Source organism: Vicugna pacos, chromosome 1 (assembly GCF_048564905.1).
Source record: "Vicugna pacos chromosome 1, VicPac4, whole genome shotgun sequence".
Lineage (NCBI taxonomy): Eukaryota > Metazoa > Chordata > Mammalia > Artiodactyla > Camelidae > Vicugna > Vicugna pacos.
In genome coordinates, this window is record NC_132987.1 from 55287091 (window position 1) to 55431269 (window position 144179).

Here is a 144179-nt window from a genome sequence, read left to right on the forward strand (position 1 = left end):
ACCAAGGAAGAAAACAATGGTTTCATTAGATTGGAAGTTGAGACCACTACCTGGGCTCTTTATATCAGATTATGGAGGGGCTTATGATTCGGATTCAGCAAAGGTAGGGCATTCTGGGAAGGGAAATGCTTTGTTGTGGTACTGTCAGGTACATTTAGATCCTTGGTCCCCAAGCACTGAGTGCTGGCAGAAACTTCCAGTCATTGACGCAACCCTCAAACGTACCTCTCCTCCTTCTCAAATGCCTTTTAGGGATATGGAATTGTCCCTAGGTGAGAATCACTTGCCGTTAGTGCATCATTTCAAAAGTGACAATGTTTGTTTTTATAACTTTTTAATAAGCAATTAATAGAATAATAAGCTTCATAAAATATTTCTTATTGAGACAAATAACAAATTAGTGACATGGTTTTTCTTTCTTTTCTCTCTTTTTCTCCCCACTACTCTGTTTTCTACTTGGGGATTGTTTTAAACCATTTTATGGATTTAAATTATGATCACAGACTTTAAGAAATTGGCCGACATGAGGCCACTGGCTTTAAAGACATCTAAATTGTGGATTTCATGGTATCAGGGTTCAGTTGATAGAAAGCAAGTTGCAATACCATAGGATTATCTGTCTTGATGGAAGTATTATTTTATTAGAGAAGACATTCTGCTATACAGAAGGATGTATTACATTGCTCTCTGCATAGTAAGCTCAGATTCTAAATTAAACTTAATTTGTGCCAATGGGAATTGCATCAGCTGGTTACACACACACACATGCAAACACACACACAACTCTGGTAAGTCTTACCTTTTATGTTCTTGTTTTTCATCATAATGTTTATTGTAGCAACAACTGCAAAATACTTCTAGAGAATTTGTTCCTGGTGTTGGGTAATACACCTTGATTCCAAGGCAAGTTCTATAAGCTTCTCTCAGCTTCACATGCTTTCTGGAAATGTCCTTAGCTTCCATTCTCTCCTTGACCTGTGGCCACAATGAGAGACAGCTCCCATCACACCTCTGAAGCTAGTTAAGTCAGTTTACTTCTCTGGGTATCGACTACTTTAATTCAGAGGCAAGAATACTGACTTGAAGGATAAAAAGTTTAACGCATTTAAAAAATCTTTTCCGGTGTTAATGTTCAGTGGGCTTCATTTGATTTCTGTCTTTCTTACTGTGTCCGGTTCAAAGCTAGCGGAGTGACACCTCCTCAGAGATCTTCAACAATGTAGCAGCCCCCAAGGAGGCAGACCCTGACTCCAGGCACTACCTGCAGCGCTTCATTAGAAGCTTCCCTCTTCCATCCTACCTCCTGCCCTCCAAAGATTCAGGTGTCTAAGTAGACAGCTCTTTGAATTCCTATGTGGCTATAGCCAGAGGGGACTTCAGCCTTGCCACATACCCTAATTCTCCATTCAACAGACGAACAGAGGCCAAGAACAGTGATAGCCCTGAGTCACAAAGCCAGCCAGTAGCAAAGCTGGGATATATATTTATATCTCCTGCCTTGTGGTTCATTGCTTTCTCCACTGAACCAGGGTGCCTGTCATCAAAAAGATTATGGCTTCACAGGAATGGTGGACCTAGAGATGGCTTTAGGCACTGTATTTCCTTTGGTAATATTTCAAGCTGAATTCCTGTTTCAGCTCCGAAATCTTTACACTGGGCACCAGCGGTCTGTGGATACTTGCTCCATTAAGCTCGGCAGCAGAGGTGGCATCCGCAGTGCTAACAGGGAGACTGGCAGGCTAAATACACGTCCCTCCTCCTCCCGGGGCTGTGGCCTCAGGGTGGCCTAGTGAACCCCTGCTGAAAGGATACAAATTTCAGTTCTCTGAGTCTGGAAGGGCCATATGCAGTGATGAGAAGGAAGAAAGACACCTTTACTTGGCAAGTGTTTTAAGGTTCCATGTTGGGCAGTACAGTGATTAAGCTGGGGCTTTGGAGACAATCATATAGTTCAAATCCCACTTCCACTAATTATCAGCTGTTGAATCTTGGGCAAATTAACTAACTTTTCTGCTTTGGCTTATATATTTGCAAAATGGAGCTGCTGCTGCTGTTACCCCCATATAGAGATTATTATTAGGATGAAATAAATTAATTTGTATAAAGCACTTAGGACAATGCCTGATCCCTAGTAACTGCTATATAGTGATTGCTGTCACTATATAATTTAAAAATATATTCACATAAAATACCAACACATGTTTTGCCAGAAAGAAATGGTACATATTAAATATATTAGAATAGCTACCTATGAGGATATAAGGGTTTTCAAAGAAAAAAAAAAAAAAAGAAAAAGAACCCAGGCAAGTAATTCCAGAGCTCCTGCTGTGAATCACTAGAGACACTACTTCCTTATTATCCCATTGCTAAGATGAATAAACTGAGGCTAAAATAAAGGATGCCAAGGCATCAAGCATTCATGCAGAGGCAGGAGGAGTACTTGGAAGATGGTCTCCAGTATCAGATGGGAGATTTAAGCCCTTCTTTTTCATCCCTAAAGTTCAAGATCTGCAGGCTGTTTACAAGTTATACTGTTTGAAGAGCCTGCTCAGATTTTTCCAGCCACAGTAAGCTTCTGCAGGGAGTAGATTTATTTTCCAGCTGTGGGAAGCATCATCTCTGATGCCTGCAATGCAGGTCCATGAGCTTCATCAATAAGTTTTATACAAATAAGTAGCAAGAGTGTAATTGTGAGAAATGAAAAAAATTTAAGGCCGGCAAACAGAGGGTTATCTAAATAAATTATGCCCAAACATATAACAGCATATAGGCAGCTTCCAAGATGGGATAATATTAATAAAAATGATCTGGAAAAACATTTGTGATATATTATTTAAAAACATATCACAGTATAGTATGTAGCGTGTGTATGTATATATACACATACATGCACACACACATATACATGTACAGAAAAATAGCATGGGTATTAGTCTTACTCTTAACTCATTTTATCTATACTTTTCAGTTTTTCTATAATAAACCTGTATGACTTTTATAAAGGAAAAATAATTTATTAAAAAGTAGCCTAAACAAGGATGGCCCTAGAGATCATCATTCTAAGTGAAGTAAGCCAGAAAGAGAAAGAAAAATATGATATATGATATCACTTATATGTGAAATCTAAAAAAACGAAAGAAAAAAAGAGGACACTAATGAACTCAACTACGAAACAGAAACAGCCTCGCAGACATAGTAAATAGTCTTATGGTTCCTGGGGGAAAAGGACTTGGAAGGGATAAATTTGGGAGTTTGAGATTTGCAAATGTTAGCCACTATATACAAAAATAGATTTAAAAAAACAAATTTCTTCTGTATAGGACAAGGAACTATATTCAATATCTTGTAATAACCTTTAACGAAAAGGAATATGAAAATGAATGTGTATGTATATGCATGACTGGGACAGTGGGCTCTACACCAGAAACTGACACATTGCAACTGACTGTACTTCAATTTAAAAAAAGGAAAAAGAAAACACAGTAGCCTAAGAGGCAGTAATAGTAAAAGCTGTTTTTTCCATGTACATTTGTGTTCCTCTTCGATAATTAAGTTGAAAATCAGTGGGGGAGGGTATAGCTCAGTGGTAGAGTGCATGCTTAGCATGTGTGAGGTCCTGGTTTCAATACCTAGTACCTCCAAAATAATTTAATAAATAAAATTTTTTTTAAAGTTGAAAATCATCTTTTCTGCTCCTGCCAGGCAGATGCAATTGCTCCCACTGTGTGCACAGGTGGCTGCTCTTATGCATGGCTGTCACGGCATGGATCTCTTTGCATTCTGGGCATTGGGTACATATCCAGTTACAACCACCTGGCATAGAGCCTGGCATAGGGGTATGCCTGACACACATGAATTGAAGAATTGGTACGGGCTCAATGGCTTGGATTTGGCTATCAGCTCTGCCATTTATAAGCTCAGTGAGTCCCAAGCTCCTGATCTGTACAGTGGCCATAACAAACGTGGGTCAAGAGACCTCCAGTTGTTTTTGTACATGACAAAGTGCTGGTCTCAAGATAAGCAAGGGTGCAGAGAAACGGTTTATCATTATTGCTGCATCTATTAACAGGTCTACATCTTCCCATCCCTTATTTATCTTTGGCTCCCTAAGGCATCATGGTTACCATAGCAGCCAGATGCTGATGATACCTCCAGGGGCCCCAAGGTAAAGCTGAGCCAGCTCCCAGATCCTCTCCTCTCCATGCCCTTCACAGGCCAGAGTGAGATGTTCTGAAGCTCAGCCTCCTTTCAGGCCCCCCCCACCCTGTCTTGGGTCACTTAGACCTACAAACCCTGCCTCCACAGCCTCATTTTGGGGCCCTGAAACACCCCTTCGGAGACTCCTTCCCAACCTCTGTCTCTTGGCTCCCTGCCTGGTTGCTGTGGAAACAGGTTCCACTGCGGACAAAGGAGGGAGCTGGGTCCTCCTTCCTCCTGGTTCTGTCGATGAGGATTTTTAGACCTTGGAGACTGCGCTGCCCTGCCCTGCACTTGCCCTCGCTTCCTGTGTTCTCACTCAGGTGGAGCTTGCCCTCGCTCGCCACTGAAGAGACCATGTGTAAAAGTGTGACTACAGGTGAATGGAAGAAAATCTTCTATGAGAAGATGGAGGAAGCAAAGCCGGCTGACAGCTGGGACCTCATCATAGATCCCAACCTCAAGCACAATGTGCTGGCCCCTGGCTGGAAGCAGTACTTGGAATTGCATGCCTCGGGCAGGTGAGTAGCCTGTAAGTAGGGGACCTAAAGGCAGCCACTGGGACACCTTCCAAGAAGAGCCAGAAACATGGAGAACCCAGGTGCTGAGGGTCAGTCTCCCTGTTGGGCCACTATAGACTGGGAGGCAGAGAAAAAGCAGCTAATGGGGAGTTGGGACACGTGAGTTTGATTCCAGCTCTTCCACTGAGAATCTGGTAACTTTTCCTAAGTCATAGTTTCCCCTCTAGAAAAGAGGCGGAATATATTTATTAGTTCTTAACTCTGACATTTTACATATTTTTATATTTCAATATCCTTTTAAAAATGGTTGAAAACCAAGAGAAGGGGGGGCCTTGAGGTCCACTGGGGGTCAAGAGGCCTGTGTTTTGGTCCAAGGACAGTTCAGTTTCAATCTATTTAATTCAATCTATATAATTGACTTAATATAAAATATTGAACATACGAGGTGTGCTGGAAGCTAGCTCCAGTATTCTCTCTATGGCCTTTGAACAGTTCAGTTTCCTTCTTGGACCTCACTTTCTCCATTTGTGGAAGGAGAGGTTAGCCTAGATCCTTGCCTCCTGTTCATGGACCAGCAGTATCAGCATTAGCATCAGCTGGAACCTGCTAAAGATGCAGATTCTCAGGCCACATCCTAGACCTTCTGAATCAGAAGCCACATTTCACCAAGGTTCCCAGATGGCTCGCATGTACAACTTTGTCTGAGATGACTTTCTAGCACTCTTGTCCATGAGTACATTATATAAATATTTACCTCTGGGACATAAGATGGGGAGTCTGAGTCTATGCCCAGAGTGAGCTAACTGAGGCCGGCTAGGGCTCTCAGATCATCAGCCAGGTCTGGAGGAGACACAAGTACTCCTCACTCAACCCCACAAGACTTCCAGGTCTTTGAGAAGCTTCTGGGCCCTGTCAGAAAGTGTCCAGCCCTTTGCACCCCTTTGCAAATCAGCCGGTTTAGGGAGTTTCACATTTTCATTCTCATTTCTTCTCTTTTACTCACATCCTTTAGGAACTACTCTCCCAAACTGAAATATGAAATTTGGAATGGAAAATGTCAGAACTGGAGGCACCTGAGAAACCACCTAATTAACCCTTTGTTTTACTCTGAGGCGCAGAGTAAGAAAGTTGTACACACAGCTAGTCAGAGGCATAGGCAGCGACTGTAAGAGGTGTTCACTAGATGTTTCCTGAATTGAATTGAATAAATTGAAAGGCAGAAAGGAAGGCCTTGCTTCTGACCCTTAGGCTGCACCACAGAGGCTGCCTTTGGGCCTCTGGCTTTGGGCAGCTTTCCTCATCTATAAAATGTGCACAGTGCACTAAATGAGTCCTTCCTGCTCAAATGTCCTTTTGAGTCTGCCTGCATTTACAGGCCTTCAGACACATTAATCCTGGCATAGGCCTGGAGGCTAAGAAGTGATGATGGTGTCATTTTCTCCTGATTTGGGTCTAGCCTGTTCACAGTCAGTGTTGACAGGTAAGATTATGTGTTTTCTATGTGATGGGGGCCATCCTCGATATCAGACTCAAAAGGACATTTGAGCAGGAAGGACTCATTTAGTGCACTGTGCACATTTTATAGACGAGGAAAGCTGCCCAGAGCCAGAGGCCAAAGGCAAGGCCTCAGGGCATTGAGATGGAGGGCGCTGAGGCTTCTGCAGAGCACAGAGGAGGGCCTAGAGGTGGCAGAGCATTGCTGGATGCTAGGTGCATCCTGGGTCGCCTGCTCTGGTCCTAGCAGAGCACACAAGGGCGCGGGCTGGGCAGTCACCTGGGGAAAGCCAATGAACCCAGGGGGCTGTAAACACACCGCCTCCACCCTCTAGGCTCTGCCGATTGCTGCTTACCTTCTTCCTGGTCTGTCTCCCTCCACTTCGTCCTGTCCGCCTCACCACAGGTTCCACTGTTCCTGGTGCTGGCACACCTGGCAGTCGCCCCACGTGGTCATCCTCTTCCACATGCACCTGGACCGCGCCCAGCGGGCGGGCTCGGTGCGCATGCGCGTCTTCAAGCAGCTGTGCTACGAGTGCGGCACGGCGCGGCTGGACGAGTCGAGCATGCTGGAGGAGAACATCGAGAGCCTGGTGGACAACCTCATCACCAGCCTGCGCGAGCAGTGCTACGGAGAGCGCGGAGGCCAGTACCGCATCCTCGTGGCCAGCCGCCAAGACAACCGGCGGCACCGCGGCGAGTTCTGCGAGGCCTGCCAGGAGGGCATCGTGCACTGGAAGCCCAGCGAGAAGCTGCTGGAGGAGGAGGCGACCACCTACACCTTCTCCCGGGCACCCAGCCCCACCAAGCCGCCAGCCGAGACGGGTTCAGGCTGCAACTTCTTCTCCATCCCCTGGTGCTTGTTTTGGGCCACAGTCCTGTTGCTAATCATCTACCTGCAGTTCTCGTTTAGCAGCTCCGTCTAAGATTTCCTTGGGCTCAGTGAGGCGCTAGGGATCCAGGGCCTGTGGGGCCAGCCAGCTGGTGGGAGGGGTGAAGAGAGACCTGTGTTGGGAATGGGATTAAGTTCTAGCGCTGATGCCGCCACTGACTCAGTGGGAACCCTGGACAAATCACCCAGCTTTTCCATCTATAAAATTAAGGGTTTGGATTAGATCATTGGTTTTTTTCAGCGAAACCCAGGGCCCCAACGTTCTATATGGGTGCCTCAGGGACTTTTGGATTTGGAAGGTAGACTAAGTGAATGGGTTTCCCATCCTGGTCAAACCGTCCATCCCCAGCTCCTACCTCCTCTTGCTTTAGTTGGAATAGCTCCATCTTAAAAGGAGTCTTATTTAAAAGTTTTTTATGAAAAAAGTTTCCATTGCTTTTAAAAAGTTTTAAAATTACAGGACTAGGCGATCTTAAAAGGCCTTTCCACAGGTGACCTCATCCTTGCTTTCTTATTAACTCCCCATCCCTTGCTCATTACCGCCATATCCAAAGCTGCTGCCTTAGATTAGCCTTAAATTAGCCTCTGCCTAGCCTAGTGTGTAAGTCTCATTCATAGCTCTGTCCCCATGCACACAGCAGAGGTGCCTCTTGAAGAGAGAGAGGTAGGAGCACAAGGCTGTCCATTTTCTTCCACAGGGTCCCTTGCCTCTATTTTCCAGACTCCTAGTTTCCAGCTGCCCTCCACTCAGGGTGGATTTTAGCGTCTGCCTGTCTTGGAGATGGTGGTTGGGGAGGAGTCCCATAGAGCTAGGCTTCCCATCCGGTACATATGAACCATCAGAGAATTTAGGAGGTAGAATGTTAGAAGCAAAGCTCAAAATTCCTAGAAAACAAATATAATGAATGAATCTCCATTATAATGAAGAGTCTTCAGAGCCAGGAGACCAGGGTACAGGGACCAAGTCTGGCTGACGCTCAGTGGTTCTGATGGCCAGAACACAGGAGCAGGGGCCTGGCTTCCTGGACTGTTTGCTGAAAACTTAGCTGGGAGGCTTTCCCATATTAGCCAGGTATGGGCCCTCTCACTAAAGATTAGTTGTTCACCTAGAACCACAGAGATGGGGGTCATTAGTAAGAAAGGAAGCACTAACGACGTGAAGGGTTTTTCCTATAAAGAAATGCATAGGTATGTGGGAGGATCTTAATTGCTTTCAAATAGGATGTAATCTGGTTTGGAGACAGAGAGACTTTCTGATAGTAGGGGTACAAAGTGGGGTAGGGAGGGAGGCAGAAAGCAGGAAGTGGGACATCACCCTGCACTTTGGGGGGTCCTCATTCACCTCACCTCTGTTAATAACTTGACTCCTCCTCCTTCCCCCACTGCTCCCCTTTTTAATGGAAAGTCGCCACCATCTGTAGTGGTGGAGGGAGAAGGGCCACTCATAGAGACAGGATACTTTAATAAAGATGGGATTTCTTCAATCAGTCTTAGTAGTCATTAATGTGTGCTTGGGGTTCACCAGTGTCCCTGATCTGCAGTGGGCTGCTGGATACCCCCATCTCCCCTCTCCCCTGTCTGGAGTCCCCTCATAAAGCTTCATCTTGCTCCAGCTTCAAGGTCTGAGCCAATTGTGTACACAGGAGGGATGCAGGCAGCCCTCAGTCGGTCATCTAAGGGACTTGGTATAAGACCAATCTTACTGTTGCCCTTGCTCTGATTATAGTAACTGGCTGGTGACTTCCTTTGCTTCATGTACCCAGTATTCAGTCCTTTATCCAGGAGGCATATCCTGAGTGCCTTCTGTCTGGCAAGTCCTGATGTGGGTGCTGGGATCCAGTGGGCACTAAGGGGCAGGCCCCGTCTCTCAGAGATCTCTCCTTACTTCAGACGTTCTTAGACTTGGCTGTACTTTAGAAAGCTGGAGGAGCTTTTAAAGAAATGTCAGTGCCCAGCCACTGCCTTAGACCAACAGAATCAGAATTTCTGGGTGTGGGGCCTGAGCATATGATTTAGAATAAGACTCCCAGGTGATCCACATGTGTTGCCTGGTATAATGCCTTCTGATTGAGGAATAGGTTCCTTCTGCACCCAGTCTTGTAATAATGAGCCCTAAGATATTGATGAACTGCCTTGGATTCTCTAGGTCCAGGGCACAGCTTTCCCTGCTCATGCCTCACTCCCTTTCCTGGGGACTCGACCTTCCCTCAGACCTCCCTGCTCCTGCCTGTCCACCTGCTACAATGGTTTTATCCTGCTCTGAGAGTCTTCATTTTTTGAGCCCTGCCACCCTTGCCAGATGCTTATCAAACTTTGTTGTAATGACCTGTCTATGGCTATCCTTCCTGCTAGAATGTGATCACAGTATGGAAGTGACTCATCCCAGGCCCCACTGCCAGGTAGTGGCAGAGCAAAGAGTCCAACCCTCACCTAATTTTAGACCAGAACTCTTCCTAAAGCATTAAGCCTCTTCCTGCTCTGCAGGAAGATGTCTACAATCTACAAACACCTGTCTCCCTTATTGTCCCTTATACTTGCTACAGATGAGGGGTCTGAGGCTTGCTCACCAGCTTAGCCCATGCATGGGGCAGTTCTTTCTTTGCACACATGGCCACGTGCCACATGATGAACTTGTTAGAGGTACTCCAGGTGTCATAAATAAACTCCTAAGGGACATGCCAGGACCCCAGGCCTCTCCCACTGCAGCTTTTGTGCATTGGTCTTGATGGTTAAGCCAGGAGGAGACCTATGGGCACTAATTTGGGGTTCCAGAGGTGGTAATCCTCAGTGTAGGGTCAGGGAGAAGTGCTGCCTTGATCACTTCCCTCAAACTCATCAGAAAAGGGCACCAGCCCAATGGGAGAACTCTTTCTGGGGATCAGGAGTCCCGAGAACCCAGATCGCCAACTAAGGACAGTTACCAGCATAATAAGTTCATAGGCCATCAGAGCTGTAAGGAAGTTTAGAGATGTCTTGATTGAGGATCTTTATGGATAAGAAACTGAAGTCTAGAGAAAGTAGGAAAGTTGACCAGCTCTGTACAGCATGGAGTAAGACAAGATCATGAAATCTGGGATTAAGAAACACTTGAGTCTTGGTTTGCTACTTGCTAGCTGTATGGCCTTAGTTAAGTAACTCAGTAAGTTAAGCTCCTTGAGCCCCAATTTTCCTTCTCATCAAAATGTGAATAATACTACCTGCCATGGAGGGCTGTTGTAAGGAATAAATATTACACCGTCAGTGACATTCCTGATACAGAGCCCATGTTCATTGTCTTCTTTCTGATGAGACTAAACGCTCATCCTCTTCTTTCTTCTCCTTTCCCTTTCAATCTGAAGCCTCCCCTTTGAGTCCTGAAGGGCTCTTTCTCTTTGTGATTTCAGTTCTGTTGGCAAAGACTTAAAAAAAAAAAAAAAAGGAAGGCAAGGGTTAACTTCCCAGCCCAAGAGTTAGAAAAGGCTTATTTTAATATCTGTATCATCACTTCTTTTCTTCCCTTATATTTATTGTAAAGCAATAACTTCATTTTTCCAGCAGCATGGTTGCCACTCTTTATTCTTCAAAGATAGCTATTTAAAAAATCTCCCCAAACAGAAAACATCAGTGATTTCTGGGCTCCATTCCCATTGGCTAAAATACCCCAGGAGGCATTTAGTTCTTTTCCAAGTCCCACCCTAATTCTCTGTAGGACTCCCTGCTACCAAATGCAAGTTAATGTGCCCAATGTACAGTGAGGCCAAACAAAATGAAATGTCAGAGTTTGGAGCAGGGAAAGGTTTATTGAAGGGCTGAGCAAGGAGGAATGAGTGGCTCACACCCTAAAAACCCTGAACTCCCCACAGGGTTCCAGCAAAGCATTTTTAAAGGCCGGGTGAGGGAGGGGGGTCACAGGGTATGTGATCAGCTTGTGCACAATTCTCTGGTTGGTTGATGGTGAGTAGCAGGGCAGTTAATATTATCAACCTTAGGTGCCTGTAGTTCTGGGGGCTCATGATCATTAAGCAGTTAATTTCTTCCATTTGGTCGTGGTTTTAGTATGTGTAGAACAACTCAGGAAGTGTACATCGGACACTATTATCTGGGTACCTCAGAGAGGAGCTACAGCAGAGGGTATGGGGGAGGAGTCTGTCTCCACAGGTCCTGCTCTATTACATCCCAGCTAAGAAATTTCCTTTGGAATCCTCTTTGGCTTTGCATGGGTACTGCCACATGCATCAGGGAAATGAAATCCACCTGTTGGATGCCTATTTTGTGACAGAGCCTTGTGAAGGTGGGTGGCAGGGTGGTTGCGATATAGAAAGCTCATTGGCCTGGGAGCCAGGAAACCTGGGTTTCAGCCCTGGTTTAGCCAGTATCTAGGCATCGAGGCTGCTGACCTTGAGTGACCCAGTCTTTCCCCTCCCCTGCATCTCAGTTTCCTCATTTGTAAAGCAAAGAGGTAAGGTGATCTGAAGGGTCCCTGCTGATTCTGATGTTACTCAAAAACTGCTGCTTAGCCTTATTTTGTCCTCAGGCATTTGGTATAGTGCCCTGACCCTGACCCCTCTAACAGGTCATCTAGTTGTTACACCAAGATTTCAGTCTGCCTAGGTCAGCTTGGATTCTGACCCTCTTATCTGAATGTCCGTAACATCTTCCTTTCCTTTCCTTTCCTTTCCTTCTGGAAACAAATTATTATACATCTTGCTCTGACTAAAACTCTCTCTAACATGGATTTGGGCGTTGGATGTGCAAACTCAGACCAAGGGAGTAGTTTAAAGGAAGGATTCTGCTGTCTGGGATCCTACTGGCAGGCTGGGCCACAAGTAAGCATTTAGTCAGCATGGATTAAATAAGCAGGATAGTCTCAGGAGATGGGTACAATGGATTAATGTCGCAGGATAGACAGCTCAAGGGGAGGTGAGAGTCCTCACTTTTAAAATGGGTCAGCATCTTCCAAGAACTTGGGCCTGGACTGCATCTACCCCGGGCCCTTTGGGTCCCCGGGGCTGGCTTTCGTTGGTATTGGCCTGTTGGCATGTTACTTTGCAGAGGTCTCCACTGGGACTGAGGATGTTGGAGGGGGAGATATGTTCCCACCCACACTGATCCGTTGTCATTCTGCATGCTTGCCCTGGGAAGTGTCCAGGCTCAACACATCTTCCCCTTGTCATAACACCGTCTTGTCCCCATCCCTCAGAGGGGCCTCCCTTGTCATCTGCCTGAATATTGAGAGTCCTGCCTCTTTTGCCTGTGATCAGAAGTTCATTGCTGGGAACTGAGCCTGTGTTTTTGCATACAAAAAACATTTCCTTATCTTCTTGAAAAAAAGCCAACACATACCAGACACAGGAGGCGATCACAAAGGCCCTGTTAGTCTCCTTCCCTCAAGTTCAGAAAATGTCATGGCTTCCTTTCTGGAGACAGCACTGATGCCAGCAGGTCATAAAAGGCCCAGGAACCTGAAAACCATTACTGTCTTTGGATTTTGGTCCCTGCCCTGTTTCCTCTCTACTCTCTACTAATTCATCCTCAAGTGTTGACAGAAGTTTGAGTCTCCTTAAATTAGTCTCCCTATCTTTAGGCTCTTCTTCCTCAGTTTACTCTCTGCACTAAAGCCTGATTTGAAAGGGAAAGCTGATCATGTCTCTTTCTGGTCCAAAACCCTCAAACGTTTCCCCATTCCCAAAACCACGCTGAGCATCCCAGGCCAACACTTCCTGATGGTATTCTTTTTTCCCCAATTTATCTGGCAATCTAGGGCACCAAGTCACTGTTTCCCCCAAATACTCACTGCCCTTTCATATCCCTGCTTTCGCATTTGCTGTTGCCTGTACCTGCGTGGCTTTTCCCTTCCATTGACCACTGCGAAATAAAAGAGCACCATTCTCTCCAGGAAGACATCGATGCTGAAATGTGTTGGTGGTGGTGTAGCTGCTGGAGTCACAGAAAAGTTCTGGACTAGGGCTGGAGCAGCAGGGCGTCTGCCTCTCTTCTGCCTCTCACCGGACGCAGGACCTAAGTCAAAAGACTCAAGCTTGGGAAGTAAAGGCTCCCAACATTCTTACAGGATCACACACTGGCAGGATAGCCTGGAAACATGGATCTCAAACTGGGTGCACATTAGAATCACCTGGAGAACTTTTGACTAACCCCCACCTCACCTCAATCCTGAGATGCTCAGCCTTACTCCAGACTGATTATATTTGAATCTCTGCAGGGTGTAACTCTGGCATCAGTATTTCTTTACGGTATTAAAAAAAACTTTAAACCAGCCTACTTTGTGTGCAGCCTAGTTTGAGAACCACTGGTATAGGAGCACTGGAGTAAGAGCTTGGGTTCCAGAGTCCATCAGAACTGGTTTCAAATCCCAGTTCCCCTATTTCCTAGCTCTAAGATTCTAGGTCACATTTTTTTTTAAATATAAACTTTTAATTTTAGAATAGCATTGGATTTGCAGAATAGTTGTAAGGATGATAGGCAAAGTTCCCATATACCAGTCACCAGTTTCCCCTGTTATTAACATCTCACATTAGTACAGTACCTTTGTCACAATTAATAAACCAATACTGGTATGTTATTTTTGACTAAAGTCCATACTGTATTCAGATTTCCTTAGCTTTTACCTAATGTCTTTCTTCTGTCCCAGGATATCATATAAGGATGTCTCCTTGGGCTCTGTACTTGTGTCCCAGGACTGCCATAACTCAGCGCTTCAAACTGGGTGGCTTAAAACAACAGACATGTATTGCCTCACATTTTTGGAGGCTAGAGGTCTGAAATCAAAGTGTTGGCAGGGCTATGCTCCCTCTGAAACCTTCCTGAGAGAATCCTTCCTGGCCTTTCCTCGCTTCTGGGAGTTTGCTGGAAATCCTTGGCATTCCTTGGCCCCAGCTGTGGGATTTCAAGCTCAGCCTCCATTGTCACATGGTGTACTCCCCTCATGTGTTTGTGTCTCTGTGTTTCATCTTCTCTCTCTCTTTTTTAGTGAAGTATAGTTGATTTACAATGTTGTGTTAGTTTCAGGTGTATAGCAAAGTGACTCAGTTATATATAGTCTATATGTTTTCAGATTATTTTCTGTTATAGTTTATTACAAGATGTTGAATATATTCCCCTGTGTTATACAGTAAATCCTTGTTGCTTATCTATTTTATGTACAGTAATGTGTGTCTGTTATTCCTGTACTCCTAATTTATCTGTCCTCCCTGCTCTCCTTTGGTAACCATAGGTTTGTTTTCTATGTCTATGGGCCTGTTTCCGTTTTGTATATAGATTCTTTTACACTATTTTTTAGATAATTTGTATAAGTGATAACATATAATATATCTGTCTTTCTCTGTCTCACTTACTTCACTTAGCATATTCTCTAGGTCCATCCATGTTGTTGCAAATGGCATTATTTCATTCCTTTTTATGGCTGAGTAATATTCCTCATCTCCTCATCTTATAAGGACACCAGTCATATTGGATTAAGGGCCCACCCTACTCCAGTATAACCTTGTCTTAATTAATTACATCTGCAAGTGCCCTATTTCCAAATAAGGTCTCATTTGGAGGTCCTGAGGGTTAGGGTTTCTACACATCTTTTTGGGGGATACAATTCAACCCGTTACAGGCTCCTCTTAGCTGAGACAGTTTCTCAGACTTTCCTTGTTATTGATGATCTCAACAGCTCTGAGGAGTATTGGTTAAGTATTTTGTAGAATATTCCTCATGATTAGAGTGGGATTATGAGATCTGGGGAGGAAGAACACAGAGTTACTGTGACATTTTCATCATAGCATATCAAAGTCACAAACTATCAGTGTGACTTTTCACAGTTGATATTAACTGTGATCACCTGGCTGAGGCAGTGTTTTGTCAGGTTCTTCCTCCCCACCGGGTCCCATTTTATTGTACTCTTTGGGAAGAGGTCACTATTATGCAGCCCACACTTAAGGGATGGGGAGTTATGTTCCGTCTCCTTTATAGCAAAGTATTTACATAAATTACTTTCTATTCTCCCCCCATTTATTTATTCAATTATTTATTCATGTAAGTATATATTTATGGGTATTTATTTTATACAATGGGTTATACTCCAATACTATTTTATTTGTCTTACTGCTCAAATTGTACCATTTGAGCACCTCCAGTTGGTTCCTGTGTCCCTCTGAGATATCCCTATCATTGTGTGACTTCCTTCATTTCTGGTATAAGATGCTTGTATATTTCCTGCCCTCACCCTAGAATCAGCCATGTCTGAAAGAAGTCCTTGTTTCTTTTATTGGAGAAGTGTTAGAAACCAAAATCTGGACAGTAGATGTGCTCATTGCTACTGGGTTGTGGCTGTGCCTAGGTGGGGCCACAGTTTTAACCTCATTGTATTTCAGTTTGCTTACCTTTAAAATGGGGATAATAATAGTACTTTTGTTACAGATTATTGTGAGGACTAAATTAGAGAATTAGTGTGGTCTCAATCATAGCAAATACTCAAAAATGTTAGTGACTATTTCCCATAGAACTTTTAATATTTGTGCTAATTTTGTTTCTAAAGTTCTTTCTTATATGCTAATTCACCTGATTCAACAGTCCTCAAACAGGGATAGGACAAAGATTTTTCTGCCAGTTTATAGATGGAGAAATTAAAAGAGTCAACCTATGCTTGCATTAGAACCTAAGTCTCTTGATTTCAAGACCCATTCTAGATCCAGATTGGCCATTCTGTGTGCTGCATGATGGGTATAGATTTTCCTTCCATGATTCTTGCCTTCCCTTATTTGAAGGACTTCTTGGTGGTGCTGATTCTTTAATTCCTGCCACCAGGGAAGAAGATTAACTCATGGCAGAAGGAAAGTACATACTCCAATTTAGAACAGGCCACTCATAGACATGGTGCCCTATTTTCTGAACCAAACAATTGAACACATGATCAAAAAAATACTTTTTCCATTTGGAGCATGGGTGATGATCAAGAAAAGTAATTTGAATATTGAAAGATTGGCACCCCGGGACATTCTCATAATTTACTGAAACAATAGGATAAAGTATTTAATCAGAACTGACCTGAGAAGCCTAAGAAGTGCTTTTGTATCAGGCATTTGATCTTCCCATCATAATCTCTTTCTTTCTTCATGGTATAGTGATCCTATTTGGATACAGAGAAATGTGGATAAATGAAAACACAACTCACCAGAACCACCAGTGCACGAAAAACCTACAAGCCAAACAGGGTGCTTTGACTCAATGCAGATGTTTATTGGAACAAATGTGTAGTTACAGCTACACATGTTGTAGAACAATAGCTTCTATTTCTGATGAAATTGGGCATGATCATTATTGCTAGTAACAACATTCATGGTGTGGAATCATAGCTTTAGATATACAAACTAAATATATTCTAGGGATTTGGGTTGCATAGAGATCTTTCCAAAAGACAGCACATCTTGAAGTTGAAATTGGCTATATTTGGAGGTAGTGAGTTTCTTGTCTCTAGAAATGTTCAAGAACAAGGTCACAATATGGTCCTAACACATACTTCAACCCTCTGCTTCCATGACTCTAAGAAATTTGGGTTTCTTGGACCTCAGCAGCAGTGCAGGGGCAGTATATCTAACATGCTTGTAGATGAAGGGTGAGGTGAAGTTCCACAGCATGTCTATATATCCCTCAGAAGGATGAAGTTGCAGTTGGGGGAATAAACAGGATAAACTGGGTCCAGCCAGAAGTCAGTATTTGTACACAAATTCTGAGGTTGCTTCAAGTCCCATAGTTGTCTGACTTTAAGGAGGAAAGTTCTTCTAGATATTGGCTCTAATCCCAGAATCTGACCACTGGCCTGCTGGGCATGTTATTTTTGGGAGAGAAGCTAGTGTGAAAGCCTGAGTGGACATGTACTCTTGTCCTGGAAGGCCTCCCTCTGTCTTACCTGTGGAAATTCCCACCCTCCTCAAGGCTCAGCTCCAACACCATCTCCTCTGGGACACCCTCCTGGTGCCCTCTCCTCCAATGGCTCCATGCTGTAATGGCCTATCTTCTACCTCCGTGCTGCTTCAACACATCGCACTTGACAGAGTTCATTCTTTTCATGGTATTCACCTGTGTGTGTGTCAGTTCTTCCTGTAGGAGCTCCTGGAAGGTGTGCATCATCTTCGTGGTCCCTATAGCAGTCAGCACAGCCTGGTAGATGGGGCAGTGAAATGGGAAGGCATGGTGCTTGGAATGCATTAGGGCAATTCCAAAACTTTGCATTGCAGTTCCTCTTTGGTGTCTGAAATAGAGCTCCAGTTTGCCTGACAAATGCCTGGTGCAGTTGAGAGCCATTGCCATCTTCCCTTTACAGAGTAAACAGCAGGGCACAGAGAGGTAGAATGATGTGCTCAGAGAATCAGAAGGCAGGCTGTGAATTGCTGTGCCTGAGTGTTCAGCCTGGGGCTTAGCATCCACAGGTCCTCACTCCTCAGTATCTTCTTTCAGTAAGAGACCCTGAATCAGTCCAGCAGCTGCAGTACAGGTCAAGAACTGAAATCCCCCATAAAGAGCACATTTGATAGAACAGAAGACAAGGACTTGGGGCTTCTGACCCCTTGAAGGGCTTAGATCTCAACACTCTGGAGGGGATGAGGTCCCTGGAAGCTTCCTGAGAGAGGAGGTGGCTCTTGGAGGGGAGAAGCATTCTGCTTGGGAAATACATGGGACTCTGAAGGGCTGGGGTGTTTAGCATGAGGAACAGGGGTGAGGTACCAGGGGAATGGTGGCTTAGGGTCAGCTGTGGATATGCAGAGAGAGAGTACAGGGGTCTGAATCTAGCCTCCCAGGGCCTACCTTGTGCAGCTCAGTTTCCCAGGAAGAAAAGGAGGCTGGGGCCTTGAGCAGATGCTCTGCTTAGGAATAAGGAGAGATGCCTTGGCTAGCGCTTTGCCTGGGCCACGTCCTTTGGCACCAGGATGTGGTGCACAGGGGTGGGCATTGCGGTAGCTGCAGTATTTGGTCTGCATTAAAGCTCTATGGAACCTAAGGCAATTTTTGCCTTTTGGTTATTTTGGCTTTAACTCATCTCATCAGGGAGAAGTGGCTCATTGGTTCCTAGATTGTCATAGCTGGGAGGGTCCTTTGGGAAGAGGGGAAAGGCTTTGCATAGAGTCACAGGGAGCTGGGGCCAGAATTGGTTCTAGAATCTGCTGTCTGACTTCCCGATTCACCATTCCCAGTCTCCCCAGTCCCTGCCCCTGCTACTCTCTTTTCTGAAATGACTCTCACAGTTGGTGTCTAGATCAAAGTCATAAATGCATCACTATAGGACATTCCATAGACTAAGAACCTTGTATCTTTTACCTTTTCATTGGGAGGGGGGTTGGGGTGGCAAAAGGCATGGTAGCAAAGAAGCATAGAGCATATGGGGGCAGATGAAGGAAATGGTGAAGGTCGAGAAGCGTACACACTGATTAGCCCTAAGACCCAGCCAGAGTTTGTAAGAGAAATTAATGTGCCTGGTGGATGTGCTGGCCTTCTGCTAAGCCACGTTTATTTGTTTAGATTTTTTTTAAAGTCACGTTTATTGAGCACTTAGTTTATGCCTGCACTGTGCTAAGTGCTATGTATATATTCATTTGATCCTCATCAAACTTTCATGAGGTAGGTAAGGTATGCCATTTCCGTAAAATGGACGAAGAAACTGACTGTCAAAGAGGTGAAGTCACCTGCCCAGTGTTGCAAAGCTAGTGAGTGATACAACCTGGATTCTGACCACTCTGCGACTCTGCTTCTTTGAAGAGAGCGAGAAGGGGGCTGAGACGTCCCCTTCAGTGGCCAGCAATAGATGGGCTGAATGAGGTGGGTGTAGGTTGAGGAGGGTCTTGCATCAGATAATTATCCTCTGTTGCTGACTGACCGCGGACAGGTGAGGTGGGGAAGAAGGACTGGATTCAACTCTTCATCCTGGTGACCCTCTGGATCCAGTCCTTGTTGTGGAAGATGTAGGAATACACTCCGTAGCGGTCCTTCTTTCCACAGTCCACGCCCCAGGACACTGTGCCCACCAGGTACCACTGGCCTCTCTCTATATCCAGGGTTACCATGGGGCCTCCAGAGTCACCCGAACAGGCGTCCATCCCCCCTAGAGGAAGAAGAGATGCAGGTTAAAGTGTCTCCTTCCCTAGCCCCAAATCCAGAGGAGCTTCTTTCTCCTCACAACTGACCTGTAGTTCAGAGAACTGGGCACCAGGGGGCGGAGAAGACCATTTGATACAAACTTGGGCTCTGAGCTGTTGAAGGTCAGGCCTCCTCATTTTAGAAAGCGCAGGTGCAGGCCTCTCTAATTTCACAGGGAAAAAGTTGGGCTGGGAGAAGGGAATTACAGAAATTCCTTATTTAGCTCTCTTCTTTCTGATGCATTTTCTCCAGTGGAATCCTTCCTCTCCTGACATCCTCCCCGTCCTCTGCCTTGCTCCTCTCATGCCTCAGCTGCTCAGCCTGCCAGCCCCAAGGTCTTCAGCCCTTCCATCCTTGGGCTCTGTGCCCCTCCCTGGCCGGTAGTGCCCTGATGTATGCCAGCCTCTTGACTTACCTTCCTTCTCCCCTGCACAGATCATATCTCTGGTCACATTCTTCTTCAGTGGGGCATAGGCCTCCTGGCAGGTGCGGTGGTCAACAATTGGGATTTCGATCTGGAACATAAGGACACTGTTGGACCCCACTCCTGACTGAGGAACCCTGCTGTTCTGACACCAGTAGAGCTGACTCTTCCCCACCCCCCTTCCTGGATGAGCCTGGGTCTACCTTAGACCTGGTCTCAGAAACTGCCCTACAGTCCAGGTGAAAGAACACTGAATGGAGAATCAGATCCATGTTCTGGTACAGTCTTAGTCATGCATTTGCTGTGTGACCTTGAGCATGTAATTTTCCCTCTCTGGACCTCAGTTTTTCTCATCTGTAAAACGGAGATAATAATACTTGCCTAACACATGCATTATTTCAAATATGGCAATGCACACAAAGCCTCTGGGCAATCTTCATTTCCCCACCCCTCCCATTACTGGTTGTGGGACCTGGGGCACGTAATTAGTCACTGCTTTCCAGACCTCTGAGACTGTTTCCTCATCTGAAAAATGGAAGTCAGAACATTTGACTTACTAATCACATGGAGCTGTTGTGCAAAGGGGAGATGAGGAGCAGATGCTCTATAAATGACAAGCACTGCATAACTGGTAGGTGGTGTAGGGCCAGCACGCACTGCGTGCTAGCACACTGCAGCAAGCATTCACTTACGTTCTCCCCCACTAGAGTAGGAGCTTCCAGACACTGGCTGTATATACTGTCCCAGTATCTTATCTTACATGTCTTGCATAGCATGGAATATAGATGGTACTCAGGAAATATTATTTTGAATTGAGATGATAAATTGATACACAAAAGTAAAAAGTATTGTCATTATTATTGTCCTGGACTCAGCTTGGGAGTAAAAGTTGGAGTAGATGTCTGGAATAAAAAGAGGAAACATGAATCTCATTCAGTCAAACCAAGAATTGAATGGTTACATCCCCCAAAAGCCCAACTCCTGCCTACCCTGGCTGGGAGGGGACAAGAGGCATTTAGGTCCCTCTGGGGCCTTGGCCTTCTCAGAAAAGTGGGGAGAGGAAGTCAGGGCAAGGAAAGGTCATGAACACATTCTCAGCAAACTGTCGAGGGCCTGACTAACCTCTCTCCATCGCTCACGCATCATTTAAATGTCGTTTCCTCTGGGAAGCCCTTCTGAACCCCTAGGGTGAGGTCAGAGTCCATGCTGTACAGTCCAGAGCATCCTGCACTTCTTCATTCCATCTATCACATCGATAACTGTTTTCTGTCTCTCCCACTTGACTGTAAGCCCAAGGAGGCCAGGGGCCAGATCTGTCCTTTTCACCCCCCCAGCACACCAAGTAACTAGCACAATGTCTGGTACATGCGAGGCACCAAATAAACACTGGGGAGTTAATGATTAAAAGGATAAATAGTTCTTGCAAATCCAAAATGTTAAAGTATGTTAAAATAACATATGTTGAAGGATTTAGGAGCTAGCTGTGGCAGTCATAGAGCCTGGGAATGTCTGAGCCAGGCAGCTCTTGGAGGACATCTAGTGTTGCCTGTGACTTTGCAGCTTGAGATATTACACTGCAGTCGAGAGAGGCAAGATGGCTTGTTTAAGATCACCCAGCGGGTTACTAGGAGCCAGGAATTGATGCCATGGCTCCTTACTCCTAGTTCAGTGTTCTTTTCTGAAATGACAAGAATGTAAACTTCCTCTTTTTTTTTTCAGTCACTGAGAAAACTATATTCACAATATATACACTGACGAAAGACTTATATCCAAAATAAAGAACTCCTACATCTCAATAGTAAGAAGACAAATCCCCCCCCAAATATTTGAATAGTCACTTCACTAAAGAAGATACATAAATGGCCAATAAGCATATGAAAATATGTTGAACGTTATTAGTCATTAGGGAAATGCAGAGTAAAGTTACAAGGAAATACTACTACACACTACTAGAATGGTTAAAATGAAAAGGTCTGACAATATTAGGTGTAGACAAGCACACAGAGTAACTCATGCAGTTGGCCCTTCATATTCAAGGGTTCTGCATCCATGGAGAATGTGAACTTCTAAATGCAAGAGTCAATTTCATTACTGCAAGGACTGTAGCTCTCAAGGCCCCTTCTTTGGCCCATCTTGGTTACTCTGTTATGTCAGTCTTTGTGATGTATAGATGGATCACCTTCTGGGGTGTCCAAGCCTGCTATTTTCTGGAAGAATTTCCAAGAATTGAGCCTTTAGTATGCCACAGAAACACTGAAAAACGTTTACAGACCAGAGCCCCCCGACATGTAGAGCGAACAGATCAAGCTTGTTGGGATTCAAAGTCCCACTTAACTTTAGAGGTGAGTCTGGGCCTCTAGCACCTCTCTTGCCCCCTCCCTCTGCCCAAGCCTCCAAATTTCTCAGGGGTGCTATGGAAGGTCCAATGCAGGGCAGAGGTGTCACCCTCTGAAGGAGATAAATCGAACTTCACCTCCATCAGGGTCTCCGGGAAACTCTGCAAGAACTGCTTCCCCCAGCCACTGACGATGACTATGGTCCCTGGAGGAAAGAAGACACAGTGAGAACAGAGAGGCTGTCTGTGGGGCCTTCGGAGGGTGGCATCTTGCAGCCCCATCATCCTCTGCCTGTGGAGGAAGGGCTGAGTTTGCCCCCTCAGAGAAAGGCAGCATGGTGGGGAGGAAGAATGGTGGGTTGGAGGTTACCTGCCACAGAGGTTTAGGCATTGGTTTCTAAGAGACGTTAGCTGGTTTGTCTCACTGTCTGTTCCCTCCCACTCCTAACTAGCTTGGAACCTAGGCCCCACGAGAACAGTAATCCTACCTATCTTATTCAATGCTGTATCCCCATGCCTGCACAGTGCTGGCACATAGTAGGTGCTCAATCAATGATTGTGAATAAATAAAAATTCCAGCCTAGTCCACAATAGGATATGCTGCCATTAGCCCTCACCCCCTCTCCCTTCCTGAACCTCAGTTTCCCCATCCATAAAGTGAAGAGGCTGGATTTGGTATTCTCCCAAACCCCTCCCAGCTATAATAGCCTAGAAGTCTATAAAGTTGGCAGATCTGAAGGGACTGTGGAAGTGGTTGAGCACTGATAGAGCACTTACTTCTTCATTTGAAAAAGAGCCCAGATACTGAACACAGCATTGGGCTTTAAATTGGAAACCTGGGAGTCTAGCCCCAGATCTGCTTCTTATAAGCTGTATCTTGGGTAAGTCATTTCACCTTGCTGAGCCTCAGTTTCCTCATCTGGAAAATGGGACTACAGTACTACCCCACCAGGCTTTTATAAGTACTAAATAAGTTAACTGATGTAAACTGAGTGGTACATGGTAGGCACAGGGCATCTGATGAATCAGAGCCATATCTGTGCCTTTCCTGTTGGCTCACTTCCCCTGAATACATTCAGCTATTTTAAAAAGTAACTTCTTTGCACTAAAGGAGGTTAGCTGTGACACGGAATTCAGAACAGAATAAAATGAAAGCCAGCTGGCCTGGGTTGGACTCTCACACTATGTTGGGTATGTTTGCGTATTATTTCCTTTAAGCATCACAACCACCCCCGGGTATCCCCAGTGTAGCGGTAAGGGGCTTGAGGTTCAGCAGCTCCCTCCAGGTCACCCAACTAGGAGAAGGCAGCCCAGGGACTGGAGCCTGTGCTGGGGATTAAGCTGCTGTCCCTCAGCTCCAAACTTACCCTTCTACCCTCTGCTTTGTGATGCTGTGGATGAGACCCTGAAATGGCAGATCTGCTTTGTCAGGAGGCCTCCTGAAAATAGGGGGTGCTTCCAGGAAGGCTTACAGTTACTGTTGGCATCACCCTAGCAGGGGTTCCTCACCCCAGCAGTGGTGTCCAAACTTCCCAGGTTCTGTAACTCCGGCCTCTCCCTTTGTTCCCCCAGCCCCAGGACTGGCGGTTTCTTCCTGCAGGTGCTATCTCTGTCGTCTCAGCATTCCCCTTTTACGTCTTCAATCCTCCAATACCCTATGTCAGATTCTCTCTGTTACAATAACTGGTCTGGTTTCTGTTTTCCTACCTGGACCCTGGCTGACAAAGTTCTTACAGTACTGAACAAGCCTGCCTGTTTACGTGTGCTGCCTTGGAACCAGTTCTGACTTAGCTGTTTTAGGGGAGGGAGCTGAGGAATCACGCCAACATTGTCAGCTGACTCAGTTGGCACTAGAGCCAGACCAATGCTGGAGAAGTCCAGTGGAGACACCAGGGGCTCTGCAGAAGGGCGATCATGGGTGGGGAGGGGTACCTTCCTGCGGTGGCCCCCAGGGCAGACAGATGGGCATTACAAAGTCATTCAGCACCGGGCTCTTTGATAGTTCCACCAGAGCCACGTCATTCTCAAACGTGCCGGAGTTATACAGAGGATGGAGGAAGATGTTTTTGACGCTGAGTCTCTGTTCATTTTCATCTGATTTGCGCCTCCAGTGCTTGCCTGGGCAAGAAGAAGGCACATGAGGCATGAGAGCAATGGGAGCGTGGAGGACAAGGTCATGCCTTGTTCCCCGCCATCCCCTGTTCCATCCAGCCCATGCTTCTAGCCTTATACTGCCCTTCCTCTACCTTTTTCCAAGTCATCCCACCTTATCTGCCCTTCCCCACATATTCTCCTGGGCTCCGAACTCTGTCTTTCTTCATGATCTGATCCAATTACCTTATAATACTCATTCAATGCCCTCTGCCACTTGTCCAAACCATACAGTCACCCTTCCTTGCCTGGGTCATATGTTGCCTCTGCCATGAAACCTCTTAGATCCTTGAGTTAGATTCTTCAGTCACAAGTCTCTTCCCTGTGAACTCCTGGCACTTTATCTGTTCCTCTCCTATAGCTCACTGCTTCCTGTTTTATATGAGAGGTCTCTGTGCTCATATTTTATTCCTCTATTAGACTGTAAGCTCCTAGTGTGCAGGAACTTGCATCTTCAGATTCTGGCATAATGTCAGGATGTTAAGTATGTGATGAATAGAACTGAATCCACTGGTGGTCCTGATTTTACAAAGGAGAGGGGAAGCTTGGATTGTTTGTATATGATTCACTTGTAACCACAGATTCATAGAAGTCTGAAGCATCTTTGGAAATTATCTTGATGGAGGTCTATTATAAAAACTGAGGCCTCGACTTCAAAGAGGCCTTTCTCATGGTCCCACCGCCTGAGAATCGCAGCCTTGGACTTGGACTCAGGTCCCTGGACTCCAGTCTTGGCTCATTTTTCATCCTACTAGTCACCATCCCTGATGACTGAGACATGCCCCATATCCCAAACCACAGGTGGCTTCAGGAATCAGCTTGCTTCTCACTCACCCATGATGATTTTGAAGGCAGAGGGGCTGAACAAGTCTGAGTCATGTAGGATTGGGTCTTCTGGATCCAGTGGCTGGTGAAGGCAGTGAGCTGCGGTCACAATCCACTTGGAGCCTGAGAACAGAATTGCACACACACACTGTCCTGCCTGGCCCTGCCCTGCCTCCCACTGCCTCAAGCTGAGGGCCTTCAGACCACTCCTCTCCATTGACACCTCCTCCCTTGCATTTCACAGCCCCAGGTCAGAAACTCATGATCCTAATCTGAACTGAAGAGTTTATTCTATGATCTCATTTGCCTATTCCAACCCAGGCCAAGTCTGAGTGTTTCAAAGATGATTTCAGGGCTCCTTAAACCCATGGGGTTGGTGAGCTCCAAATGGCCCAGGGTATCCACAGAAAGCCTTGTGCTCACTAGTTGCCCCTCAGGCCTTGCTACTCAAGGTGTGGTCCCTCAGCCAGCAGCGTCAGCCTCATCTGGGAGATTTTAGAAATGCAGACTCTCAGGCCCCACCTCAGATCTACTGAATCAGAATCTGCATTCAGTAGTAACATCTGAGGATTTTAATGGATCCCCAAGTAATTCCTGTGCATATTAAAGTTTGAAAAGCACTGTTCTACGTGGTGCTTCTCAACTTTGGGTACACATTTAGAATCACTTGGGGAATGAAAAACAAACAAACCAACCCAAAAACAGTGCCTGAGCCTAAAGCCAGATCATGTAAATCATGGGGGTGGGGCCCAGGTTTAAATACATTTTAAAAGTTTCCCCCTGGATGATTCTACTGTCACCAGGGCTGAGAACCACTGCTCTGAGCCAAAACTCTCATTTCACTGATACGGATTCTGAGGCCTGGAGGAGTGCAGGGATGTCTAGGGCCAACCTGCCGGTTGGTGGCTAGGCCAGGGCTAGACCCTGGGTCTCCTGATGGTCACCCTAGCACATCTCTTGTGTCCTGGCTATCTCTTTCCCTTGATGGACAGGTTCCTGCATTTTGCTTAATGTACAGTCAGGCCTCAATTCATCCTCATGGTGGAGCAGATGACAAACCCATAAATAGCTGAGCCCAGAGATATACTGGGATGAGCAAAGCAGAAAGAAGGGCACCAGGGCTTAGGGGTGGGGGTATTGGGGCAGGTTCAGAGTCCAGGGTAGAGGTCCCTTTCTGTTGCAAGTTCCAGGTTTCACTCGGCCCTCTCAGGAGCAGCTGTGAACTCTGGTTACTGGGTTCTGGATAGAGCTCCACACACGCCACCTTCTTTCCCTGGTGGTATTTTGATCTCTATTCATACTCAGGGGCTGTTGGCCAAATTTTCCAAGTGAATAAAGTGGGACGAGATCCCCAGATTAGGAGGCCTGCCTCAGATCAGGGCTCTGGGCCATTGAGATGAACCTAGGGTGTGCAATGGTGAGTCCGAAGACCTGGCTTTGCTTCCCAGCTCTGCAAACACTGAGTCCCTGAGCCAGGAAACCCCTGCCCAGGCTTCAGGGTGAGCACTGAACAGGCACTTTCACTCTGTCTGTCCCTAAGCTCCTTCCCAGCTTCCTCTGCCCTCTCCCCACCTCCCTCCATCTACAAAACTGAATGACTGGAGGAGGAGAGAGATTCTAGATGAGGAAAGCAACATTGAGGGGTGAGGAGGTGAGGTGGGGTGAAACCTGTAGGAGTTTGAAGCTTGGCTGAGGGTAGAGAAGTAGAATTCAGACACCTTTCAAAACATATGTACAGGGAGTAGACATGTAGAAGATACAAAGAAGCACTGAAGCTTATTGAACTTAAACACTCAAAGTCTTCAGAAAACTAATTCTTAATTAATTCCATCTCTTTTCTCACATTCTAACAAAATTGGAAATGTCTTCACTCTCTTCCACTCTCCCTTTCTGCTCCTCCCCGTCGCCTCTCTGCTTTTCTTTTGACACTTTCTTCTTTTCTGGGTCCTCCCTGATTCTTTACCTTTCCTGATTTTCTCTCTCTCTCTCTCTTTCTCTCTCTCTTTCTCTCTCTCTCTCTTTCTCTCTCCAGTGTCTGTGACCTACCAGCCTCTCTTCCTCTTGTATTTGTTTCCTTTTATTTTCCCCTTAATCTCTCTTCACTACTCTAATTTTCTCTCTGTCCTTTCTGTCTCTCTATCTTCATCCTTATGACCCTGTCTCTGCCTCTTCCTCCCTTCTTGTTGTGGTCTTCTCCCCTGCCCACTCCCCACGGGCTCCCCTTTAACTTGTCCTCACTCTCTGTGTGGTTCCATAGAATGAGACAGCTCATTTTTGTGGCTGTGGAAATAAAAGGATCAATCCCTCTGCTGGGTTACCATTTCACATGTCCCGGGATGTCTGGAGTGCAGCCCTCAGCAGGCCTGGTACCCCCTCTCAGGGATCCCTGCTGGGGAGCTGTCCTGACCTGAATGCACCCAGGAGGATGGTGGGTCAGGGTGAGAGGAGGACGGTGGGTCAGGGCGAGGCGAGTCTGGCAGCCCTGGAGCTGCCCCAGCAGAGGTGGACCCATCCTTGCCTTCTTCCTCTTGTGATGGGATCAGAGGGCCTCGAGATTGTTATTAATTTTTATTATGTCAGAGCTGGGATGGACCATAGTTCATCTGGACCAAACTGTGGCAGGAAGAGCCATAAACCATTTCTTTCTTGCTTTCATTCCCACTCCCAACCACATTCAGTCCATCACAAAATTCTGACAATCCTATTTCCCGGTGGTTTTTAATCTGCCTCGTGTCTATCCCTTATCCTCTGTCCTTATTCTGAAGTTAATGCCTTCCCTCCCTACTATTGCCATAGCCACCTCACAGGACTCTTGGCTTCCAGATTCACCCTTTTTTCAATCCCTGCTGTCTCAGGTGAGAACTTCCCAGAAGATGCTTATAAAACCTGCAGCAACGTTCAGGGTAAAATCTAAATTCCCACGCATGGCATTCAAGGTCTTTGTAAACTCCCTTCTCCGACTCTTGGAGGGTGGGTTTTCTGGTTCTCTCTGGTCCCACAGCACTGGCACACCTTGACTGTGAGTCACATGTAGGTGCCTTGTGTTGGGATCCATGTTTGAGGGTCGGATTCCCTAACCCCTTTCAGTGCCAGAGACTGCCCAGGGCTCAGAAGGTGCTGCTGACAGAAGGAGCCGGCCAGATCAGAACACACATCCCCTGGCTCCAGTTAAGGGCTCTTTCTACCACACTGTACCTCTGGGCCCTGCTACTAGTATGCAAGATTCTCAGTGAAGAAATCTTGTCAGTCTCCAGGAAGTGGGTAGAGTCCCTTTCTTTCCACCTTCTCTCTCCCTCTGACCCTGGGTCCCCCACCCCTTCCACCTTCTCCTTACCTACAAGGGCGCCCCCGCAGAAGGGCTGCCCATCCAGGTGTGACAGCATAGCAATCCAGGGGTTGGTGCCCTTCTGGGCTGGGCGTCCACTGAAGATCCTGGCCATCAGATTCCGGGAGAACTTGGGAATCCCACATACTGTAGCCAAGGGAGGGAGGGACAGATCACACTCTGGGCTCCATCTTGCCCTTTACCAGAGCTGCCAGGTCATTACCCTCTGTTAGGAACATCTGTCATTTTTGATCTCCCAGCACCCATTGCCCCTTTTAGTAGCAGCACCCCAATTTTCCTCTGGGGTCCTCTCTTCCCCCATTCCTAGTCCATATAGCCTGAGTTGCAGTGATCTTACCTCTGGTTCTAGGGGTAGGAATGTGACCCAGACCTAATGAAAGCCTCTTTTACTCTGGTCAAGGTGATTGCACAGAGATGGGAATGTAACCCCGCCAGGCCAGTGAATGCCTGCCTTGGGAATTTTGCTAGAAGGTCTTTCTCTTCTGGAGGAGTCAAACTGCTGGCTATATGCCCAGATCTGCCAATGATCACTTCATGGAAAGTTTGCTGAGAAAAATGCTACTAACAGAAAAAAAAAAAGTGGAAATAGAAGATAAGGAGTGAAGCAAGAGATAGACTGTATCCTGATTTTTGAGCCCCTTGATCTAACCATACCTGAAGCCTTTTGGTATGGACTTTTCAGCTATGTGAACCTGTAATTCTCTCTTTTTTTTCCCCTTAAGCTGTTTATGTTGGGTTTCTGACAGATAAATGGAAGAGTCCTGACTAATAAAGAATTTTCATTCTCTATCCATAGGGATCTTTCCTCCCTGGAGAAGCTCTTCCTCATGACCTGGGAGGGGGTATTGAAGATCCCCACAACAAGTGTCTGACTGCTCCATACTCTGTTTCCACTGGCTTGGATTCGTAGACACAGACACATAGGACCTTACAGGTAAACAGCCCTTGGAGATCCTCTTAGTCTGTCCCTCTCATCAAGCAGTTAAAGAAGCTGAGGCCTAGAGAAGAGAACTGACTTCCCAAAAGTTACTCCATAAGTTAGTGGCAACACTCTTAATTCTAGGACTCCTGATTTCTACTCTGGGCTTTCCCAACTCTGGCCAGAACCACTAACTCTCACTACATGACTCCCAGAGCACTCATACCCCAAGCTCCTGGATCTAGGCAGTCATTTGCCTTCTTTGGGGCTATCACCAGGCTGCTGAATGGGGCTGGGGAAAATCATAGATGAATGGTTTGCAACCTTGACTGAATCTCCAGCATCTCCCAGCATCATCATTCCAGTGCCCTCAGCCAGCTGCCTCAAGTTAATATCCTGCCCCAAGTCCCTCAGATACTCAGAGCCCATGGGGTGGGAACTCCCCCAACCATCCTCCTCTCCATCTGCTCCTTCTGTGAACTTTCTTCTCTTCAGAACTAATTCTGCGTTATCGATCTCCTCATTTCCAAATTCATGGGGATCTGGCTTTGGAGATTCTTACCCTCTCCTCCATATTGCATCTCTCCTTTGTTTATGCCTCCAAAACATGGTCAAGACTTCTCATCCTTAAAATCAGATCTCCACTTTCCCTGCTTCTCATTCACTCCTGATCTTTCCCTCTCCTCTCTTCCATAGTCAAGGTTTTGGAAAGAGAAGTTGACAATCAATATCCACATTATTCCCTGTCCTTTGGAGATGGATTCAAAAGAAGAAAGTGCCATGCGCTGCACAGACTTGGAAATAATGTGGCCGCTTGAATATTTAATAGAGCCATAATCACAGATGGAGATAGGATGGCTCTGGGCCCATAAATGGAACTTCGATGGTTATATTTACATGTACAGGAAGATACTAGTTTTGAAATCTTATCTCATACATTCTTCATCTCTAGGAATTCTCCTTGACTTGTGGTCACCCAGTATTAAAGCTGGAGCATCCATTGTTTCAGATGAGGTTAGATACAGCTTTGACTTTTGAAAGAGCAAAGCAGAAGACAAAGTCTGGAAATACACTTTTCATTGGAAGAGTCAGGCTCTGTGGTAAGAAGAAAAGATTTGTAGGTTTCAAGGAAGCAAAACCCAGGGAGCTGAGCATATAAGCCATAGAGAAAGGAGGCTGTAAGAGCAGTGTGCTGCCTCAGGAAAGACATAAAACCTAGAAGAAGGGTAGAGAGAGGAACAGAGAAAAGAAGAGAGGGTGAGGGAGAGTGGGGGGGGGCAGGTGGTGGGGAAGAGAGAGAGACAGGGAGGGGGAGAGAGAGAGAAGTGGGAAAAATAAAGGAGGAGCAGTAGGAAGAGGTAAAGGAGGGGGAAAAGCTGGAGGAGGAGGAAGATTAAAGACAAGGAGTATGAAGGAAGAGGGAGAGGGGGTTAGGGACTTCAACATGAACACAGGCCTACTCTTTGGATCTTATCTCAAAGTTGACAGTAGAGATGGGGTCCCTGCGCCCAGGGAAGTCCAGCCTGGAGGTGTCCTCTGGACCATCTTGGGTCATTTGCACTGCTGACAACTTCATCCCTCTTGACACTTTCTCTCCTTGGCTTCTGAAGCGCTTCCCTTCCTGTGTTACTGATTCCTTTTTTATCTCTTTCTTGGGGTTTCTCTTCTTCTCTCCATGCTTTCCATGCTGGTGTTCCCCTTGTTCAGTCCTCAGCTCCCTTTCCTTTTCTGCAAAATGCCATCTCCTCCTATGTCATCATACCACTTAGACCCTGGTGAGTTTCAGATTAGTGTTTCTGACTTGCTCTCTCCTCTGAAGCAGTCCTTCCTTCCGCCTCCAGCTGGATTACTCGTGAACTCTTCAAAGGCAGCAAAACCAAGCCCTGGTCTCCACCCTCCACCAACCTTCTTCCCTTCATTATTCCAGATGTCTGTGAATGTCTGTATAGACCGCATCCTTATTGCCTCCCCTTTCTTCAACTCCCATATCCAATCAGCCACTAAACTGGTAAAAAATCACCAGAAGAAGCAGAAAGTAATGCGTCTCCTCCCCTCCATGTCATAATGTGCTCTCCATGCAACCTCAAGACACCTCAGTGTCTCAGTATGTCACAACATAAAATCCAAATTATCTAGAGGAAAGTAAAAATCTGAAATGTAACAGCACACAAAACATGATAATCTTTGAAACCAGCTACATATGAAGTATAAAGCATAATGCAGGATTTCCTTAGTTCTCAAGAGTGTAAAAACCATGACATTTTCATTTCAATAAAAACCCCAAAGGCAAACCGAGAGCACATCCCACAGGGAGCCGTCACTAACACGTTAGTTTGTGTCACCCCACACCTCTGTGTCTGCACTATTTCACACGATACCACTACATCACACCCTGCCGAATACACTACTTACATGTTTTCGAACTTCCCCACCCTCACATCTGCACTGTCGTGTCCTAGGTCTGGTGGGTCTTCCCCACCTCTGTCCAGAATGGTTGCAGTAATTTCCTGACTGCTCTCTCTAGCTCAGTTCCGTCCCTCTAAGCCCTTCACTTTCCACAGTAAGCTGCCCACCCTCAGGCCTGCTGATTCAGAACTTCCCATGGGTGAGACCCAGGAATCTGCATTTTTAAACACCCCAGGTGATTCCGATATGCCCCAAATTAGAGAATTACTGGTTATAGGAAGGAGCACAGAGGATGACCTTCAAGACTGCCCACTCTCCCTCATCCCCACTGCTCCCACTCTACTCAGGGTACACTTTCCTGCTTGATCGCTGTCTCCTCTGCCCCTCCCCTCCCATCTCCCAGGGCGTTCTTTGCAACCTCTCTGCAGAGCTACCCAGATCTCCTTCATCTGTATGAACCTCTCTGTCCTCAAGGTCCCATCATACTGCTATCTCCACTCTGACGACGTTGAGCTCTCTTTGCCTGTGTGAGACCTAGATGCCCATGACCTTGCATTGCATGCTAGTTTGAGCTCTCTGGAGCCAAGGGCTTAAATGGCCGGCACTTCCATGATGGAACAGGCAGCCTCCGAGAGGACACACGCCCATAACCACTCCACTCCTCATACCCTTTCTTGGATGATGTCCAGGTGACAAAAATTGTACTATTTCTGCAATGGGAGAGATTTGGGCTTAATGAGGGGCCAGATTTTCTTCAAAAGGTCAAGGCAAACAAACATCAAAAGTAACCAGACACCAAAACACAGGCTGTTGGTTATCCACTGAAGGTTTATTTCCACTTTAGTCCCCTGGACAGGAGAACTGGAGTGCAGAGGCACCTTACAGAGGAGTGAAACTTGTGATATAAAATATACAAAATATAGCATCATCTACATGCACTGTTCATAGACATAGGAGTGTGCTTTCAGGACCCGGTATGAAAAGTAGATGCTTCCCAATTATTCTCTTGGAATTCCTCTCAGGGCTTTCTCTGGCTGCCTTTCTCTGATGGAGAGTCCCCTGAAGAGAGAGCTCCCGGAGGAGGACGATTAGCCCTGTGAGGTCCAGGGAGAGGCTGTTGGCAACGGAAGAGCTGAACACTGGAGCTGGAAGGATCCTGAGGGGATCCTTTGACAGATGGGGAAACTGAAGCCCAGAGAGGGAAAATGATTTGTCAAAGGTTACACAGCCAGCTGGAGAAGAGCTGTGGCTAGAACCCAGGACTCTTGTCTCTCTGTGTCTTCTCATTGCCTTTCATGGGCAAGTCTCTGCTTCCCTTGACTCTGGACCCTGGAAACCGGAGAAGTGGATCCCTCTGCACATCCATCCTGGGTGCACTCTCTGGAAAGCCCAGATTCAGGCATGCTGGGCAGTGCGGTGGGATTGGGCCACTCCTACATCTGGAGCCCGCCTTTGTTTTGTTTCCCTGCCTAGAAGCATGGCGGGGCACAGCATGGGCCTTCTCTTTCTCCAAGTGATCCGGTTGTCTCCACGCCTGGGGCTGGGGCTGAGGTGGTCTTTCAGATGCTACATTTCAAGGCTGGAAGGTTGCTCTGTGCTTGTCTGGAGTGTCAGGTGTGGATGCCCCATTTTGTCAGCTGGTATTTGAGAGTGATGTATGTGCCCAAATGGTGGTTCTGAGTTGACGGCAGGAATTTAATGGGGTGGGGGAGCCTCCCACTGCTCTTTTCCCTACAGTCACCACAGGGCTTCCCAGCTTTCTCCTTGTCCTTTGAAATTCCTTTAACAGGGAATAGAAGAGATGAGGCTTGAACTGCAAGGAGCCGTGGGGAGAAAGACCCCAGAGATGAAAGTCCTGCAAGGCTTCTGGGGGTGCAACCCCTGTCTCCCCAGACCTGAGCGGTTCTCTGCCAGAAAAGGGATTAGACTGTGCCCAGAAGCCAGAGCTGGGAAAATACATGGTCTCGGACTTCAGCTCAAGGCAAGGAAACATTCTCTAACAGTCAGGCCCAAGCTCAGTTACACCCACCGTGGGGCCAAGGAGTCTGACAAGTGAATGGAGTGAACGAGGTCCCTGGGGTAAGCACTCTGGAGAGGAGTGGTGGGACTGCCCCCAGCCTAGGTCCTCGCTGTTCTACAGGGAGAGTGAGGCCGGGAGAGGGGAAGGGACTCGCCCAGGACCGGGACCCAGGTCTCCTGTGTAGAACCTTTTTCCTGTATCACACTGCTGCCTCTTGGAGTCCTGGGGGCTGCCTTGGGAAGGTGGGAGCAGTGTGTTCTGTCCCATTTGGTCTGCTGAGTAACAAGGAGGGTGCTTTCGGGAGTGTGTGGTGCAGCCTTGCTCGGGTTGGGCAGGACAGGCGGCCCTGAGGAAGTCAGGCAGCTCACCGTTCCACCTGGAGCTCCCCGACACCCTGCGGGGTGCCCATCTGCTCCCACACCCAGTCCACGTAGTTGGAGACCTTGGTGTAGACCCCATACACCTGCTTGCTGCCACATTCTTCAGGGCCCCCCCAGGACACCAGGCCTTGGGCCACCCAGCGCTTGCTCGAGTCGTCGAGGATGACAAAGGCCCCACCGCTGTCCCCGAGACATGTGTCCTTGCCGCCCTCGTAGTAGCCGGCGCAGAACATGTTCTCTGTGACACTGTAGTTGCCCGACCGGGACTCATAGCTGGTCTTGCACTCGGCGTGCGGCACCACGGGCAACTTGACGTACTGTAGCACGTCCGACAAGGTCCGCGTGCCGCTGCTGATGATCTCATCCACCGTCACGTTAGGATTGGAGATGCCCCAGCCAGCTACCAGGCCCAGTACATGGGGTGCCGGGCCTTCGGGCTCGGGTCGCGGCAGGCAGATGGGCATGACATGGGGCCCCAGGGGCACGGGCTCCCGCAGCTGCACCAGAGCAATGTCGTGGTTGTAGTTCTGGATGTCGAAGTCTGGGTGGAGCACCACTCGGGCGGCTGAGCTGTTGACAGCCCCCGATTTGTCCCGCACGTCATGCAGGCCCAGGTAGACGGTCACGTGGTCCTTGGAGACTGGTGTCACCGTGTTGTCTCTGCGCTGGGAGCGCAGCACGTGGGCTGCTGTGAGGATCCAGGACTCAGAGAGCAGGGCCCCGCTCCCAAACCACTTGTCGTTTGGTACCCTTGAGGTGTCCTCCACCACGATCAGAGCCTGCCAGGGGAAGAGGCCGGGCTCGGCATTCCGACCTCCGATGATCCGCTTGACCAGATTTGGCAGGGAGCGGGAGGGCTGACCACACACTGTAAGGAGGGAGCGGGAATAAGAGACAGAGACTGGTCAGCTCAGCCAGGTGAAAAGAGCCACTGAAAGTAATTCACATCCGTCCACTGTAGATTATGCCACCACAGACCCTACTCTACACCATGGGGCCATGCTAGCCTGGGAAAGCTCTGAGAGGTCATTTTTGGCCTAAGTCTTTCTAGTCTGGCCCATCTGTAGATCTGTAGCCAAGGACATCTATGGACCAGATCATTTTATATGTGGGCCTTCACCATCCTGAACCACTGCAGCCAAGATCACTTGTGGCATGGACCATCTTTAGCCAGACCTATATCTAGCAGCGGTCACTTTGCCTATTTTCCCTAGAAAGACATCTAAGAACCCAGAAGTGGTCCACACTATGGGCACTTAGAAAACTTCTGAAAACCATAGGCTATCAGCTTTGAGAGGTGGAAGGAAATGAAAAGACTGTCTAGCAGGTTACAACAAACTCTGGACTGGGCCTAAGACACCTGGGGCCTTGACTTGACTGCTGTCCTCTGTCCTGTGTGATTCTGGATAAGTAAATTTCCTTTTCTGGATTTCAATTTTTGATCTGCTAAACGAGACAGCTGGTCAAGACAATCTCCAAGGATCCTCCAAATTTCAAATCCCTTTGATTTTTATTTCATTTGCCCTGACTACCCCCATTTTATAGGTGAGTAAAACTCTCCCAGAGGTTAAATGACTAGCCCAAGGTCACGTGACTATTAAGTTGAGTAGTAGGGACTTAACTAGATTCTAAGATCAACGTCTTATCCTGTACCCAACGGTGCCTCATTACATATGAAGACCGTGGTCATGGGCCCACTAGCCTTTTCTTCTCCGGCCTAAAGAACTCATGCTGTGAAGGGATGCCCTGGGCATCCAACGTTAGGGAAAGGTGGGGTGGCATAATCTACAAGCAATGATGCATGGGCTCTGTTCTGAGCCACCCATCATTGCACCCAGGAACCCAGTAGTACCTTCAAGAGAAGAAGAAGGGTCTGATCAAACTTCATTCCACCGAGTTGTACCCCGAGCATGCACATGCACCACCAGCCTCCTGCAGCCAAACGCCTTTGGCCCATGGGCAGAGGGTCTTCAGTACCAGCCCCCCCACTGCTAAGAACAAGCTCACATGGATTCCTCCCAGCAGAGTGCTTATGTCTGAGATGTAAGGCTCGTGTGAGCGTAGACCTCCTCCTAACCACACATTAGGTTGCAAATTGCCAGGCTACACTCCTTGGCCCTGGATACTTTCAAAGATCCTTTAAAGGCCAAGGAGCATTTGAGTTTCTTGGCAATTTTGAGAGGTCAGGCTTTCAGCAACCTAATGCTTTTCAGATCCTCTTCTTCCTGATGCCAAATGCTTCTTTCGTGATCCTGAAGCACCCTGCTGTTCACCCCAGGCCAGATGTGAGCTCACTGTTGCTAACAGTTTGTGGCCTGGCCTTTAAGAGTTGAAGGCCAGACTCCCAATAATAAGTAGCAGCCTACAAAGACATCTCAAGGCAAGTCTGTGACTAGCCCTGCATGTAAACTCATTTAGTGATGAAAGGCCGTCATCTGGTGAGCAGTAGTATGCCTGTGGCTCAGTCCATGGACACAAGAAAGCCAGAGCTGAATGATGCCTTTTTCCAACCAAGATGCCAGAGCGTACCCCAGGTCACAGAATGTCAGAGCTGGGGAAACTTGAAGAACAGCCGATTTACAGATGGAGAAACTGAGGTTCAGAGAAGGTACATGACAAACTCAAAATTATTAGTGGCAAAGCCAGCAATACAGCCCATTTCTTCTGACTCTAGCTTCATTTTTTTCCACTAAAGTCTGTTTTTCTTCTTGATACACTCTTTTCAAGAAGTTGAATGATGCAACAAGACTTTGAGAGAGCCCACTGAAGTGGGGCCATTCTTTTTGGCTGCTACCATTCTCCATCCCGTCTTTCCTAGGACAAAGGAATCTCCCTGAAATACTAGAGCTTCAGCTGTGCTGAAGTCAGATTTGGGCCCTAGAAGACTGGAGGCACTGAGGGAGGGCTCTACAAGCAAAAATTTGATATTTTAGAATACTGGGTTCATAAGGATGGCAGAGTCAAGAATGGCTCAGCATTGCTTTTGTTGACATCAAAAGCCTTGAGTTCACCTTCCAGTTCCACCTCTAACTTTCTGTAGGTAACTCTGGACAAATTATTATACCTCCCTGATCCTTAGTTTTCTCATGTGTAAAATAAGGGGCAAATAATATATGCTTAACAGTTTCCTTGGTAAGGTGGATATTATTATGCTAGGTGAAATGGCTTTCTCCATTCTGGCTTGCTTCTGGGTTCAATCTCAGCGTTTTAGGAGGAGGGAATTTAGAATTCTCTGGCCTAGTCCAATGATGCACCATGTTCTGCTGACCACCAGGTGTTAAAATAGTTTCATAGCTCATTGCATACGAGATGCTTTGTATGAATCTACACGATGATGACCAAAGAGTCACAGAATGTCATGGATCATCTGGTCCTGCTCCCTCACTTCCGAGGTATGAAATCCTAGCCCCAGAGAGGTGAGATTACTTACCAAAGATCACAATTAGGAAAGACAACACCAGGACTAGGACCCAGGCTCCTGACTCCCAGCTCAGTGCCTCACCCCCTTCCAGAGGTCACAACATGGCTGCCTAAGACGGAATCTACCTGCAGTGCTGTTTTCTATGGTCCACATAGTATTTTAGCAAAATGGGGATTTGATCTCCAGTTTGCCTCAGTTCCACCATTTCTATCTTCTCTGAGGCTTCCCCAGCTGTGGCCCTTGGGTATGCTCTTGGCTAAGCCCAAATGAGAGGCTGGGGATCAGCAGAGCATGGATGGGTTGACCTGTTCCCTGCTCCAGCTCCTCATGAGTTCTTTTAGTTCTTTCTTAGGCATAAAGCCCTCCTAAGCAAAATCTTCCTAACCAGCCCCCATCTCTCTACTCCCAGACAACCATGTGCAGTGACTTCTTCCTTCTCTGGGATCTCCTAGTACCTGTGATAGCCAAAACTGATGCCCAAATGCTAACACTTACTTCAGTTCTCAAGGACAATAGTAGACGGCTCCCTAACCTTTCCATTTCAATCTCTAACATCTGGAAGCCTACTGAGTGAATATTGAGGGTACTAAAATGTGCATTCAAATAATACACTATCTCAGTTTACCCAACACTCTAATTCAGTAAAATACGAATGTCACCCAACACCTAATCATACTGCAAAGCTCCTGCTGTTGAAGCAAATGGCAGAGTCAGTGCTGCTCCTCAGTGCCATCTTGAATGACTGTACCTGTCAATCAGTGCTATTCTTACTTTTTTAAGTGTAAATTTCTGTGTTGTGAATATTAAATTTAATTTATTGTTAGTTATCTATTTAACCCTATAGTATGCACTTGGGGCTAAACTTCTCTAAGTCAATTTGAATATGTGTGTACAGTATGACTGTGATGCAAGTTATCCATACTTTTAATGCTAACACAAAAGTCCATAAAATATCCCCCAAATCTGCACGCATAGGGACACTTCCTATTACCATAAAACTCTTTTCTCATTTTAAGATGGGGGTCAGTAGGCAAGGTCGGGGAGGCAGCAGTCACCAAGGCCTGAACACATTGCTCTGTGGAAGAACCTGTTGCTCTGTTCTATAGCCATTTGGTGTTTGTCTGATGTCCATCTCCATTACAACACAGTGAGTGCTTAAGGACAGGGTGCCCTTTTCCTGGCACACAGCAAGTGCAAACACCAGCTGTGTGGGATGAAAAATCTGGTGGGAAGGAAGCCGACTGCAGAGAGAGGAGGCAGGAAGGCTCCTGGTGTGATAGAATAGGCTGAATATAGAGGCTGGTTGTTTTGAGAGGGTGTGAGGCGGGGCTTTTCTGACCCTTGACCATCTGAAAATCTCTCTTAAAGAACAATTGAAGCATCATGCCCCCATCCCTCCATCCATTAACAGCCAGAGCCCCTGTGGCCTGAGGGCCTTGCATAGGAGACCTTGAGGCAGAGAACTTGAGGGTGAGGTACCTGGTAGGCAGGTGGGCTGGCTTCTCCCTAGGACTTCATTCATCCAGACTCCTTGGGCAGAACAGGTATATACACCTGGGAGAGTGGGAAAAGATTGAAGAAGGAGAATATAGTTAATTTATAGCACATGGAAGAGTGATCTCGGTTCTTAACTCTTCTGTTGTGGGTCATGGCAAGTCCTTCAAAGAGCCTTTCTGATGCCGTTCACTCCGAGCCAGTCGTGTCAGCAACTTGAAGCATCTTTCTAAAATGGGAATCTGACCTTGTCTCTTCTCTGCTCAAAATCACCAACATCCCCCCATTCACCTCACAAATAAACAGCACTCTTCAGTATGGTTCCAAGGCTCTGAGCCATCTGACTCCTGCCTGTTGGGGCACGGCCCAGCCCCTGGAAGGCAGATCTCATTATGAGTCATGCGGCCCTTGGTTCACTTGCTCTGCCTCAGGTTCTCCGCTTGACAAATCCTTTCATAAACCACACTTATGTCCTCCATCTCATGAGGCTTATGGCAGCTCTGTGAGCTACATCACTATTTCCCTTCAGAAGGGAGGACTTGGAGGCTTTGAGAAATTAGGAGAATTTTCTTAGCGCTATTCTGCAGTGGAGGCAGAACTGATCGGCCTTGAGGGTTCCTTCTCTGCTGGAGGCTGTGAGTGTGTCTGTGTGGGTACTGGGGTGTCATGCAGTCTAACTCTTGGGATACAGGCCTCAGGCAGGAAATGGGGAGGCATGTCTCCAAGTATTCCTCTTCCTAATTCCTCTCAAACAGTGGCCAATTAACTGGCTGTTTCAGCCCCCAGACTAACCCAGAGATCCAGAGTGTGTGAGGTGGGAGGGGGCTGGTTCAGCACAGAGGGCTCACCTGTGATACTGTTCAGCATCTTGTAGTAGGGCTGCTGGCAGGAGTACCTGATCTCAGATTTGTATGTGGTAAGGTTGTTCCTGGTGGAAAAGGTGACCAGCCCATTTTCCAGCTCTGCCGGGGCTCCACAGTCTGCAACTGAGAGAGAAGAGTGTGAGACCTCTCAATTACCCTTTCCTCGTCTTGGGGCCTTCTGGTGGGCCTGTCCCATACAGATGTGCAGGTTGTACACTGCACACAACTCCAGAGAGCAATGTCATAGTCCATGCGAACAGTGGCCCTGCATCTGGGGCCTCTCCTATCTATTATGGTACTACTGTGTGGTCAACTCACCTGGCCTGCTGTCAATTCCAGGGCAGGGGCAGTTCTGCTGAGATTCAAGCAGATCCCCACCAGGCCCCTTTCCTTGACTTCCAGTTCTATTGTGCAATCCTCTTATCCTCTTCTGCCCAAGCATGAAGCCCATGGCGTAGTGATAAAATTCTGGCTCACACGAACCAAAGAATCTTCAGTTCTTCCAGCCCCAACCACACGCTGAGTTAAAGCAGTCATTGTTCTCACATTGGAGCTTGGCATTAAAAAATCCCAAAACAAACAAAAAGAAACCCAGCTCCTGCATAAGTATGCAGCCCCACCCTGCTGGTTCTCTGTAGGCACAGAAGGCAGGAGGAGGGGCAGGGTGGACCAACTTTTAGTCTTCACCTGCTCATTTTCTCCAGTTGTTGGTGGCTGGACATTGGAGCAGATTGTAGGGCAAGACCAAAGATGCCTGCTCCTCAGAGGTGGTCTTAGAGAGCGTTCCCATCCAGCCAGGTCTTAGGGGAGTTGCCGGCACCAGTCTGCCGGGAGTCAGGTCAGTGGCTGAGGACCCAGTTTGTCAGTATCTCTTTAGGGGCCTTCATCAGGGGATGGTGCTCATTTCTAAGGAAATCCTAATCTTAGATCAAAACCTCTGCCAGAACTGAAGAATCACAGAACTTCACAGTTGGAAAGGAGACTGAAGTCAGGCAATCTAGAACATCATCTTTACTTACAGATGGGCTCAGGGAGGAGACTTGACTGTCTAAGGTCACACAGTTAGTTACAGTCAGAGAACCAGATCTGACTTTAAACTCAGTGTTCTTGTAAGTAAACCAGACTGACAATTCTTAAGGATCTGTTTTCTAGTGAAAATGGCCTAGAATCAACATTAGCTGTGTGAGGGTGAACATTAGTGGTCAGTATTGATAATTTCCGAGGATGGCATTCTAAAGTCAGAGATTCTCTCCTCCTGAATTTTACTTGCTCACCTTAGGAAACAGAAGAGACAACTCACCCCTGAGATTCTACTCATAAATTGTGATTTCTAATTTTAGGACTCTAAATTCAACTTTTTGACTGAATAGAGAGTTAACCTAACTTAAACTATAGATGACTCCAAGGCTCTTCAGGGGGGAGGAGAGGGGTGACGGATGGGAATCAGTGCACGCACCTCCTATCCACAAGGAAGGCCAAAGCCAAGAGAACTGGTTAGTGATGTTTCCTGGCCCCCAATCCTCCTGGACAAATTGTTCCTTTTGGTTTTGATTACCCAAAAGTAGAGACACTCTTCTACTCTGGGGGGAAACCTGGAAGGGTCAGCACTCCAATAATAAGAGGTAATAATACTTACTATCTAAAGCTATAAACAATTTTAAATGTATTTTCCTGCTGAGTCCCAAAGCAAATTTTTCTTCCTTTTTTAGGAAACACCATTGATTGCTGCCTAGATCTTTGTTATTACTCTTGTCTCTCTTCACTTTGGTCTGTTTTACCCAAATTATCCTCAGGACCTAATACCTAGTTCTAGGTGGAGGAATTCCAGCCAGGCTCAGTCTTAGACATGGCCAGGTGGTCAGGCTGTTGGGAGCCTGTGTGTGGCCAGCACTGCTGGAGAGGGACTGTCTGGACTGAGGGCCTGCTTTCACATCACTCTAGAGAAGTAACTTTGCCTGCGGATAAAGCTGGTCTTACAACCAGACAGAGGGGTGACAGATGATGGGAAACAGTGCCACTCCAGCTTGGGTATAGTGAGTGGGGAAGGGGCAACTTCTCCCCAAGTCTACAGTGGCAGGCAAAGAGCCATGTCTCTCCAGGGCCTAGGGACAACTTCCCTTTGCAAGGGGCCTTTGAGCTCTGCCTGACACAATCCAAGATGCTAGATCCGGACCCTGCTTCCTCAACTAGTCTATCTTCTCAGCTTGAGAAAGGGCCCCATCCTCTTCTCTAAAGTGCCCTTGGCCACTTCCACACTACACCAGACTGCTCTTCCTTTCCCCGTTCCCTTGGACTTTCTTTCTCCTCATTCTCTGGGATGGGAGGTGCCACCCACACCCTGTCTCTGCTGTCACCACTTGCTGCCATATATCTTCCTTCAGACACATCTTTCTTGACCTGCCATCCTGAGGATGCTTCTGCACAGTCCTGGGCTGCCTAGGGAACCACGCAGAATTGGATCACTTGGCCCTCAGGTCTCAGGGATGTCCCCGACCCCAGCCTCATCTTTGTCCCTCCCTCTGGGGCGCTTGTGCGCCAGCATCACAGACCCCTCCCTGTGCTGCAGCTTTCTGCACACGGGAAACCCTGTTGTTCATGCTCTGGCTGCCCTCCAGGCCTTGATCAAATACTGCTGCTTCTTGAAAGCCTTTTCTCATTCTTCTAATTGGACAGGGCTGCTTCCTCATTTCTACTTGCAAGGCCTTTTGTTCATCTCTCTTCGATGCATGTATCTTACATTGCCTGGTGTTGCAATTATTTGGGCTCATATCAAATCTTTTGCTTAAATTATGATCCCCTCTGTCACACTGAGAACAAGACCTGTTACAATTCGTGGTCTTAAAAATATTGACTCAACTGATGCTGTCTTTAGTGATTGCCCCATCTCCTCTCTCAAGGGCACTCCATCCCCAGGATGGTCCTGCCGTCTCTGGACCTTTCATTGTCCAATTTTGCAGGATTCTGCCTTCATCAAGAGACCATTTAATTACCAAACAGACTGAGCAGTCACGATGTAATGCAGGGGTTCTCTGCTAAGTCTACCCAGACTCTTTCCAGGCTGAAGCAGAGATTCCCACCTCCACAGCCCTCTCCTCACCAGTATTTATGACCCAGTGATGTCCCATGGCACCAGAGCCGAGGACCACTGCTTTCAGGTGTGATGCCTATCTTTTGAAAAACTTTAATCAGGGAAATTTTGGGAATGCAAAATTTGTCAGCCCCAGAGGAAAGAACTTCTGATGATGGAATTTCAGCCCTGTGTTAGGTATAAGTGGAAAAGAAACTTCAGAACAGACTATGTCTGGCTTTCCTAAAAATCCACGCTACACGAGTTATTGTTAGTTTCACCTTCTTTTGGTTCTTAAGAAAGTAGCAATGGGTAAAAACATTAAAGTCATAAAGTCACAGGCATTCTGGTCCATTTAAGCTTAAAGTGTAAAGTGGATTAGAAACCAGGGCCTACTTTGACCTGGTCCGCCTAAGACCATGTGATTTTATATTAAATTATGCATCTCTGGAACCAAAGCCATTTTCCCTTTGAGAAGAGTAAAGTCCACATAGAAGTCCTAAAAAAAAAAATCCCACATTGTTTTTTCATTACTTTCCAGCATAATGTTTGAATGATGGGTGACCCCTCAAAGGAAGATTGCTCTCATACATGCAGCAGTTTCAACTGCTTGAGCCTGTGTTGCCTTGTAATCCATTCTAATCCGCACTGAAATGGGAAATGGAGTGTTGGCGGGATGGGGAGGGATGGAGTAGCTCTGGGACCCAGGGGTCTCGTGAGTGGTCCGTTCCTGGATGTCTGCACTGTGTGGGGTCTTGTCATTCACTCTGTCACTGGCTCTGACTCAGGGTCGCTCTCCACATCCATTTCCATGTCTGCCACCGTGGTGAAGATCAGGGAGGGGTCAGGAGGTACAGAGAAAGGAAGCAGAGAGAAGAAGGGAGAGAGAAAAAGAAGAGAAAGAGAAAAATTAGCAAGCAAAGCAGAAACAGTTCATGCAGGAAACAGAAATCACTCCACCAGAATTGATTAAGAATGCACAGTTGAGATACAGCCAGTGTGAAGGACAGTCTGGGACTGTGGAATGTGTACCATTCTGAGAATCTGCACAGTCATAAATCCTGGCTCACGAGGAAGATACCATCCTGACCCTGGAGTGAGCTTTGCATTTATCGGTCCACCTAATGTGATAGGTGGCATCAGAGTGGAGTGGGGCTTGTCAGGGGTCACCACAGCAAGGTGGAGGCAGGACCAGGACCACAACCCATAATCCTCACTTCCTGTCCCAGGGCAAGTTTCTTCACTGCACACGCACACTTCATGTCTGTTCCTAACCCCTTCCCCCACAGTCGCTGGGGACTCTCAACTTCTCAGGCTTGTTCATCTTTGCATCCCCCCCAGGATCCAACACATGCCTGGAATAGATATACTCAATAAATATCTACTCAGTGAATGAGCAGAGATGCCCGCTGTGTCTGAGTGGGGATTCTCATAGTCCTGATCCAGGCTATGCTGGGAGAACCAGGTCACATTAGGGAGAAAAAAAATTCCTCTTTTCTTTAGTACAAAATGATAGGCATTCTCTTGTATACTAACATACATCACATAAAATGGTACCATCAAATATCATTCGTGCTTTACTCTATCAACACTTCTGTTCCAATAAAAAGTATGTGTGTTTGATTAGGGGGAAAAATTATTACTAAAGTTTCTTACTTTCCAAAAGCATGAATAAGAGAAACCAAATCTCTTCCTAACAAGGGGATAGGGTGGAGGAAAGAAACAAGATTTTATTGGGCTTTTACTTATTCCTGGTGCTCCACAGATGTGATGTGTACATTAATTCAGTCCTCAGAACAATCAGGAATGCAGGAAACTGAGGCCAAAAGAGTCTGAGTCAATTGTTCCAGGACACTCAACTGGTAGAGTCTGGATCTGAATCCAGAACATCCTGTCTCCAAAGCACTTCCTGCCCTCTCTAGCCCCCATCCTCTGCCTCCTCTTCAGAACGCTCCCCTGTGGGGTCCTGCAGAGTGCCTCTCCTAGAACTCAATCCCAGCACGGCACACGTGCTATGTGTTGGAGGAGGAGGCAGATGTGTCTGCTGGCATTTGAGTTCCTCAATGTCTGGACCTTGTCTTTTCCATCTGATTCTCTGTTGACCTCTGCACAGGCATCCAGTAAATGTTGAAACTTTTTGTTGAAGCCATAAAATGCCACCCACCAACCCACTCTTTCCCACACTGGGCTCTGACTCCAGCCACATCATCACATAAAAAAGGAAATTAGAAACAAACACTTTCTGCTCCAAAATTATGCCTGGGATTTGCCTCAAGGGAGCCCCACCCTGACAGTGTCCCCACGGGACAGTGGGAGTGGATCCTTCTGCCTACACGACCTGAGCCATTTAGGAGAAAGGAAGAGGACAGCACTCCAAAGTTCATATGAGGTCATGAAATGGGGCTGAGTGGGTCCAACCCTAAATCTTGACTTCTCACCTCTCCATTCTTAAGTAAATCCTCCTTCCCTCCCTCCCTCTCTTCTTCTTCTCTATCACCATACCTCCTCTCATCACTGTTGCCACAGATCAATTTGCTAAAATTGTGGTCCCTATAAGTCTTGCGTTGAAATCACTGGGGTGGGGGGTGGGGTGGCTGGTGATCTGTATTTTTCACAAAGTCCACTAGGTGATTTATATGGATTGCATTATTTCAGAACCACTGGGATATATTCTAGAATATTAAAGCTAGTCCAAACTCTTTACCTGACAGCCAAGGTGAAAGATCTCGTCCATGGTCACTGGGTGGGTTGGGGCAGAGACAAGGCAAGAACTCTGGGTCCCAAGAACCAGTGCAGAGCTGCACCCCCTACCTCACACGGGTCTGCCGTGCTGACCTGACAGCCCTAAATCATGAGCTGCCCAGAAGACTTAGTGGACATGGCTCATGACCACGTCAAGACTGGCAAGGTCACTCAGCTCTGGGCACTGGTGTTAAAATAGTTTCCTGAATTAGGAATTGCTAGAGCTAGTTTCAAACCTGGAGACAAGCCATTCCTTTTGCAAATTTGGCAACTGGTCTGGAGGCAGAGGTAAAATTAGTATTCAGAAAGTAGACTGGGACCCGCAAGAAGTTTCTTTTGGAATCTCAATATCTCGTTGCTAAAAGAAACATTACTAGCTTTTCGTCCAGCCTCAGTGTGCCTGTGGGATTCCCACCCCATCCTTCTCAGGGTGCAACTACCAGGTTCCTCCCCCCTTATGTGGTCTCTGCTCCGATACTCCCGGCGCTGGAAGCTTATTATCCTTGTAATCAACCAACTGTGTTTTCTTACTTTTACAGGTGGGAATCCTGTTACTCCATGTCCCGTCCTTCAGACACTCGATCTGGAATGTGTCCATCTCCACATTATCCTAGGAAGAAACACGAAGAAGGAGTGGGGAGGAGGGCTGGGGTTGGTGGTTGTTTCCCAGGGACGCCGGTTCAGACTCTACATCTGACTGTCCTTGACTGAGCTTTTCCAACCATAGGCCTCCAAAGGCTTGAGGATAAGGCGAATGTAGATGCTGAACTCATATTCTCCATTCCTACTCTGCAGAGACGTCAGGACGATGTGCAAGACGGGGTTTGGGCTACGTCTAAGAGGAGAATCCTGTCCCCCGACTCCTTTTTTTCAGAGCAGCAGCTCTCAAACCCAAGTTAAGCATCAGCATCCCTGAGTCCCTGAGGGCTTTTTGCAGAGATCACCGGGCCTCATCCCCAGAGTTTCTGAATCAGTGGGTCTAGCCTAGGGACCAAGACTTTGCATTTCTAATAGGTGATGGGCTGCTGTGATGGGGGCCCTACTTGAGAGCAGCGGCCCGCTAGCTTGGTTCACATCTGACTCACTTGGGCAACTTAACAGAAAAAGTCACTGGGTCCCACCCCAGAGATTCTGCTTTAATTGATCTCAGGTGGGGCCTGGGAGGTGCTTTTGTTTTTAAGTTAACCAGGTGATTCCTAGGAGAGCCACTGTCTCAGACAGTGAGCAAGGCCCATCTGCCACCTTTTAAAAGCTCTGCTTCTCTCCCAGGTTCCCCCAATAAGCCTGATGAGCTTTGTAAAGGTTGTTGATTCTGATTCTGACTTTTGTGCCACTTTCAGAAGTGAGAGTCTGGGACACATGCTCTGAATTTTCAGAAGACTGGAATTTCTGGCACATTTGGGAGGTTTACAGGGAAGTTAGGAAATCCTGTGGTGGCACCATCACAAACTGTGGAAGCCCATCTGCCCTGGAAGGCTCTGGAGAACTTCTCTGGCCTGGAGGTTCCCCCTCCCCCCGGCAGGACCTTTTACCTTCAGCACTTTGTAGCCTGTGTCACAGCTGATGAGCATCTGGTCCTTGAAGGAGTACTTGGCTTGCATGGGCTCGAGTTTCCCATGGACGGGAGGCTGCAGCTTGGGGCATTCATTCCCTGGTCGGGGGTAACGACAGGAGTAGGTGAGAAAACAAAGAAAAGTCTGGTCAAGAGAGGCCAGCCTCTAGAATGCAAGGCCTGATGGACATGAAAAAACCACACAACTGGGGTGTGGGGGCCTGGACCTACCAGGCCCTGAAAAGGCTTCCTCTGGAAGCTTGAACAGGTCACTTCCCAGCATGGACCTCTGTTTCCTCATTTATAAAATGAGTTGGTTAGCCAGATTATTTCATCAAAACTTAGAGTTGGAAAAGATACTAAATGCCACTGAGTATGACTCCTGTCTGATGTTTCCTTCACATCTTCTATAGTAGAGCTCAGACATCTATTGACATTCCTATGGTGACAGGGAGCTCAACGCCTGGACCTTTCGTACTAGACTCCTCTGATTAAAGGAACAGAATTTTCATGTTCAACTGAAATGTAATTTTTACTCATTGAGCATAGTTATCTCTTTTATGCCACTCAGGATGACCCTGATCACTCCTTCTCAAGACCGTTCTTCAACGTGTTAGAGAGACTGTGATTATATGCCCCTGAGACCTCCCCTCAAAAGACTGAATTGGATAGGACTCTTATCCCTGACATTTTTCCTGGACAAACTCTCCTTTGTTAATATCCTCTCCACGCCTCTCCTGAGAAGCAGGCACTGGATGTGATAATGCAGGCAAGACCAGGATATCGGAGTCTATGAGATGGATTAGTCACACCCAGCTGTGGTCCTGCCACAATGTCCACCCCTTTCTTCCTTGAGTTACTGCAGGCCCCTTGTGTCAAATGGCTCCAGCAGGGTTTAGACCAGGACTGGCTGCCTTGAGGTATTACGGAGTAAGGCCTGTGGGCTTTGTCAGTCTTGGGGCCCGAGGAAGCAAATGGCCATAATGAAACATTTTGAGCTACAGACTCACACCCAAATTCTTGCCCCAGACTTGGGGAAGGCTGGAGCTGGAAGGTTCCTTTCCACAGTGTAAAGGGGTAAAGTTCAGGAAACAGTTTTTTTTTCTCCTAATCTCCCCATGAGATTCTGAAGTTCAGCCAGTTATGAAAACCATGTTTAGTCCAAACCCACCATCACTGCTTCCCTTGCCCCCATTTTTCAGATGGGAAATGGAGTCGGGAGAGAGAATGTGCCTTGGTCCCAAACCACCTGGTGGCAGAGTTGGGAATCCTGCCACATCCTCAGAGGAGCCCCAGGCCTGCAGCCCCTCACCCCCAGCCCTGCAGCCCCTCACCCCCAGCCACGCAGCCCCTCACCCCCAGCCACTTCTCCATGAGGGCCGAGCATGGGGACCCAGTGTGACCCAGGCGGGGAGGGGCCGCAGTACCTGTCGCCCTGTATGACAGCCTCCAGCCCCGGTTCTCGCCCGAGTTGTCACTGCGGAACAGGATCTGGACACTGTGGCTCTGGGTATTGATGGGTTCTGGGGCTTTCTCCCCACAGAAGGGCCCCAGCACTTTTGGACCAGCTTTAATCTGTGAGGAGAAAAATAGAAAAAAAGCAGGGTCACATCTGAGTGGCAGTGGCTGTTGCAGGGTTTGCCTCTACACTGCATCGGGACTTTCTGGAAGATTCTACGTGAGCCCCTAGTATTCACTCACATTTTTAGTAGGCATTACCACTCACGAAAGGTTTCCATCTCCACTCTCCCATTTACAATTTACAATGGTCCTGGACAAGGCAGATTAATAATCCTCTGATCAGAGATGAACATATTACAGCTTGGAAAGGGGCAGAGCCCTGTCCAGGTGCACAGGATAGAAGAGGCCTCTGTTCTCAAAGACCCTTAGTCTAGTCAGGGGTGGGGGGACTTATAAATAATAAACAAAATAATTACAGGCTGTGATAAGCATTATAAAAATAATTAGAATGACATACGTATATAATATAAATATATGCTACATGTTTATGATTTATGTAGTAAAATCTATGTAGTCTTATAACTCATCATTAATGTAATAGCTAATAACTTTAAATAGGTAGTCAGGGAAGGCCTCTTTGAGGAGGTGACATTGAATTTGAAACATATAGGATGAGTAGGAGCTTGTCATTTGAAGAAGGGGGGAGAATTCTTTCCAGGCAGAGAAAACACCACATTAAAGGTCAAGGTCAAAGGTGAGAAGGAGCCTGGCAAGTATCAAGCACAAGAAGGAAGCCAGTGGGGCTGGAGCAGCGGGAGTGCTGTGGCTTGAGGTTGGAAAGCCACTTTGTGTGGAGTTTATGCTTATTCCAAGCACAATCTTGATCTATCCTGGCTTTTAGAAAGTTCACCCTTGATGTTGTGTGAGAGACCAGGCTGTGTGGAGCAAGGGTAGAAGCCAGAAAACCTGCTGGAAGTTTTGCAGTTGCCAGGAGAGAGTGGGGTTTGGGATGCAGAGACGGGAAGAAGCACTCAGTGGATCTGAATTTCGCAGCTACCAGGCTGGGGTCCTGCCTGTGTCTTTAACTCTTTCTCCTTCCGCCTCTGAGGACTAGCACTCCTTAACCCTCATCTGGTGATGTCTACAATCCTGGGTGCATCTTCTTGTCATTCTTATGTAGTGAGAGGGAAAAGTGAAGCCCTGAGAGGTTACGTGCTTGGATAAGACTCACAGCGTAGCTCCCGGGATAAGATGGGTGATGGGCTGAGTTCTAAGATGTATGACCCTCACCTTGCTGTTACTTCAGAGAATATTATGTTTCATGGCAGAAGGGATTTTGCAAGTGGGCACAGGGCTAGTTTTGGATTGGGGAAGCACCCTAGACTGGATCTGATTAAGCTGGTATATGTTATTTTAAGTAAGTACATGTTGGGAAGCAAACTGCTCAGCCCCCTATCTTGGGAGAAGGTAGAGGGCCAAGAATATCAATTTTCTCAATTCAGCCAAGATTTTCCAGCATCCCCAGGATCAATGTCCACTGCGGTCTTACCTTGATGTAGTCATAGGGGCAGGACACCTCAGGATGGTCCTCAATGTCAAAAATGTCCTCAAACTGCAGGCTGATCATGAAACCCTCCTCCAGCTCGATGGTGTAGAGGCATTCGGAGCTCTTAGGGTAAGGGCCAGGGAAGTCGGGGCTGGTGATCACACCGGTCCTCTGGGTAAAGAGGTTGTCACTGCACTCCACTGTGGGAAACACACCGGAGCAAAGTGGCACACCACACCCGTGGCCACAGCAGCCCCTTTCTTATCTGCTACAGTACGATTTTCCCAGTGGTCCTGAGAGGCAAGTGGGGAAGGAATCATTATCCCCATCCTACAGATGGGGAGGTGACTTACCCAAGGTCGCACACTCAGTAATCTGCAGAGTCAAGACTTAAAGGCAGTGAGTGTGATAAGCCTTCCCATCCGATTCTCCTACTGGTTGGGAGCAGGAGGGGTCTGAGATGCGAGGTTTTGAGATGGAGTGGTCAGGGGGAATGTCTGGTTTTCTCAGCCCAGGACTCCATTAGGTCTCTACTCAAAGGCTCCCTGATCCCTCATTCTAACACAGGACCCTTGCACAACCCCTCACTCTATGGCCCCTCGCCTTGCTTTATTTCTCTTCATGCTGCTTACTACTACTTGCCATTATGAAATATATTTGTTAGTGAACTCTCCTGCCCCCACTAGACTGTAAGTCCCCTGGGCTCAGGGATTCTGCTCTGTTCCTCACCAGCTGCAACCAAGGACCCGGTGTCCTGGATCCTGGCCATGGCTTAGCCCGCCAAAGCCCCTTTATTGCCACTGAACCACCGTCCTTGGGCTGACCCATCCTGGATCTGGCACGTCAGCTCTTCCTAAGCTCTTGTTTATTCTGCTCCTTTTAAATGAGAAAACTGTGGCCTCAAAAGGGGACATGATCAAGCCAAAGTCCCACAGCTGTGAGCTGCAGAACAAGGTTCAGAGTGGTCTCTTGAATCCCCATGGTTTCATTTTCTACCCTAAGCCCTCTCACGGGGAAGAGGGGTGAAAATTATGCCCAGAGGGACCAAAACTGGTTCTTAGGAAAGGGGAGCTGTTACTCTTTTTAGGCATAATACACAGACAGACACACATATATGCAGTATATCTGTGGTATTGAAATTTCATGGGTGAGGTAATTAGGAAGAGAATGTTTAAAAAGGCTCCTGGGGCTAGAGGGGAGAAACATTGCTCATTCTTAGTCCCTATGTACTCAATACTGAATGAAAACTGTGGAATATATAACCCCCTTCAAGAAAACTCCTGTATGCACCTGCTTTATACTGATGGGTCCTATAGGGTTTTATTCAGAAGCAAATAAAAGGTTTGAAGGAGGGAGAAGAGAATTCTTGTTTCCAGCCTTGCCCTCCTCCAATGATTCCTCACTCTGCTTCCAAAGGATCTTTTTAAAACACAGATCCTTATCCTGCAGTCATACTAATCTGCTGGCAGTTCCCCAAACGTTCCAAATTCTGTCACGCTTCTGAATGTTTGCAGAAGCTCTTCTCTCTGCTGGAGTGCCCTCCTTTTCCTTGTTCTCTCATCTCTGTCAAGGGCACCGTCTCTGGAAGTGCTTGTGACTTCTCCGTGCAGACTCAGGTCTGATGGTGCCGAGTCCACACTTCTTTTACAGCACTTACTACATTTGACCATTGGCTTATGTGGCTATTACTCCGCTAACCAGGAGATCCTCCTGGAAAGTGGCTGAGCCCTGCCATCTCTCCATCCCTGCCCTAGCCCGGAGGCTACGGTAGAGAGGAGACATATTGAGAGGTGAAAGCAAAGGGAGCTGAAAGGAATGGGACGTTTTCTTGCTCTCTCTGTCTTTGCCTCTCTCCTCCCTCTTCTGCGCCTTGCCCTGATGTTCTCTCTATCACAGAGGAACTTGAGGGGCCATGGAAATGCAGAGAGAAAGGATCTGCTGGGTGAGGCCTGGCTCATGGCTCAGAGAAAGAGGACTGGGAAACCTGGATTCTCCCTTCACTTGGCCATGCCAGTTACCTACAGTAGGAGAGGAAACAGGGATTAAGAAGGAGAAATTCCTGCCAGGAAGAAGGATGGCCTAGATGCTAGGGCTTTTCAAATGCGGTCTTCTGAGAACCTGCACCCCACTTCCAGGCGGTTGGCATTTCGGTATCTTAACCCATGTGGTATCTGAGGCACAGCTCTCTGATTTGACTTTATTGTTTCTACTGCGTATCTGTCCTCCCTCTGAGCCTCCCCTAATCTTACTGGAAAACAGGGCATGTACAGCGATGTACAGAGTCATCTCTGGGCCCCACCTCGACACGTCCTGTTGTCGGTGTGCAGGATGTAGCCGAAGCGGCAGGAGCAGTAGTAGCCGCCGATGTAGTTGTGGCAGTAGTGGTCACAGGACAGCTCCTCGTCCTCCCGCTCCGTGCACTCGTCCACATCTGCAGGGCAAGGAGAGCCTCTCAGTCATGCGTAACGGTGAAGACAACAGCCAACATTTACAGAGCACTCAGTGTGGGGCACTCACTGTGTTGGGAGGTACCTGTATTCCCCCCTTGAAGCCTCACCTAAAGCCCATAAGTAGCCACTACATCCATATATAAATGAGGAAACTTACCCAAGATCAAAGAGAGCCAGGTTCAAATCCAGGAAACTGGATTCCTGGTTGTGCCACAGTTCTCTAACAGTTGTGATAATAGCAAGCAGGGCTGTTATGATCCCTTTTCTATAGATGATGAAACTGAGACTTAGAGCCATTAAAAAACTTACTCCAAGTCATACAGATAGTAAATGGTGGAGTCAGCATTCAAATCCAGGTGGGCTGGCTCTAGAACCTGGGCTCTTTCTTAACCTCTCCTCCATGCTGCCTCTCTCTTTCTAAGTCTCTACTATGAGTCAAGCCGTATCCTAGGCACTGGAAATATAAAGATAAAAAGATGTATGTTCTCAACCCAATTAAAAATTTGAACATGTATTTTTCCTCCAAAAGGTACAGGAATGGCCAAGAAGCACATGACAAGATTCTCAACATCACTAGGCACTAGGGAAATGTCAAGTACAACCATAATGAAGACTACCATATACTGTCCAGAACAGTTAAAATTTTTAAAATTGATAACATCAAATGTTGGTGAGGATTTGGAGCAACCAAAATGCTCATGTATTGGTGGAGGGATACAAAATGGTGCAAATACTTTGGAAAAAGTCTGACAATTTCTTAGAGAACTAAACATATACCTACCTAATGACTCAGCAATTCTGCTCCAAGATATTTACCCAACAGAAGTGAAAACATATGTTCACAAAAAGGCTTGTACAAAAAGGTTCATAAGAGTTTTATCCCTGAGAGCCAAAACATGGATAGAACTCAGGTGTCTGTCAATAGGGGAATGGATAAACAGACTACAGTATATTTATACAATAGAAAATTATTCCAGCAAGCAAAGAAGCAATTACTGATACACTGCAACAATAGGAATATATATCAAAAACTTTATTCTGAGTAAAAGAATCCTCACCCCCAAAATACATTCTCTGTGTGATCATTTACATGAAGTTTTAGAAGAGACAAAACTAATCTATGGTGGGTGGGGAAAAAATCAGGACGATGTGGCCTCTAAAGGAGATGGGACAGGTGCGACTGGGAAGGAGCATGAGGGAACTTTCTGGGTTGACCGTGAAGTTCATCATCTTGTTAGGGGTTTGGGTTACATACAAATATAAATCTTTAAAAACTCAACAAATGTGCTTAAGATTTGTGCATTTCATTGAATGTAAATTTTACGTTAAGAGAAAAAAATGTGGATATTGAACCTTTGATAAACAATATGCATGTCAAAGTATTTAGGAAGTGCTATACTGATATCTGCAATTTATTTTGAAATGCATCAAAAAAAAGATATATAGACAAAAAACAGACAGATAAATAGATATGTGACAGAGCAAATGCTGTAAGACATTAATGGTAGAATCTATGTGGTGAGTACACCAGTGTCCATTGTAAAGAAGACAGCACAAGGAACTTTTAATATTGAGAGAGAAAGGGAGACCTGGGGATGAACCACCCATTTCTTCAACTTACCCACAGCCATGTAGTGGGCCTCAAAGCCTGTGAATCGCTCTTCATTGGAGAAATCTGACCGGAAAGTGATGGACATGAAGGAGCCAGGGGAGAGGACCACTTCCTGGCCAGGGGTCTGTTCCGTGTCTGTGGTCTCCCTGCCACAAAAGGTTGCCAGCACCTGGTCTTCAGTTTCTACCTTTGGGGTCAAAGAGAAAGGGAACAAGATGAACAGCTTCTCAAGTTAGCTTCCCTGCTGGTCTCCAGGAGGAAAGAGGGAAGGGCTGCCCACAAGTAGACCAGGAAGCCTGGGAAGCCCAAAGAAAGGGGTTTAGGGATTCTGGGATTTGAGGAAAGACACATAACAGCTTAAGTCAATGTGGCCATCCAGTCACTAGTTCATTCATTTTGTTTAGGTCCATCAGAAGTAGCTTGACATTTGTCATTCCTGTTGACAACAAAAAGGCCTATTTGTTAAAAACAACTCAATGTTAAAATCCAGAGTTACGCAATCTCACAGATGGATTCTATATGCAACAGGAACTTAGGTAGCCAGGGAAAGAAACTTTATACACAATGTAAGTCATTCACTGAGCATTCAGTGTGTGCCTTCTACTGAGCAAAGCATAGTATGCGGGTGATGGGAGATGAGTCAGACACTGAGCTGTGCAGAATGAGGCAGAGTTCAGATGGAGGAAAACAGGCAGAGACAGAGCTATCATACAGTGGGAGAAGTGTTGGCATTGGGAATGCACTCAGAAGGAGATGAAACATCTCCATTGAAATGTAAGTTGCAGGAGAGTGAGACTGTATTTTCTTTACAGATATGTCTTCAGTGAATGGAACAGGACCCAGCACATAGTAGTTACCCAATAAATATTGGTCATCAAGAGCTGAAAGTGCCAGACCTATTCTAAGAACGAGACCAAAGCCAGGCAGTCTGTGGGGATGTAGGAGGAAATATATTTGGAAGGACAGGTTAAAACTAGATTATGGTTGACCTTGAATGCCATAATAACAAGAAGTGACTCAATCCTGTGTGTAAAGGGAAAACATGTAATTGGAACTCTACTTAATAGGTACTCTTAATAATTCAGAGACTACTGGAATCACCCAGAAATAGTTGCATTTGTGTTAAAACTCAGATGCAAGAATTATCTATTTACTAAAAAGAATAGTTCCCTACTTTGGAGGAACCAGAGGCCCTAGGTAAATTCAGAGACCCAAGGAGAGATTCTAAACTGGTTGCCTAAAGCTGATTTTGTGTGAGTTCGGTCTGGGAAGCACAGTGTAGTAGCTGGTTGGTATATTTATTTGATAACCAACACTTGGCCTACCTCTATCATTTATACTTATCCCTATTCTTTTAAGGTTGTGTTTGCAACCTCTAGATTGATGTTTTAACTAAGATTCATGGGAAAATCTCTTATCAAGAATGATTTCTGCTGCCTCTCAAAGTCATCAAAGGAACATTCTCAAAGACTGCTCATCTCGAGTAGCTTCTAGTAAATTCATTGTTTTGTTCATTAGCTTAGTATGTCAGAAGTATCTTGACATTTGACACTTCTGTTTTGAAACTAATGATTTATTTATTTAAAATAAGTGGGAGTTTTAAAGAAAAACAATTTTCCCTGGCAACAAAACACAAGGACAATTAATCACTAACTTTGGGAACTGAAGTGTAAACAGAAGATGAGATCATGGCTTTGCTGCTTCTTCCTCTTCTCTGCAGATACTAGCCAAACTCACACCAGCCTTACTACTGCAGAATGTACCTATCTGCACAGCTGAAATGTCACTTCCTTGAACATCACAGCTGGTTTGCTATTTTGACTGTTTTCCATGTAGCTGAAGTTTTACCTAACTATAATTTAAAAAAATTTTGGGGGGTGTAATGCTTTTTAAAGTCCTTTATACAAATCCCTGCTTTCTTAGGCAAAAACATGTTAACCCTTCTTAGTGATCCAGGGACATTATTATGAACATCAACTATCTCGGGGATATTGAGTTGTGTAATGTTGCTTGCCCTGTACTGAAGGTCCCCAGACTACAGCGCCTTTGCAATTCTTATGTCTTCTTTATGTAGTGTTTTATGTCCTGTTTTTTTTTAAACCAGTTTATTCGTGGAAATATGTTGTTAAATAGAAACCAATTAAGCTGCTATGGTTAGAACTTAATAAAAATAAGACTGAATAGATTTAGAGTTAGGGCCTGGGAGAAGGCTTCTTGCATGAATAACTGCATGAACTGGAGTGCACTCTCTTGGTAATCTCTGCTTTGGAGTGAAGTGTGTGGACCTGGCAGTAGGTCCTGAGCCCTATTCCTGACTCCACCATGAACTGTTACAGGGCTGACTCCGGTAGCTCTCAGCTACCCACGGGAGTCTGAACCAGCTGAGCTTTATGTTCTCAGTTCTGACATCCTAGTATTCTAACAAGTCACCATGTTCATATAGTAAATAAACCAACCAGAGGATGGTGAGGAGTTTCAATGCTCAGACTGTTTCCTGCTGGAGAACTTGATGAACTTGAACTTGTTTGTGGTCTATAACCATGTAATACAGAATCAGTTACTAATGAAGAGTCATGCCTTGAGCATTAACACTTTCAGAGACAGCAGCCTCCTTCCTGTAATTCGGTACCCCCAAGGTCTCTTGGGTTCCATAGTACCTATAGCAGGGGCACTTTCAAGTGAAACCAACCAGGAGTAATTTGGATTAGGGAGAGACCTAATGAAGGGCTGTGATAAACAACCTCCCTCTTTGTAACTTGCAGGTTTAAGGACTTTTTATAATGGCAGATAAACGATCATCACCTGCAGAGCCAGGGTGTTTCAGAGAATGGGTAAGCATGCCCCGGCTACGGCCTGTGGAAAATTCTCAGCCAAATACACCTTTAGAAGCAGGGGAGAGAGGGCCTCAGGGCCATGGGAATTCAGCCTGCAGCTCAGAATAGAGTTCTCGAATATTCAAGCTGGGAGGGATGGACCTTTAAGAACTATTTCAATCCCCTTCCTTCTAGAGGAAACTGAGGTCCAGAGAGGGGCAGTGACTTGCTCAAGAGTAGAGAGATAACCAGGACCATTTCCTGATACCAATTTTGCTTTGGAACTGTCCTGACCCCGGAGAAAGGAACCCCCCAATCCACAGAGCATATGACCAAAGACATAGGCACTTTGCCAAACAACTTTTCTGGCTCAAGGGCCTCTTGAAACTTTATCTTGGGTGCATGGACTGTCTCCCAGAGAGGATGTAGCTCAGTGACAGCTCCAGCCATAACCTAAACAGAGGGGTCACTGGCCCTGCTTAATAGATGCGGCCCCTGCTACGATTGTAAAATTCTACAAAACCATTGACTTCTGAGTCCAGGCAAGGACTGAGCCCTGGCTTCTGCTTGGACTGTCCCATTTCAGGGTCCCATTTAGAGGTCACCATATTAACACGATGAAGGGAAATTCCTTATCAAATGAAAACACAAAATTCATAATAATAGAGAACCATCTGGCTAGGGATCATAGACTTCATTTTTCTATTTCTTATTATGGACAGCCGTGTCCTTTCAGACTACTGTGACTTAGGGCACCAAAACATGGATGCATGTTCTCAACAAATATTTATATATTTTTCTCAACTCAACAAATACTTAGATACCACATTCTGTCTGCATTATAATGAGAAGGATGCGAAAAATTACTTATATGTTGCATGTGCTTAATGTGCAGATCCCCTGCCTCTGGGAATGTTAAAATTTAGTAGGAGAGTAAGATAAGAACTCAAATGTGCATGTGTTACGGAATCGCCAGAGTATAGGTATTGCAGTGAAAGCTAGGAAGCCGAAGGGGTTTAAAAAGTGAAAATATTGCATCCAGCTGAGGGGAGTCAGAAAATACTTAGGAAGGAGAGATTGTTCTTTGAGCTAGGGACTGAAAGGTGAGTACGATTTAGGCAGGTAGAAATAGTAGGTGGAGGGCTGGCGGCAGTAGAGAGAACAACTAGGCAGAGAGAACTGGGAAGTCCTGGGGCATGTAGAGTCTCAATTGCCCCTCCCCTGTCACGACCACCTGATGTAGGAAAGGGGTTCTGTTGGGGACAAGAGGCAGGGAAGAAAGCTCTGAGGAGAAGCCAGAGCCTGTTTCCTATGAATTTTCTGCCTTAGTAGAAACAGCACAAAGCTCTGAGGCAAAGCGAAGGCTAGGCAGCAGAAAAGTTGGCCAAATTTCTGTGGGAAGACAGCTATGGCTGCTCTCCACATGTCCATAAAGTCATCTCAACAGAGCCTACAAATACACTGGCAGCTGCTCAATGAAAAACTAGAAGCCAAGATGACTTAAACGGATCAAGCAAGGTCATTACCTAGTGAGTAGTGGCTTCAGGTCCACAATGCAGCATTCTGATTCCCAAGCCAGTAATGCTCATACTACTTTAAGACATGAGGCAAAAAAGAAAAGGCTGTCGTCCTATAAGCCCAAATGCCTCAGGGCTTTGCTTGTCAATGTTCCCAAGCTCCATCCTGGAGCCTCTCTGACATCTTCTCTGGGACCTTGAAAAGCTTTTCAGATATAATTAAGAGATGTTCAGAGTGTCTGGATTGCCCTGCTGGCCATTTAGTTAAGCTGGAAACTACGTTCCCCCAAATTGCCTTCCCTGTACAGTTCCAGGTTAGAGTTAGTCAAAAAAGAAACGTGTGTGAGTTTGGAAGGCAACAGTCCTTACTCTCTGAAGGCTGTTTTATGATCAGATACAGGGAGGAACAGATGGAGATATGCCAGTAGGTTCTACTTTGTCTTCACTCTCCTCCACTCTGCATCCAGCTCTTCCTTCCAGCTACTGGCTCTGATGACCTACAGTGGCTCAGGCCCACCAGAGGCTTGCAGGGGAACCCACAGAGACAGTAGCTGCTTAGAGCCAACAGCTTTTCATAGACCTCTCTCCTTGAGCTCCCCCTTCATTGTCCCACTTTGGCTTCTTCGATGGGTTTGAGTTCTCAGATTCTCCTGCCAATGCCAACATTTCCACTCATGCCACAGCTTCAGGAGAACAGATAAGTGAAATTTCTGTGGTCCTCCAACTCTCTGTCTATGAGAATCTGGGACCTTTACTTTCCTAGCTTCTCCTATAATGGCATGAGTTCCCTTCCCATAAATAGCCATTATGTCACAATACTCGCAGAGGCTCTGTCTTCCTGACTAGACTGTTTGATACAGACTAGAGCCACACGACTGACCTCAAGCAAATCCAGCAAAGGGACCATCCTGCCAAGCCTAGCCTAAACTCCTGACCTGTTCATCATGAACAAATAAAATCGATGTTGTTTTGGCTACTAAATTTTGGAGTGGTTTGTTACACAGCACTCTAGATATGTTATGGGAAGTAAGGAGTAACTTGGGACAAAGAGTGAGACTGACATTGGTGAACTGAAATTTTAAGAGTTACCATCTCATAGGTTTCTGGGGCCTTGAAAGTTACCTGATGTAACCTCTTATCTTTCTACCACAACTTTATGAAAATAAGGGTTTTTTTTCCAATAAGTTTTTTATAATAAGTTGCAGAGATGAGAAACTCACTACCTTCTAAGATAGATCAGGCCATTTTGGATTATTCTTGGCTTAGAAAGTTCTTCCTTGGCCCCATATCTGGGAATATAATGTAGAGGAAGACATTCTAATTGTGAAAAAATCTTTTATGAACAATGATGTTTATGGCAGTTACATATAATAACAGAAAACTGGAAACAATAGTAAATACCCAATTCTAGGGGAACAGTTACACAGTTACACTAGTATAACTTAGTTAAGCAGCCATTGATAATCTCATTAATGGAGAATTTTCAATGATCTGGAAACGTTCTTAGTTGGTTATATTAAGTGAAAAAGCAGAACAAATTGTATATTTAGTGTAATTATAACTGTTGAAAGTATGCATAGAAAATAAAAAGTGGAAGGAAGTAGAGCAAACTTAACAATGTCTAGTGGAACAATAAGTATTTTAATTTTTCTTTTTCCTGTTTTTATGTTTTAAAAGTATTTTAAAAAGAAATTTGGGTCCACAGCTCCTTCCCTTTTGCTTCTACCCAATGGCATACAATCAGTCAGTTCCAGTCAACAAACAAAGAGAGCACTCATACAGGACAACTGAACCAGCTTGGAAGTTGGGTGGGTTTCTAGTACCTCCATCTCTCATAACCACCTGAGTCTCCTCCCTCCCTCATGGTCAGGTATGAGGACTCTTCATCACTCTCTCACCTTCTCTCATTGTTTTCTAGCCTTTGGGTTCCAACAAAGCTTAAAAAGAGATGAAAATCTTTGCTTTAACTCCACACAAACAATACATTGAAAAATAAAATTCTGAAAAAGCAAGAAACTCAGAACAACTAAAATTCACATATGGCAATGCATGGCAGGGTGGGTCTCATGTCAGGGAGCCAGTGGATGGGCTGTAAGTGAACGAATGAGGGGAAACAGAAGAGATCCTTGGTGTGAAGTTCATGAAGACTTTGGGGGAAGGAACAAGAGAGGGAGGAGGGAGAGAGTGAGGTGGGCGGGGAGAGGAAGAGGGAAATGTAGGAGAGGGATGGAACATTTAAGAATGTTTGTGATTTCTAGGTCCATCCATGTTGCTGCTAATGGGATTATTTCATTCTTTTTAATGGCTGAGTAGTATTCCATTGTATAAATATACCACAACTTCTTTACCCAGTCTTCTGTCGATGGACATTTAAGTTGTTTCCATGTCTAGACTATACTTCAAAAAAAAAAAAAGAATGTTTGTGATAAGAACATCTCTGCCTTTTTTTCAGTTCTCAAGACAGTGAGTCAAATTGTGAATTGCCTTCAATTGTTTATGTTTCTGTGTTTTGGATGTAACCCTTTACTGAGACTGGATCATGTGGGACCTCATGTTTGTATAAATTGCACATGAGTCTTCACTGATTAGTAGATGTTGGGAAAATTATTTAAACTCTCTGTGTTGCAGGCTCAATTGTATTCCCCAAAAAGATGTGTTAAAGTCTGAACTTTTTGGACCTGACTTGACCTTCAGGACCTTCTAGGACCAAATAGGTTTTTGCCCATGCAGTTAGGTTAAGATGCTGGATTAGGGCAGACCCTAACCCAATGACTGGTGTTCTTATAAGAAGAGGGAAGCTTGGATACAGAGACACACACAGAAGGAAGTGTGAAGACAGAGGCAGAGATTGGAGATATGTTGCTGCAGCCAGACATGACAAGGATTGCCAACAACTCCCAGGCAGCTAGAAGAGACAAGTGAGGATTCTTCCCTACAGCCTTTGGAGGAGACACGGCCCTGCCAACACTTTGATTTCAGTCATCTGCCCTCCAGAACTGTAACAAACAACCAAATTTATGGTAAGTTTTGTGGCAACCCTAGGAAATGAATACACTCTGTAGAAAAGATCTTTCATTTGTAAAACAGTGAAAATAACAGTATTTATAAACCATAAGCATGGAAACAGCCTAAATGTCCATTAACAGATGACTGGATAAAGAAGATGTGGTATATTTATACATTGGAATACTATTCAGCCATAAAAACCGACAACATAATGCCATTTGCAGCAATATGGATGTTCCTGGAGAATGTCACTCTAAGTGAAGCAAGCCAGAAAGAGAAAGAAAAATACCATATGAGATCACTTATATGTGGAATCTAAAAAAACCAAAACATAAATACAAAGCAGAAACAGACTCACAGACATAGAATACAAACTTGTGGCTGCCAAGGCTGGGGGGTGGGAAGGGACAGACTGGGATTTCAAAATGTAGAATAGATAAATAAGATTATACTGTATAGCACAGGGAAATATATACAAGATCTTATGGTAACTCACAGAGAAAAAAAATGTGACAATGAGTATATATATATGCTCATGTATAACTAAAAAATTGTGCTCTACACTGGAATTTGACACAACATTGTAAAATGACTATAACTCAATAAAAAAATGTAAAAAAAAAATAAACCATAGGACTTTGTGAACATGACACAAGTTAATATATGTAAAATATTTAGAAAGGGACCTGAAATATAGTCAGCATTCTGTAGATTAGTAAGAAAAACAGGACCATTTTAGACAACTGAGATTTAGCCAACTGAGGTGACACTTTTCTGGATTCCTAGCTAAGTGGGACATGGGTAATTTCACATGTTTGGAGAAGAATTAGGAGACTGAAACTACCCCTGGATACCCTCTTGTTTCCAGGTTTCCACACCTTCATTCCTAATCTCACTCGAGCCACCAGCACAGACGTCCCTTTTTATGAGGTCCTGAGGTCCTAGGCTGACAGAGCAGGAAGGAATCCTAGGGAGTCCTCACAGCCGGGCTCATTTAGCAGGTGGCATCTTAGGTCCCTTTGGCTCTGTGCACTTTAAAAGCCTCCTAACAATCCTGGGAGGTGGGTCACAAAGAAAGGATGTTACCCTAATTTTGAGAGGATTAGAGTAAGGGATCTCTAAAAGCTTTCATCCATAAAGGAATAGTGGTAAATCTAGAAATCCTTACTCTTTCCTCTGTTTTAAAGGATTTCTCTAGATGTGCAAATTTAGGCCAGTGATTCAGTGACAGCACTGGGCCCAGGACTCCTGACTCACAAGTGAGTGCTCCGTTGCTCTTCTGGTTGCCCTCAGCACTAGTGAGTCCCCTTCAGGGACTGGGCCAGGGGTTAACAGCCCAATCTTGCTACGTTATCCAGCTGCTGAAACTGGAGTTAAAGATCTTGAGAAGGAGCAAACTGAAGGTACCAGATGCCAGACAAGAACCTGAGACTAGGGGAAAATAGAGATGTGCGTGTGTGTGTGTACATGTGTGTGTATGTGTGTATTGCATTTTGGAAGCTCTTGAAAGCCATTTAAGTAAAAATAGCACAGCTAGTGGGGTTAAGATTCAAGCTGGCCACATTTGAGAGGGGCTGCAGGCTCAAGTCATTTGTCCATAAAATAATAATAATAATAACAACAATAATAATATTGTATTAGCAGCAGTAATAGTAGAGTCCTTCCCCCCAAACCCCCGCTGCTGTGTGGAACTTTCCAGTTGACTGGATATCTTCACCTTCTTTCTTTTCTTTGCTTCTTATGGCAGTCCTGCATTGAATGCACTTTAGGCAGACATTGTGATTCCAGGACCAGAGAGGTGACATGAGACCCCAAGGTCTCATAGCCTAGGAGTAGCAGATGAGACAAAATCCAGATGTCCTGACTTCCAGCCCTGGCTCAGTAATTGGAATCAGAGGACCGACCATGGGAGGTCAGAGATAGAAAGGCCATTAAAGGCTATCAAGAGCATCTCTTTCCTTTCTGAGGTGGGGAAACAGGCTCAGAGAAGTGGAGTAACTGGCTGAAAGTCACATGGCCAGATAATGGCAGAGCCAGGATTAGGGCCCAGTTATACTGATAGTCCCAATACAGTGTGTTTGTTAATCAGAGTAAAAATCAGAGCTAACAGAGCTGGGTGAGGCCCTAAGAAGGTATGTATTGTGTACATGCAAATGCTAGACTCCCTGAACAGAGTAAGGCCTGAGACACAGCTGGCAGCTCCTTAGAGTCCAAGAATCCCACTGTTACCAGGAGGGATTGCCCATTTGCTAGGAGGGCTCTGGGCAGAAAAGGACATGGTCTCCAGGCAGCAGAGTGTGGGGAGAAGAAAGAGCTGGCTGGGGAGGGGTGGCGGCCTCAAGCTTGGGAGGCAGGCATCCCGCAGGTGGGAAACTGGCAGTGCCTACCATCTCAGTGGGGCAGGGTTGGGGGCTGTGGGCGGGATGAGTCTGGGAATCACGGTTGGGAAGGAGGGCCAGGAAAGACTTCACTCTCATTTGCCCGAGAATGGCTTGGCCTCCCCACCTCACTCGTTCTGTGACTTCAGAGCTAGGCCCATTCACATGCAAATCCCCTCTGGGACTGGGAGGCTAAATTCCAAACTGTTCAGGACTGGAAACTAGCCTGGGGACAGGCAAAAACAAAGCCTTGTTGTATCCCTCTGCTGCAGAGGCAGCCTGGCCAGCAGTATGTCACAGTCAGGACTGGGGTGAAAGCACTGATTAAGTAAGTGCTGAGCGGAGAGAAGGGACCCAGACCCGCCAGGAGCCAGTGTCACCAGGCAGTTTCCAGGAATGTGCGAGCTGGCGTGTTAGCCACTGCTCAGGACCCTGCCCCGCCCCTTGCCTCGCCCCAATGTACATCCTCAAATCTTCCTGTGGAAAATTTTCAACAGAGCTGGAATAGGGACCAGACGACCTGGATTCTGGTCACCGCTCTGCCATTCGTATGTGTCACTTTAGACTCCCCAGGCAATGGTGCCCTGGAACTGGCTCGTATCAGCTTACAAGAGATTTTTGCGATGCTGTGGTTAAACAGCCATCGTGAAAAATTCAGTTTCATAAACTTACAATTAAATTATATTAAAAGAAATAAATTATACAAAAACTCATCACTGTGCAACTGTTCTATCATTTAACTATGATTTCTGTTCTGAGGTTACTAATGTCTAGAATATCTGAATGGTGAATAGTGTGCTATTGCAGTATACCTTCTCCTCCGCCCACCCCCCCAGTCCAGATCCCCTAGCTGATCATTTAAAGCACATGTTCAGGCCTCAATTTTCACAGACTAGTACTAGTACTAGGTGGACGTTAATTCTATTCTCTAAGAGTCAGGAGGTCAAATAACACCGGGGCGTGAAAGCAGCCTGTAAAGTCTGCCATTGCCTATCAGCATTCAGCAGGGACCCTTTCCCAGATGTCCTAGCTAGCAGGCTGGCTCTTCCTGCTCCCAGCTCTGCCTCTCTGTCTTCACCTCCCATCCATGTCCTCCTGTTCCAGCCACACTGCTGTCCTTGTTGTTCATCAAACACACCAGGAACTTCTCCCCTGAGGGCCTTTGCACTGGCTGTTCTCTTTGGTTGGAACACCTTTCCCCAGACAGCCACGTGGCTGACTTCCTCTATTTCTTTAATTTTCGCCTCAAATGTCATCCTCTTCACAAGGACTGCCTTGATCAACATATTGCAATGGTAACTCTCATCCCAACTCATGTGAGCCTCTTTATCCTGCTCTATTTCATTTCTTTGTGAATCACCTTACTACCACTATATAATTAACTTCTAAATTATATTTAGTGTTTATTGTCTGTTCCCCCCAGTGTAATGTAAATACCCTGCCGACAGGAGTTTCTGTCTTAATTACCCCCACACCCCAAGCTCTAGTAAATGATAGGCATTCAATGAATATTTGTTGAATAAATGAATATCTCCCCTTCCCTACTTTTTCTTCCATGAGCACGCCAAAGTAAATTCAAGCCCTGCTTTTTACCAAGGTTTGTCTGAGAGCAACCTATGTACACATAAGCACACAGATCTGCACACCAGGTTACACCTGTTCCCCAGAGCACTCCCACTTCACACTTGCCCACACTTGTCCCCATGCTCTGCCCCAGGGCTGGGACCTTCCTTCTGTTTTCTATCACTACAGAGCCTGTGCTGTTGGCACTTGCTACCTAAAATAAGCTTCCATTACACTCTTCTGAAGCTCATTTTCACTTCCTGATTCTTCTGAATCAGCTAGAATTTGTTTTGGGACCAGGTGTCTCTGGAGTGGAACAACTCCACTAGGGAATACAATTGAAATTCATGAGAAACATTTACCCAATTCTCTTTTCCTTCAGGGGTAAGCCCTCCTGTCTACTCCCAGAAAATGAGCAGAGCTGTGGCAGCAGCTGAAGGTCGAGGGCATGCTCTGAGTGAAAACAGAGCATTGCACAGAAATTAGGAGCGGGGGTCAGAGGAGTCAGTCTTGGAGCAGGGCCATGGGAGGGACTTATCTCTCAGTTACACAGCAGGATGCAGACTGACCCAGTGAAGCCTGGGAAGGGAGCATCTGGAAGGTCTTGGAGAGGCCAGCCAGTCCAATTTCCTCGTTGGGCAGATGGAGAAATGGAGGCCCAGAGCAGAAAACTGACTTGCTCAATGTCTCAGCAGGAGTCAGCGGCTAATTTCCAGACCAGAGCCCTTTCCTTTATGCTCACCGTCAGAAGACACATGCTTTTTCCCGATCTATCCCCGGGACTGTGCTCACCACCAGAAATAAACACAGACATAGGCCCTGAACTCAAGGGGCTGACAGTCTAGTGTAATGACCTTGAGTTCGCCATTAGGACTTGTGGACCACAGAGTACCTTCCCATCCTTCAGAGCTCAGACTCCATTTCCTATTATTTTTGTAAAATATTTTTTTCTCTCTAAGTCAGGATAAAAAAGAAAGTTCTTTATTTAATAAAATAAAGTTCTCTAGACAACACAAGGGCCCTCAAGTTCCTTCAGTTTTACGAACTTTTACTAAATTTCCCTTATAGCCAGGAAGCACATCAAAATCCCTACCAGGATAAAAGCTGCTCTGAGAAGGGCCCAGTGGAGAGACAAGATCATGACTTGGGAGTAGGAAGACCAGAGACGGAGACCCGGCTTGGCTATAAAGACTTGGACAAATCCGCTTAAGCTCTTGATGCTCTTCGTCCTTTCCTGTAAATTACGTGTAATAACCCCTGCTCTCCCTAGTCCGTGAGAATCACAGGAGGCAATAGATCAGAAAGTGCCATAAACGTGTGTTGCCACAAGGTGAACACACAGGAGAAATAAGCAACTGCCTGCATTTGATTGTCCTTTCAAAGTACTTTTTCCATAAATTGCCTGAAAAAACTGAGGGACATGAGCAAGGTCATAGACAGCCAGTTAGTGGTAGAGTCAGAGCCGATGAGAAGGCTGACACTCACTGAGCATCCATCACACCAGCAGGCTCATTAGTGCTCACACCCTTGCCATCATTACCACTACAGTACTACTCACTGAACTAATTGCACAGGTGTTAGACATCTGTCAATAAAGCATTTACCTACTTGGGTTCACAATAGGCCCAGGAGATAGGCATTATTACTATCCTTACTAACTGAAAGAAGTGGAAGCAGGACCTGACTCCAGGTCTCACTGGCTCTAGAGCCTGATCTCTGAAACATTAGGCATGATTGCCTTTTGCAGTACTGATTCCACTCATTACTGTCATTTCATTTAAACCCTCTATAACCCATGAGAAAGATACTACATCGTTAAGAACATCTTTTTTAGGAATAAATTAGGAGTTTGGGATTAACATATACATACTACTATATATACAACAGAAAAATAACAAGGACCTACTGTATAGCACAGGGAACTATATTCAATATCTTGTAGTAACCTATAATGGAAAAGAATCTGAAAAATAATATATATAAAACTGAATCACTTTGTTGTACACCTGAAACTAATGCAACATTGTAAACCAATGTTTTTACTGCAGTAAAAAAAAAAGTAAAAAAAAAAACCAACAAAAAAACCCCCAAAAGAATGTCTTTTTTTGGTAACAATGACAAAATCAATGTTTAGGGAGATTGGAAAGCTTAGGAAATTGCACTGTTAAATTCCTATTTACCCTTCGAGATTTATCTCAAATATCAACTATTTCCAAAGCCTTTCTTCAACACCCAGAAATGACCACTCCACAACTTACACTCATACCCTTGTGTTGCTTTGCCCAGCTTTAACTTATTAATTATATACTTGTCTCATAACACACGATGAAATCTGTAAATTCCTGGAGGGCAGGTACTGTCTCACTCATCTTCATGGGCCCTGTCTTTGATGCAGTGTCCAGCTTATGGTGGGTTTTCAATAGGATTCTTGGACTTCATTCCAAAGACAGCAGGGAACCATCGAAAGGTTTTGAGAGTGGCACAATCAAAGCAATGTTTAAGAAGATCTCCCTGGGTACATGTAGAGGGGGGACTGGCTGGGGAAAGACTGACAGCTGGTAGACATTTACGAAGCTATTGCAATAAACTAGGTGAGAGGAATAAGAATTGGAACAAGGGGTTAACGGTGGAAAGAATGGAAGAAATGTTGAATATATTTAGATTACGGGGTTAAGGGGAGAAAAGTGGCATTACATCACATGAGCATTTAACAGGTGCCAGTTGAGCTACACGCACTCAATCAGAGAAGGAGAAAAAGAGAGAGACAATAAAAATCTGTGTTTTACTGCGTTTACCAAACGCAGGTTTTTATTATCTCCTTTTCCAATGAACAGATGCCATGAAGCGAATTTGAAAATAGGACATGTGAACCTGCTGTTCCCTTGGTGGTTCTGGTTTCTGAGTACAATTTTCAGTAACTATAGCTCCAGGGCTCCTTTCTCAGCAAAAGTCGACCACTGCATCTGATACTCAACCAAAAGGACTGTAATTTGTTGCATTTCTGGGGGAAAAAAGTCTCTTCTGGACATTCTAAAAGACCGTGCTCTGCCATATTTAAGAGACTGAATAAGTTTGACTATAGGCAATGTTTGCCTTACATTACACTTAACTTACATTACATTACACTTAAAAACCTAAGCATCCATAAATGGGACTCCACTGTCGCATAACATTTTTAAAAGAAGAAAAGACTGAAAGTTTTGAGATATAAATTCTGGTCCCAGTGTGACTTGGGCTTGTCATGATGATCGTGGAGGTGAACACGATTCCTGAAGTCTTAGGTGCATACACTATCAACACTAGGTGGGCCTTAGGGAGCAGCAGGTTCAACCCTCCATATTTGAGAGACGAGGAAACAGAGTCCTCTCTAAAAGTAGTCACTCGCCCCGGGTTACTTAGAGAATGACAAAGAATCCAGGCCTCCCAACTGCCTGGCCAGCATCTGTGCTCTGCCCCTTGCCTACAGTGTTAACCAGCTGTGATTCCTTTGTCTCATCTGTGCGCTACAGGAATCCACACATTGCAGCCACATTCCAAGGAAGCAGATGCTGTTGTGCAGATGTGCATGTGCCTTGAAGACCAATGACTGCGGGAAATCAGGCTGGAGAGGAATTTTCATCAAATGAGAGCATCTGGGCCATAGCCTTAGGGTCCTGCTCTTCTTCAAGCTACCGATGTGCTGTGTCAGCAGTTCTGTCATCATCAATCTGATGGGCCAGGATGGGAAGGGCAGTCTGTGGACTGGGGCTGGGTCGAAAAGGATTCCTGTGAGCTGGAGGGTCCTTTAAACCCACTCCTAGGCCTGCCAGGGGGATTCAATCAAAGAGTGAAAAAGCCTTAAAACAGAGGATATTATCCCATCAAACGGAAATGAGTGATATTTAAAGTTCCTTGGAAAAGGACAGTGCTAGCATGATACATTTACAAGTCTTCTTTAAATGATGTGTCACTAAGGCATCCTCACCAGACTGTTATCTCTTAATGGAGTGCTTATGACCACGGAACTTTGAGAAGTCACCATTGCAACAAATTATTACCATTTCCTAGCATCACCCTAACTAGGATAATGAGGGCTTAGTGGGGTAATCTGGCAAGCTCTGGCAAGGAGAATTAGGATTAAAATTCTGCAATTTAAGGGAATTCAGGGATCATCTCATCTCACCCTCTCATGGAACATATGAAAAAACAGACTTTTGGAAAGAGGTGCTGACTTATCCAAAGATGACATGGCATGCTCATGCTTTACTCAGGCAAAAAGGGAAGAGCCACCTTCTCATTTATAGCCAGGAAAGCCACTCATTCTAGTGGTGGAGGCTTAGGGGGAAGAATGCAATTAGAAAAAGTCAATGGGTTTTGATTGGAAGGCTTCTCACAGGTGAGAGCACTAATCTTGTCCCTGAACTGGGGAACTTAGGCAATATTCAAGCTATAATTCCTGCAAGGTGTGATCTTCAGATGGACCAAGGAGAATGAGTGAGCTAGTGAGCTTCTGAGCTACCTTCAGCCCCACTTCTGTTTTCTATATCAAGCCTGCTAGAAGATTTGTTAGAAGGAAATGTTCACTGGGGAGAAAATATTTGAAAAACAACAATAACAACAACAACACGAGACTAGGGGGTCTCCAGAGGGCCCCTGCGGCTTGACATTCTGTGAGATCTTGAGTCCAGTAGGGGAACTCTGCCTGGAATGTATGGGGAAGGCACACAGCCTGTCTCCACGGGGACAATGGTTGTCAGCCGACAGAGTGCAGTGTCCTGCCAGTAATGGACTGCTCAGACCCACGGCTGCTGGAACCTCTGTGGGGAGGCCAGTGCCAGTGCTGGGATGACATTCTGGAAGGAATTGGGCAGTGCATGCCCAAGCAAAGAAATATCTCATGCTCTCCCTGCCCAATATGTTAATCCTTTCTTCTAAAGGAATTGAAAAATGTGTTTAAATCAGAGATACAAGAACTGGAGGTCCCTTCAGGCAGGCAGCTCAGCCTCATGCAGACTGCTTCTTTACTATGCCCAGAGGTCACAAGTCTAATTTTGGAGCAGAGAGAGTGCTCAAAGATTGTACTGTCTACTCCAGATCATTTGAAAGTTAGTGGCAGATCTGCGACTGGAACAGACATTTCCTGAATCCCAGGGAGGAACCCAAGATCATGCTGCCCTTCCAAAGGGCCTAGTTCCATCTCCCTGGGCTTTCAGGAAGGTGTCTCACCACCCTGGATTGAAACCATCAATCAGTTTCCAAAATATCCTCCAGCCAGAAAGGCCAAGCTTTGGGTAGAAATGTATTGCAGTGTCCTTAATTCAGGGTCAGAAGATGTCTTCAGATTCTATTGTTTTCCTTGAAAAGTATCATGTTTTTCACTGCAAAATGTAGCTGATGTCACCTCCTTAATTTGCCTTGCCAGGGGGATGCAATTTATTTAGGGCAAAGGAATTAGTTAAATCCTCTGTTGTGTGTTTATTATCTTGATAAAGGAGTCCTAACAAGTCAGACTTGGCATCTGTCTGAAAAGAGGAGAACTTGCAAGAAATGATTACATATGAATTGAAATCAATTCTTGAGGTGGAGGTAGGAGGGGATGATGAAAATAAGTCATTGTTGATCCAGCAATCCCACTCCTGGGCATGTATCCAGAAGAAATTCTAATTAGAAAAGATACATGCACCCCAATATGCATAGTAGCACTATTTATAATAGCCAAGACATGGAAGCAACCTAAACATCCATCGACAGATGATTGGATAAAGAAGATGTAGTGTATATACATAATGGAATACTACTCAGCCATAAAAAAAGAATGAAATAATGCCATTTGCAGAAACATGGATAGACCTGGAGATTATTAAACTAAGTGAAATAAGTCAGACAGAGAAAGACAAACATAATATGATATTATTTCTATGTGGAATCTAAAAAAATGACATGAAGGAACTTATTTACAAGACAGAAAGAGACTCACAGACAGAAAACAAACTTATGGTTACCAAAGGGGAAAGGGGTAAGAGGGATAAATTAGGAGTTTGGGACTAGCAGATGCTAACTACTATATACAAAATAGATAAACAACAAGGTCCTACTGTATAGCACAGGGAACTACATTCAATATCTTGTAACAACATATAATGAAAAAGAATATGAATAAGAATATATGTGTATGTGTAACCGAATCACTATGCTGTACACCAAAAACTAACACAACATTGTAAATCAATTATACTTCAATTAAAAAAATTAAAAAGAAAATAAGTCATTGTCACAGCTAAAGAAAAATTAATTGTAATTTTTGTGGTCTTGAGGTCTCAGCTACCAATAAAGGCAAGTGTTTCCACTGACAAAATTTCTAGATGGTTGACATGTTTAAAAGTAGAGAAAAAAGCAATTAGGAAGTTCATCTAGTCTTGTTTAAATCTATGGAACTTACTGCTGTATTAAGCCAATGTTTGGTCATTTTCCTTCTGCGAAGTTCACTTTCCAACCCAAATATTTGAGAATATCATGTTTTTATGGCCAGCATTAGCTGGGGGAATGGGCTGGGGGATTCTGCTAATCTAATGCCCCCTACCCAGAATGTATCTTCTCCTGGGGTTTGGTATCTTCTCCTGGGGTTTGGAAGATATAACTCACCTGTTTGAAAAAAATCTCCATTTAAGGTGATGAACACTTGGGGTCCCAGTGAACACTCCCTGCTTGATCCTTGTGACTCTGAGATGTTGGCTCCATTTTTAATGAATTTACAGAAACTATACATCAGTCTAGATGACCAACCCTCATCATTTCTTAGAGTTACCAACTCTACCTCTTCTCATTCTTTATCTGTCAGTCTTTTATTGTCATTACTCTTTTCCACCTTGTGCAATGGCTATTTTTATAGGCTCATCTCTCTTTTTAAGGGACTAGATCTTTAGTGTCCTTAAGTTCTCACAGTTCCTAGCACAGGACATTCAAAGAAAGGTAGCATTCCATAGAGCAATTGTTCTCAAATGGGGAGATTTTTGCACCTTTCAGGGATATTGGTAACTGCTGGAGACATTTTTGGTTGTCACAACTGGAGGGGAGGTGCCATTGGGATCTAGTGAGTAGAAACCAGAACACTGCTAAAAATCCTCTAATTCTCAAAACAGCTTTCTTCAGCAAAGAATTATCTGACTCAAAATGTTAATAGTACTGAAACTGACAAAACTGCCATGGAGCACCAATTTTAGAAAGTTTTTAGGTCCGAAACTGCTGTAAATGGGATACTTGATGCATACTCAACATCTATAATCAGTTAACACTCAACATTTAAAATGAGTTTAATCAGGGTAGGGGTTCACATTTCCACTCATTTGGCCTCTCCCCGTCCTCCATCCTGCAGTGGTCTTGTAAGTCCCTGCAGTATTCTGGGGCTGGTGGAATAGTTTTGAACAGCTTGGTAAAGCCAGAAAAGCACAGGTTTGAAAGTCACAAGACATGGGTTTGGAGTCTTAATCCATCATTTACTAGCTGTACAATCTCGGGTGCCCTGCTTCACCTTCTTGGATTTGTTTCTTTGCCTATAAATTGGATAGTAATACCTGCCTTATAGGATTGTTTCAAAGATTGAATGAACTTATATGTGTAAAAGCACCTTGCAAACACACTACATTGTTGTTAATCAAACATTCTGGTTAATATAACATTAACTCTTGTTGAATTACTGGCTTTAAAAACACGAGACTATATTAATACCAAAAATATAGAAAATCTACTCTAAAGTGATTTGATGAAAGCCTCTTTGAGGAAGCCAGAGAGGATTTGGAGAGTAGGTTCTCAGGTCTCCACATCCTTTTGAACCAGATACAACCTTAATAAACTTGATCTCTCAGAAGGACTCCAAGCTTTCTAGCCCCACTTTTAAAGGAGAATAGCTTCCCATCCATGGCATTGTTTATGGGTTCTCCCTAAATTCCAGAACATGTTGTTTTGATGTTGTAATCATTTCCTGATCCTTTTTCATTTGTTTTTCACATCCACCTCTGATAGTGACCCCCACCCTTGCCCATACCCTTTGCTGATAAAATCCAAACTCTAGCATCTTCAAGACCCTTCAGAATCTCACCCCAATCCAACCTTCCAAATTCACCTCCTACTGTCCCCTACTGCATACCCCATATTTTCCAGACACTTGATCATTGCCTAGAGAACTGGGCAATGCTTTCTAATGCTTCAGCTTTGGATATAATGATAGCTTACTCTGATTAATGCTTATTCTGGGGTCTCTGCCCTTTTCTGCCTTATTGAATTAAAGATGACATTGGAGCAGTGGTTAGTGGAAACATTAAAGACTTCGAGAACAGAAAGGAAAAGGGAAGGTTGTGTCTGGCTGAGCCACACTTTGTCAGCCTCAGTTTCCTCAAGGTACTTTCTAGGTCTAGCTACTCAGCCTGCACCTAGCACACCACCCCCAACCTCCATTCCTCATGTTGTAACACTGTATGTCTCCCTCACTAGACTGCCAGCCTGGGAAGTTAAAACAGCATCTAATTCATCCAGGCTCCTCTAACTCTCAGCAGATTCTCTAGTAGAGAACCTGGCCCAGTTGGGGACTACCAGGGGTCTCACCTTCACATAGTCATATTCACATAGGTAGGAGGATTCCAAGTTGAAGTGCATGAAGTAAAGCTTGATCCGAAATCCCTCTGGGACAGTGATATTCCAAGTCACCTCCGAATCACTTGGATAGGAGTCTGGATAGCCAGGCGACTGGATCTGGCCAAACATATTGTTAAGCTCCACGATGTGGGCCGAAGCCTTCAACAAGGAGAAGCACAGAGCATGACAGAGAAGGAGCCACCTGAAAAACATACATAGATTCACTCACATTCATGGACACAGGTCTTTGCCATTTAACTAAATCAACAGCTGAGAGACCAAGTTCCCAGCATATCTGTGCCACTGACCTGCTGCAGGGACTTCCCTTGCGCTGGGCCTTGCTTACCCAGGCTATAATACTGGAAGGTGCTAACTCAATTTCTTTCTTTCTTTTTTTTTATATTTCACTTTCTCAATTCATTGTTTCCATAGTTAGTATCCATTCACAGAGTCTTAGAACAATTTTAAAACATTCCTCACAGAGGGATCAATTCCAGTATTCTTGATAGAAGATTATTCAGGTTCAGCTTGAGCTGTTCTAATGATATAGTTAACTACTTCAAAAGTTACCTTATTTATTGCACAGCTCAGGATACCATCAACAAAACAAAAAGACAATCTACAGAATGGGAGAAAATATTTGCAAAATATGACTGACAAGAGACTAATTTTCAAAATAAACAAACAACTCATACACCTTAATATCAAAGAAACAAGCAACCCAATCCAAAAAATGGGCAGAAGACCTAAACAAGCAATTCTCCAATGAAGACATACAAATGACCAATAGGCACATGAAAAATGCTCAGCATCACTAATTGTCAGAGAAACGCAGATCAAAACTACAATGAGATATCTCTTCACACCAGCCAGAATGGCCATCATTGAAAAGTCTATAAATGATAACTGCTGAAGAGGGTGTGGAAAAAAGGGAACCCTCCTACACTGTTGGTGGAAGTGCAGATTGGTGCAGCTACTATGGAGGACAGCATAGAGGTCCCTTAAAAAACTGAACATAGACTTACCACATGATCCAGCAATCCCACTCCTGGCCATATATCCAGAGATAAATAAAATTCAAAAAGACACATGCACCCTGATATTCATAGCAGCACTGTTTATGATAGCCAAGACATAGAAACAACACTGATGTCCATCAACAGATGACTGGATAAATAAGATGTGGTACATATATACAATGGAACACTATTCAGCCATAAAAAAGAATAAAATAATGCCATTTGCAGCAATATGGATGGCCCTGAAGATTGTCATTCTAAGTGAAGTGAACCAGAAAGAGAAAGAAAAATGCCATATGACATCATTTATATGAAGAATTTATTTAATAATAATAATAATGACACAAATGAACTAATTATTATTTTGATTTCTTAAATATGTGTAAGCACATTTGACTGTCCTTTATGATTGGATTACCGCATTCTGTGGATTCTTATTTTGTAGTTGGCTTTATTCCTTTGATAACTACGTAAGTTTAAAAAGCTAAAGATCTAATCTGTTCTTAGAAACAATAATTAGTACATACATGAAAACTAAAAAAATGTGCAGTATACTGTGTATATGTATTTACATGCAATATCATGTGTATGTGCAGTTGAACTATAATAATGCTACATAATAAAACTGGAAAAGGGGAAAAAAGTAAAAAAAACATAACTGAGTTGATGGGTATATCAATTAATTTAATTATGGAAATTCCTTCACAATGTATGTATATATTGTGTTACCATGTTGTATACTTGAAATATATTACAAATTTTGTCAATTTTGCCTCAGTAAGTCTGGAAAAATTCATGTTCATGAATATTTCTGTTTTATCTGTAATGAAAAAACAAAACAGTAAACAATACCTATGTCCATCAACAAGTGAATTTAAAAAAAAGTTACCTTATTTATATCCTTGGAAAACTATATTATAAGACTGAAGTAAATTCTATCTTTGAAGCTTACATCTAGTATGGTATAGTTCTTTGGAATCATGTAGACCTGAGCCTTTTATTTTTAGCTGTATAATCCTAAAAGTTAACTAATCTCTCTGGCCCTCAGTTTCCTCATCAGTAACCGCACTCAAGATCGGTATTATATAACATAATATATGTAAGTTGACCTAACATAGCACTGAACATCAGGCACTCAAATGGTAGCTATATTCTGGTTTTGTTTTTTGAAATATCATAGTCTATTCCTCACCTCCTAAAATAGATTATTTAAATTTTTGAAATGACCTATTGTGTTTCCCTGCTTAAAACTTTTCATCTCAGTTCTTTAAACCTTGTCTTCTGTGACAGCATCTAAATCAGCATTGTCCAACAAAACTTTCTATGATGATGGAAATATTTTATATCTGACTGACAGTGTGTGCTAACTCAATTTCTGAAGTTTCTTCCAGTTGTGCTCTTTTAAAGATTTGAAAATAGTATTAAACTTGCCGAGAAAATACCATACTTGGGACTCTAATGCATATCATTTTCCTGTTGAAAAATGTAAATTTCATAATTAGGTGGAAGTTGACATCATTTCTTCATCTCAGCTTCATTTAAGAATCATAAACTCTTGATTCAGTTTTCTAAAAAGTAAGCCATAGTAACACGATACTATAGAGATGAGACTTACACTTGGTGATGGGATCTGTAGTACCCATCACCATCTGTAGTATGGATTAACAAAAACAATCCAGATATGTAAACTTTTGAATTAAGAAGGAATGGGCAAAACAAGTTTTTTGTTTTTACTCTTGGTAAAAAAGATAGGTGATCTTATAAAAGGATCAAAACCCTACAGTTTATTTCCAGCTGTAGGAATCAGAGATAATGGGCTGTTAAGAGTTGCATAAGGGGCAAGGAAAATTCAATAAAACTTACAGAACACACCCAAAGTGGCTGATGCAATAATGAGGCAGAATGTCCAAGGCTGGTCAAAACCCTAATGATCAATATACACCATACAAGGCATCAAATAGATTGCTCCCACAGCAAGACCCAAGGACTTTGAACTCAAATGTCCCAAACCTGGCTCATCAGCTTCTTCCCTAAATCCTATTTGTTCTGCTTCTTGTGTTTTGGAAATCCACTGCTCCTCTCCAGTCCATTCATTTAAATTTTCTTATCTGAACTATTGCTATTGCATCCTGATTGATCTCCCTGGCCCCATACCATTCAGCCATCTTCTGCCAAGGTTGATTTTCTAAAACACAGATGTGCCCACACTGCTCCACCGCACGTGCAGGGTAAAGCATCTGCTGCAGGGAAGGCTGAGGAGCCCTTTTTGATTTAGTGCGGACCTGCCCATCCAGCTTCATCTCTGTGCAGCCACACTCTGGCATATCATTCTGGGAGAACGCCATGCCCGTCCAGGCCTTGGTCCCATTATGCATGCCCTGCTCGTTTCTCACCTGGTTGTCTTAATTATCCTCCACCATCCAGCTCAAAGATTTCCAGGATATCTGGGGTATCCTTCACTCCTCCAGATCCCAGCCCCCGTGCATGCTTCCAGTCAGAGCACGTATCACACTGCACTGCTTTAGGCACAGCCCCTGAAGTTAGATGTATTTGGGTTCAAATCCCAATTCTTCTACTTACTGGCTGTGAAATCTTAGTAATTAGTCTCTGAGCTCCCATTTCCTTGTATGTAAAATGAAGATAATAATCTTTAATTTACAGGCCTCTCATGAACATTAGAGACGATGTATGTAGAAGACCTAATATAGAGCCTACACAGAGAGTATATAATAGATGATGAATAAATGAACAAACCACGGAAGTGGGGCCAGACTCTTATACAGCCTGAAAAGTAACCTCCGGGAAATTATACTAGCATCTTCAGATTAATAGTTATAGTTTGGCCAATCAGGAAGTTTTTTCTCCCCAACCTGCTCCACTCCTCCCAGTAAACAGATGCAATGTAAATGTATATATGCACACAGGTGATTTTTTGAGTGTGTAAACACAATGAGATAATTACATAGATAAATTACCTGGCTGTCTTATATAATATTTTCATAAAAGTTTAATACATAAGTGCAAAAGGCCTAGAAGGATATCAGTGGGGTATTAACAGTGTTTATCTCTGACATGGTAATATGAGGGTTTTTAACTTTATTTTTGTGTATATAAATTGTTTAAATGTGTCTAGAAGGACTTCGTGCTATTTTTTCAATTAAAAAAATGTTATTTAAAAAATTTCCAAGGTCCCTACAATAGCAACTTGTGAGGTGCAACTAAGGAAACAAAATGTTTTAATCCAATTGCCAGGGTCAATATTTTTTTAAACCAATCTGTGGAGGGAGGGCCTCCAAGGCAGAGAGAAGGGAAGGCATAGGTCCAAGCTCTCCCATGAACTAGTAGGAAAGCTGGGTCTAGAAATTTTTCCTTGTGGGACCCAGGGCAGCCCCATTTTCAAGTGAGGAGATATACCAAGGGTATATCTGGGGATTCTGGTTCAGTTTTGCTTCAGGAGGGGAGAGCACTGGTCTTAGGTTGGAAGAGCTGGATTCAAGGCCAAGCTTTGACTTTATTTATCCAACCCATTTGGGAAGTCATGTGAGGTCTCTGTCTCAGTTTCTTCATCCACTAACTGGTGATAATAATGACACCCCCAGGGCTGCCATCAAAGTAAAGGAGGACTGGAAAGTAAGTACTTTGTTAACTGTCCAGCTCTAGGCACAAACATTAGTTCTGATTACTCCATCCGGCTATTTCCCGAAAAGCAGGGGTTAGGAATGAGCTTTGGCTCCCAAACAGGACTTCCCTGCAACAGCGACACCCAGCTTATGAAAGGTCAGCTTTCTCCATGTCTGCTTTTTCCAGACCACATGGAGGAGATGCTGAGCTTCCTCATGCTGGTTCCATCAGGTGCTGGCCCCGGCTGATGGCCCCATCTATCCTCTGAGGCCTAGGACCATGTGTAGTAGGCAACTGGTCAGCGTGGGAGGAAGGCCTGTGAAGCTTTCTGTTCTATTTTGTTTGCATCTCAAAACAGTTTCGAACATATGAAATGAATCTCTCCTTTCAGATAATAAGCCTGAGCATATGTTTGCTTGCTTGCTTTCGGGGCTGCAAATCAAAGGATGTAAGTGGCGGCTTTCATTTCCCATCACACTTTCTGAATGTTTTTGGCTTCTTATCCACCAGGCACCGGCTGTACAAATTCTAACACCTGCTATCTATTCTCCAACTAATCAGAAAGTTAAGTTACATTTGCTTGAAATGTCAGAAGTAACCTATAAAGCTAGGATTTCATGCATTCTACTGTAGGAGCAGAATCTTAGGAATGCATAAAAATGCTGGCCTATATCAACGATTGTGGAATGAGCAGCAATTTCTATTTCACTTTTCACAATTTCTATTTCTTTCCACTCACTCCTCACTTCCACCTACACTACGTCAAGGCTGTTTAGGGGTAGAAGAGTTGAAAAGGACTGTACAGATCTCTTTGACAACATCCTTATTAGACAGATGACGAAAAGGATACCCCAAGAGGTGATGTGTCATGTCCAGTGCCATATGGTGAATTAGCTTCAGCAGAAGAAGGGAATAACAAAAGCTCACAGAGGAAGCTGGGTCCATGCCCATATCATGCCCAGGCATCTGGCCAAAGCAATTAATCTTGTGAAAAATAATTCAAAAACCCATGGCTTTATGTGGAAATTAAAAACAAAAAAACAAACAAAAAAAACCCCAAACTAATACCAAAGCTCCTCCCAAACAGATTTTAGTTTAATTGGTTTGGAGTGAGGCCTGGTCATTGTAATTTTTTAAAGCACCATAGGTGGTTCTAATGTGTAGCTAGGATCAAGAGCCACTGGTGTAGAATAACATCCTTGGTTGAGGGTCTGGCAGAAAACAGTAGAAAAAACCCTGAACTTGGAGCCCAAAGATCCAAGTATGGGTCTGGGCTTTTTCGAGATCATTGGTGTGGCTCTGGGCAATTTGTTTAACTCTTTTATCCTCATTTCTCCATAAATACTTCACTCATTCGAAATTTCAAGCCCAGATGAAACTCATGCATAGCATGCATGGAGTCCTGGGTTCAATCCCCAGTACCTCCATTAACAAAAAACAATAACAACAAAAAACTCCAAATCTGAAGTCCTGTGTCCATGCGAGGCAAGACTTTTTAGAGGCTTCTAGTGGAGCACTTTTCCAGTAGAAGTTCTGCTATTGAACAACTGAATTCAATTCAGCCAATGTTTATTGAATACCTAACAGGAAAACAGACATTATGTTAGGTGCTGGGCATACAAAGATGAACAAGACATAGGTCCTGTTCCTTAAGGAACATCCAGTCCTGGAAGAGGAGGTGGACATTTTAACAAGGAGATATTACAAAGATAAGAAGAGGTGTAGCTCCCAAGCACAGAGACAGCACAAAGAAGATGCTTAGAAGATGTCTGAGCTGGCTTGAACAATCGGGTCCTCTAGGTGGAAATAAGAGGGAGAGCTATTCTGGGTTAAAGGATGAGCAAACACAAGGACACAGAAGTGATCACTAGCCCTGTAGTATGGTATGGCTGGGGCACTGGGTGTCAGGGTGGGATTCGAATGGTGGACAGATTAATCAAATTTGTCATTTAATGTAGATGGGCATAAATCTCATCTCTTTTAGGAGAAAGGAAAATGGAGTTAGATGGCAGGTTTAAAATTACAGTGGATTTAAAAAGAACAGAATGATTGGATTAACCTTAAAGACCCGATTATCTCATTGAACCACAGGTAATCTGAGTTCAGAGTTATCACAGGCTGAAGCCCCTCATTGCCCCTAGACCCAGAAAAGTTGCTAGGTGACTTTGCAGAAGAGAAACAAATAGAAACCCTTTTCCAACTGAGAAGAAAATAAATGGGAAAAGAGGTGTTAAGGGACTTAACATATCTGCAGAGTGTTTTTGTTTTTTGTATTTTTAATATCATTAGCACTTTTAAGTAGCCAAAATAATTATGGTGGTTGGATTTTGGGACTTGCAGAGGAAAACTTATAAGGAATGTCTGGTAACAAGGATCAAGTAATTCTAAGTATAGGCTGAGGAATATGAAATGCTGAAGAGCTTGGAAACAATTAGAATTTAAGGTCCTAGGTTGAGAACTCCAAAGAATTTCTTTCTCCAATTTGTAATATCCCTTTAAGAGCCACTTGGTGCAATTCATAGCCTGATTCATGCCACTAGCAGCCTCTGATTTCAGTGAGAAATGTAGATATTTGTAGGGGATTATAAAATGGGGACAGGTTTTTAGTTTTCTAAATTGAGCTTTTAAATAGCAAACTTCAGAAGGTTTAAGAAACCACAGAGCTGAGCTGTGGGAAGCTGGTTTCTTCCGGTCAGAACAAATAAACACACAAACACATATCTAACTCACAAAGTGTTGGAAGAGCTAAACCAATGCTTTTTGCACAGGAGAACAAAAACTCAGCCGTGTGGGCAACAGGAGGAAAGTCACACTGGCCAGCAGGCAGCACCCTGTGCTGCCAGAGAGAGAAATCCGAGCTCCGGCGGCGTCTGGTGGTATTTACACACAGCCTCCCGTTTCAAGTTGCATGTCTCCGGAGTCCCAGGGAAGGCCCCAGCCTGAGTCTCCCTTCTCAGAGCCCCAAGGATTGATGAGAAGCCCTTGCACCACCCACAGGACTCGCAGGTGAGTCTGCCTGTAGACAAGGTCAGACCCTCCAGGGCAACTTGACACCTGGTCCCTGAAGGGACCCCCGTGCCCACTCTGCCCTGGCACTCACCTCATTTTCCTGTCTTGGGTGCTCCTGGCTGCCTGGTCCCCCCGGCCTGACTTGTCTGCGAGCTCGTCCCCGGTGTGGTGTCAGCGATGCCTTATCTTTGTTCTGAGGTCCCTGTGTGTCTCTGGAATTGGCTGGCATTCTCCATTCAGGTCACGCCTTCCTCTGCCTGCAACAGATCCCCTCTCCCCCTCTCTCCCTCTGCCTTTTCCTCTCTCTCTCTCTCCTCTGACTTGCTCTTACACACACTCAGAGGAACCTGACAGAACAGAATCTGTCTTCTTCCTTAAAAGATATGTTCCTCCAGCTCCCTCCTTCACCCCTTGTGGCTGCTTCCAGCCCCTGAGAGAGAATAACTGAGCGTCTCAAATAAGGTATTTGTATCATCATGGTGTGTGTGTGTGTGTGTGTGTGTGTGCGCGCGCGTGCGTGTGTGTGGAGGGTGGAGAGGGACAAAGTCTGATTTCTCTTTGGTTTCCCTTGCCAGATGGCTATAGTTCTCTGGTTTTCTTCGGGACCCTGGCAAAAGGACACCAATTAAATGGGGACAACCAACTAAGAAGGCAATTCTAACATCTGCACTACACTAGGAAAGGAAAAAGATCCAAATCCCAAAGCTTGTCTGTCTGCAAACAACTACAGGTTTTCCTGTGAACAGAGCGGCTGGCCCGGCATGTGAGAGGCAGCCAGCCCTGCAGTTGGCTAGTCATTCTTTGCCACTTAAAAGCCAGGCTTGTGCTGTTTACCAACTCAGAGTGTGCAGAGGCCTGATACAGCCTGGAGAGGACCCACCGCAGCCAGAAAGCCCCGCATCCCATGGCTGTGGAGGGACCTCGGCCTGTACACATGCCTACACCCAGGGTTTGTGGAGAAACGCAGCACCTGATCTAAACCGAGCTAAATAAGAAGAAAATTCCTTTCCCCACAACAATGACCGCCAGTCCCGAATAGGGAGAGAGACGTCTAGGTGTAAAAAATACATCTGAGAACTTTTTCTGTGTTAGACACAGTTCTAGGTGCAAACGTCAACTCAATTACTCCCACAAATTTGGGAGCGCCATACTCACTTTACAAATGAGAAAACTGAGGCTCAGAGGTTACCCAATTCGACAAGATTATCCAGCCCTTTATTACTCCTTACTGCTACTATGGCTAACAGTAAACATTCACTGAGCACTCTGTGTCACGTACTGTTCTAGTAAGGTATTAATTCCTTTCAATCATCTTTACATTTTGTGTAGCTGGGTAGTAATATTATCCCTATTTTCCAGATGAAGAAACTGCCCAGAGAGTTTAAGTAAGTTACCTAAGATCACACTGCTAGAAAGTGAAGGGGGAAGAATCTGAGTTCTTAAACCAATATATTGTACTGCTTCTCACTAACATATTATAGTGCATATGGCATTTCAAACACACACCACATTCAGAGAGAGACTCAATTTGAAAAGAGTACTAGACTCAGAGTCAGAATTTAGGTGTAATCTTTCCTTTCTATCCAAGCAGGCTGTGTACTTTGAGTCCAATAGTTAACATACCTGATCTTGTTTCTTCATCTGGAAAATCAGGGTTTCTATAAGACCTAATTGAGATTATCTTTGTGCTTTTTTAGCTGTTCAGTGTATCCAAGAGAGGGCTCCCACCCTTACTAACCAAAGTGGCAAACACACGCACTCTCCACCTTCTGCTAACACTGCTTTGGCACATTTGGGGGAACAGTGGCTTGAATCTCGTTAAAATTCTCCTTGTTCCATAGTTTTCTCTAGTTTCTCTTATTTCAACACTTTTAAAGATCAGCTGTGCTCAGCTGGGCATTATTAAGAGGCTGTGATTGACAATGTCGGTGTAAGTTCATGAGAGGAGAGAGTATGTTTGAACCTAGGTACTGTTTGAGCAAAATATTGCTTTCTGTTTTAGGCAGAATAGAAAAAAATCCCTTTAAAAGTCCCATTAAGAAGACTTTCAGGCTCCTCAGCCATCAAATAACTCCCAAACAACAACATTTTAATGATTTAAGTGCAAATGAATCAGAAACACATGGACTACATTTCTCTTGGAATATACATGAGTTTTAAAACCAAGGGAGAAAGAACTTGGCACGAAGAACCCTGCACTGTGCAGAGGACCCTGCCCACTAAAGACATACCCTTCACTAACGCTGCAGCTGAGCTGGCCCTCTCCTAATCTAGGGCACATCCAGGGAAATGGAGTTATTTGTTCTGGGCACAGAGGGAAGAGCTTGGGAGGGAAAACCATCAGCTTCTCCTTGTAAAGTGACATAGAGCAACTGAGCCTCCCAGAATAATTTCCTGGCCATGTTTTTTTAAGGCTGCCAATGCTCAATGGGAGGCATCTGAAATATGTTCTAAGCCAGAAGTCTGCCAATATACAGCAGATCTGATATGTGTTTTCCTGGGATTTAGCCAAGGCTCAGATGGAATCTGCAAGAAAATGGGAGCTACGTGGCTCAGGACTGATCTGAGTGGGATGCAGGGCGGTTTCCCATCGTCTTGGGCTACACTGCTGATTTTGTCCTGGCCTTTTGATAAAAACTTCCTAATGTGTCATGAATAGATCATAGGGAGTGGGAGGAATGGAAGGGACAGTAGTCTGGGAGTAGACTCAGCATCGGTAGGCCAACTCATATGTGACCTTGGGCAAGTCATTTACTTTCTCTGCTGGAGGAGGGGCATCAGCTTGCTCCACTGTAAAATCAGGAGCATGGACTCCACTGAGATCATGCAGCACAGATAAAGTGGGTGTGAGGGCTGTGGAATGACATTGCAGTGGAGAAGGTTAGGTGAACTGTTACTGACCTAAAAAGAGAGTCAAGGAGTCCAGAGTAGCCTTCTAATCTTGACACTTGCTTTATCTGTGGTCGCAACAGCATTACACTACTCAGGATGCAATCACGGGCATTTAGAAAAATAATTTTTAAGAAGATTCAATTAGGTTTTAAAAATGTTGACAAAAAGGTTAACTGACATACGCCTATAAAGAGCTAATAGTATGTCAGTTAGATTCATGAAAGTGTACGATGACAGATGTGGGCTCAGCATCTCCAGTTTATAATCAGGGAAGGGGAACAGAAAGCTACTACGAGGAGAGTAAATATTCAGCATTCCTACGGCTGGAACTGAGGCGGGTTTCCATGTTCTACCAAAGTATTTACTGTTTGCAGCTCCTGAGCGGAGGCTTTCTGGAATTCCATGAATGTGTCAGAAAATGTAAAATATTTGGGCAAAGAGTTTTTGTTGGCAAAGTTAGAAATCAAGGCTTCCTATAGAATATATAATAAACTGATAAATCCCAAAGATCACACCTCAGAATTAAATTTTGGGTTATTCAGCACTTTGACTGCATGCTTAAAACCTTGGCTTCAGAAACTATCAGGTCAACAGAATAATATGGGAAATAATAAAAAAAAAAAAACCCCAATGCCTGAGCTTCATCTCAGAAGATTCAAATTGAATGAATCTGGGGTGGAGCTCCTAAATCTGTAACTTTAAAATCTCCCATGGCACAATTTTGAAATTTTGGGTACATATAACATAATGGTATATCTTATAGTTGATGGCATCTCAGAACTATTCTTAATATCCACCAGATACACTTTCATATACATTATTTCCAAGTAATATTTGCGTCTGTTTACAGATGAGGACTCTGAAGTCCAGAGAGACAAGTGTGCCAGCACAAGGATGACTGACATCCAGAGTCCAGGCCTCCTGACCCTAAATCCAGGACTGTCCCCCTCATTTGCAGACTCCTGATCCTGCCTGTGGACTTTGAGCATCCATGAGCCATGCTATAATGTGACTAAAAGATTTCAAGGAAGGGAGAAATAAGTTACATTTAAAAAAATAAATTGAGTGGGAAGGGATAAACTGGGAGTTCGAGATATGCAGATACTGACTGGTATATATAAAATAGATAAACAAGTTTATACTGTATAAGCATAGGGAAATATATTCAATATCTTGTAGTAGCTTATGGTGAAACAGAATATGAAAATGAATATATGCATATTCATGTATGACTGAATCACTGTGCCGTACACCAGGAATTGACACAACATTGTAAACTGACTATACCTCAATAAAAAAATTTAAAAAAAGAAAAGTAAATTATTAGCCTCTATTATGGGCTGAATTGTGTCCCTCCAACCTTCATATATTGAAGCCCTCATCCCCAGTACCTCAGAATGTGACTATTTGGAGACAGGACCTTTAAAGGGGTGATTAAGTTAAAAGGAAGTTATTAGGGTGGGCCCTAATCCATTATGACTGCTGTCCTTGTAAGAGGAGGAGATTAAGATACAGACAACACAGAGGAAAGACCGTATGAGGAGACAGCAAGAAGGAGGTCACCTGTGAGCCAAAGAGAAAGGCCTCAAAAGAACAACCTTGACCTTGTACTTCCTTAAAACACCTGCCAACACCTTGATCCTGAACATCTAGTCTCCCAGACTGAGAAAATCCATTTCTGCTGTTTAAGCTACCTGGTCTGTGGTGCTCTGCTATGGTGGCCCTACAAATGAATACAGGCTCTCTTACTGACGTTCTCCCAAAGCATCTGCACATACCACGGGTGGTGTCAAGCTGACTTCAGGCACCATATGCACAGAATTAAGAAATACTGAGTCAGTCAAGGTTCTGTTTGGTAGGTAATAACAGAAACCTTGACTAATGCTGAAACAGACTTTATTTTCATACCAAGAGGTGAGGCAGTAGGTAGGTCTGGGGACATTTTCCTTTTTTTTCCTGTTTTGCCAGTCTTAAGAGGGGCAATGTGTAAGGAAAAAAATCCTGGGGTTTTTAAGTATTTGAGACATAGACCATATGTTATGGGCTGAATTAATCCCCCTCAAATTTATATGTTGAAGTCTTAATTCCCAGTATCTCAAAATATGACTATATTTGAAGACAGGAGCTTTAAAGAGGTGATTAAGTTAAAATGGGGCTGTCAGAGTGGCCCTAATCTAATTATAGGAAGAAGAGCTTAGAACACAGACAACAGAGACAGAGGGAAGACATCGTGGGGACACAGTAAGAAGGCAGCCATCTGCAAGCTCAGGAGAGGGGTCTCAAAGGAAACCAAACCTGCCAACACCTCAATCTTATACTTCTAGTCTCAGAACTGTGAGGAAATAAATTTCTACTACTTAAGTGGGCCAGTCTGGGGTATTTTGTTATGGCAGCTCCAGGAAGCTAATGGAAGCTAATCCACCATCACACCTCCCTAACCTTTGCTCACCTAAACCCATTTGATACTGACTATAGTTGCTATTCACTCGTATTAGGTCTCCCCTCCCCCAGAAGGAGATGCTAAGACTGCATGGACCAAGCAGTTACAACCACAGGACAAGACTCATTAGGCCATAAGCAGCAAATCGATGGCTGGGGTCAGACCATGCGAAAGGCAGGATTCAGATCATGGAGGAGTCGGAGTTATAACCTCCCTAACTCCCTACTGTTGCTTCATGAACTTTACTTTTCCTCCCTCCTTCCAAATTCCCCTGCTCTTCTACCATTCTGGCACGCCCTACTCATTTTTATTACTGTCACCTTCTAGCCTCGTGGTCCCATTCTTTGTTCCTTTTATTAAGAACTTAGGCATGTGGGGCCATTGCTTACCTCTCCTCCTCGGTTCCTCCTGACATCCTGTGTGACACTGGGCTCTCATTCCTTGATGTTCTCACTTCAGCGATGACTTCTTCCGTGTCACCATAGCCTTCTACTATACTTATAGCCACATCCACCTCTGAAATCTTAAACTTATCCTATTTTTCTAAGTCTTTTACTCCTTCAGTAACCCTGGCCTTCAACCTCATCAAGTTATCCAGTCCTCTGACACCACTCCACTTCCAGCCCATCAGATCCTCTTGGCTTTGTATCATTTCTGAATTCCACAGCCAATCACTAAGCACTCCTCTGCAGACTCTTCTTTCTCTACCTGTCTCAGCTCTCTTACTTCAGAGGAATGATTTTTCATCTTTATGGTGAATCACTGAGAATCTAATGAAAGCTAGATGCCCCCTGTCTGGAATACCCCCTGTAAAGCCATGTGACTCACTCTCTCACTCCTTCAGTTCTTTCTAAAGGTCACCTTCTCAGTGAGGTCCTTCCTGACCACTTTATTCTACAACTTCTATTCCCACCCACACTTGCTTTCCTCATGTCCTATTTCATTTGTCTTCATGGCACTAACCACCAGCTAAGATGTTATTTATTTTAATTATTTGTTGGTTTGTTGCTTCAGCCCCACCCCATTAGAATAACACAATCTCCAAGTGAACAAATATTTTTGTATTTTCTGTTTACTGCTCTGTTTCCAGTACCAATAATAATGCCTTTGACATGCACAAAGACCTTAATAAACATTTGTGGAATGAGCCTTCTTCCAAGAAACATTTAAATATAAAATATCCTTAAAATTTGGCATATGATTTCAGGAGTCTGATGACTCTCCTGAGGCCATGAAGCTCAGAAGCTCAATTTTAACTATTCTTCCTGAATACTTCTTCTACATTCCTAATACCATTGCACACTGATCACTTACAAATCTATTTCTTTAGCCTAAATGTCTCCCCATAGTTCCTCCCCCTCAAATCAAACGTCTATTCTCACCTCCATTTCCATTGGACAGAGGTCATTATTTTTCTATTCCCAGCTTTCTAATTTTCTCATATCAATGATGTCCACGAAGAACTACCAACAACTCAGATATTCAATCCAGATATTTTAGTGTCATCTCTGATTTATTTTTTATTTTCCTCCTCATAGGCCATCAACCAATAACTCCTACTGTTTACATGAAAGTATCTTTCATATCCATCATGCATAAACTCTGTTCCCCACTGTCCCTGCATTAGTGGAGGGCTTCATTAGTTTTCACTGAACAATTTCAACAACTTCTCATTGGTTTCTCTGCCCTTTTTACCACTCTTGTAAAAATACAAGTCTCACTAATTCTCTCCCTTTGTCAAATCTTTCAGAGCCCTCCTTTGCTTACAGAATAAAATAAAGTGTCTTAGAATAGCATTTAAACCCTGAAGTCTAATGTTGACAGGAGGTGCCATAAGATTGAAGTAGCCTGCTGTGTGCAGCCAACACGTGGAGGATGGCTATTCTGGAGGATGGCCTAGATCCACAGCAGACTTTGCATGAGTGAGAAAGAAACTCTTCTGTGACACCACTGAGCTTCTGGTATTGTTTCTTACTGCAGATAATCTAGCCTACCCTGACTGACACTGTACTCTTATATAGGATTACTCTTTCACCTCTATATTCTCGCCCACAACCAGCACACTTAGACACACACACACACACACACACTCACAAAATCTCTCTCTCTCTCTGTAATGTCTAGAACTGGTACCAAACTACTCGCATATTCCAGATTCCACCATGATCTCTTATGTCTGAGTGAACGTATATACTTGGTTCTCTTGGTCTTTAATGCTAGTTTCTTCCCCATTTGTCTATAGAACTTCCTCTTATTTATCCTTTGAAATCTTGTTTAAATCTCAGCTTCTCTGGAAAATCTTCCCTGATCACCCAACAGCTAAGTAAACACTACCTTTGTTCCTTACACTTTAAATTGCATGTGGCAAATTATTCTTTCATTACAATAATTTGGGGGCTGAACAGTATCATTTGTACTCTTTGTTCAATAAATGCTTATTGAATACATAGATGTTGAAATAATTTTTAAAAATGGGATCAAGACAGGTAAACATACAACTGAATCTATAATTATAAATTGTGGTGAATGTTACATTGGAAGAGAACAGAGGTTTATGAGCGAAGCTAAGAGAAGGGCCTAATTTATACATAGTGGTCAATGAAGCCATGGTGATGTGGTATCTAAGCTGACTAGAATGAGTACAAGATAGCTAATGAAGAATTAGTGATTTCACAGTGATGGACTACACTATCTGGATGTCTACACGTGTGGAAATTCCCGCATTTCTATACCCAGTTCATAGAAATAATAAAGATGTAGAAATGAGATTAATAAATGAACAGCTACACTCAGAATAAATAAAAAGAATTATCTGTAGATGAGGAAATGGGAAGTTTTGTAAAAGGAGGATGGTAGATGAGAAGCTACAGCAGTGAGGTTCCCACAGTGGGAACCCATCCTGACTATGTGGGAAGGCTTCATAGTCCCACTGGGAAGTTGGGGGCTGACAAGGCTGTGGCATGACATCACTGGGGAAGGAGTGAGAATCCTCACCACAGAAAAGTTGCCAAACAGGAATCTATAAATATTTTTCAAAGCCTGTATATGGAAAAGGGATAATAAACTTAGCAAGAAAAGAATGTCATGGAAGGAAATGGAGATAACAGAATCATAAGAATGGAATTTTGAAATAAACTGTCTCCAGAAAGCTAAAAGAGGGAATATTATCTATGGATTGAGAAGAGGAGAAAGGCTTGAAACAAGAACAGGTTGAAACACAAAAAGAAGCAATTAGATAATTAACAAAATTCTAACAAAACATTTGAATTTATTAAATATAATTTATTAAATATAATTATTGATATTAAAGATAAAATGCAATTGTAAATATAAATAGCCGAATGGACACAAATGAAAACTTAGTTAATGATTTGGAAAATCAAGCTGAGAAATTCCCCCCAATAAAGAGATCAGAAGTATGAGAAAAGTAAAGTACAGATTCAGAAGGTCCTACAAATGTTCAATAGAATTTTTGTTAAAAACAAAATAGGAGGAAAGGGAAGTAATCTTTGAAGAAATATCTGCTTCAGTGTCTCAGAATTGAGAAAAGACATGAATTCTCAGACTGAAAAGATTTACTATAAAATTAGACCTAGATTCCTCACAGTGAAATTTCAGCATATTAAGGATAAAATTAAAATCTTAAAAATTACCAGAGAGAAAGAATGAAATTAGAGTATCATTCAGACATTCACAGAAGCTGCCTGGAAAAAAAAGGGGAAATAGAGAATATCCAAATGTGCACAGGGAAGTATCTTTAAACCCATCATTCTATACTAGCTGAAGGATTATGTAAGTGAAGCTGAAATAAAGACATTTACAGACTCTAAAAAGTCTGTCATTGGCAAGCCCTTTCAGAAAGAATTACTGGAGGATGTAGGAGCCAGTTAGTGTTGGTGACATTGTGGAGAAATAAGTACCAGGCATGGAGGAATAGAAAGCAGCCCAGCCACTTGGTGTATAATTTGGGAGTATTAACAAAATAAAAATGTGCATGTCCTACAAATCAACAATCTTACCTTAATATATCTGTCTTAGAGAAATATTCATGTGCAAACATGCTTATTGTAACATTATTTGTTAAGGTGAAAAGTGGACCTCAGTAAAGTAATGGCTAAATATAATAACATCAAACTATGGAAAGTGGAGTACCAGGTAGAAGGGATGAGAAAGATCTATATGCATCAACCTGGATTTATCTTCAAGACTTACTATTGAGTGAAAAGGACAGGTTGAAGAATGATTATGTATATTAGGATACCATTTATTTAAAAAAAAGCAATAGGCTCAACAAGCAATACCTATTTTGCACATATTATAGCTACTTTGCATGTATTTTCCACGTATCATTGAAGAAAATGTGGAAGGAAATGTACCAACACAGCTAGTAACTTGTGTGGAGGATGTGATGAGAGGCTTTATTCATATTTATAAGAAGCAAAACCTATATTACCTGGTCAGGGTTGCTTAGGCAGGGGATTTTAATGATGAAAGGTAACTTTGGGTAATTGTGGGGAAAATGGATTTGGAGGCTAGGAGTCAGGGAGTCCAGTTAGGAGGCTGTTGTAGTAGTTAAGACCATTAGGTACAGTGGGCACAGAGACTGCGGCCCATGAAAATGTTTCAATTTTTATTTCTTTTAAAATCAGAATTAAAAGAAAATAATGAATATATAAGAAAGAATCCAGCCTGGATTACATTTACCTTTATAGCAATGCAGCATTAGAATATAATTTTATATATTTATTTATGAATAAAGCCCAGATTAGGAGAGATAATGCTTGGATGAATGGAACTGGTGGTAGTGAACATGGAGCCAAGGGCAAAGGCAAAATATATTTTGTAAGAAGAAATGCTTGACCTCGGTAATGAATTGAGAGTGAGAAATTGAGGGAGAGGGAGACAGCAAGAAAACTCTCAGAATTCTGACTCAAGATGGTGTTGGTGCCATGTCAGGAGACGGGGAAGAGAGTGGAAGGTCAGCAGGGGTCAGCGTGTAAGGAGCCTGCGTGCCAGATTAGATGTGGAAAATCTACCCCACAGGCCAGGGACTTTCACCTCTGGATGGACCACAGAGTTCTGTGCGGAGTTTAAAAAATTCAAATTTCTGCCACAGCCCCAAGACCAGATCCCAGATCCAGAGTCTTGAAAGGGTTAAGGACTGCTGAATTTTTAGGCCACAGGGAGACAGAAATGATTTTTAAACAGAAAACGACAGATCAGATAGCGTTTTAAGAAAATTCATGTTTGGTAGCAGTATGGGAGCTGGACACAAGTTGCGGAGAGACTGGAGGATAACCAGAAACTACAGTACCTTATGTACCCTGGCCACTCCCAGGACAGGAAAAATTTAACGGAACTACAGTAGTTTGGAAAAGAGCTGGAGAGACCTCCTGGCCAGACCCAGCCCACAGCACAGCTTGGCTGCAGCCCAGGGGTATGTGGAGCACATGGGCCCTGGGGCCATCAGCATCCTCTGGCCAAACCACAGGGCTAATTTAAACACTTAAGTTGTCACAACATAGCAAATCTGACGACAATGACTTTTTAAATGCAGAATTTTAAAACCAAAAATACTTCACAAAAAAGCATCTCAGGAAAGCTGGCTACCCCTCAGGCAATTGTTTTAAAAGGGTGGGCCTCAAAATATTTTCAGTCTCCAGATGAAGGGCTGATGATGAATGGGCATACAACTCTGAGAACCATCTGTCTTTACCTGTACCTGACTGTGAAAAAGGCGGCTCTTCTGAAGGTGTACCAGCAGACCCTGATAGCTGAGCATCTAGAACATGATAGTAACTGCTATAAACATCAGGACGACGCGGGTATTGGGGTAAACTATGATAGCTCTTTAGGCCTGACTTGTTTTGCTTTTTTTCCCCCATAAGATAAGAGTAACCATAGCACTCCCCTTACATATTGTTTCAAGGACACAGTTATTCTTGAAGTCTTTTAAGTGCATAATACCTTTGAGAATCTAATGAAAGTTGGTCGACTTTCTCTGGAGAAAAGTATACAATTTTCATGTATCTGGTATTTTTAGGCCTGGTGATTAATCCTTGGTAATGTTTATAAAACACCTGCAAAGCTGCTGGCCCTTCGTGGAGACTCAACCAATAGTAATTATACTTAATATAATTAGAAAGTAAGGGGAGGAAGATCATGAAAGGTATATGTAGAAAGTGGCATTCAGCATGGGACTAAAAAGATGAGCAAGATTTCCACAGGCTGAAGGAAGAACAAGAACTACAGCAATGGCAAAAAGGGAGGTGAGAATCAGTGATGGCGGAATTACGCAGGGTGAGAAATCAGTGTGGAACATCTGCTGAGCCCTCGCCATGTGCCAGGCATCATAACAGGTATTCACAAGTGAAGCATTCTTAGTCCCACTTTAGAGATAAGAGAATTAGGGAGGTAAAGCGTGAGGCAAGAGTAGAAGCAGGGGCTTTAAAGTTTCTGTTTCAGTTCTTTATACAGTTCTCTTTAATTTTGTGTATGCTTGAAAATTTCCATAATAAAACATTTAAAATCTCCCACTGCCTGCAATTTTTATACCACAGGATGGCTTAATGGGAAGAACACTGGACGTAATACTTGTTACCTCTACAACTTTGCTTGTCTTTCCGAGTTTCAGTATTTCCATCTGTAAAAGCAGGGCATTAGTCTAGAATGATCTCCAAGCAGTCTTCTAGCTCTTAGAATCTACGATTCTTTTAAAGAAAAATTATTCTTATTCATCATTCAATGAATATTTTTCTTTCACCTGTTCATACTCCTACTTTCTCAATTAGCTCGTGTTATTTTAAAGATAGATTTGTAAGGTATAATTGACATCCAATATGCTACACAAATTTAAAGTATGCAGTCTGATATCTACACACTTGTGACACCATTGCTGCAACCAGACTAATGACCATATCCATCCTTCCCAAAAGTTTCCTAGTGTCCCTTTGTGACCTCTCCTTCCCTGTCAAACTTGCCCCTGCTTCTCTAGGGAAGAACTGGTCTGCTTTCTGTCAGTACAGATTTGTTTGCACTTTCTAGAACTTTACGTGAATGGAATCATACAGTAGTACTCATTTTTGTCTGGCTTCTTTCACTCAGCGTAATTGTTTTGTGACTTGCCCACGTTGTTGCGTGTACCATTAGTTCATACGCCACAATTGTTTATCCATTCATCTGTTAATGGACATGTGGGCTGTTCCCAGGTTTCAGCTATTACAAAGAAAGCTGCTATGAGCATTGATGTATATGTCTTTGTTCAGAAATACGCTTTAATTTTTCTTGCGTTCATCTCTAGGGGTGGAATGGCTGGATCATATGGTAGGTACATGTCTCATGTTTTAAGACACTGCCAAACATTTGCCCAAAATGGTTATACCATTTTACATTCCCACCAATAGTGAATTAACATTCCAGTTGTGCCTCATCTTTGCCAATACATGTAAGGTCAATTTTTTAAAAAATTTAGCCATTCTTATATGCATGTAGAGGTACCTCATTGGATTTTATTTACATTCCCCTAATGATGAATAATTTTTTAGTATTTTTAAGTGTTTATTTGTTATCTATGTATCATTTTTGGTAAAGTGTTCAGATATTTTACCTATTTTAAAACTATGTTATTTTTTCTAACTATTGTGTTCTTTATACACGAGTCCATTATACTTACAAATCCATTATCAGATACATGATTTGCAAATATTTTCCCCTAATCCGTGGCTTGTCTTTTCATTATCTTAATGTCTTTTGCAGAGGAAAAGTTTTTAATTTTGATGAAGTACAGTCTATCATTTTTTTTCTATAGATCATGCTTTTGGTGTTGTATCAAGGAAACCTTTGCTTAATCCAGGTGTCTATCACAGTAAAAAAAAGTTGAGATTAGCTATAGGCCTGAAATATGATCAACATCTTGGTAAACATTTCACATGCACTTGAAAGGAATGTATATTCTGTTGCGGCTGGGTGGAGTTATCTTTAAATATCAACTCATTGATCATGTTATTTAAGTGGTCAATACTCTTACTGATTTTTATGTCTGCTTCTTCCATCAACTGTTTAGGGAGGAATGTTAAAATCTCTATATTGTCAATTTTTCTGTTTCTCCTTCCAGTTCTGTCAGGTTCTGTGTGTTCATACATTTTGAAGCTTTGTAATGAGATGTATAAATTTAGGATTGTTATACTCTCTTTATGGACTAACACTTCTGTTTACCACTATGATGTTCTTTATCCCTGGTAATGTTCTTTGTTCTGAAATGTACTTGTCTGACATTAATATAGCCTCTCCAGTTTTCTTTTAATTAGAGTTAGCATGGTATATGTTTTTCTACCTTTTAACTTTCAACCTATTTGCATCCTTATCTTTAAAATGCATTTCTTGTAAGCAGCATATAGTTGGGTCTTGCTTCTTTATTTAATCTGACAATCTCTGCCTTTCAATTTTGTGTTTAGATTATTTACATTTAATGTGAATGTTATATGGTTAAGTTTGAATATATCATATAGGTCTTTGTATTCTGTTTGTCCCATCTGTTCTTTGTTTTCTCTTTCAGATTCAGTTAGACTAGAATTAGTGTATTTGTTATTATTTTATTTTATCTACTTTGTTGGCTTACTAGCTATAATTCTTTGTTTTGTTATTTTACCATTGCTTGAGGGTTCAATTTTTCACAGTCTACTTCCCAATGATATTATACAACTTCATGTGTATTGTAAGAACCTTAAGTAACATACTTCCACCTTCCCCTTCATGTCACCATATGATTGCTGTCATTAATTTTCCTTATAACTATGTTTTAAACCCCTTGGTACACTGGTATTATTTAAACAGAAAATTCTCTCTAAAATAGAATTAATCAATTAGAAAAAAATATTCTGTATCTACCCAGGTAGTAGTTTCCACATCTGGTCCTCTCCATTTCTTTGTGTAGATCCATTTTTCCATTAGGTATTATTTTCCTTCTGTCTGAAGGACTTCCTTTAAAATTTCTTTTTGTGTGCGTCTGCTGGTGATGAATTCTTTGAAACTTGATATATCTGGAAAAATCTTTACTTTGCCTAAAAGATATTTTCACAGAAGCAGAAGAGTCTGTATTATTTTAAGTGTGAAGAAAGACATAATTAACATGACAGTTCACTTCTATCAAGCACTTACTATATTTCAACAATCTTCTGAATTAAGCATTATTATTATTTGCATTACACAGATTTGGAGACTGAGGCCCAGAAAAATTAAGTAATTTGTCCAATGTCATATACCCAGTAAGTGGCAAAGTGACATTCACATGACTCTAAGAGTCTCTAATCTTAACCACAACATTCTGCTGTCAAGAAAATAGAGGACATGTGAGCCTCATGCTAATATTTTTGAGAAAAAAAATTAAGTCACTTTAGAGTCATTCCAGGCTCTTTCCAGGACAATGGTATTAACAGGAAACTCCTGGAGCCCTGTGAAACCAAACAGCTCCTCAGAGACATGCTAACAGAGAATCCAACCAAAGAAGCACCACAACGCAGAAAGGACTCTATAAAATCAGCTGCTGGGGGTTGGGATGGGTCTTGGTTCTCAGGGGGCATCTCTCAGTGGATGGCTACACACGCTGCAGTGATGGCACTGGGTGGGGTGGCATGCTCTTTTCTGAAGTGCTCTGTGGAAACAGTATGGACGAAGCAAAGAGCACTGGGTCTGCCCCCATGCTACCTGGGTGGATGGCCACAGCTCTAAGAACTTGAGCATCCCATGTAAACTGCTTGGGCCTCATCTATAATGCAAGGACGCGAGCGATCATTCAGTCTACCATTTGGTGCTGTAAAAATGAGGATTATTATTGTTCTTGTTATTTTTCTGAATGTTTCAGGATTCAGGGATACAATGAAAACATTGTATATCACACACATGATACATACCAAAAAGCTGCACCAAGTTAGATTTTGGAACAGAAATTATTTATAAAACAAGTATTGCTACTGGGCATGTTTTGGTCTTCAGTTAAACTCTTTTTAAACTCTGGCTCCCTGGTGCAATGGTTTTGGAATTAGTAATAATAAAACATTAGTTACACTGGTTGAGTAACGATTTTATTTAAAACAGGATGAAATGTTAACCCTGTGAGGCCCAGGATCAAATGTTAGACCTCTAAGCGGCTCCCCCTGTGAATGGCAGAGGCCAGGGTCATTGCCATTAAACCTTAGGTGGATGTCTGAGACACACACAGCACAGCTACCTGCATTTACCTCACAGTTTCACCTGGCCGTTTTACTGTTTTATCTGTGTTTCAAAATCCTTTTAGGAATACTCAGGGATGAAATATTGATTTTTTTTTTTATTTTTTATTTTTTTTACTGGCAGAGACACTGAGGCTCAGAAAGATTGATTTGGTCAAAGTCTCACTGCTTGTGGAGGGTGCAAGGCTCGGGAGATCATGAGGCAGTACGAACCAGCGCTGAGAGCACGGTCTGAAGTCAGCATCAGCCTGGGTGGGTACCTGCTGCATAATTCGGGGACAGTTACTACGTGAGAATGGGGACAATGCCTACGTTCATGGAGACGAAATGTGCTTAGCTCAGGGCTCAGCATTTGTCACAGGCGAGCTCCCACTTTTACACAATCCTCCAAACAGCAGGAACATGCCTGCAATAAACCAGTCTCAATGGACTCAGTTTCACCCACCTCGCAGCTTGTGTGTCCTGGGTTTTGGAGATTTTTACCTGCTCCCTTTCCCTTCCTCTGCCCTGGCAGTTGGCCCGTCAGCCTGGGCCCATTCTCACCTGGCTCTGCAGCTTTCCCAAGAATGGGAGTGAGGGCTGCATTTCAGGTGGGAAGGGAGAAGAAAGAGGAAAAGCTGGAGTAGCTCTTCTCTTGGGGGTTTGGCCTTGCTCTGATGTCCCATCTGACCCCTTCCCAGAGGCCTACACCTCCTTCTCCTCCTTAGCTCCAGCTCTCGGGGCCAAGCTCCCTGGCAAGTGCACTTTTCCTCTGGAACATGGGGCCTGTAGCTGGCCTCTGGGTTTGCAGAGAACCCATGCTAGCAGCAACATCACCTGAGAACTTGCTGGACACATTCCTGCACCAGGCCTACTGAACGAGAACTCCGGGTGGAGCCCAGCAGCCTGTGTTTTAAGAAACTTCCCAGGGAATTCCGGATGCAACTAAAGTGTGAAAATCACTGTCCTAGGGGAACAATGCAAAAGGAAGCTGAGGGCCTGAGCATTCTGCAGGCTGAGAACCTCTCAAGTTGTTAAAGGCTCTGTGCTCTCTATAGGAACAGGTGGTGGGGAGGAGGATGGAGAAAGGGTGAGGAGAGGGAGGGAGACTCAGCTAGGGAGAGGGGAGGAGGGCAGGAGGAGCTCAGAGGCTGAGCCCTGCTCTGTGGGAAAGGAAGGCACAAAGGGGCAGGAATCCCACATTTACTGAGTACTTGCTACTGGGCAGGTACTTGGCATCCACTGTTTCCTCTCATTTTCAATTTAACATTTTTAAAAAAAGTAAATGTTACTTATTACTGTGTTACAGATGGGGACTCTGAGAGGTCGGGCTGGGAAAAGTGTGAAGAGAATAAGGTGGGAGTGATACAGATATAGGACCACAAATACAGGCCTATAGATGGGTAGGACATCTTGAGGGACACCTGGGAACTATGTATAGACGGGAACTGAGGGCCCGGAGAAAGGACTTGAAAGATCACACAGAAAGTCAGTGTCTACTAATTCCTGACCCAGGGGCTCTGTTCTCCACCCTATCAATGAGCATTTTAACTTTTTCTTACAAATTTAAAACTGTTTTTAAACTTTTAATTTGAAGTAATTTTGGATGTACAGAAAAGTTGGAGAAAAAGTGAAGATTTCTTTACATCCCTCACTGTGCTTCCCCCTAAAGGTGACATCTTACATTGTCATAGTATAGTTATCAGGAACTTTTGTGGGGGGAGAGGGGGTGTTACTTAAACTTTAAATTTTGAGGTAACTGTCGATTTACATTCAATTATAAAAAATATACAGAGCATTCCTATACATCCTTTATGGAGTTTTCCCCAACGGAAAAAACTGATCTAGAACTTTCAGGTTTGTGTGTTTTTGTTTTACTCTTCAGGTTCAAGGAGACGGAGAAGGCAGAACAAATGAAAAAGAAGTAACAGTGGAAAGGGTTTTCTTAGCAGGAAAGATGGGCATCTGCTCTTCCTGGACCTGCGGTTGCTTCTCGAGGGAGTGCCCATGCCTTCCAACAAAAGCCTGCGGGTCTAAGCGGCTGCAGTGCCAGCCAAGGGGACCTGCACAGGCAGCAGGCAGGAAGGAGCAGTGTGCCGGGAGCTTAGCACCTCACAAAACCTTGCACTTGGGAGGAATCTTGAAGGTCAGCCAGCCAATCCTTCATCTGGTGCTTGAGTCTCTACCAACCTCCGCTGGGAACTCACCCCTATTCCCAAGCTTTGCTACCTTGGAGTGCTGGAAAGTTCTTTCACTGGACATGAGAGCAGGGCTGTGCTTTCTTGCTCACTGTGCTATTCCTACTCCCCCCTTCCTTGCCCTGCCCTCACTCCCAACACAGTGCTCAATAAATACCAGTTGAATGGAGGGATGGATGAACGAACTACTGAGCAGACACTCTGCACAGTTTGCATGGTTAGAGCACAGTCTTCCTCTGAAGGAAGGTGGCGGGGACTTGCGGGGACTTGCGGGGACACTGCCACCATGACCCAGCCCCCTCTGAGCCCCGCTGAGGGCAGGAACCCTTGGAACTCAGACGAAAGGGAGAGCTCCAGGCTGAGAGGTCCCTGGGGAGGGGAGATGCTTCTTTGAAGTGTCCTGAGTGCCAGGGCCAAGTGGCAGCCTTCCTCCATGGTCGTGACTTATTACATTCCTGGGCAAGTCAAGGGAAATTCGATTCATATGTTCCCGAGTTATTTACACGATTCCCAGCAAGATGCTGCTGTTGTGTAAGAACCTTCTGACGTCGATGGTGTGGCTTTCTTTTTTCCATTCTGAAAAGAGTCCCTGAAAAAACCCAACTCCACTGTCCCTGAAGAGGGAGGGGCTGGAGCACAGGGAATGGTCATCTGGGGCTGTCCCACTGGCAACACGGTGTCTGGGGAGACTGTTTTCAGTGAGTCTCAGAGGGGAGGCCAAGGAATTAGGGAGACAGAGCACAGGGACTGCTGCCCCGGGACTCTGGCCCAGCTGTGTGCCCATGTGGGCTCTGCCAGCTGCTACCAGCACGGCCTCAGCGGAGGGGGGAGGTGGAAACAGCTCAAGGAGTTGGCAAAGAACAGGGAGGAACAGACAGCTGGTGCATCGGGAAGAGGGGTGGGGGCAGGGGCATCCAGGAAGGGCCTGGGTTTGCCTTCCAGCATAACCTGGGGCAAGTTACTTTCTCCCCACCTCCCCGCCTCAGTCTCCCCTTCTGCGTAATATCAGGCTGCACTCTGCTCCACCATCCTTATGGGTCCCCACAGACTATTCTAGGACTATTCTTTTGGGTGTCTTATTGTGAAGATTATCTGGCAATGCCTAGGTAAATATTTTTCAATAAAATATTTTTACCACAATCCTCAGTAAGAAATACCTTTTACACAAAGAACCTAGTATATATAATTGAAACAAAGTTTTCACAAATCAGTTCTTTCCCTTCCTACGAGGATAGACATGTAGATCAATGCAACAGCAGAGAATCCAGAAACAAACCTACACCTTTATGGTCAAGTGAGTTCCAACCAAGGTGCCAAGGCAGTTTAATGGGTAAAGAGAGCCTTTCTGGATAATAGTGGCACAAATGGATATCCGTATGCAAAAACACACACTTACATGCATACATACCTTTACACTCTTATGTCACATGATACACACAAATGAATAAAAAAAAAGGATCGTAGATTGACATGTAAGAGCTAAAAGTAAGGAGTCAACTATACGACCTTGTTAACAACAAGGGTGGTCCTCACAAACAATATGCCGAGTGAAAGAAGACAAACATGAGAGACTAAATATTTTGTGTTTCCATTTACATGAAATTTCTAGAAAAGGCAAAATATTCAAGACACAAAGCAGATCAGAGGTTTACTTGGGATACAGGGCTGCTAACCAGTGTGGGGGAGCTTTATGGGATGACAGCAGTGTTCTGAAACTGTGGTGATGGTTGCACAGCCATATAAATTTGCTGCAAATCATCAAACTTATACACTTATAATGGATGAATTTTATGGGATGTAAATTATAACTCAAAGAGATATGGCAACTAATAAAATTAAAGCTAAAGGATAAAGATGATAAATGACGTACTCATTTGTTTTGTGTTCTTTGAGCATGATGAGTTAGTTCCAAACCACCTCTTACTGCTTCATTAGTCTCTCTCATAACATCCATGGCATCACTGCACATAGAATATCACTTATAAATACTAGTCATTTGAAAAGCCTAGAAAGAATAGACACGTAGGGATAAGATTAATATTGAAAACTAAACTTTTTTAAGAAAAGGAGTTTAGAAATCTAAGCAAGTCTTCCAGTATTTTCATATGCAATCCCAACAAATGCCATTAGCAGACCATAATTAGCCATAGCGTCAATACTCACCAAAGGCACAGTCCAATGGGTCTGAATACTTAGCTAGAACACAAAAAACTGGTTTCCAATTATAGCTAAAATATCAAGATGTGCAAATGAGTGACTTCAAAAAGATGTAGAAAGCAGAGTATAGACTAAGTTGTCCCAACAATCATCCACTCAGGCCCAGACGCAGGCTGTGTTGCTCAGCTGGGTAGTGGGTGACTGTTCTCATCCATTCACGTGTGCCTGGCTCCAGGCTGGGCCCTGGGTTCAGAGCATGAATGATTTCTGCTCTCAAGGGTCTCTCGTTGAGTGAAAGACACAGAACAGGCACGGGGAATAACTTGGGTAGGGAATGCTGTTACAGAGGGGAGTGTGGGGAGCTGTGGGAGCATGGAGGAGGACAGTTAGCCCAGACATTGGTTCCAGATGGGAAGTTTCTGTCCTAGGAAAAGGGCAAAGCAGTAGGAAAGGTTAAGTGTGGAACACTGATGGGAAAGCATTCTGGGAGGAGAATGTGAAGGCCTAAGCCTCAATCTTGGTTCTGCCACTGATAAGCTGCATGATGCATTGCTTATACAATCGCTGAGCCAGAATGTTATGTAAGTAAAGAGAGAAGTTTGAACTGAGTTCAGTTCTGAAATCCTTGGAAAGATCACAGATATGAACTGGGTACAAATTCATGCTATGAAACATGCATTAATAGTTTTAGCCACCAGATGGCAGTAGACGATCTCTTTCAGAACAAATAGGACTCGCCTCCATCATTGAAGCCTCATCCTGGGGGTGGCCCACTGAATTAGGGGCTGATGGACGCCACCATCTCCAGACCTGGCGTGTATGTAAGAGGCTCTTCTGAGATACATGAACAGCAATTCTCATTAAAAAAAAAAAACCTTTAGGGGAACTAATCATTAGTTGTCTTCAAATATACACATTTGAAGAGCAGCCCGTTTGATGCCTGCTGATACACTTTGGAGGCCTTCCTGGCATTGCTTTGCTACAGCTCTGGTTCTGATCCCATGTGCTGGACACATGGAGGGGAGGTGTTTTGTTTGGGTCCTAGCGGGACAACCTGCCCACCCCTGAATGCTGTAATTAGGCAGCATTGATCACAGGAAATGGCTGCCTGCCTTGCAAGGGACCTATGTCCCATCCCTGGGGCTTTGAGCAACAATGGGCAGTTAAAAGGCTGAGGAGGTAATTCCAGATATTCGTGTGGCCATATCTGAATCAGAGAGCCCCGTGAGGATCTGATGGAAGACATGAATCCTGTCCTTTGGGAGATTCACGATATACATGTTATTTCAGCAGCTTCGCAGGCCTTGTGCCTAGGGACCCCAGGCAATGGGCTACTCAGAGTTCCTTTCAGCCTTAAGAACTTAATGCCATGTATTTACTCTGGGTGGCCAGCTATGCACATGAGCTTTCTAATTTGTGGTAAGACTAAACTCTTGGTTATTTTCCCTAGAGAAGAAGCAGCAGGAGTGATGAGTCCTGAGTCTTAGCATGGCTAACATCTAAACATCGGACCACGAAGGGTCAGTTAGATATCACTGTGATGTGTTTGGATCTGGGTTTTCCTGTTAGCACTTCAGCCCTGCAGAAAGGCTGCATTCTGAAGCTTTGCTCCAGGGGAGGCTGAAGATCTGCACATGTTTCCAGCCAGGGCCTGCCTGCTGGAAACGCACCTCTGCTGCACAGGGAGGACGTGGAATTTTGGCCAGCTATGTGTCCACATCTCAGTCCTGGGTTTTCCCTGTTATGTCTTTGCACTAGAAAACTCCAGAGATGCTACCTGCCTTTCTGTGCACTACACAGCTGCCCCATACACTCATGGCTTTGGGGTTCTTTGCTTCCTGAGGCTAGTGACCTAGAAGCATCATAGGACTACATAACCGCCAATGACTTTGAGGTGGGAGTCTCTACCTGGTCCTGGCTCTGCCATTTATTAACTGTGAGTCTCTGGGCCTCAAATACATAATGGGGATAATGACTCCTTTTCTTGCCTCTCAGGGTTCATTTATTTGACAAATATGCACGGAGAGCTTGTTATGTGCTACTCGCAGCTCCTAACACTGTGGATACAAAGAGTGAGACAGATATGGTTTCTCTGTCCTGATGAACCTGACAGTCTAGGCTAGTTTGCGAATCAAATCAGAAACTATATCTGAACACCTCCCTTTAACTACAAAGTGCTCTGCTGACGTGCAGTCATCCCACTGTTTTTGTTTGAATGGTTTTGCGGCCTGTTGTGGCAGGAGACACAGACTCAAGGTTATGAGCATCACAAACATAGGGAAGTTACCTCCAAGCAGAGTCGACAGACCTCAGTCTTGCTCGGTGGGAAAGTGCAGAGGGGCTGGCTGTGTCTGTCCTCGTTCCTTCGTGGTAGGCTTCCTCTTGGAAGGTAAGTGGATGGGACTGGGGCCTCCATTATTCAAACAAAACACTAAGTCCTCCTCTGAGCTTTGGGCAGAGAAGCTTGATCTTGCAGAGAATGTGGGCGGGATGTTGCTAGCCAGGGCAGCGCCCAGGACACGTCCAAGTCTCACATCGCTCCCAGGTTTCTCTGTCTCATCCCCGTATCTGGTGCTGGGTGCCCGGCTTCATGCCCTCCCCCATCCCAAACCTTTGCCTCTCGTTTTTATTTTTTATTATTATTATTTTTAGAATAATTGATATAATATGGCATTGCGAAAGAATCTGTTTAAAAATGAGAGGAAATGAAAAAAGAAAATGGTAAGATGTACAAATGAGACATGTTATTTGGAGGACAGGGTTTTGCACAGGAGAGGCTGTAGCAGGGAGCTGTGAATTCCCTTCTTCAGGAATATTTGCTCCTCAGCACCCGTCTCCTTCTGTGGGGCCCCAGCTGGCCTAGCGTCTTCCACACGAGTCCCTGTACTGACTCTGTACCACGTGGTTTCCAGGTGCCATCTTGTTTTCTGGTCACTCAGGCTTGCGGCAACCCCGACCCTATCCAAGGACAAACTCCAAATGACCTGACACTAAGCCTTTCCTTCGCTCAAACCCCAAGTATTTGAGATGCACTGAGGTCACAGCTGATTAAAGCCACCTTCTGCCTTTTCCCCAGGTATTTCTTGTGTCTGTCCTTTTTCCTTAGCCCACCACTATAGAAGATTGACAGCATCAATTTCTATGTCTCCCTCTATCTGTGCCCTCTGGATGTGTCTCTTCAATGGAATTTTGGCTCAGCTGAGACACTTACTTTGGAAAATGGAATAGTGGCAAACTTGATGCAAGCAGAGGCTTTTTAAAAAGTTCTTGATTTCTCTCTTGGACCTCTGCCACTGCCATGAGAATATGCTTGAGCCAGGTTGCTGGTGAAGTGTCACAGACACATGGAGGAGAGCCAACCAGAGAGTCCCCAGGCAACCTGCCAGCTGACCAACCACAGACACATGAGTTGGCTCAGATCAGCAGAACCTCCAAGTGAGCTGTAGATCTACGAAAAAAAGTAGATGGTAAATGTTAGTGTGACTTGTTACTCAGCAGTACCTAGTTGATACAATTGTGCTGCTCAGACCATCTTCATGTCTTTCTTAGGTTATGGTAATGGTAATTCATCGGCACCTCAACGGTAACTCATCCCCTGGCCTCCAGGGGATACCCTGTCGGCAGAGTGATCTCATGTTATTATTGGACTGAACAGGATTATTACCTGAAGAGGCCATAAGGATTACCTTGTCCATTTCACAGATAAGGAAATTGAGGCCTAGAGATAGAAAGTGACTTGTCCTCATCACAAAGACTCAGTGGCAGCCCCACTCAGCCCCAAGACTGGAAACAAAATCTTTAGACTTTGTGTTTGAGGCTCTTTCCCTACACTGGAAATCTGCTACCTGGTCAGAGTAACTCACTCCCATCTCACATTCTAAAGTGTCCATCTCCCACTAGATTTCCTGGTAGCAAATGTCTATTCTCTGCTTTCACTGAGAAGCATTTCGAAAGTTCGTAAGTCTCTCCCCAGATGTCAAAGGTGACTGGTGTGTGATGGTCCAGTTCCAGGGACCCCTCCAAGAAAACAGCAGGTTCCGCAGCACTCAGTTTACCCTTCCTCTGCATCTCCTGGCTCTGCCTGGAGATAAACCAGGCTCCTCCTGGTCTGAGAGGCCAGTCCCTACATCCAGACACAGCTGCTCCTAACCTTTATAAAGATTCCACACAGATGACCTATGAGGCCCACTTGCTAGCTTTGCCCCTGTGGACCTTCCCAGGGTTACAAACACTCCCAGCTGGAAGCTGGGATTCTACTTCTTTTGCTCCGTTAAGAAGGCAAGTGGGACGAGGATGAGGGTGACATTATGAAAGGAACAGCCTCAACTGCACCTTGATTTAGACAGCAGTGAATCACTGGAAAAGTCTTCAATGCAGCTCCTTCTGAGCACAGCCACAGCACTGCTCCTGAGACCCATGGCCACATGCAGGCTCTCTCAGGGTCACAGGGTAGAGCCCCAGGCTCCCTCCTGGTCATAACTAAACCATTTTGGGTGCCATGGGGACTGGCAACAGCCATGCTTTTACATCATACGGGTTCTTCCCCATGGTGCCCTGAGCCTCCAGGCAAATTGATTCCTAAAACAGCCAGTTGAAGGTTTCCGTTTGGTCTTACTGCTTCATGTGGTTCCCAATTCCCAAACCATAGGCTACGTATACAAAATAATTTAATATTAATAAGGGGGAGCCGGGAGACCCTTGATCCACATTTCCCACTCTGATCCCCTTCGTATCTCTAACAATGCCCTTCCTCCAGGTCAGTCTCCATCTGGGCGAGATGCTGTCAGTTTGACAGCCCAGAGGACTCTGGACCAGAAAATGGGGCTCCTCCTCACCCCCAGTGCTTAGAAATGTAAAGCACAGCCCCTCTCTGTCCCTAGTAGCCCCCACAGTCATTTGAATACCCACCACTCTTACTGGGTGGGCTTTAAATCAACACTGGCAATGAGGCATCACCTCACACCAGTCAGAATGGCCATCATCAAGAAGTCCACAAATGATAAATGCTGGAGAGGGTGTGGAGAAAAGGGAACCCTACACTATTGTTGGGAGTGTGGTTTGGTGAAGCCATTATGGAAAACAGTATGGAAATTCCTTAAAAACTAAAAATAGACTTATGATCCAGCAATACCAATCCTGGGCCTATATCCGGAGGGAATTCTACTTTGAAAAGATATATGCACCCCAGTGTTCATAGCAGCATTATATACAATAGCCAGGACGTAGAAACAACCTAAATGTCTATTGACAGATGATGGGATAAAGAAGCTGTGGTATATTTATACAATGGAATATTACTCAGCCATAAAAAATAATAAAATAATGTCATTTGCAGCAACATGGATGAACCTGGAGATTTTCATTCTAAGTGAAGTAAGCCAGAAAGAGAAAGAAAAATACCATATGATATCACTAATATGTGGAATCTAAAAAAAGAAAAAATAAAGACACTAATGAACACATCTACAAAACAGAAACAGATTCACAAACATAGTAAACAATCTTATGGTTACTGGGGGGGGGAAGGGATAAACTGAGAGTTTCAGATTTGCAAATATTAACTACCATATATAAAAATAGATAAAAAATAAATTTCTTCTGTATAGCATAGGAAACTGTATTCAATATCTTGCAGTAACCTATAATGAAAAAGAATATGAAAATGAATATATGTATGTATATGTATGACTGAAACATGCTGTACACCAGAAGTTAAAACATTATAACTGACTATACTTCAATTAAAAAATAATAATAATTAAAAGTGGGCCCTTAAAATAAATTTTGAAAGTTCAAGGAAAAAAAAATCAATGCTGAGGCTTTCAGACAGACCTGCATGTGGAGGGTCTGAGTTCACTCAGGAAGCGATGTGAGTGTGTGGACATCATTAAAGTTGCATTTTTATTAAACAATATGTTAGGCTTGAGCTATTCTGTTCTGTGCAAATTATTCAGAAAACAAATTTTCCTGGATAGAGTTTAAAAAAAAAACGAAGAAAGGAGAAACTTATTATTATGAATTCTGAGGATAAGGACAAACTATGTTGTTTCTAAGAAAAATTGAAGAACATTTGTCTGTCTGCTTTAAAGACATGTGCAATGTTTGTGTACAAAACAATTTAGTTAATGCAACCCTTCTTCTGCCTCTCTGACCCACCCACACACATTTTCAGAATACCAAGAGTGTCCTGCAGGCCATGTGAGGTGCTGTGAAGACTCCAGTTTTTCCAGGTGCTCAGCCCCAAAACTGTGCTGTCTCGTTGACTCCTCTCTCTTTTGCCACAGATCCACACAGTCAGGAAATCCTTTTTTCTTTACTCTCAAACGTATCTAGAATCCAGCCATTTCTTGCTTCTCCTACTGCTACTGCTGTGACCTGAGCTCTCAGCAGGGTTATTCCAACAGCCTCCTAATCATTCTCCCTACTTTCCCCTTTGCTCTCTACCCTCTGTTTAAAAATTACAGCCAGGGAGGTCCTGTAACACCAAAGTCACATTCAATCAGTTCCCTTGCAAACTTTCCATCAGAAAAAAATTATAAGCCATTTGTATTCTCTGCTGATTTTTGGAATGTCTGACAGGCTGTGCAGAATCTGCATGGCCTTTGTTGGATAGCATTAACTACTACCAGCTCTTGGGTTTGGATCTAATTCTCCCACAGCCTCTTAAAGACTGAAAAATCCTGGAAATTAGGTAACAGCAGAAATAGGCTGCGATTTCTTTGAGGTTATTAATTTTTGTTGCCCGCTAGCTAAATTGGGCCTAAGTTCTCCTGAGAAGCACAGAGCAGTGATTTTAGCAGGGCCCTGCCAGGGTAAGATCCAAGGGACCCATGCAAGGCTGGCACAGGAGAGCAGTTGGAGGAAAACTGACAGAGCCCATGCAAAGTCAACTGGAAATAAAGGAACCTGGGATAAGCCTCATTAACTGGCGAGTTTCCCCCCTCACCCAACGCCTTTCCTTTGAGGGGCACTCTGCCAGCCAAGTTCCTAGATCTCCCTGCTGCAAAATCTGATTTGAATAATGGGAGGTAATATTAATGATGGCTAATCATTATTATGCACTTCTTTTGTGCCAGACACTATTCTAAACACTTCACGTTTATTCATTCATTTATTCACTCATTCAACAAATACTTTATTGGGCACTTAATCCATATATAAATAAACAAAACAGAAAAATAAATCCCTGCCCTCCAGAGCTTACATTTTGGCACGGGGAGCCAGGAAATGTATGATAACTGGAATGAAAAGGTTATATTGTTTATACAGAGTAATGGGGCAGCTGAAGGGAAAGGGAGTATTTGAGAGCAGGGATCATGATTTTATAGTTGGTCCAGGTAGGCCTCACTGAGGAAGTGACATTCGCGTGGAGGTGGAGGTGGTAATGAAGTTATCCATGTGAGCGGGACCAGTGTTCCAGTGCAAAGACCCTGCAGTGAGAGCGACCTGGATGCTCTAAGACCAGCAAGGATCCCTGTGGCTGAAGTAGAGGGAGGCGGGTGATGTTAGAGACATAAGGGTGGGCAGAGGCCATGAAGGAACTAGGAGGCACTGTAAGGGCCCAGCTTTCTCTTTAACCAAGTGGGAAGTCACTGGAGGACTGACCTGTGGTGACAAGTTTTAAAAGATCTGACTGCTGAGTTGAGAATAGCATGTAGGGTACCAGGGAAGAAGTAGGGAGACCAGTTAGGTGGCTGTTGTAATAAACTTGGTAAGAGATGACAAAAGCTCAGTAGAGGGGATGAGAATAGTTTAGATTCCAGATATATTTTAAATGTAGACTCAGTAGGGAAAAGAGGAAATAGCTCAAGTGGTAGATAGAGCACATGCTTAACATGCAGGAGGTCCGTGGTTCAATCCCCAGTACCGCCTCTAAAAATAATAGATAAACCTAACTACTTCTCTCCCCTCTCCCCAAAAAAGAGGGAGACAGATTCAGTAGGACTACTTGGATCTGTGGCATGAGAGAAAGTGAGGAGTTAAACATGAATACCAGGTTTTGGCCTGAGCACCTGGAAGCATGGAGTTACCCTCAGCTGAGATGGAGAAGAACGCTGTGAATAGGCTTTTGCAAGAAGGTCAGGAGTTCAGTTTGGGACATGTTACATTTGTGTTATCTATGGGAGTGAGCAGATGGATATGTAAGGCTGGAGTTCAGGGGAGTAGCTTGGCTGGAAGTATAAATTTGGATGTCTTTGGCACATAGATGGTAATTAAACCTTGAACTTGGATGAGCTCCTTGAAAGGATGTATGAACAGAGAGGAGGACCAAGGACAGGGCCCTGGGGTCTCCCATATTCTGAGTCTGGGAGAAGATGAGGAACCATCCAGGGAGATTGAGCAGGAACACTCAAAATGGAAGGACAGAGCCCAGACAGGGTCCTCCCAGAAACCAAGGGAGGGAAGTGTCTCGAGGGGGCAGCACTGATCTTCTGTGTCAGATGTCACTGGTGGCTCAGACAGGAGCAGGACTGAGAATTGGCCATTGGGCAGTGCAGTGCAGAAGTCCTTGGTGACCTTGACAAAACACTATTTGTGCAGGAAAGGGCATGAAAGACTAGTTTCAGTGTTAGAAAAAAAAAGAAGGAAAGGAATCGGAGACAGCGAGTATATCAGCATAAGAATTTCTGCTGCAAAGAGAGGAGGCAGAAGGCAGGGAAAGCAGGCTCAAGGGAAGTTAAAAATTAAGTGACACAAATGAACTTATTTACAAAACAGAAACAGACTCACAGACATAGAAGACAAGCTTACGATTTCTGGGGTGGGGAGCGAGGGTGAAGGGATAAATTGGGAGTTCGGGATTTGCAGTTACTAACCACTACATATAAAATAAATCAACAAGTCCCCACTGTACAGCACAAGGAACTATGTAATAACCTATAATGAAAAAGAATATATACATGTATACGTATAACTGAATCACTGTGCTGTAGATCAGAAATTAACACAACATTGTAAACTGACTATACTTAAAAAAAATTGAAAAGTTACATGTTTTTGTAAGCTGGGACAAATAACAGCCTGTGTGGAGCCGATGAGAATGATACAGTAGAGAGGAAAAAACTAATGGTGCTGGACCAGTGTCTCTGGGTAGCCTCAGCAGGGTAGAATCTAGTCACTTTCAGTGTCCAAAGGGGTTGGCAGTTTTCTAGGGCCGCCATAACAAAGCATTACAAGCTGAGTGGCTTCAACACCTGAAATTAATTGTCTTACAGTCCTGGAGGCTAGAAGTCCAAGGTTAGGGTGTCGGCAGGGTTGGTTCCTTCTGAGATCTGTGGGGGAGAAGCTGTCTCTGATCTCTCCCCTAGCTTTTGGTGGTTTGCTGGAAATCTTTGTCACTTCTTGGCTTGTAGGCACATCACCCTGGTCTTACCTTCTTGTTCACCTGGATTCTTCCTGTATGTGTCTGTGAACAAATTTCTCCTTTGTAGAAGGACACCAGTGGTATTGAGTTAGAGGCTCACTCAACTTCTGCATGACCTCATCTGAACTAACTATATCTGCAATGACCCTATTTCTAAATAAGGTCACATTCCGAGGTGCTGAGGGTTAAGATTTCAATATAAACTTTTGGACGGCACAATTCAACCACAGTAGCTTTTGATAGGAGGTGGACAATTTATCTTTAGTAACAGAAGGAGGGTGGAACACCTGTTTGAAAATGCTGGCAGGTTTGTAGATAGATCTGTGGGAGTCCATGGACACGCTCTTCTGACTGCTTGTATTTTCTCAGTGATGGGAAAGCGAGGCCATTAGCTGAGAGGGCGGGGAAGGCAGACTGAGGAGGGGGGCATTGTGAGGCTGTTTCTTCCAGGGTGGGAGAGTGCGTGTTCTAAGGGAATCCAGTATGGCAGCTGGCTTAGTCTTGAGGGTACACCTGTCGTCCTCGGTCCTGTGTCCAAAGCAGGGCAGTGGGAGTGGCACTGTGCTGAGTCCACTCAGCTTCACAAGCGGCAGGTAGAGAGTGTGGGGAGTTAGGATTCACTAGGGTGTGATTTTTGCAAAGTGACCACAGCACCCAGAAGACAAGGAGCAGCAAGGGAGCTGACAGTGAGTACAAGGAAGCTGTAATGACAGACTGGAAATAAAACTGGATAACGGGGAGAGAGGACTTTACATGGAGATAGAGTATATGATTACTCCGATTTCACAGATGAAGGAAGTGATGGATAGAGGAGTGAAGTACTTTTGGTACTTCAGTCAGTGGCAGAATCAGAGCCCAAATCCAGGCAGTGTGGCTCAGAGCCTGGGTTCTTAGAGACAAGACCAGAAAGCGGGAGGAAGGAGGCAGGAAGGACGAGGCATCAGCAGTCACTCTCTCCACTGCCTCCACATAACTTTAAGCGTGGTATTTCTTTCCCTTGTCACACAATAAACCTCGATTCCAAAGATTTCCTCCTCTTCGGAGAAGTATCTATTCTCTTGTTCTGACAGACAGTCTCTTTTATTTAAGACAGATATCTGTCTCCTATTCACCCCGCCCCCACCCTCCCTTCCTCTCCTCCCTTAAATATATACACTGTCTTATTGTTCACAAAATACTTTTATATTGGTTTTCACACTTCATGGCCACAGCCACCCCACTCTGGCAGTTTTTATTATTCTTATTTTCAACATAAGGGAACGAGGCTTGGAACAGCAAAGAGATGTATGCAACAAACAGCCAGTTAGTAGTAGAACCCGGGCTTCAAATCTAAACCTTCCATTTTAAATTCAATTCTCTTCCTATTTCCTAAGATACTTTCTTTAAAAACTATTATTTTTCTGATTTATAAATAGGGTCAACTGGAAGGCAGGTGTATTCCTGACACTGGAGAAGTTTAGGAACTTAGATTAGCACTCCTCTGAGATTCTGTAGAATAAATTCAAGCAATAATTGTGGTGTTAAAGTACATGATAACTCACAATTTCTATATTTGACTCTGGGGTGAGTCAGGGAATAGAAGTCCATGTTAATAGAAGAAAGGCTAGTTAAATAGTTTGGTTATGGTGCACTATTGTTAATACGTTTAGTATGGTAGGTGAAGCTGTTTTATTTGTTCTTGGGGCATTCTCTGTATATCAACAAAACTGCTTCTGAAATATTTGGTAAAGCTCCTCAGTAAAGTTTATTCACTCAAACATTCAATCATTCATTCATCAAACTTTTACTGAGCCCTTGCTATGAGTCTGAAATTGTGTTAGATGTTAGACCCTTGTCTTTAGGAAATTCATAATCTATCAAAGGATACAGACCTATAAATAAATAAATAAATACCCTATAACTGCTGTTGGGAGAAATGTATGAACTGCTAAGGAGCAGAGAGCTGGGACTGACCAATTGCTTGGGCAGAGGAAGGAAGACTTCAAGTCGGAGGTGACACTGAAGCTTCTTAGAGAAGTTTTCCAGGCAGTGCAGGGGAATAATTGCACACCCCTCCTCACCCCAGCTCTCTCCACTCCTCTCCCTCAGACTGGTCTTAGCATGACCCCCACACCTGTAATGACAAAACACATGCTGCACTAATAGTTTAAGACAAGCGAAGAACAGAATGACTTTTTTCAGCTCCGAGAGATTCACGGAATTCAAGAGACAGACATTGCTGTGACCAACGTGATCGCAGGCAGAACTGAGGGCTCATCTGGCCTTCTTGTATGAGACAGGAACTCTAACCAATCTTGTAGTCAGTTGTGTGTTCCTCTAGCCAACAGAATAAAGCCCAGTCTTCCTGTTTCAGAGTGAAGGACGGAGGACTGGTATGGTGGACACTTGGCAAGTGGCCTGTTGACTGATTGTAGGCTGACCATTTCTCCTCTCTGGGCCACAGTTCATGAATTATGTAGCTGATGTTGTTAATTATGATGGGCTTATGGATAAATTTTTTTCTTTAAATTATCTAACTCTTTCTACACTTTCCATATTTTCTACATTGAGGGTTTTAATGAAACTTAAAATGTTAATGTATTTATTAACCTTTAAAAAAGTAAAAATGAAGCGGTTGAAGTAAGTGGCTTCTGAGGCCAATTCCAACTTCAAATCTGATTTTAAAGAAAAAGTGGAGACAGAAACTAAGCAAGAGTGTATGACTTTTGGTGGCAGTAATACAATGTGCCAATGGTGTTTCTTTATAGTAACTCTCATTTATTGAGGGTAAAATCTTATGTAAAAACACTTTATGTATTTAAATATATATCTCGATTTATATATAGTACGTATAGACATCTATGAGTTTGTAGACATAGCATATACCTATACATCTATCTATATCTATATATCTCTAGATAGATATCTATCTATATACAGATATAGATAATTCTTAGAATAAGGAGAAGCAATATAGTGAAGTGTTTAAGGTCGTTTTGACTTGGAGTTGAGTTCTGGCTGTGTCTATAGACTCCTCATCTGTCTCTGAGTCCAGTTTTAATAAAATTCAAAGAGAGACACACTCTATTTTATATGAGCATCTGCAGTATACTTTCCAGGTCCAGATGGTCTCAAGACCCACCTGCTGTCCATCCTCACCTCCTCCCTTCAGTGAGCCAACAGCAAGCTACGTGGGTGAGTGCCCTTAGATCAGGACGGTGTGTCTGAGAGCCGGGGTTGCAAGGAAAGGTGGTGCCTGCGGCATCCAGGAGTAACTGCGAGCTCCCTGACACAGAAGTCTGGCCACTGGCACAACTCATTGTCTACAGCATATCCCACCCCTCTACCATGGGGCTAGAGTCAGATTTTGGTAAAGAAAAAGCATTCTCAAGTGGCCTTAAAGACAATCTCTAATAAAAGTTGAGCATGTTACTAAGAATTGCTAAAGATTTAAGGAAAGCAAACATTGTATAAGAAAGGAAAAAGAAACAGAAAAATTAGTATCTTAGGAAAGAGAAAGTAGAATCAATAAAAATGAAAAAATGTAATTAATATCTACATTTATGGAACAAGAGCAAGATGTTATGAAATAGTATTGATTAGAGATTTCAGAAATGAAAAAAATGCTTGTTTGAGAGGAAAAGTGAATAAATTAGGTGTAGAGCACACTGGACGTAACTGAAGAGAAAATGAGTGTGTTGTAAGACGGAGCTGAGCAATTCTGCCAGTTTTTAATGAAAAAGAATATGAAGAGGAATATATATATATATATATATATATATATATATATATATATATATATATATATATATAACTGAATCACTGCTGTACACCAGAAGTTAACACGACATTGTAAACTGACTATACTTCAATTAAAAAATTTTTTTAAAAAAGCAAGGTCAAAATAAAAGCATTTAAGTCATATAAAGTCTGTACAACAACTCTCACTCTAAGAATTTCTAAAAGCTACAGTCCAGCAAAATGAAAAAGGAATACAAAAGAAAAATCATTGCAGAAACAAATGCAATTTTAATTAAATCTTAGTAATTGTCGACTATAAAAAAAAAACAATATTACGCCTGATTCCAAATCCAAAATGATCCCTATGTATAATGTGGTGGAGGAGGAGGTTACCATTTTTGTTGTTACAAACAGGGGGAAATATAAATATGGTTTAGTCTTAGATTACAGAAAAATATATTTATTGTATTGTTTGGACTGAAGCAATAAATGTGGATTGCTTTCAGAGTTTTAAAGGAAAATCAGCAGGATATGTATAAAAGGGAAAAAAGAATTCTCCATCAAAATGAGAACAGCATTCTAAGCTAACACCTCTATTACTGAGTAACTCCTTATTTCCTTCTAATACCTATTGGTTGAATGCTTAACTAAGAGTGAGAATGGAGCTGTGACTCTCAAGTTTTGCTGCACATAAGAATCTCCTGGGTAGTGTTTATGACTCTCAACACCCAGGCCCTGCTCTACACTAATTAAGTCAGAATCTCTTGGGGTGGGAACCAAGCATCAATCATTTTTAAAATTCCTAGTTTATTCCAATATGCAGTTACTTTTCTAACCAGGGTAGAGGAGGGTACTTCTAAGGAAAAGGTCACGCTTCAGGTGGGATTAGATGGCAGAGTGACTGGGGGAGGGTCCTCGTCCCCTCAGACATTCTCGGAGCTGTAAGAGTTGGTACACAGCAGTTCTGTGGGCCCTGCTAGAGCTGAGGACCTCTGATTCTATAAAACCTGTCTCAGAGAGAAGAGAATGAGCTTACTCCGTTCTAAAATGTACCCCATGGGACCAGGATGAGTACAGAGCTCACTGCTCCCCCACCCCTGGTCATCAGAGTTGGCATCCACATTATCACTCTGTTTGCACTACTGTGGCCAAACATGACCCCCTGCTTGTTGGGAGCTTGCCCACAGCCACAGGTGAAAAAGTCTATCAAAATCTATTGTAGTGGTCAGGGTCCTTGCAGAGCACTGCTGCTGGTCCCAGTGCCAAGTCTGGCCCAGCCTGAAATACCTTCTCTCTCCTCCCATTCTATTTAGGACACACCCGGCATCTCTAGGGACATATGGCTTCTTTCTCTCAACTCATGGCAAACACTCACTGTCTTGGCTCCTAAGTTGATGTTAACCTCCTATTTGGCATTTCTTCTTAAAATCCTCCAGATACTTGTTTGATCCTAAGTCCAATCCAGTGAAGAGGCATTTAAGTCTGCAGTGTCTGAGTGCATTCCCACCATTCCCCACCAATGGGTAGGTCAGTCTTCTGAATCTCTTTCCCCCTGAAATCCAAACGTCTTTGTGTGGCATTCACACTCTTCATGACCTAGTACTTGTCCACCTCATGAAACACCCACACTCTCTGCCTTCCACTTAAATCCATTCTCCAACCGTGTCTCCAAGGCTCCACACCACCACTGCTGTAAGAATGTGCCACTCACATGAGTTCTCCACTAATGTTATCTGCGAAGTGTTCCTGGATTCCTCATTCAGAGCTGAGTTCACCTGTGTCTATGCCCCTATATTCAGTCTGTGTGTTACAATTACATTTCTAATGTGTAGTTTTTCTTGCTAGACCAGAAGGAACTAGAAAACAGAGTACTGGTCTCAGTCTTTGCCCATGGCTAGCACAGTGCCTAGAGATTAATACATATTGATCAGATGAATGGATGAATCAAGGAATGAAATGATTTAAGATCCTAACTGACCTGGCAAAAGAAAGATCTTCAGCTTGGCTAGAAATCAGAATTAACACTAAAGTTTGTTAAAATGCTGATTCTCAAGCTTCGTTCCAAAATGATTTTGATTCAGTAGGACCAGGGTGAGGCCTGACAATCTGCATTCCCAGTAAACCTCCTCAGTTGAGTCTGATTTGTAAGATCTAGGAACCTGCTGTGGCTTTGGGAGTTCTTCCTTGGGAATGATGTGCTTTTGCCATTCTCCCCGTGCGCACAGTCCAGAACTGGGCATGGGTCAGTTTGGCTCCTCCCTCTCCCAGAGGGCTGAAGAGGCCAGTTACCCCTCCAGGATGCTGACCCTACATGAGGAGTCTTTATAGCTTAAAACTTTCTGAGGGCTATGCCCTGAGCAGGGCAGACCTGTGCTCATGAAGATGTGCCTGGCCATGGAGCCCAACCTGACAACAGATTTGCATTTTGGCTAACTTCTAAATCTGAGAGGATTTGAGGAAAAGAGAGCACCATTTTGCTATTGTGGTCCTGTCATCCTGCTATTTTCTGATGTGACTGACAACCTTGGTATGAGCAGTCTGCTTTTCAGCCTCCTTCTTCCTCTAAATGAATATTGATGCTATGTTTACCTCTAATTAATATTCATTGTGATAAAGGAATTACACTCATTCACATTTAATTATATCCTTCTTGCATAAACAGGCTTTTAATAACAGATTTTCCGGGGTAGAAAAAACAAGCTCTCTGCCCCCAGCCTTGTCTGATGCCAGGAAACCCGCCTCTGCGATTGATAAAGGGGATTTCAATTTGTTCCTCGGTGCGGGAGGAGCTGTGGAAGAGCAAGTTAGGTCTTCTGAGTTCTAGCTCCCTCCAGCTCTGCCATGGCTACTGTGTGTTCTCGGGCTAATTCCTTTCTCTCCTGTGTTCACCTTCAGCTCTGAAAAATGGTGAAGGGACCCGATCAATCATTCTCATCCATGTCTGCACACAGGGGCCACCCAAGGGAATTACTGAGCAATACCAAAGCCCAGGCCGCATTCCAGATGAATTAAAACAAAGTCTTTATGGTTGGGTGTGGGCACAGGTATTTTTAAAAAGATCTTCAAGTGGATTTCTTTCAATGATGAGAATTTCAGCTTGGTAACTGGTGATATGGGCATTACTTTCACCAGAGTTTTCGTTGCTTGTGGCTCCTGACAGCATGGCAGGTTGCACAGGGGTCAGAAGGAAAGGCCAGCACGGACCTCAAGAACCAGCTCAGCCCTGCGCTGGTGCTCCCCTGTACTCGGTGGGGGCTCTCACCTTGGTACTGGCTCAGTGGTATTCTCTAGGCTCAGAGAAGAGGGAATAATGTGCTCTGTGACAGACACAACCAATGTCTTATCTATCAGTCATTAGACACGTCTCCTGCTTTCTGTGTGCCAGGCATGGGGGGTTTAATGTTGGTGAGCAAGGCAGTTTCTGCCCTCACAGATCTTATGATCTAGTAGGAGAGACAGACTTTAAGCTAGTAATTAATAATTACATGAGCACTACTATGTACAAAATAGGTAAACAACAAGGTCCTACTGTATAGCACAGGGAGCTATATTCAATTTCTTGTAATAACCTATAATGAAAAAGCATATGAAAAGGAATATATATATATAACTGAATCACTATGCTATATGTCAGAAACTAACACAACATTGTAAATTGACTATCATTCAATTTTAAAAAAAAACTTCAATTAAAAAAAGGAATGTTACAAGTTAGTCTCACTAAAAACAAAAACAAAAACACCCCCAAAACCCAAAAAACAATTACATGAGTTGAAAAGGAAAAGTACAGGTTGCAATCAGAGCATGTTAACAGTGGCAGGGCAACGCTGGTAAGGGAGGCCTTCTTTACGAAGCAATGTCTAAGATCCAAGGCCTCAGGACAAATAGGACTTAGTTCAGTTAATTGATGGGGAGGAGCGTTCGAGTAAGAGATGGTGTTTCTACAAGGCAGATGCTGGCACTCCTGTTTCACAGATGAGCGAACCCAGTCCCAGAGGGACCAGTGCTCTTCCTCAGGTCCAAAGCAACCATCCTGGTTCTGACATTTCTGCCAGGAGGGATATCAGAAACCACTGAAATCACATGATGGGACCGAACGTGATGAAATAATTGTGGCTGCAGCTGGAGAGAGCACAAATCAGGCTGAAGCAGGAAAGGACTGAAGCCATAGGTCGAAGGCAGGCTACAGGCAGAAAACGCCACCTGCTTGGTTGGGCAACAGGCCACCTGTGGTCCTGGGAAGGAAGCCACATCCCAGTGTCCAACACGAATCTTGGATGGGAGTGGGATTCTTTGTGAGGCAGCTGGAGACGTGGTGTGGCATGACCATAGGAGGGGTCCAACAGCAGGGGATATTTCGATGATCCCAGCAGATGGTGGAGAGCAAGGCAACCTTTCAGCCAATAGCAGGTCTTCTCCCGTTAGCCTGGAGTTCGGGGATGGCACCCAGATCATGAGAAAAGTAACACAATGCCCTGCCAGTCAGTGCTGGATGAGCTTAGCAATGCAGCTCCCTCAGAGAACAAAGCGATGCCACATCTCAATAGTTCGGGGCTCAGAGGTGAGACTGAAACAGGAGGTTGGAGCCAGTACAGTACCAGGGGGACTTCATGCTGAGGTCCAGAGCTTTGGCTTGAGGACAGTATCAGTGTTGGAGGCTGTGGGCAGGCTTATTCTGAGGGTGAGAACCAAGCAGTTCCAGGTGTGGGAGGAGCAGGTATGCAGAGACGGGAAGCAGGCAGGGCCTGACTGTCTGTTCCAGCGGTTCTCAGTGGACGTGAGATTCTAATACCCCCTGAGAATCTACTTCAACTTATCAGGGTTGGGTGAGAGCACCTGTATTTTTAAGAAGCTCTGCAGGCAACTCTAGTCTATATTTCTGGTTAAGAATCGCTGAGCTAGACTAAAGCCTTTAGTTTTCAGATGAAGAAACTGAGGCCTATAGAGAGGTGACTTGCCCAAGGTCCTACAACACACTAGTAGAAACAGGCTAAAACCTTGGCTTCTTCACTCCCAGTCCATAACTCACAGGTTCAGGTTAGCAATTAACACCAACAGCAGTAGCCACAGCTCTAGAAATGCAGACACCCCTGCCTCTCATATCACCCGATCTTCTCAGGGAGGGATTATTTATGCTCCGGGTTACAGAAAAGCAAAGAGACGCTGTGCGAAGGGAAAAAATTTGCTTGCTCTAGGCCATATAGCTGGGCCAGGAACATATTTCTCTTTCCTAGTCTCCAGATCTTTGTCCTGCTCCAAGCACCCTAATATGAAGCTGGAGTTTAGGCTTTTCTCCCAGGAGGCAAGACCTGACCTTTCTCAACCTGGATGGTCTAATGGCCTCTGATCCATTTCCTGTGTGTGTGGCCAGCAGGCCCCTAATGGAGTGTAGCTATAAGGCCAAAGGGGAGCCTGGTAATTAGAGGCCTTGAGGCAGAAGTGACGTTTGGACAACTGGCCAGCTGGCTGCAGTGCATTTGGCACCCCAAGGGCTCCAGAAACCGGCGCCAAAGTGCCAAGCACATCAAACTCATGTCACCAAGGTCTGCGCTCAGCTGCTCCCTTAGTATTTGCAAAATGTCCTGCCCACACTCTTTCCCTCACATCCTCTCGTGGCCATTTTCAGGAGCAGATGAGCTGAGGTTACATGCAGCTGATCTCAGACTTGCTGGTTAATTATCTTGGCCTGTAATTAGTGTTTCCTATTCCTTGCTTCTTGCCAACTCCCACAGTTAATGTATCGTTTCTCTCTCTGCAGACTCCTCCGGGAGGGCTCCGAGGCCCCAGAATGAACATTTCTGGTAGTGGCAGGCCTTTGGAGATGTTCCAGCTGCTTCCTGTCCCATCACCCCTTAGCATCATCCCTGTTCCCTCCCACCTTAAAGTCTACATCCCTCACCAAGTCTTCACTTCTCTCCAGAACATTTCTTGAATGTCTTTGTCTTTCCGTCTTTGTGCCGCTGATTTGATCAGACCTCATCATCTTTCATTTGGATCCTACAGTATTTTCTTAATGGGCCTTCCTGTCCTGGTCCTGCAAATGTCTCTGCTGCAATATAGGAATCTTTCTAAATTGCCAATCAGGCTGTGTGACTCTCCCAACATTTTTTGTTTGGCACATTGTGCCCTGTGCGGTATGACCTGCCTATTTTCAACCTCCTCTTTCACATGGTTTTAAATTAAGAACTACTGTAATTTTCTTCTCTCCTCCCTCCTTTACACATCCCAACACACACACACACTCCATCCATCCATGCTGCTCCATGTCCTCCAGGAGGACAGAAACCATGGCAGGAAGTGGATCTGATTGCCTTGGGCAAGCACCCTAAGAACCATGATGAGGAAAAGGAGAAGAGACTCGTTCTATGTGGCCTGGAAGATAGGACTAGAAACCATTCAGTTCATTTTAGTATTCAGAATAGATAATCGACAGTTGAAGTTGTTTGGATACAAGGTGGGCTCCCCCAGGAAATAGTATGTCACCTAGAAGATTCAGGCAGAGGCTGTCTGTCCAAGATGCCACAGGGGCAATTCCTGTACTGGGCACAGTATGGGAGTTTTTGGCTCTCAAATGATATTCTAATTCTAAGATTCTGTAAACCTCTGATACAAAAACCACATTAAGCTTTGCTATTTCCACAGACTTTCCTGTTTGGGAAAATCTCTCACCTCTCTGCACATTTGTGTCCGAATCCTCTACATGCACATACACACACTCTCCACATACACCCCTGACATGGACAATCTCTACTAGACACTTGACCATACACTGCCTCAAATTGCTTCAAAATGTGCTGAAGGCACATTTTACGCTTACTCAACTATAAAAGCTGGAGAGGGAGGACAGCAGTAAAATAACTTGAATAACATAGGGATGCTTCCTGGTCTTCCACTCAATAAGCAGAGGCCTCCGGCCAAGCTGAGGCGCAGTGCAAGGTGAGGGCCTGCCACGTCCTCACCGTGTCTCATTCCCTGTGTGCTGCTCAGACTTGTAAGGCATCTGGAATTATACGGCTGTTGAACACAAGCCAGTTACTGCAGCTGAGGCATCACCAGAAACCAGAAATCAGTTCTAGCTCTAAAAGCCTGACTGGTGGCATTGGACCTAGTGAGAGACAGTAAGTCAGTTTCTGTTATGGGGCCCTCAAGAGGAAGTTTTAAAGAGAAATTCTGGTGCTATTTGATTTTCCCTCATATACCAATTTTAGAGGGTGTTGAAGTACAACTCCCCTCTACAGGGTCTATCACCACTGCTGGTGAGGACCACAGGATGGAAAGGCCCCAGACCTTCTCCCACTCTCATCCCCCATAGAACTCCAAGAAAGCATGGTGCTGGGCACGTAGTTATTGAGTGGCTGTCTAGAAAACAAGCTACTTTAGTCTTTCAGGATTGGTGTGGTAGAAGAAACATGAGTCTAATGGTTAGTGCCCCAACCATGGTCCCTTACCACTTCTGTGATTTTAGGTAAATCTCTTTCTCTCTGTAGAGCTTAGCATCTTTATCTGTGTGTTTGGGGAGGAGCGTGGGGAACAGTGGGCAGGGGAGAAGAGAATGGATTAAATGATCTCCATTCTTCCTTCCAACATGAATGTGATAGGATTTCTATTTTAGAGGTCAGCAAACTGTTTATGTAAAAGGTAAGATATTTTGGGGCCTGCACAGCACACAGTCTCTGTTGCAGCTACTCGGCACTGCCACTGTTGCATGACAGTAGCAATACTTGAATGAATGAGCAGCTGTGTTTCAGTAAGACCTTATTTACAAACATAGGTGGCAAGCTGAGTTTGGTTTGCTGACCCCAGGTTGTGGACTCTTGTTTCAGTCTATTCTATCTATTCTCCACATAATAGGACCTTTGAATTCAGTCTGAAGGGAGTGATGGGACTCCATTCTATACCACTCAGTTGCCTATCTCATGAAGAGACTTTCCCAAGGCTCCTAACTCCTCCTCGGCCAGAGACAAGTGATTCCAACTCACTGTAAGCCTGTCCTTAGAGCATCTCAGAGTTCTGCTGAACTCAGGGCTAAGAACCATATGGTGAAGGAGGTAATAGGAACTGACCATTTTCACTTTGTCAAAGAAGTCTAGGTTTTTTGAGATTTCCCAAATCATTACAATGAGAGGAAAATTAAGTCAATAACAGATGTGTTGAATGTATTCAATAACAACATCTGAGAAGAATATATCAAGAGCTGGACTCATTGGTCTCCTACACTTGGCATCCAGCATTCTCTTGATCTAGCATCAGTGGCTTTTACATAACCTCGATAACCACCATCAGACATTTTATCAATTCTATCATTTTTAAGCTGTGTGACTTCAAAGAAGCCACTCAACCTCTCTGTGGCTCAGTTTTCTCCATCTAATGAAATAATTTGTTTTAAAGAGTTTTGTGTAGCACCTGGCATACAGTACACATTTGATAAATCCCATTATTAGTTCCTTGCCCATGAACATTCCTCATACTTCCTGCCTCTGGGCCTTGGCTCACTTCATCCTTGTCCATTTGTATTCTTCCTGTTCCTCATGATTGAGTTCAAATACTGATTGTCCAGGAAGAATTCCCTGAGCCTCTTGGTAAGAAATAACCTTCTATGTCCCACTCACCCTTTAACTTTTCTCTACTTCTGCTTATCAGGGTTATTTCCTACTTTGTCATAGTTTGTTGGCGTCTAATACTACAAATATTTTAGGGACAGAACATGCCACCAGTTCTTTTCTGGATTCCCTCCATGGTGCAGAGACAAGTGCCTCAGCGCACAAAGGAATCTTGGTGAGTGTTGGTTGAATTAACGAATTCAGTAAATCAAGAAGAGCCTCAACAGCCAGGTTTGATTTTCCCTTTCACTTTGCATTGTGATACTCGGTTTCATGGGGATGGGGCTCTGCTGTCACTTTCCAGTGGAAGCTGAACAAGGCTCATTAGCTTCCAGAATACACTAGATAGGATAACTGACAGAGATGCGACTTGGTCAGGTTTCATTTGAGTATAAGTGGATGGTTTTTCTTGATGACTTGCATCCTATGAACTCATCCATTTATACCACATAGAGGCACAGACTGGAGACTTGAAATTCTATCCCTAGGAGGCAGCAGGAGCAGGTGGGCTTGGAGCCTAGGGCTCAAGAGAGAATTTGTCAAGTTTTGTTAATTAAGCCTGGGATCCATCTCTCCCTCAGCCTGCCAGGATGATGACAGTGGACTGCAGCTAGTCATTTTACCAGAGAATTCCCACTGTAATTTTTTTCTGTTATTATAAGTGAGAGAGAAGTCTGTGTGCATTAGCCACATATCGAGGCCATACTTTATCCCAATTTGGAATGCGTATTTGATTTTACTTGATTTCATATTTATAAAGTTGAGTTTAACTTCAGGGAAATTGTGGTTCCCAGGCCTATGACATTTCCAAGTGCTGGATGAATCACGGACTTTTAGAAAATTGAAAAGGGTCTTGAAGATTAACGATTCTAATGTCCAATGCATCCATCTCCCCAAATGTCTCTATGTGAGAGCTGTGCAACTTCCTGTGAATGCCTCCAGTGACAGGGAGTTTTACTGCTGTATGAGACAGCCCATTTCTTGTTTATTATAACTCAAATTCTTACTGATGTTAATAGTAACATCAGCTTGCATTTTCGTGGTGACCAACTTCCAAGAAAGTATCTTTACATTCATAATGTTTGAGTTCCACAAAGTTGTTGAGAAGAGGCTTGAGTGTGTTCGTTCCCTTGCCCTTCCTTCACTGATAAGGAAGAGAGCCTGGCCCTGGGTCTTGTGCAGGGCCTCTGACTCCACACATGAGGTGATTCCACTGTGCCATGAGTTCCCTTTTAATAACATAACAGTTATTTTTACCTTCAACTTTTAAACAATGGAGTATATTTTCTGAAAATGTAGAGGGAAAAAGAAACACTCTAACTGTGTTTTGAACTTCCTCCCTGTCTCAGTACTCCTTTGAGATGGTGTCACCCTGTGGCCAAAGTTTATGGAAGCAAAGAAGCCTGGTGGAGGTCTCACCTGCCTGACTGCAGCCTCAGTTTCCAAGGAGGTGATTCAGGCAACCTCCTGGGTTTCGCTTGCAGTGAGCGATGGCTTTCACCTCAGAGGGCATGGAGCAAAGCCCAGGAACAGCCAGCTTTCCAATTAGTATGCTCTTCACAGTCCCAGGGGGAGTTGGCTCTGTAGGCACCAGCTTTCCTGGGTGGGCCAGTCCTGCTGAGGGTCACTCTCTTTTTCAGTGCCCCCTTTTTCTTCTCATGAACCTGATCAAGTTCATGAACCTGAAGCCCTTTCTCCTTCTTGAATTCAGGACTCTTAACCTATCTACCCTTTGCTGTTGATCCATCTGGAAAGGTTCCAGTCAATGCCTTCAAGTCCTCAACAGCCTGATTTAACAGTGTTAAAAGAATCTACACTCGCTGATAGTGCTGGTAGGTCTAGGCCTGTCTTTGTAAGAAATAAAAATACACACATAACAAAAGAAAAAGAAGGAGGAGAAAGAGGAGGAAAAGGAGGAGAAGAAATAAATACTGGAAATTTGAGAGAATGAGAAGCCTAAAGGGAGAGCTATAACATTGACAAATCAAAATAGAGCCTGTTTAAATAGAATAGAGGCAAGAGAGCAAGAAGGAGAACTCTCTGATACAAATTTTCGATGAGATTCAAGAAGATTTTACAAACGAGAAAGCTGATAATAAGAAAACTCAAAAATCAGGAAAAATAATTTTAAAAACAATTTCTGAATTTAAAAGACTATATACATAGGAGTGAAAATATACGGACGGACTGAAAACTGAATTAATGCTCCAAAAAACAGACTTAAAAATATACTCCAGAATATAGAGCAAAAAAGACAAATTAATGAAAATTACTAGTGAAAATAAGAGAAAAATGGTGCAGAAATACAGGATATATAATTGACAAAGACAAGCGGCTCTGGAGGAAAAAAGGAAAGAATGAAGAAACAATAATAAAAAATAGAAAATAAAAACTATCTGGAGTTGAAAAAAAAGACCTACATTTTCGGGTTAAAAGTCACAGAATTATACACATAATTAACAAAAATAATACAAATAGACATTTTCTGGTGAAAAATGTTAATTTCCAGGAACAAGCACATATTACAAGTTTTTGAGAAGAGAGAACAGGTTACTTACAAGGACAAGAGAATTATTTTAACATTAGAGTTCTTATTTGCAACACTGGAAGCTAGAAGATGTTGAGAAATATTCAAAGAATATCAATGGAAAAGGACTGTGATTCCTTGGTTTTCCAACCAAAAACTGCAAGGACTCAAAAAGCATGTGGCTATGGACTTCTTACAAAAGACTTGAAGAAATATGCCTTCAACATTAAAATGTAATTAGGAAAAAAATCAGATTGGGGAAGATAAACTATATAAGAAAAATACTGATTTTTCAATGACTCCAGTAAATCTCATCTTCAAGTATAAATCAAGTTTCTTAAAATAGAATACTGAATAAATATTTTAACAACTCAAAGTTAAAAATCCTGGTTATTTTAACAGGCAGAAAGAGGATAGAGTGAGGGAAAGCATTCTAAGAGTCTCTTCTTCAGGAACTATAAGCATATACAACGTAAAAAAATCAAATGTATTCATATATACCTGCAATAAGCCGTTAAAACATAAAATTCTCAAAGTATATCATTTATAAGGGCATAACAATATGAAATATCTAGGATAGAATTTAGCAACAGATGTTTAAGGCCTCTCTGCAGGCAAGTGTAGAATTGTTGAGACATTTAGGAAGACCAAACTAAACAGAGACTTATAATATATTCATGGACTAGAAGGCATTTTGTAAATATGACATTTCTTCTAAGTTGATCTAAATATTCAATACAGTTCCAGTCAAAATCTTAAAGGATTAAGATTGTGTTTCTGATTATGATAATCTTAATGCTTATCTTGATATGCTGATTATAAAATATATATGGAAATATGAAGAGTCAAGCATAGCCAAGGTACTTTTGAAAAAGAAACCAAGGTAGGAAGACATGCTATACAAAATATAAAGACTTATAATAAGGTTACAGTAATTAAAACCGTGTAATGTTAGCACAAGCATATGGCCCAACGGACTAGAACAGAGAGTCCAGAGGCAGACTCCAACATACATGGATGCTTGATATGTGATATAGGTGATAATGAAGAGCAGTAGAGAAAGAACAGTTTTTTCAGTAAATGGTATTAGCTTGACCCCTATCTCACAACATATGCAAAAATTAATTCCAAGAAGATCTGAGATCTAAATTTGAAAGACGAATATTTTACAAGATAAAATAGGCAAATTTCTTTATACAACAGGGAAGGTAAATTTTTTTTAAAAAGATATGAAGTACAAATTATAAAAAAAACATGAAAAATCTGAGTATATTAAAAGGAAGGAATTACATTCATCAAAAGACACCATTGAGAGAGTAAAATTGCAAGCTATAGAGTGGAAGAATATTTTTTCAAGGGGTTCATATCCAAAATAAAACTAAAAAACAAATCAATAAGAAAATGGCAGATAGTCCAAGAATTAGCAAGAGTCTTGAACAGGCAGTCACAAAAGATGAAAGCTTGTAGAAGATTAACATATAAAAAGGCCCCCACTTTCAATAGTTACCTCAGAGTTACAGAATTAAAACCACTAGAAGATATCACTATACATTCACCAGAATGATTATAATTAAAAAGACTAATCATATCTTTTAACAGTAAGAATATGAAGCAATAGAAACTCATGTGTGGGAGTTATAAATAGGCACAATCCCTTTGTATAAATTCGGCAATCCCTACTAAATTTGAACTCACCATGACCCAACGATTCTACTTATTGCTATATAGCCAATGGAAATGTGTGTGCAAGAAACTTGCTCAAGAATGTTCATAGAAGCATTATAAAACAGCCCAAACTAGAAATAACCCAAATGTCAGACAACAGTGGAAGAGAAAAATAAATCGCTCTGTATTTATACAATGGAATACTATACAGCATCATCAACAGCAACCAAAAGCTGTAGCTACATAGAACAAGATGAATGAATCTTTAAAATATAATACTGAGCAAAAGAAGTAAGACATAAGAGTGTATGAATAATTTTATTTATGTACATTTCAGAAATAGGCAAATCCAAGTGATAGAGTACTGAATATACACTTCGGGAGTTAAAATATGAAGAGAAAGGAGGCAATTCCTACAAATCAGGATAATGGTAACATTCAAGGGGATGATTGGGAAGAAATGTTGGCTTTTAGGTTTCTGTCAATATTCTACATTTGGATACTTGAACTGGGTAGTGGTCAGATGAGTGATTCTTTGTCATAATTTATGTTCTCTGCATCTTTTTCTGTATATTTCATAATGAAAATTTAATGTATATCCTTAAAATACAAAAAAAGACCACCCAAAACTGGCAGTGTTAATATCAGATAAAGTAAAATCTGAGACCAAGAGTAAAACTGGAGAAAAGAGAATATTTTCCATTTGATTAAAAACACCAAGACTATACATATGTCACAAACTTTCATGTACCCCAAACAATACATAGCAAAATATACAAAGCACAACTTTCAGAAAATAAAATTTAATAAAAACATAATTAAAGAGTTTTTTAAACATATCTGTCTTAGCATTTGATTGACCAAATAGGCAAAAAATATGAAAAGGATATAAATGACTTTAATCACATAATTAGTAGGATAAACTTACTAGATAATCTGGTACTTGATACCTTATAGAGAATATATACTCTTACATGCCTCCAGAGTTGAAGAAATTCATGATGTATTTAGTCACAAAGAAAATCTTGAATAATACACTTCAAAATGTAAAAATCTTACTGACTACAACCTGGGACTATCACACAATTGAACTAGATCCACATGAAAGGCAGATCAAAACAAGCCAGAAACCAAACAGAAAATATCCCACAATTTTCTTTAAGAAACTGTAAAAGAAATCAAAACTATACTCTGAGATCAGCTAAAAATCAACAAAAATGAATGGTACATAGAAAAACTGTGGGCCGGTGCTAACCAGTACTTACAGGACTACTCATAGATTTAAGTGCTTTTACTATTAATCAAAAAAGGCCAAAAATAACAACCAAGCTTTCCCTTCAAGACAAATAAAAAAAGTAAGTCCCTAGGAATGTGGGCTTTAAAGAAATGAAGAAAGTAAAAATATAAAGCATTAGGAATGAGAAAAGTATAACCACATAAAGAAGCACAGTGAAACACAGAATTCTTTAAGAAAGTTGAAATAATTAAAATTGACTTCCAACAGGGCACTCTGGCCCTCCCCACCTTGTACATGTGGGCACAGGGGCATCAGCGGAAGAGGCCTTTGCTCCCTAGTACCTTCCAGCACTGGGAACTGACTGGGAAGTTCAGTTCAGGGGGACCTTATCTGGACGACACAGCTCACTATGTTCTTCAGTCCAGCCTTCCCAGTAATACAGGGTATACTGTATTTCATCCTCTCTAAAGCCCAGTGTTTATTTTTCATTCTGAATATGAATAGGAGGTATGAATAATTAGCTTTCCAAGATATTTTAGAGTGTAAATGAAATAAAATTTTCCCATATCTTTTTATGAGGCCAACATAGACCTGATACCAAAACATAAAGAGAGCATAAAAAATAAAAATATAGACAATTCTAACTTATGAATGTTATATTAATTTTGTCAACTGACTTAAGAGGAAAGAGGAGCTTATGTTCACGTTCATGTTACCAAAAAATATGGAAGTATGTTCTTTGGCATGCTGGAACAAGTACTTAAAATTTCCCTTTGTGCTGGTTTCGTTCTCCAAGCATACTTCCACCTGGCTGTGGCAAGGTATTTACCAGCAGGTACAAGCTGACATTCTACCAGCTTGGAACTTCAGCAGGATAAGAGCATCTCTACTGACAATTACAGTACAAGTCCTGAGAGGAGGTATCATTGGTCTGGCATGGCTCCAGTGCCCATCACCAAACTGTCCATTGTGGCCAGGAGATCTGGTGCTCCAGCTGGCCTAGAGCAGAGGTAGAGTTAGCCTGATCTGATCCTCATGGGCTGTGAGGGAGAAAGCAGTAATTCTCTGAAGGAAAACTGAACCTCTTACTAAGAGAAGGGAGAATGGATTCAGGATAGGAAAAAAAAAAGACAAACACATACATAATAAACAAAAAATATAAAACAACAATATCTAATGTAAGATTACTTGTAAAAATCTTAGCAAATCGAATGCAGCTGTATATTAAAGGAATAGTATATAGTCAGTAAAAAGAGTTTATTCCAGGAGTGTAAGGATGGTTCAGTATTAAGAAGTCCATGAATGCAAACCAGAACATTAATTATTAAAAAAGAAAAACCATGTGAGGGAAAGGCACTGGACTAGATACAGCATCTACTTCTGGTTAATTGAGTTATTTCTCCAACAAGTATTTCTTAAACACCAACTATGTGCTAAACACATTTCTAGTCATTGGATAGAGGAATGAAAAAAAATGGGCATGACTTCATGCCTTGTGGAAGTTACATATTAGTTACTAAAACTCCATGCAAAATAGTAAGAATATGAGCCTATCCTAAACATGGTAAAAAGTATCTGTTAGATACTAACAGTAAAATTTATATTAAATATTGAAGCATTAAAGACATTCCCATCCTAGGATTTTTATTCACTTTTCAGGACACAATTTTAATAAGATCTGGAAAGAGCAGATGTCTATACTATCTAAGTTCTTACTTGTCAAGAGTATCTTCCCCCAATCCCCTGCAAGTGAAAATAACCTGACTAGATAGATTTTTCAGTCTTGAATATTTTCCCTTTAAACTCTGCAAATGTTGCTTCTTTTCTTTTGAAATTTAATGTTAATGAGAAATTATCTGACGCCAACCTCAATTTTGTTTCTTTGTAGGTAAGCCATTTCCTCCCACTCTTAATTAAAAGAGTCCTGTAGGACTCTTTTTTTTTTAATTGAAGTACAGTCAGTTACAATGTGTCAGTTTAGGACTCTTAATTAATTAGATTGCTCTTTATGAAATCATTTCAAACTAAAACATTAAGTCTTTCTTTGACTTAAGAAATTTCTTTTATTATTTCTCCTCAATTTGCACTTTTCTCCTCCAGGTTTTATATACCTAAATGGGATCTTTTAAAGTTGTTCCCTATGTCTTTATTTTTCTTCAGTTGTTCCCCTTTCCTTGGATTTGTGGAGACATTTTTGAAAACGTTCTCTCTCCTGCTTTAGTTTTCCTTGGTATCCAATCCCCTGTTGTTTGTATTTTATTGGTGTTATTCTTTGTGTCAGTCCTTCCTTTATAAAACTGTAAGACATTGTTGGAAGAAATATATATTTAGTTAAATGTTCTCATAATACAAATTAAATATCCTCTCTTTCTTTCCCTAGAAATTTTATTTAATAGAAAGATGATGCTGTGGTTCCAGAAGTCTATGCTTACTCAACATCAGATGTTGAGCCTGGATCTGTCAACAAAGGAGAGACTGGAGAAGGTTAGATTCACAGAATGTAGTTCTGAATTCCTGAAGCCTGGGGAATGGAGACAGAGTTCCAGGGGCAGTGATGGTCAGGATCTTTGCATTCCTGAAGGCTCCTTTCCTTTCTTTAGTTTTGTGTAATCTGGGAGTTAGCTGGGGCAGTGGCCTCATCTGCCCACATTTGGGGCCCCATGGCACCCGACTAACAGGTCCTTGGACGTGCTCCAAGTACCAGGATACCTTTATGTCACAAGGACCAGGAAATCTAATTCAAATAGCTCCAGATAGTAAAGGGGAACGTTGTGCTCAGTTAACTGAGATAAGGTGAACTCTACAAGGTTTTGTTTTGTTCTGCTTTCCACAGCTCAGTGATGTAGTCAGGGGCTGAGTTTCTTTTGCCTTCCCTTCTCTGTGAAATGGGTGGTGAGGAGTCTTCCATAATATATTAAGATTGTTAATATTCCTTTTAGTGTGTTCAGTGTGTTCTCAGAGTTGGAGACAAATTCTAGAAGTGGTCTAAACAATGCAGATTTATTAGCTATGTGAGTCTATTATATTAATTACCTACTGTATTAAAATCATGTAATCCACTTTTGAGAGTGAGAGTTTGGGAAAGCCTATTAGCTGTTATTTTCATTTCATTTCATTTTGATACTCTGTCAATCCAAAAATCAATGAGAAGGGGAGCAAGGAAGACGGACTAGCAGAATCTCATAAAATAACACTAAATTTTGACATTAGATAGAGACATTTGGACTCATTTATTTATGTATGAAATATTTTTGAGCACTTACTACTTGCCAGGTATTTCATTCTTAAATGTGGGAGTACAGTGGTATACCAGCTAGGAAATATTCCTGCTCTTAAAGAGCTCAAGTCATAGAAGAGAAGATAGCAAAGTCAATAGGTTTGTAAGTATGAAATAAAAGGAGAAACACCAGGGAGCTCCTCTGGGAGCATACAGGGCAAGTGCCAAATCCAGGTTTGGAGAAGCAGTCAAAGCTTACTTATTATGGGGAAAAGCCATCTGAGCTAAAAACTAAGGGATGTGTAGTACCTGACCAGCTGAAGAGGAGATGAAGGAGCCTTCTAGCCAGAGGGGCAGGACATACTGAGGCCCCGAACTTAGAGAGGCAGCAGAGCAGTTCTAGAGCTGGAGTACCTGGTTTTGATTCCAGGCTCTGCCACTCAGCATCTGTGTGACAGTGGACAGGTTAAGTTCTTTGTGTTTCCATCTGTGAAATGGCTGAGAATGGGAGCTATCTCTTAACATTATGAAGACTGAGCAGGTTAATATTTGTAAAGCATTTAGAACAGTGCTTCATTTGTTACACAAGAGACAACACAAATCTTACACAAACCATAAAACACATCTTTCCGCTCTGCATCAGGCAACAATGAGTAAGAAAGAAGTTGCTTTTTGGTGTCTCCTGTTTAAGAGAGCCATGCTTAATCTCTAAGCTCCACAGTAGTGGGTCCAACTGCCTGAACAAGGCTGTTGGCTCAGTCCTTCCCTGGACGAAACTCTTGGTGCACTCAAGAATCAGGTTACAGCACAAGATTGCAAGAGAACAGTGAAAGCAGGAGATGGCAGCTAGGTCAGCAAGTCAAGGTGAAGAGGGTCAACAAGGGATACAGCAGAGATGGTTGTGTACTGGGTAGGGGAAGATGGGGCAAAGCACAGTCAGCCATCCAGGAAGACTGTCTGAGAGACTGACAGCAGGTGCTTCTCAATGCTTCCAGACCCCATGCAGAGGCAAGACTCTATCTCTGGGAACCCCATCCAGGACTAAGCCAGGCCCAGATCCAGAGAAACCACAATGCCAGGCAGGTTATCAAAGTAGTGATTCATTCTTTCATTCATTCAACAACAAAATATTAAAATGCTTAACATGTGCCAGACAACACACCAGGTGCTGGAAGTATTAATAATAATACATTGTCTTTGCCTTCAAAAGGTTTAAATTAGTGAGAATGGTGAGAAAGTAGACAGTAAATAATGTAGCACTTTGAGAAAAACATGCTCAGGGCACTATGATAACAATACCGAAGTTCTGACCTTACCAAGCCCGTTGTAAGGATGAGGGGAGAGGCAAAGGAAGGGGGCAGGACAGAGAAAAAGGATTAAGAAAGTCTTCACTGAAGAGAAACTCAATGATTAATATAAGGTCAGAGCAAGATGACATCCCGAGTGGCCTGTCAGTCCACACTATAACATGACAGTTCCTAGAACTTAGGGTAGAGACCACGAGTTGGACTGTGCATGGACAGAATCTTGTAATGAAGTTAAGGATAGTGTCTGAAAGAGACAGAAAAATGCAGAGTATCCATAAAATATGAACAAACCTCAGAAATATAATCATATAGAATACTATTCAGCAATAAAAAGGAATGAAGTACTGATATAAGCTACAACATGGATAAACCTTGAAAACATTATGCTAAGTGAAAATATCATGCTAAGTCATAAAAGACCATAAAATTGCATGACTCCATTAATGTGAAATGTACATAAAAGCAACTCTATAGAGACAGAAAGTGGACTGGTGACTGCCTAGGGCTTGGTGGGTTGGGAGAAAATGGGAAGTGACTACCTAGGAATATAAGTTTATTTTAAGTGATGAAAATGTCCTGAAATTGATTGTGGTGATAGTTACACATCTCTGTAAATACACTGAAAACCTTTCAATTGGTACACTTTGGGTAAATTGTGTGCCATGTGAATTATATCTCAATAAAGCTGCTACAAATATAAAATAAATTTAAGATGGTTCATTAGAGGAATTTAAAAAAGCTAGTATGGCTAGAAATTCAAACATAGAGGGCACAGAGTATACTGAGAGATTAGTCTCAAGCAGTGGTTCTCCACCAGGGTTGATTTTGCCCTCTTAGGGACATTCAGCTTTGTCAGGAGGCACTTCTGGTCATCACAACTGGGGAGGTGGTATGACTAACATCTAGTGAGTAGAGACCAGGAATGCTGTGAAATATTCTAGAATTCATAGGATAACTTCCCACAAAAAAGAATTATTTAGCTCCAAATGTCAACAGTGCTGAGGTTGGGAAATCTTAGCCTAAAGAGGGAAGCAGTGTTCAGGTCATAAGGGTTATGGGGTCAAATCAAGAGGAAGGCTCCTCTTAAAAGTAGTCTGGAAACATAGTGTTTGGTGGGGGATTGGCATGGTGAGATCTGAGTTTTCAATAGATCACTTTTGGTGAAAATGGATTGGAGAGATAGGGAAGACAGAGATAATGATAGTCCAGTTAGGATGGTAGGAGAAGAAATGGAGAGTTTTGAGAGATGCTAACTTAGAAGGAAGAATTGGCAGGGTATGGTGATTTGTTTGATTAAGAGCTCAGGAAGAGATGGAGAAAGAAGGGCAGGTTGGCATCTAGACTTCCAGCTTGTGGTAGCAGCTGGATGGTGGTAATGCCATTGACTGAAATAAGAAACAAAGGTAGAGGAGTTGGTTTGGGAAAGAAAATAATAAATTATATTCTAGATGCATTGGAAGTCCTATGGAAGTCAAAGTGAGACATTCAGGGGATAATTGAAGATAAAATTATGAAACTCAAGAGAGACTGAAACTAAATGGGCATCATTGTATATAAGACAGCTCTATGTGGGAATTCCTGGGATAACCTAAGGAGAGTGTGGCTTGAGAGGAGAAGATAACTACTCTGAGGGACACTAAAAGGCATAGAAAAGAGAATTTGCAAAGGAGACTAAGAGAGTAGCCAGAAAGTTGAGGACAAAAACAAAATAACACAAACCAGGACTGTGTATCTTAGAAGTCAAAGGAAGATTGTTTCAAAGAGGTCAGTAGTATACATTTCTGCACAGAGATCAAATAATATGAAACTGAGAATTACCCAATGGATTTTGCAACAAGGAGTTTGAAGGAGACCAGGGTGAGATCAGTTTCAGCGGTGTGTTGGGGACAGAAGTCAGATGTAGGGAGTTGAGGAGTAAGTGGGAGGTACGAAAGTGGAGGCAGTGACTGACTCATGAGAATGTGTCTATGGCAGGGAGGAAAGAGATCAGTGGTAGTTGGAAGGGGATGTGGGTCCAGATAGAGACTTTCTGAGACAAGAAAGATTTCTATACATTTAAATGCTGAGTGGAAGGGGCCAGTGGACAAAAAGAAGATTAGAGATACAGAAAAAAGGAAATTGTCAAGGTTTTGGGGAGAGACTGAAGTCATTGTTTAACTTAGGTTGAAGGATATCTCTGCTGTCAAAGCAGTAGTGAAGGACAGAAGAATGGGTGCAGACAAAAGAGAATTTATAATTTTTGTGGCAGAAAATTGAGGAAATTCTCACTTAAAGATTTCAGATTTCCCTGGGATGGCCATCTCCTGTGCATGACCTAGTGAAATAGCAGGGTTAGAATTTTGTAGAGAGTGGACACAGTTTGAAATGGGTATAGCAGAGTGGAAGAGAAGAAAGCAGATTTGAACATGACAAGGTCATGTATGTGACCGTGGGACCAGGTGACTTAAATAAATGGAGGTGAAAGTCATTGAAAATGAATGGGGTTGGGAATTTAAGATGGAATTTCCTCATTGAAGCTGACTTGTCTCCGCAGAATAAAAGTAGACAGGCCTCTCAGGGTAAGTGCAGATTCTAAGTAATGTCTTGTTTTGCTTTTGATTCTCATTTGGGTTTTATCTATAAATCTAGACTCAATAGTACCTGTTAGACTTCAGGTCTCTCTGGTACTTGCACTTAAGGAAATCATGCAGAGAAGAACGGAAACAGACCTACAAATGAATACGGACCATGATGTGCTCATTGACTTGAGGGTTGCTTCCCCTTGTACATGAAACACCTCTGTAGTTCCAGGTAGCCATCTGTCTCGTGCATCTTCCCTTCCTCAAGGTAAGTAGCCCCACTTACTTCCCTACTCTTCCCTCTTCTCAGACACAGACTTACACATATGCACCATCTTTCTCCTCTTCCAACAGGTGCTTTCTAGGTCTCCTCTTTAGCTCACATACTCTCCAGTTTCTCTGAGGGAAAAGTCTACCAGGAGATATGATTTTCTGGGGAACAGCACTCAAGTTCACTACTTTACTATGCACTGGAAACACTTAGACCACTTGATGGTATCAAGAGTACTAACGTGGGACATGGAAGGACTCTTCTGCATTCCTAATATAGACCAGAGTCCTGATCTATCCACAGAGTGCCAGAACTGGGACTGAACTCAGACACCATCTAGTCCAGTGCTTTATTAGGCAGAAAGGGAAACTGAGGCAGGGAGGTGAAGCAGCGTGTCCAGATCATGGCAATCAGCTAGTGGCACAGCCTGGATTCAAATCCAGAGCCTCTCATCCCTAATCTGACCCTCTTTATGTATATCAAATTCCCTGGAACAGTACCTCATTTTCTTCTTCCTAAATACCTATGCCAGAATAATTTTTCAGCTCAGTCCCACACACTAGCACTCTGAATATTCATTTCCCAAACCTCAGAGGCTTAACAAGAACAAAAAATGGATTAAAAAATTAATCCGTTATTGGGTGACATGGATAATAACAAATACAAAGTGGGAGAAAATACACAAAAAAGCAAAACCTCAGGGTTTTTACAGCCTTATGACATCCATCAGGCTGTGACCAAAACTGGACATGACAGAGCATTATAAATCGTGGGGCCGTAAGGGAAGAACAAGGAGAGAAAATCATGCAGTAGCGCTGGTGCCTCAGGCAACACTCATCACCTATAATCTCACAGCCTCTCTGTCTTACGAGCAGGTCCTGTGCACAGCAGGTTCTGTTCTGAAGCAGTAGCCCTCACCAATCTCTCCTTTGCAGACCTGATACATGCAAACTGATACCTAGTAATTAAAGGTGATCCCAGGGCCAGACAGGCTCCTTCTCATTGAATCAGGGTTATAATGTATTTGGATTTTTTTAAATGAAATGGAAAAAAATCTCTAAAGAGTTGGCAGGGAGAGAGATAGAATTGACCTCTTTCCACAACAATGGAAAGCCTTATTTTCAATCTTGTGACTGAGAAGGAAGAGTACCCCACAGAGAGACACAAAACAGGCTGTCACAATGGCCTGTCAGAGTGATGTTGGGAGAAATCAGTAACTTCAGTGAGAAACTCGAGTTTGATTGTGAAACTGCTCCAGCATGAATCTCATGAACGATACTTTAGGGGGGCAATCCTGAATCTTTGCAAAACACCTACTTGAGGTCAAGATCAGGAGTCTTTTAATGCACTCACCAAACCACCCCTGGTGGGCCTGTGGCTTTGAGGCTGTTTCCTGCTACTGGCTTGGGGTCATGGCTGCTCTTTGCACAGGTTTAAAATTCTCATTGATGTCAGAGGGGGCCCAGGCAATCTCACCGAGGCCTGAGCTGCACCCTTATGGTTACACTGAAGCTACAGAGGTAAAGAGCCAAGTTCTGCTTGGTATGAGCAGCAGCAGGCTGTGCAGCATCTCCCAGCTTTGCAGTGTCATGGCCCTGGATAATCTGCCTTCATTTCTCATTGCTCTCCTCCATGGATTTCAGTGTGCACTGCTGGTAATTAAATTCGTACATTATGACTGTGGCTGTCTCCTGGCCTCCATCCATCAGAGAGCAAGCTGCTTTCTGGTGCCAGCTCAACTCAGCCATAATGACTAGACTAATGAAGGCTGACCTTGCCTTCCAGAACTGCATGACGGAGAAAAACACACAAGTGGGATTTAAAGAACCTGGATTCACCACCTATCTCTGCCACTCAAATGTTATATCTTAGCAATTTGCTCAAGCTTCCTCAGCCTCAGATTTTTAATTTATAGTGATTTTTATGCAGGTGTGTATTTTGGTATCATTCTTGGAGCTTTCAAAAAACACATGGCCTCCCCAACCCTAGATATGTGGAATCAGAATTTCTGGAGGAGAGACTGGACATCTGTATTTTACAAAGCTCCCTTAGAGGCATCTGTTCTGAAACATCCCTTAAGAGTCATAAGCCACTGGGCTATTGTAGGGACAACACAGATATGGGGATTAATGTAACTCAGAGATAAAGAGCTCTAAAATTTAGTTATTTATTTTACTTTCTGCTTTCCCTCTTCACAACATACAGACACAGACAGTGGGTTCTAGGTCTTAAATATTTCTCTCCTTTCCATATGTGGGTCTTTATCTCTACTTTACCAGTTAAATAATCAGTTTAAGTGCTCTATTCCACCCAAGTGCTACTGTTTCAAGCCTCTACATATTCTTTCTTGAAATAATCCTATCTGATATTTTGTAGTTATGGTTCATGTCTATATCATATCAGTACATATATCATTAAATCTAATGGGATGGGATCTAATATTATTATTTCAGTTCGATGGATGAGGACATTAAGGTTCAAAGAGCTTTGATAACTCAGTGTGGTACGTGGAACAGATACCCTCGTCCTCTAGTTTTAAGTCTAATGCTTTTCTCCCTGAGTCACTCAAGAAATAGTATCCAAATTTTTACTAATTCAAATGCTAACCATTACAAAGCAAGCAAATAAAGACTGGGACTTAGAGGGCCTTTAAAATGTTTTCCATGGCTTGGTGGTTTAATGATTCTAGTTGTATATTTAGAAATCTTGATGGCTGAATTCTTTATTTCTCCTCCAGATGTTATAAGATGAGTAGAGAATTAGTTTGACCTGTGTGGGACCTGGCTCCTCTCCCAGAAAGCAGGACAAGGGTAGACCTGCCCCCTTGAGCATATGCCCAACTTTGCACTCTCGTTACTTCAGGTTTGGTGGGCTTTGTCCTCATTACTGGGCAGAGAAGAAATCATACACGGGAAGGAGTGGGGTCATTCCCATCCTTCACGGTAAAGGCCAGGAGACTAGCCTTGGTTATCTCCCTTCCCGTGGGTCAGTTAGGCTTTTGTAAAACCCAAATGTGTCATGCTCCAGTGAAATCGTTTTCCTTAAAGGCAGACTTTAAGAACGGAGAGTTCTGAGTGTTTTAAAAAATGGTTATTTTTCTCTTCCTTCTGCCAGAAGCACAGGAAAATTTTTCCCCTTGTTCGCAGTGAGTTTTTCCTGAGTTTTTCATGAAAGGGTGGGAACCCCTCCCAAGAATGGACCCCCTGGATTTTTAAACTCTCAGGCTGTCCACTGACCTTCCAGCAAGTGGCCAATGACAGTATAAAGCGTTCCTGCTGGTACTGGTTCCCCCGGCGGCTTCTGCACCAGAGCATCTGACTATGGTAAGCTGGATCCTCTCTCTCCCTGCATCCGTCCTTCCAGTTGTCAGGGCAGCAGTTTCCCCTGTGACCCTAATTCTCCCAGGAATCTAAGCTAGTTGTTGATTTTGAGTTTGTTTGGCTTTTTGTTGTTGTGAGGGAGTGATGACCTCTAGGCTCCATCCATGTCAAACTGGAAGATGCTTTTTTACACATGGGCAGGAAGTGAAGAAAAATTCAGTTGCTCTTTGTCTTGGCTGGAGTTCTTCTAGAAGCACAGCCTGAGACAAAACTTGGTGCAGGCTGTTAATATGCAGGTCATCCCTGGGGGCAGGAGTGAGGAACTGGGTAAAGTGAATCAGGGACGAAAGAAAAGCCAAGGAACGGGTGTAGCTTCCACCTGCTGGTTTCCTGGCTTGGCCTGCGGTGGGTGGAGAGGGTTGCCTAAAGACTCTGTTTTATCACGTCTTCACCACAGCCTTGGATCAGAGCCCAGATAGCTCTGGCTCTGGTTTTAAAACCACCTATGTGAAAAGGAGAAGGTGGCTGTTAGGAACGCGAGTGGAGGCTCTGTTTGTAGACTGGGCAACCTGGGGTTGGCCGCCTTCCTCTCTGAGGCCCGGCTTTCTTCAAGCTCACAGAAGGTCTTTCTACCCCCAATTATCCAAATGGTTGTCTATCAAGGCAGACCCCAGCCTCCCAGATGAACTGTGAGAGGCCTGACACTAAACAGGTTTTCACAGAAACTGTGAAAAAAATTGCTCCTTTGAAAACTTGTGAGTTTTTGTTTTAGTTCTTTTGATTTTACACATTTCTTCTGGTTCTTTCTAAAAGGTTTATTTTATTGTCCTTTGAGTGTGATTTTTCGCTGTCTGGAGTGGTGTTCTCAGGAGGCCTAGCGCTGGGCCTGAGCGGCAGCTGCTGTGGACTGACTGCTCCTTTCATGTCTTACTTCACCTTCTACAGAGGAGCGGACTGTCCAGACAGGCGCTGGATGTGAGTCCTAGGGGAGCGCTGGCCTCGCCAGGGAGGTGCACAGAACAGAGTGGCTTGGGGACAGATAACAAGGTGTGATAGGAATATTTAGCGGTCCGTCTGGATTCCTAAGTGACTACTGTGCTCTCGGAGTCCTTATATACGTGCTTGTTTGTAGTTTTTTCACCTTGTACTACTACATATATATATGTATATATAAATTATTATTTATATATACATATATATGTATCATATTTTTTAAAATAAATTATATACAATTATATTTAATTTTATTTTGTTGTATCCCCAATATATTTAAGAAAGACTGTATGGAAACTTACAAAGAAACATGCAACATAGCAACAACAGAAAAATAGCAAACACTTTTTTTTGCTTACTAAGTGCCAATAACTATCTTCAAGCTCATTGAATCCTCACAACAGACTGGCAAAGTAGATAATGTTATTATCCTTACATTTTTGATGGAGAACCTGAGGCACAGAGAAGTTAAAGGGACTTGTCCAAGGCCACCAAGGTGTAAACAGTGGAACTAGGATTCAATCCAGGCCAGCTGGCTCCAGATCTATGCTCTTAACCAAAAGGGTAAGTTGAGAAAAATGAGACAGGGCAAAGGAAAACTAGATGTTCTTTTATATACTTGGCTTTTCCTGCTGGGCTGCATCCTGCCTGAGAAAAAGGACTAGCAGGTTATACATATTTGATAAATGTGTTAATGAATCTTTTTAAGGCAGCTGTCCAATTCTGCTTTTCCTTAACTTCACTTGTTCCCTGTTGTGTTTGTGACTATCTGTAATGTGCAGTGGGGTCAGTAATGAGGAGAAGAACCAGCTCCTTCCATTACATTCTAGGATGATGTGAGTTCAACACCTCCCTCCCTCTCCGGGCTGACCTTTTGCTGAGAAGTTGTCCTAACTAGCACATGCCCAGGGGCCTCAGCTCAGTGAGCACAGTCCTTAGTGGAGCAGCACGAAGACCCCCACTCAGATGCCCCAAAACAGCTCCCCGTGCCTTCTACCTGTTCTTCTACTATTAGCAACCCATTCTTTCTTTAGACATGCCCATCCTTTCGTGAGAATTAGTGTGGCATCAGAGAAATCTGAGTCCTGGCTCTGCCACTTATTGGGCAGGTCATCCCAGGGTCCAGGAGGTGATATTTGTCTGGCATCACCAACACAGCAGGGACTCCTAGTCCAGAAGTCTCTTCTCCCTTCTCTGAAGCTCTGAGGTAGGAGAATGGACTTAGGTTAGGAATCATCCAGCCTCAGTGTTCCCCAGATCAACCACCAAAAAATTTTTTTGCATCTGTTCTGTGTATACGTACAGGTTAAAGAGATGTTTAAAATGTGAGTAAAATTATTGCTCCATAAGGACCACATTTCTTGTTTCTCTCCTTTAACTAAGCCAATCCTCCATCCTCATCCACTCCCAAGCTAGAGGAATTATTGAAATAAATTATCAAGTGGATTATTGCCATAAACAGGGCCTCCACCTCGACTTTCAGTCCCACCCCCTCAATCCTTATCACATAAGTGTCTTGCTTGTCTTGAATTTAAACCCTAGAGGGACAGAGCTTACTTTCTAGAATCTCTGACTCTTTGAGTTAGAAGCGGCTTTTAAGGTCATCTAGTCCCAACTCCTCATCCCAGGAATGGGAACTCTCTCTATCCTGCCTTCCAAAGGTGGCCTCCACACCTGCTTGTATACTGCCCTGCATAATTTACACAGTGAAAGGTGGAGTGAGATAGTCCTTTCATATGGCTTAGTGTCCTGCCTCACAACTTAGGAAATCTCACCAAAACAAATCACTAGGTCAGGGTTTCAAGATGGTTCCTCCCACGGACTCCAGAGTGCCAACATGAAACCCAAAACTCTGTCCTGAGCTTCTCCTCAGGGAGGGAGGTGGTTGGAGATGTCGCAGGTTTTAGAGTCACAGAGGACTAGGTTCAAGTCTCACTTATACTGCTTACCAGCTTTGAACAAGGTACCCCAGCTCTCTGTGCCACTCACCTGAAAAATACCAGGAATAATCCCCCTCAGAGGACTGTGGTGAGGACACATGCTCACCACATCCACCCCCCAGTGGCTATATGAGAACATGAGCTTCTCTGAGGGTAGAAACGGCTTTACTTAGTCGATGTTACCTGTCCCGGTGCCAAGCATAGTGCTTTGCCCAGTGTAAAAATATAAGAAAAATAAAATAAAAGCTAACTTATAGGTGCCCCAGAATCCAGACCAGAGTTTTGTACTCATACGTCCCTTAGTAAGGCCTGCTCACAAATTAGCAAACCCCTGCTGCCCTCTGTCTTTGGAACGAAGGTTTGCTCTGTGTACTCAGTCTGAAATGAAAGTTAAAACAGCAGCTAACGTGTGTAAGCTAGGAAACCGAAACTGTTTTTGCCTCTTGCTGGAAACTGAAAGTTACTCAATAAACATGGACTCCAAGCCTCAGAGCAACACAATGGCTTTGGATGTCAGGACGTGGGAGCAGATATTTCAAGAACTGATCCGGCAGGAGAAACCCCGGGCCAGATGGACCCTGAAGTTGGATGGGAACCTGAAGCCAGACTGTGTGGCCCCAGGGTGGAAGCAATATCGGCAGAAAGGATTTGCCAGGTAGGTGAGAATCTGTCCACCATGGGCCTTTCTGGGCCAAGAGGCTCAGCTGAGCATTGATCAGTTCTTTTCAGAGCTTGTTAAAAGAATAAGTGTCACCAGGCTCTTCATCCTTTTGTAATCACACTTCTTTAGGATGGAAAAGATAAGATTCTAACCTTCCATTTTTCTTAACAGCAGGAAGTTTCTTCTTTTTTAGGTTTCCTCCCTAAATATTTCTGGAAATCCTAGGGAATGCCATGAATCTGTTCTCCTATTCTCTCACCACCTCACTTGTAGCAGACTGCCTCTATCTACAGACTTCTGCTGTCTCCCTCATCAGTCCTGCTGGCTTCCCCAGGCTGCCACAGCCCTCTGAGCCCTAGGCCTGTTCAGTACCAGCCTAGGACTGGTACAGCCTCAAGAATTGACTAAGGCCAAGCAATGGCTTTGAACATCACTTTACCAAAGACCTGAGGATAACAGGAGGGAATGATGCTATAAGAAAGAAATTAAAACCTAGTTCTTGGAGTCCCTAAGTAGTGCCCCTTCCTTATTGACTATCTTCCTCTTTAACTTCCAGTGAGCCTCCAGCTGCAGGAGCCAGCTTCCTTGCCAATATCAGGAAGGTGAGAACTGCTCATCTGGACAATCAAGTCTTCTCTTTTTATATGGCACAAAAGGACCTTCACTTTCCACTTCATCTGTTACCTGCCTCCCTCTGTTCCATTCATTATGGATTATTAGCCATGCCATACATTTTTAGACTTCTACACCCTTGTCCATGAAGTTCTGCCTGTTCAGCAGGCCCTTATCTCCCTCCCTCCCTACTCATCCCTCAAGGACCAACTCAAGTGTCCTGGTCTCCCTAGGCAGAGTAAGTGTTCCTTCTCCAGTCCCATAAGTTAATTCAATCTCTCTCTCTCTCTCTCTCTCTCTATATATATATGTATGATCTATGTTATTTATTTATAATACATTTGTTCATTTATTTTTAGTAGCTATTAAAATGTTCTTCTTTTTTTTAAATTGAAGTATAATCAGTTTACAAGGTTGTGTTAATTTCTAGCATACAGCACAGTGATTCATATGTGTGTGTGTGTGTGTACACATATATATATATATATATATTCATTTTCAATTCTTTTTCACTATAGGCCATTACAAGGTAT

At 43.6% G+C, this 144179-nt stretch overlaps 3 protein-coding genes across 8 annotated transcripts in view; 2 read left to right on the forward strand and 1 right to left on the reverse strand.

Annotated features, from left to right (window-relative positions):
* The first annotated feature begins 4446 nt into the window (after window positions 1–4446).
* On the forward strand, window positions 4447–8588 carry RTP1 (receptor transporter protein 1). Its single transcript, XM_006200980.3, has 2 exons — window positions 4447–4718; window positions 6619–8588. The coding sequence occupies exons 1-2, from the start codon at window positions 4447–4449 to the stop codon at window positions 7136–7138; spliced, it is 792 nt and encodes a 263-aa protein (XP_006201042.1). The 3' UTR covers window positions 7139–8588.
* Window positions 8589–18792: 10204 nt separating this feature from the next.
* On the reverse strand, window positions 18793–82207 carry MASP1 (MBL associated serine protease 1). Of its 4 annotated transcripts, XM_015236610.3 has the most exons (16): window positions 81854–82207; window positions 74084–74315; window positions 54239–54416; window positions 52467–52598; window positions 50171–50367; window positions 48588–48735; window positions 47141–47259; window positions 46140–46218; window positions 39785–39922; window positions 38922–38996; window positions 28285–28422; window positions 24960–25073; window positions 23907–24092; window positions 22113–22180; window positions 19631–19730; window positions 18793–19180 (listed from the first exon to the last, which is right to left on the reverse strand). In XM_015236610.3, the coding sequence occupies exons 1-16, from the start codon at window positions 81856–81858 to the stop codon at window positions 18990–18992; spliced, it is 2100 nt and encodes a 699-aa protein (XP_015092096.1). In that variant the 5' UTR covers window positions 81859–82207; the 3' UTR covers window positions 18793–18989. The 4 variants fall into 4 exon arrangements, with proteins under 4 accessions (XP_015092096.1, XP_006201039.1, XP_072818615.1 ...); XM_006200977.4 differs by lacking the exons at window positions 18793–19180; window positions 19631–19730; window positions 22113–22180; ... (1 more) ...; window positions 24960–25073; window positions 28285–28422 and adding an exon at window positions 32432–34889 and having other exon boundaries at window positions 81854–82203; XM_072962514.1 differs by lacking the exons at window positions 18793–19180; window positions 19631–19730; window positions 22113–22180; ... (3 more) ...; window positions 74084–74315; window positions 81854–82207 and adding an exon at window positions 32432–34889 and having other exon boundaries at window positions 50171–50338; window positions 54239–54413.
* Window positions 82208–142773: 60566 nt separating this feature from the next.
* Window positions 142774–144179, forward strand: part of RTP4 (receptor transporter protein 4) — a 5828-nt gene continuing 4422 nt past the window's right edge. For 2 of the 3 annotated variants that reach the window (XM_072962539.1, XM_072962547.1), the window contains exon 1: window positions 142774–143028. In XM_072962539.1, the coding sequence (XP_072818640.1) occupies window positions 142847–143028 (182 nt within the window). In that variant the 5' untranslated portion in view covers window positions 142774–142846. The remainder of the gene's footprint in view (window positions 143029–144179) is intronic. The other variant, XM_072962535.1, reaches the window with a different exon arrangement.

What these genes read in the sequence shown, in the direction of transcription:
- RTP1 (XM_006200980.3), top strand. Translation starts at nt 4,447, where the DNA reads ATGAGGATTTTTAGACCTTGGAGACTGCGCTGCCCTGCCCTGCACTTG. An exon ending in GAATTGCATGCCTCGGGCAG is followed by an intron (nt 4,719 to 6,618) that starts GTGAGTAGCCTG and finishes GCCTCACCACAG; the next exon opens with GTTCCACTGTTCCTGGTGCT.
- MASP1 (XM_006200977.4), bottom strand. An exon ending in GCTGTCATACAGGGCGACAG is followed by an intron (nt 47,260 to 48,587) that starts GTACTGCGGCCC and finishes ACCCCCGACCAG; the next exon opens with GGAATGAATGCCCCAAGCTG. An exon ending in GATGCTGAACAGTATCACAG is followed by an intron (nt 38,997 to 39,784) that starts GTGAGCCCTCTG and finishes CCACTCTCCCAG; the next exon opens with GTGTATATACCTGTTCTGCC.